This window comes from Furipterus horrens, unplaced genomic scaffold, assembly GCF_987537825.1.
Source record: "Furipterus horrens unplaced genomic scaffold, mFurHor1.1.pri manual_scaffold_5, whole genome shotgun sequence".
Lineage (NCBI taxonomy): Eukaryota > Metazoa > Chordata > Mammalia > Chiroptera > Furipteridae > Furipterus > Furipterus horrens.
The window spans coordinates 193,359,312-193,503,490 of record NW_028327175.1 but is presented as its reverse complement, the minus strand read 5'-3'; the positions used below and the strand labels follow the sequence as shown (position 1 = coordinate 193,503,490).

At 43.5% G+C, this 144,179-nt stretch overlaps 2 protein-coding genes, 1 non-coding gene and 1 pseudogene across 3 annotated transcripts; 3 read left to right on the top strand and 1 right to left on the bottom strand.

Annotated features, from left to right (window-relative positions):
• Positions 1-26,164: 26,164 nt before the first annotated feature.
• LOC150010692 (U1 spliceosomal RNA) lies at positions 26,165-26,312 on the top strand (annotated as a pseudogene).
• A 9,718-nt stretch (positions 26,313-36,030) lies between these two features.
• On the top strand, positions 36,031-97,606 carry PDZD8 (PDZ domain containing 8). Its single transcript, XM_090278668.1, has 5 exons — positions 36,031-37,099; positions 52,653-52,778; positions 60,835-60,937; positions 91,724-91,886; positions 95,335-97,606. The coding sequence occupies exons 1-5, from the start codon at positions 36,234-36,236 to the stop codon at positions 97,536-97,538; spliced, it is 3,462 nt and encodes a 1,153-aa protein (XP_090134794.1). The 5' UTR covers positions 36,031-36,233; the 3' UTR covers positions 97,539-97,606.
• A 4,100-nt stretch (positions 97,607-101,706) lies between these two features.
• Positions 101,707-131,078, bottom strand: SLC18A2 (solute carrier family 18 member A2). The gene is made up of 16 exons (XM_090278667.1): positions 131,016-131,078; positions 130,455-130,589; positions 128,323-128,674; positions 120,254-120,312; positions 119,877-119,960; positions 119,469-119,561; positions 118,607-118,696; positions 118,479-118,522; positions 118,349-118,409; positions 115,962-116,057; positions 112,190-112,268; positions 111,963-112,014; positions 111,249-111,312; positions 109,257-109,376; positions 108,998-109,131; positions 101,707-103,279 (listed from the first exon to the last, which is right to left on the bottom strand). The coding sequence occupies exons 2-16, from the start codon at positions 130,573-130,575 to the stop codon at positions 103,178-103,180; spliced, it is 1,551 nt and encodes a 516-aa protein (XP_090134793.1). The 5' UTR covers positions 130,576-130,589; positions 131,016-131,078; the 3' UTR covers positions 101,707-103,177.
• On the top strand, positions 112,830-112,957 carry LOC150010690 (small nucleolar RNA SNORA3/SNORA45 family). The gene has a single exon (XR_016511550.1). It is a non-coding gene; the product is annotated as a small nucleolar RNA SNORA3/SNORA45 family (small nucleolar RNA).
• Positions 131,079-144,179: the final 13,101 nt, after the last annotated feature.

Here is a 144,179-nt window from a genome sequence, read left to right as displayed (position 1 = left end):
TGATCTACCACACCCTAGTACAGGAATTGCTCAAGATCCATTTAATAGATGAATTAATTAATATGAAGACAGATCAGCCCTACTGAGTTCACACAGTTGATTTAATGGTTAAATGAAAATAAAGTACATGATAAATGCTTTTGAAACCACCAAATGCTGCAAAGAGGTAAGGGATTCCTGTTGAGAGAAAACATAAGCCTCCTCTAGTTTACCAATGAAATGTTTGCAGGGTCCCTTCCCAGCTGTCTACTCCCACCCACATGTGGATTCATGACAGACATCCCTCATCAGTGACAGCTTTTCCCCACTCATGCTGGACATGGTCTCAGAATTCTTCTCAACACAACACTCATCATCCACTACTGATTGATCAAAGTCGACATAGGAAATGAAACCTGTTTGATATCTTTGTTTCTGCCTAAGTTCCCATTGCTAAACCATCCCCCAAATGCCCAGGCCTTTAGTTTCTTAAAACAGACACACAAACTGCTTCCTTCTTTTAAAAGAGAAAATATAAAGTCTAAGTGCTGAGAAAGATGAAATGCAGACACATTCACTCTCCAAAATTGGATTTATAATGGAAACAGGAGCTGATTATAGCAGTGAGCTCTGCCATTATGAATTTTTTTAAAGAATAACTGCATGCAAGAATAGTAATATGACATCTCATAAAAGAGAGAATCTGTCTACCTTGACATACTTCGCTCTGTGAAAACTCCATTTCAAGGTAAGACAAGCCAAAACATGGATATCCGGATGAATGCAGGCTCCGCTGGCTGACCACCATCTGCCTCCACGCTCGTCACCACCCACAGATCCCCCCAACACCCTCCCTGCTTCTTAGGGAATTTGCTATTCAGCTTCTTATGGAATTTGCAGAATATATTTTGACTGCTCAGCTGAAGTTCTCAAGGAAAGACAGGGGGAAGAAAACACGAAACAACCTCTAGCTCTAATATGGCTTTGTGCCGTCTCATTGTTGAGGACAGAAGGTCAACAGCAGGCATACCTTGTGTGAGTGGCCCTGAAAGCTGCTTCTGGTCCTTTCTCAGCCTTCAGGGTCCCACCACTGTCCTCAAGCAGGAAAAAAACAGGTTGTAAAAGAATGACAGAAGTTGGGGAAGCCAACTGGGTGACTGAAGGCCACAGAATTTGGGATGAGGAGACAGTTCAAGTCTCAGGGATGTCACTTACTATTAGCTGGTCATCTCATGTCTCTGAGTCCATTATCAGCTCTCAGCTGAGTTCCTCTTCAGGACTTTCCCTTGGCTAAAGAGAGACAACTTCCCCACAGTCATGCCCTCTCCCGAGAGCAGCCACATCTAATGACTGTTGACGTGGGGGTACACAGGCCCAGCCCTCGCCCAACTGTAAGGGCCCTTCCAGCCCCAGAGCTCCAAGAGGCTGGCTGAGACCTTGGCTGTGATTGCACACAGCTCAACTTCCCCCTCTGCCCATTCCTACGGCTTCCACTCCTCCACAAGGTGGACCCTGAGAACACTCCCCATTAAATTTCTGGCACGCAGATTTCTCTCTCAGACCCTGCTTCCCAGGGAACTGGCCTGCAACACGGTCTAATGTGGAAGAAAAGCTCTCAGTCAGGATTCAAGAATGAACCCATGTATGCTGTAAATATCCCGGGGAGAGGCCAGGAGGGCCCCAGGAGTTACAGAGGCTTCCTGGAGGAGGTGAGGATTAAGCTGACATTAAGCTAAACCTCAAAAGACAGGGAGAATTATAATATTATTTGGCTGTAAAAAAAATGAAGTACCAAGACATACATGCTACATAATGGGTGAACCTTGGAAACATGATAAGTGAAAGAAGCCAGTTGCAAAAGACCACATGTACAATTCCATTCCTACAAAATGTCCAGAAAAGGGAAATCTATAGAGGAGGAAAGTAAATTGCTGGTTGCCTGTGTCTGATAGCGGGGGATAAGGGGGCTGGGGAATTGGGAGGTGATAGCTCAAGGGTACAGGGTTTCTTTTTGAGGTGATACAAATGTTTAAAAATTAACTGTGAACGATTGCACATACCTGTGAATATACTAACTACCGCTGAACCTTACACTTAAATAAGTGAGTTGTATTGTGTGACTTATATCTCGATAAAGATGTTTTTTAAAAAAGACAGAGGAAAGTGTGGATAAGTTGATAGGAGGCTGGGAGACCTGAAGATGGGCAACCATGTGTTTGTACGTGTGTGTGTGCGCGCGTGCGCGCGCGTGTGTGTGTGTATGTGTGTGTGTGTGTAGGTGTGACAGGAAGCAGGAAACAACACCAGTGGCGGATGGGAGGCTGTGGTCACGTAAGGAAAGCCTAAAGTCCAAGCAGAGAGGAAGTTTACTCTGAACGACCTGCGAGTAACGAGATGAGATGGAGCTATAGGCCGATAAATCTGTGCAGAAAGGACGGTGGCCACGGAAAGCCAACTGTTCAATTAAAGTGTGCAGTCATTGTGCGCTTTGCTTTTGATCAATGTGCTGTTTCTGTTCTGTTTTAAATCCTGGTGCTGCTGACTCTGCCCAGCCCAGGGAGAGGCACAGTTATCAGTCGTAGATCAGCACTGACATCCAGTGGTCACAGAGAATTAACTGCCGGAAACCCTCCATCTCTCTCTTCCCAGAATCCCCTGGGTGTTCACCCTGAGAAAAGAGCGGTGACAGAGGGTGAGAGCTAGCAATGGGCGCAGTTAACTGTGGAGAACTAACTGTGTGACTTGCTGCCGGAGGCCAAGCAGCCTAGACCAGTTTGCAAGATACCCATGGGTGATTTGAATGCTGACCCCAGAGTCAGAGCGAGAAATGAGGCCATCACTGGCAATGGGGTAAGACCATAAAGAATAAAACATAAGGGACCACAGGACCTTCTGGAAAGCACACTGGACTTGAAGTTAGAAGTTTTGATTCATCACCTACTGCTTCCGTGTCACCTTGAGCAAGTCCCCGAAGCTCTCCGTGCTTTAGTCTCTTCTTCTCTGAAGTGAAGCTGAGCTGGCCTTGCAGGGTTGTGGCAGTCGATTGGGAAGGCATGCAAAGTGCTTGGTCCACTGGGAAGTGCGGTACAGTCGGGGCTGCTAGGATGAAGGGGGTGATGGATAGGGCAGGGCAAAGCAGAGCTGGCGAGGCAGTACTGTGACTCTGCGGGCATGGCCAGATGACAGATAGCACTTCCAATTTCCAATTTCATGAAAGCTTTGGAGACCCACCTTGGATTGCCGGGGTGACCTCATCAGGAAAGGGAATTCTGCATTTTCCTCTGGACAGAAGTCTCCGAGACAAACATTAGTGAGTAATTTCAAGGGCCATCTAACTTCAAAAATTATATATCAGAAGGGTTTAAAAAATAAAAACATAACCCATTCTTATGTCAAAGGGATCTATTTTTAATATTCGTTGGACCACTAGACTACACCCTTATTTATTTCCTTATAATGTTTTTCTTGTGTTCCATTTGCATTTGGCCTAGAGTTTTACCTAGGGAGACCAGCCTTGCACAGTGGATACAAATGAAATTATGAGATGACCAGAGGTAGCGGAATGGTATGTGCATAGGAGAGAAAAGGGAGAGAGGTGATTTTGGAGGCTCAGAGACCACACTCCTGACTCTTTTAGTTTGTGCCATCTGATTTTGTAAATTACTAGAATGGAACTTTAAGAAGTTTAGCACTGGCTTGTGTGGCTCCGTGGATTAGTAGTGGCCCGTGAACTAAAAGGTTGCTGGTTCAATTTCCAGTCAGGGCTCATGCCTGGGTTGAGGGCCAGCTCCCCAGCTGGGGGACATGTGAGAGGCAATTGATCGATATTTCTCTCGTACACTGATTTTTCTCCCCCTCTCTTTCTCCCTTTCTTCCCCGCTCTCAAAAAAAAAATAAAATAAAATCCCCCAAAAACTCTTTAAAAAACAGTTTAATCTAATCTTCCTAGTTGAACTTAATTGAAAAGAAATGACTAATTTTCTCATGCTTCCTAAAGGTATCAGAGAGCATTGAACCCCAGAAATATTATGCTGCTTTTATCAGGCTTTCATATAAGTTTATCTGTCAAGAAAAAAAAAATCACTCTAGTTAGTTTAAACAGAAAGGGGTTTATTAGACTTTATAGAATTATAGGAAGGGCTTGAAAAGAGTACAATTTCTGGTCACAGAGTAGAATCAGGTCACATGGGAGCTGCTGACTCTTCAACCACTAGGAAGCTACTGGCTGAACTGGAAAGCTCCAATCCAGACCAGCAGTTGGTGCTCTGCCTCTGGCCCCACAAGATGAGTGATGGGACATTGAGACTTCTTTGAACACTGTCCCAATAGAGCTGACTTCCTGCTCAGCTATGCTTCTCAGCACAAGGAGTAGCAGAGCAGTAGCTGCTTCAGATTCCCCTTCCAAATCTCACCTAAGGGTGTCTGACTGGCTAAATATAAATCATATCCAGAATCCTAGCTGCAAGGGAGTCTAGGAAATGTAGTTTTTAAGTTTTCAGCTACTGCACTATGAAAAGAAGACCAGGAGAGTGTAATGAATTATCAGCACCGATCTTCCATGCCCACTACAATCATTTATTTTTATTTTATTTTAGAGTTATTTTAATTTTTAATTTTAATCTTTTTTAAGTACAAAAATAATACATGCTCACTTTCAAAGATAACAAGCAATACAGAAATAAAGTAAAAAATGAAAGTGTCCTGCCTCATCCCATTCTCCAAAGCAGCAGTCCCCAAATGTTTTGGCACCAGGGACTGGTTTCATGGAAGACAATTTTTCCCATGGATGGGGTGTTGGGGGGTTGATTTCAGGATGACTCAAGTGCATTACATTAAAGCTCACCTCCTGCTGTGCGGTCCAGATTCTAACAGGCCCAGACTGGTACCAGTCCATGGCCCAGAGGTTAGGGACTCCTACTCCAAAGGAACTCACTATTTAGAGTTTGGATTGTAGCCTGTCAGTGGTTTTTGTGCATTTCAGGGAATCAGGGTGATTGCTCTGCCTACTGTTCTATAATTTGTTTTGTCACTTGAACATTTATCTTGGACACCTTTCTATAAGAAGAGATGTGATTCTAACTCATGTTTTTAAAGGAGTTGCTGAGTGTCCATCAGAGAGGTATCAATGGACCCTACCAATGGACATGGAAGTTGCTTCTAATTATTCCCTATTATGTATAATGCAAAGGAAACAGCTGTTCAGGCATTTGGAAATGTCAGGTTTCCAGAGGTCAGGTTTCCAGAAGTGAAAAATCTGTACCATATTTTGAAGCTGTATTTTCCAAATCCCCACACAATCAGTGAACTCAACTCAGTTTAGCTGGCCAAAATTTAAAACTCAAAAACTTAGACCACACCCTAAAGATGTTGATTGAGCACACATTGCTGGAGCCCCAGTTGTTAGCATGAAGGATTCATAGCCATAGCCCCCCCATTCCTGTCCTCAAAGGGCCTTCCCTCTGCAACGACTGACAGGTCTGTGTACAGCTAGTTAGTGCCCAGCCCAGGGAGGTAAAGAGCAGAAGTCTAGGAGAGCTGGAGAAAGGACATGGCCTTGACCCATGTGAGCAATAGAGTCGGGAGTGTCAGAGAGCTAAGGTGAAGAATCCTGCTCTACCCCATGGGGATATGGGGATCAAGAGAAAGGCTGGGTCACATATCATCTGCTAGGTCTCCAGATGGCCCCCTAGGACATGTGACATCCTTTGACAAATTGCCTGCAAATCACTCTGAAGTGTATTTCCTCTGCAGTTATTTTAAAAATCTTCACTTAAGCTGGCCTGTTCCTGAGCTGAGCTGCCCCCAGCATCCCAGCCAATACCAGCCTAAGTCTGTCTAACACGGTGGCCTCAGCCCTAAGGGTGGCAGTGGGCATGTGCTGCTATGCCCATCACATCCCGTCACTGCTTTTCTCTCACCAACACTATTCTATTTTCCTTTAGAGAATTCTCCCTCCTCCATTCTCTGCCATCGAATATAGATGGAATTGCCTCCCATCCCCCCTGCACTATAATCCCCTTCCTGGGCCAAGAGCTGATTTAAGCCTGGGGTTTCGATACAGCCTGGACCATCAAGGAAGAGTAAACCCAACACTTGCGCAAAATCTAGGGTAAAAATATCCTCTCTTTCTCTGAAGGTCTGAAATTGAGTCATGCTGCTACCATGAGGGAAAGGCTGAAGCTTGAAGAGTCAGGGGTCATACTGTGAACCATGGGGAAGGCAGATTGGAGAGGATTAAAAAAAAAATGACATCAGGGACATCATTAGAGCCTGGATCAAGCATCACCTGAAAGTAGACATTTTTTCTAGACTTCTAAATTACATTAGCTTTTAACTCCATTGTTTAAAGCAGGTTAAGTTGGAGTTTTCTGTCATTTGTATCATAAAGAGACACTTTTTTTTTTTTTTTTATATTATCCACAGGGGTATTTCCTTTATATCCTCTGAACACTGTCTGTGTACAACCTCCACCACTGTTCCGGTCACGGCCGCAGAAATTGCTCCTGCTGGCCTCCCATGGAGAGCTCTCTGAATGTATGTCCTAGAAAGTTAACTCAAACTGGCTCAGATGAAAAGAAGAATCGTGCTGGCAGGAAGAGTAAAAGGAATCAAAATGAGGGCCTCCAACAGTTCAGAACTCTCTCTCTCTCTCCTTGGCCTCTGGCTTCATACCCCAAACCTGCTTTCTCCACGGGACTGGAATGCTGGCAGCCTGCAGCTCTGGTCCCACATATGCACAGTGACTACCCAAGAGGAAATGGGTCATTCCATCTGCTCCAAGTACAAAATCCCTGAGTTCAACTCTGATCTGCCCAGCTGCAGTCACACATATATCCTTGAAACAATCATTGCAGCCACGGACTGAGGTATCATAACTGGCCCTGTTTTTTTGTTTGATTTGCTTCTGTGGTAGGAGGCAGGATCCATTGCTGTAGCCCTAGGCCAATTCATTGGAATGAGGTTCCTTAAAAAGGGGGAGCAAAGCTGAGAAAGAGAGTAAAGGATGCTGACAGTCATAATAAAAATGCCCACAACATCTCATGTTGTGCAGATCACTGATAATGGGTGCAAAAGACCTCCCATAAAATGGCTTGCTATGCAATGCTTGCTGCCATTCATGGACAGAGAGTCATTGGTCACACTAAGAGGCTAAGAGGCGGGCAACCAACCCAGGCCTTCAAGGTAGACATGACTGGTTTGTAACTGGGGTTGTGAACCGGGGTGAGTCACACAACCTCTCCACACCCAGTCCTAGTTGGATCAAATGATGTAATGTGCCTCACACCCATTATAGAAGAATTTAAAAGCCTAATTATGGGAGTCTTTTCTAAAGATGTCAGCAGCTGGAAATTCCAAAATATTGGGCCCTGGACTGAGTGGGGCCCAACCGACCAAGAGCAAAACTGTTGCCAAATCAGCCTTGACCTGGAAGGGTTTCAAGATGTTATCCACAGTAAAGAAACGCCAAAGGAGGAAAGTGAAGGATCACCAGCTCGGAGCGGGCATTTCCGCCCGACTCAAGCCCCTGTTCAGTTGATATACCCGATCCATATCTACTGCAGTTTGGGGCCTGATCGTTTTGATTCCCATGCGGTCCCTTCAATTACTTTCACAGTGCTAAGGGGTCCATCCTCTTCATAAATGAACGCAAAGCCCAGCCTTCCCATTTTCAGCGTTATTAAGTGGTAAGACAGAAAGGAGCTGATGGGTCTCTCAAGCCCCTGCCAACTCCTATCCATCTGTGGTTTGGGGACGGCAATTTCTCTCCAGTCCCACTTTTCCCCGCAAACCTGAGCGTCCCTCCGCTCTCTCCTCATACAGCAAGAAAATCAAGCACCTTGACAGCCTAATGGGGAGGGAGAATAAACTTGGCAGGAGAGGATGAGACTTCGTGGCCTCGTGCTCCACGCGAGGAAATTCCTGGTCCACAGAGGCAGCGCTGGGTGGAGCCCGGGCTGTGCTTCTCTGACACCCCCAGTGGACTCCAGCCACATGCTCACCGGTTCTCTTACCGAAGCTTGCCGCCCCATGGAGGTGAGAGATAAGAAGGCCAGGGAGGGACAATATGCTGAAGAGACACATGAGATCAGCCTGACCCAGGAGATGGCCGAGAGCGGTTCAGAGGCTGGAGGCGGGCCCTCAGCCCCAGATTAGATCTGCTGGTCTGGAATGCACTCTGCCTAAGAGTGAGGCCCAGACGGCAGAGCTCAGGACCACAGAGGGTTTATCACCCCTGGACCAGAAGAAGCCCCTCCTTCACTGGCAGTGGACTCCTGGGAGCCAAGGGGGCCCCAAGAAAAATGGGCACGAAGTCAACAGGAGTTGGTCATAAATGGCTGCAGCCTCACACTTGTCCTCCCTCCCCACCCCATTTCTTTAGTAAAAGGCAACGCTTCTGATTACTTTCTGGTTGCCTGTCATTGTCCCTGACTTGTCATCAATCTCAAGGTGTGCCGGGATGCTCTATATTTATTTGGACTTGCTTGCCGAGGCCTGCTGGGTTGGCAATCCTATTAGCAGGGTTTTTTTCTCATTGTGTCTGTGAAATGAAATAAAATGAAAAGGCCCTGTCTCCAGAGAGTCCTTCCCGCCCCGTTTCCCTGAACACTGTCAGGTTCTGGGGAGATCATGGGGTCTTTACAGGGGGGACAGGGGTGCCTCTCACCAGGCGTGCTGAGAAGGCCTGGGAGGACGCATGGCTGGCTCCTCCAGCCGGGGGCAGGCAGATAAAAGTCCTCTCTGCCTTTCATGAGGATAGGATCGCAGTGAGGGCAGAGGAAATCTCCCTGATCAACAAAGTCAGGGACTCATGCAGCTAAGATCATGGCCAAGAGGCTGGGGTGCAGGACACAGGGCTCAAGGCAGGCAGGTGGGGTCCAGCCCGCTCCTACCATTCCTACCTGGTGGCCTTGACCAATTAATTCAAGCTCTCTCTGAGGCTCACTTTCTTCATTTGCAAAGTAGAGAGAACAATCTCTGTCTCATAAGGTGACCCGAAGGATCAAATGAAATCTCATGCCCATAAGTCCCTGGCACCAGGCCCGGCGCAGAGATGGCAGCCAACGAATGCTTCGGTCATTCCTTTTGGACGTTGCATCCTCTTGTGCTGCCCGTAGGACCTGGGCCGCAGAGCAGGAGGTGAGCGGCGGTCCAGCGCGCAAAGCTGCACCTGTTCTTACAGCGGCTCCCCAGCGTGCTCACATCCCCACCTGAGCTCTGCCTCCTGCCACATCGATGGCAGCATTAGGTTCTCATAGGAGCACGAACCCTACTGTGAACTGCACACATGAGGGATCTAGGCTGCACGCTCCTTATGAGGAGCTAACGCCTGATGATCTGCGGTGGAGCCGAGGCGGTGATGCCAGCGCTGGGGAGCGGCTGCAAATACAGATGATCGTTAGCAGAGAGGTCTGACTGCAGAGAGACCATGATCAATCAATCCATTGCAGACTCTTATCAAAACCCTGTCAGTGAGTGGTGAGTGACAAACTGCATCTGGTGGCAGGCCATAAAGCCATCCCCTGCCCTCCCGGCCATGGAAAATTGTCTTCCATGAAACTGGTCCTTGGTGCTAGAAAGGTCAGGGACTGCTGCATTAGCGCATGGATCCTGGTGATGCAGGGAGGAGAGGGGGCCTTCTCTGGGCCCTCGGAAGGAAATAATAAAGGTCTGAAGAAGGCTTCAAGAGCCTGAAGCACGCCTGTGATTAATGACATGAGGGGGCAGCAAAGCTCTCCTGAAACTGCCCCAAGGACGTGAGTTATGACCAAGAAGCAGAGGTTCTTCAGCTCCACTAGCTGGGGAGGGCTCACGCGTCCTTTCCTGGGTGACAGACCTCAGCCCTGCACTCACCATGCTCCACAGGAATAGTCCTTAAACAAAGTCCATTCTTTGCTGAGCTTCTCTGCGGCTGACACCCTGTCATCACGAGGATGGGCTGTGTGCAAAGTGACACATTCCTTGATTCATGCCATAGGAGTGAGTTCCCCAGTGGAAGATTAGGAAGAGTTTTAAGCAATTCTCATAGAAAGAAAAATCCTCCTGCACGGGTATGGAAATCTTGGTACATCCCTGTGATGAAATGTTATACAGGAGTCCCTCTCTATATTGCAGCCTCACTGTATCGCGGGATTTTAAAAAATATTATAGTTAATTATTTATCGCGGATATTTTGCTATATTGCGGGATTTTGTGGTACTGTATATGTATGTTGTTAAAGTTATGTAGGTTTAAGAGTAGAATAAATGTAAAGTTCCTACTTCGCGGGGGGGTGGGGGTTGTCTGGAACGTAATACCCATGATTACATTCCAGAACCACCCCACCCCCCTGCGATAGGTGAAAATCTGCGAAGTAGGAACCTTACATTTATTTTAGTATTTATATATATATTAAGGTTTTATAAACCCACCCCACACACTTATCATCCATTCCCAGTCCCTTATTAACCTTTTCCACTCCATTATTAACCTTTTCCACACTTTTATAAACACTACTTATGTTCTTAAACATATTCTACACTCTTAAACCTACATAACTTTAACAACATACATATACAGTACCACGAAATACCACAATATAGCAAAAATCCACGATAAATAATTAAATATAATATTTTTTTAAATCCCACGATACAGTGAGGCCGCGATAAGTGAACCGCAATATAGAGAGGGACTGCTGTATAGTCAGCAAACACGCTTGCATTGAAAAATGTCTGCAAAATGAGCAGGGGTACAAAGTTGTGGAAACTGATCTAAGCTATGTTGAAATGCATTAAAAATTTTTTAAGACAAAAATACACCTTCTTGTCTCTGAGCAATAGATGATGAGTTTGTCTCTGTCTTACCTTTCTGTTTTACTAATTTTCCAATAAGCACATACCTTTGTAATAATAACAATGACAAGAAGGATGATGAAAGAGAGAAAATAAAGAGCTTTCAAAGGCCTCTCAAGCTTCTCTGTATTGCTGGTTCCCATAATAAATCACACTTTCCCTCTTGGGATACCAAGAAGTTATTGGGGGAAGGGTTTGGGGGTAGGGAAGGAAACAGCACTGTGGTGACAAGTCCATGGGCACCAGACTAGAATTCCCAGAACTGCAGGGTACTGACAGTCCAAGGAATTATATACCCTCGTGTGCACTTCCTTAGAAAAGAAAAAGAAAAAGATCAATGAGGCCAATGGTTTTCCAAGGCAATCTTATACAGAAGTTTAGTGCATCAAAAAGGCTACAAAGGAACCAGGCAGCTTATTAGCAGGGAGGGAAGGGGGGATGCTGGAGCCTCAATCATGCCTCCTGAGTCCCCCAGTTCGCCATCACCCAGGCCATGAGGCCCTTCTTTTGATCTCTCTGCCTAAAAAGGAAACAAAGCATGGAGACCTTGTAATATTCAACTGTCCTACCATGTGGAATACAGAGAAGTTGATGGTAGGGAAGTGGGGGGGATGCTATTTCTACATAATTGGGAAATATGTTTTTGCTGAAAATCCATTTCCATTTAAATAGCTCTATCCAGCTCTGTTTTAGAAACTAGCAATAAGGATGTTTTTACCAAACAAATATGTCCTCTGGGAGGAGTATAAGGTTTGATTTGTGACTACATTTAAGTGTAGATGCTATGTGGACCCTACAATTTATGAGATTGAACAAAATCATGATTACTAGCAGTTGATTCAGGCTTTACAATAAATTATTTGTTCCCGGTAAGTTCTGTGCTTCCAGGGTAGTGGGATGTGGGGAAGGAAATACTTTTTCAGATTTGTTTCTACCCAACTGGCTCTGGAAGAACAGATTGCTGTGGGTTTAGTTTTTTGGTTTTTCTGTTCTTTTTAATAAATGTGGGTTTGTGTATATTTAGAATTCATTTGCAAATATGATCTAAAAGTTTAAAGGCATGTGTCTTTTCTGCATTTTGATTATTTGTCTCAGCACCTTTTTGGGGTCTGGATCCTGGGGAATGATAAGATCTCAGCAGCCTTCAAACACGTCCGCTGTCTAGTCTGTCAAACCACTGGGGGCTGTTTCCTTTCTTCTGTCCTTAAAGCCAGGCAGCCAGAGGCATCAGGCAGCCTTCCTAAAACATGCTGGTGTGAATTAATGTGTGTGTGGACAGGGGTGCCCCGAGGGTCACTGTGAGTGCATTTGGGGACTGACATGTGCTGTGGGGCCCAGCTGAAAGGAATGGAAAGGGTCTGTAGGGGTGCCAGGCTTTCCTGTTCCCCACAGGCAACACACAGCTCTGCCTGCACCTGCACTGGGGCCGAGAGCTGAGACTGAGGAGTAAAAGTCCAGGCTCTGAAGAAAGCCTGTCTTCTCCCCCAGCTACTGGCTGGGTGACCTTGGGTAAGATTTGGCACCTCCTTGAGGCTGTGTGCTCACCTGGAAAAGAGAGATAATCGTAGTAGCTTGGTATGAAGACATTTTACATAATCCCACTGGCACAGTGATTATGCAAGAAAAAAATGCCCATAACTTTTCGAGATACTTAGAAACTATGTAGAGATGTAATAACTTGAGATCTGGGGCTTGCTTTAAAAGAAGCAGAAATAAAGTGAGGATGATTTTATTTACATCCGGTTCAAGAACAGGCAAACTGACATGAAAATTAAATGAAATAAATGAAAAAAAAAAAAATTAAAACCGAGAAGTGGAAAAGAGCACCAGAGAATTTCCTGTGCTACTGAACGTCCTATAACTTGATTTGAGTGATGATTACATGGGCATAAATATTTGCCAGAACTCATTGGCCTACGGATAGTTCAGAAAAACAGTAATAATGTATGTGTATGTGTATAACACATGCTAAAGCAAATGTGGTCATTTGTTAATATCTGGTGAATTTCACTGAAAAGTACATGGGAATTTTTTGCGTTATTTTTGCAACCTCTGTTAGTATGAACTTATTTCAAAATAAAAGTTTAAGAACTTGTCGAACTTTATAAGATCTATGTATTTTACTGTATGTAAATTATACACCAAAGTAAAAATTAAAAGAGGTGGGTGGTTAGGAAGCACATGTAGCAAAATGAGTGGTAAGTAATGGAGGTTCATACACTATTCTTTCTACTTTTGTGTATGCTTGACTATTTCTATAATGCAAAACAAATTTTTAAAAAATTTCAACGACCAAAATATTTGCCAAGTTTCTGGCTCTGTGCCCAGCACAGGGTGGCTTCTCCCTCTGAGAATGGCCCCATCGGGGTCACCCTGCACCGGCTCTCTTGGGTGACCAGGGAATTACACATACGTCAGACTGCTGATGCTGGCATTGCCTGTGACCACACTTGACAAAAAATGCACACCAAGCTGATTTTCTCTGCCCTTCAACTACAACAGGGCGAAACAAATATTCATACAACGTTGAGGACACATGCCCTTTCTAAACGCCCGTTCTGATGAATCCCTTTGCCTGGGTATCTTCCGCTGGCAGAAGCTTCGCTGAGGGCAGCTGTAGCCACAGAAGGCCACAAGGAAAAGTCATGAAGGGCAGAGACAGAGATATGTAAATACCGGGCAAGACAAGCAGGAACCACTCTGGATCTAATTTCACTTTTGCAATGTAAACATTTGCCTTGGCCTAGACGAAGGGAAAAAGTGAGGGCTGGTGACCTCTGCGGTGATTCAAACACCTCTCTTAAGAAAGTCTCAATTTTTATGAGGATGATGGCCACTTGTTTCCAAGGGCTGAACAGGAGCCCTGACCCAGGAGGATGCAGACCTGGGTGCTTTTCCCATCCACATCTCTAATGACCCCTGTAACCTTGGGGAGTCACCTCCTCCCCTGGCCTCTATCCTCCGCCCATAGATGAGAGGTTGGACCAAAGGAACCCTCCAGCTTTGTGGTTCTTTAAAACAAATATCGAGCCCTTGGTGGGAAGGACTCCAGGTCAAAGAGTAAGTAGCCTTTAGGGCTTCCTGAACCCAGACAGGAGACAAATAAGGAGACAGGTGAGAAAGAGGCTGCAGGAAAGATGCCTGCTGTGGCCAGATCTTCCGAATTTTCCAGGAAGGTGACAAATCTAGATTTTTGTGTCCTAGCTCCTGATTTCTGAATGATAGTAACTAACTCAAACATTTTTATAAATGCGATGTGAGCCTAACAAAAATATTTATGAGGAGAATCTAGTCCCTGGGCTGCCAGAATGTGCCTTTTGTGTGAGTGTGGCCTCCTGGCGGGGAACTAGATTGGAGGTCTCTGATCTTTCATCAATAGGGTTTTGTGACTCCCTAAGTCCCAGAGATCGCCAGCTCAAGGCTGAAGGTGAATTTAATAACAAACACTCTAAACATTTTTTTTTATCATAACTGACAGTAAAAAAATCTATTTTACAGTGATGCACATACATATATAAAACTGAAAGAGAAGAGTCATAAAATAAAACTTACCCCTACTACAAGTGATGACCCTCTGATATTTTCTATTCTATTTTATCCTACTTCACTTTTTTAATGTTGATGGCAATCCATTAAATTGATTTCATAGGTCATGTTGGAGAAATACTGCTTTAGAGTTCATATTTACTTAATTCTCATTTAATTCTCCCTCTCATCTTATGAGTTAGGAATTATTATCATTTCCATTTTACAGGTAAGAGAAATGAATCTCAAGCTTCGTACAACAGATCCAATATTCTTTCTTTTATTCTTTTAGCCAAGAAAGGCATGAATGACTCTAAAGGACAAGGTCAGAGAGAAAAAGTCCCAGAGGCAAAGCAGTTAAGGAGGATCCTGGGAAGAATAGACAAATCAAGCAGGAGGATTGAGGCTGTGCACTGTGGGGCAGGTGTGTAGTCTCCCTTTTGCCTCTCCTATGAAATTTGCAGTGGAATCTACATGGCTCTCTGTGCCATGGATGTGTGGCTTCTTTAAGGAGGAGCCATGTTTGCCATCCAGGTGACTCCATTACATACTCAAAGGAAATGATGATGTCTAGGTCACATTCATGACCTTGAAATTCCAGCTCCAGACTGGTAGGAATGGGTGATTGGCCATCACAGGGGGAGAATGAGTAGGATTCAAATCCAGATCCATTTGACCATCAAGGCTAGCCTGAGAAACCTCATCACTCAACTCTGTGACCTCTCCAAGTTCATTATTAATGAACTGACAAAAATTCCATGTCTTCTCCATAGGCAATGACCAGAGAGCACAAGGAACAGAAGCCTAGCCTAGTGATGGCAGCGGGGAAGATTTAGTTAGACCAATGTACTTCGTTCCTAATTAGACCAGTCAGCTAAACCTAGCAATACTCTTTCTAGTCAAGCTTTGCAGCCATCTGGGATGGGGTAGAGAGCCTGGCAATACCCTACACAGCCCAGCACAATCCAGCGCGGCCCAGCATCCCCTAGCTTTCCCTTGTAGTAGGTCTGATAGTCTTTTAGGATGGTTGAATCTGTCCCCATCTCTTTGTCTCTTTCCCTTGTCTCCTCTACCTCCAGATTCCTGAAGAGGACCAGTGGAGGTGAGTATCTGTTTACAAAGCCCAGAGGCAATAATTTCAAGCCTTTGCACTGGGTGGCCTTCTGCTTTTCTCTAAAGTGTGTGGTAGAAGCACAGTTGCTGGTAATGTTTAAAGCCAATGAGTCTTAGATTAGCATCGCAAAAGTCAATTAACAAGGCAATTTCTTCCCTTGGTTTGTATTTGTACATTATTAATGAATTACGGAGGCCTCCTAGAGCAGTAAATTAGCCTAGGTAACTGGGGAGCAGAGTACAAACATTTTTTCCCCTTAATGGCCCCAAACGTTTATCTCACACAGAGAAAACTATATACAAGCACAGGGAGGTCTGCCTGTTCCAGCAGCCAAGGAGGCACACCAGAGCAGCTCTGATAAATATTGATGTTTGTTTATCCAAAGGCCACAGACCATGCTGGCAAGCTGCCACCCACTCCCACCCTGGGCAGCCTTAACGGGCAAGACTCATTATTCAAGGAGGAGATACAGGAACCTCAATTGCTTTTGCTGAATGTTGTTCAGCCTTTGTTTCCTGAGCGTGTGCACACACATACACACACACACACACACACACACTCTCAATAGGGTAACCAGCTGTCCTGACCTACAAGCGTCAGGGATAAAACCCAAAAACCTATATCCTATCTTTATTCAAAGGGCAGAAGTACATAGTCTCACGTACAAAGAGAACAGTAATTGGAAGAGCTCTGTCTCACTGGAATAACTAGCTTAGGGATGTGTGAATGCTGCCCCAAAGTGCTGCTTTGTTACAAGATCAATGCCATTAAGGAATGAATTGTGCTACATATAAATACCGGAGCATTAACTGGAGATATTTATAAGCACCCATTCGATAAGTCACAACTGAGCACCTTCTAATGGACAACACAATGTGAACAATACCCTTCATTTAATCTCACTCATCTGATTCTAAGCACCATGATTCAGCCTCAAAATGTCTGGGACTAAAACAGAGTATAAACTAATAAGACCCATGTACTCAGTCCTTTAGTAAATCTGCAGTGAATGCTTATTATGTAAATGCCGGGTGCTAGGCACGCAACGGTAGCAGAAAGAGATATAGTCCTTGAGTGGCCCAGCAACCAGCTGGGGAGGCAGACAGGTTGGCAAAGCATTATAAACCAGGCCATGAGAAGGAGGGGCACCCTAGCCCCTGGTACACACAGGAAGGAGAGGGCCATCAGGAATGGCCGAGAAAATGTCCTGGGGAGAAAGTGCCCCCTACTCATGGCCTCTACTTTCCCCATGGCGATTTCTGCTTCTGGGGTGACAAACTTACCCTTCCAGGTGGCCCTCTCAGGAGGACTGGCAGACCTCAAGCAGGCAGACCTCACATGGGCACATCTCAAGGTGGGAAAATCTCAGGGTGGCATCTCCCCATGCCCCAAGAATCCCATCTCCTCTCTTTAGAGACAAAAGAAAAGAAAACCAAATAGCTCTTTTTATAATTCATTTCCTTTTTGACAGCCTAGCCTCCTTTGGGCTGAGAGCTCCCTGATGCACTCTATAAGGCCAGGGCTTCCGGGAGCCTCTTACAATGCCCTAGGGACAGCTACATGGGGTCACGCAGCCTCCTGCACCCACAGATGGCAAAAAAGCCCAGCACAGCTGCCTGAAAGCTCATCCTTTCCTGAGTCTGTGGGCCTGCGTGTACAGCTGTCTCTGATTCACATTTTATGGGGTTCCACCTGGATGGCATAATGAATATCTGTATGCGACGTTCCCTTTGCCTCCACACTCCACTCAGCTTCATCTAATTAAACACCTACTCACCCTTCAGATCTCAGGGAAATCTGCCTTCCCCAGAGAAGCCTTCCCTGACCCAATGGGTTAATTGGTGACTTATTCATTCCCACTGCACCAGGCACCTCTTCTCCATGACCTTTGTTATCATTGCACATTCCACGCAGGACCCACGGTGTCCAGCTTATTGCCCCCAGTTATCCTAGCTCTAGCCCAATGCCCAGCATTTAGTATGCACTCAACAAATTCTCCTAGATGATAGACTCAGGTTCAAGGAATGGACAGTCCCCGGGACCTGTTTCTCTTGTTCTACCACAGCCCTGCCTGGCTTGGATTTCTGTTTGGTTTGAGGCTTTGCTTTGCTGATCAAAGGCATTATAACCAAAGTCCCTCCTTCAACCTCCAAATATTTCCTGTGCCATGTGACCTAAAGGAGCCCTTCAAAGGCAGCATGCAAATAAATAAGTAAATAAATAAACAGGTATTTAAAAACCCTGAGACCTAAGTCCACAAAAAGCCAAATATGTTACCAAGAGTAGCACAAATGTGTTGTTTCGGAAGACTATCACAGAAAAAAAAAATCAATAATGTTTTTGTTCCAGTAGATGAACTTCATGTTTAGAACAGGAAGAGAATCTAATAAACAGCTTTTCACCTGCTTTTCTCCCTCAGTAATATGATGAGGTTACACCTGAGAGGCGTTTGAGGTGACAGAAGGATAGAAGGCTAAGGACATTGCCTAATACAGGAAGGAAGTTTGGAAAGCAGGTCAGATTCTCCCTGACTTGTCAAGCTGGTGGACAGATGAACGCTGTCTGCCCTTCAGACTATCTTTGGCGTTCTAGTAGAAACCTTCAAGGACAGCTGTCTGCAGCCTCATCACCTCCAAACTAAGGCCACAGACGCAAGGTCTCACCCCTGGGCAATTGTTGATTCTACCAAGGATGAGGGATTTGCTGTCCCTGGAATTTGGAATCAGGCCCCAGAGCCATCTGTTGGTCTGTTATGCACCTGGAATGAGATGCGAAGACAGGCCAGGTTGGCCACATGCATGAAGAACCACACAAAGCCAGTGTGCTGATAGAAACAGAATACTGACGAGAGGAGAGAGGCCAAGTGTCCACGAGTGAGAGACCCATCATATTCCCAACTTTCTAGGCCTGGTCCTTGTCCCTTATGAGGCCAGCCTGAATTTTTTTTGTCATTAGAATCCATGAAATCCCCTCCCGTCCTTCCAAAAAATGCCCTTTCCACCTCTCTTGTTGCCAAAGTTAGTTTGGGTACAGTTCTGATTTCTCTGGTTGCTGTGACAAATTGCCACGAACTTAGTGGCTTAGAACAGTAGAGACATTCTCTCACGGTTCTGGAAACCAGAAGTCTGAAATCAAGATGTCAGTGGGGCCATGCTTCCACAGATCTCTAGGGGAGACTCTTTCTTGGCTTCCCACAGCTTCTGGTGACCCCTGGCATTCCTTGGCTTGTGAGTGCCTCACTCCAACCTCTGCCTGCACCTTCCTATGACCCTCTTTTCTCGTCTTGTGCCTCTTCTTCTTCTGTCTCTTCTAAGGACACTAGTTATTGGACTTAGGGTCCACTTGGTTAATTCAGGATAATATCAGATCCATGTCATTAACTTAATTGCATCTGCAAAGACTCCTTTTCCAAATGAGGTCATTTTTCTAGGTATTGGGTGTTAGAACTTCCGGGGGCCACCATTCCATTCAGTACACCTTGCAGTACACTGAGCTCTAAAACAAGTTTATCAAGTATTCCTGATAGCCTTGCAAAGTATGGTGACCAGCTGACACACAGCCTACCACCCAAACTGTTTATAGATTCCAAAGGGTGGGTGGATAAATAAAGCCATTTGCATTTGTGGGAAAAGTGCTTCATAGCACTTTGTCTTTGATTAATCTGGGATGGAACCAAGCCTGGTCTATCATGTCTGAAGTGACTGTCTCTGCTAATCCCCTTGGATTTGTATTCATGATAATATAGTGAAATGGCCACTATGGTGTATTGACGACTTGCTAGGGATCAGGCACTGGACTTGGCTCTTTAGGAGGCATATCACATCGCACCTTTTGAGACCAGAATTATTATCCCCAGGAGTCACACCCAGGATGATTTGGTACCTCGTTGGTGCTTTTCACCACTAGGATGACCTTTTTAACCATCTGGCATATTTGAGGGCTGCAGATATTAGAAGAAAGAAGACCTAACATGGGCTGTACCAACTCTGTGCCAAGCACTACATTTGATGCTTCACCTTTGTTATCTCATTTAATCTCCCCCGTGAGAGAGGTGGTGCAGAAATTAGTGAAAAGTGATTACCCTAGCCAGGGCTTCCTGTGGACATAACCTGCTCAAGTCAGTGGGACCAAGTCCCAGTCGTTTCTTCCTATCAGGGCCAATGGGCAGAGGCAGCCTCTACAGATCTACTCATAGTCACTCAAGGAAACGCGAGGCAGGCAGACACTTGTGTCTAGCAGAGTGGCCACTGTAAACTGGAAGTGAGAAAGCACTTCCTGGATTAGGATGTTCTTCTCGCTTGAGAAGCTGCTAATGTCACCGCTCAAGTTATGGGCCTGGGTGGGGATCGAATGAGGCAGCCTCGGAGGGAAAGCCCCAGAGCAAAGACTTCTCTTGGCATGTGTTCAGTCTTAATGATTTTCTACCCCGACCCTAGGACAGCCTCACTCTAATCTCATAATTTCCCTCTTCCTCCCTATTACCAATGCTGTCCTTTCCGTCTTTTAACCTTGAGAGTTGAGGACACATAGCTCAGATGAAGCTCACAACTGATCTTCCCTCTTTATTCCTCTTCATGTAGCTCCATTCACAGTCACCCAAGTCAGATGCCAGGACATCACCCTTAGCACCCCTCTGTCTAAGAGTCATCAGTCATCAAGTCCTGTCTACCAATATGCCTCCCCCACCCCCGCCATGACTTCCTCTCTTTCCTAACCATCATTTCCCTGGATCACATCCCAAGTATCATTTTCCTGGACTCAGTCAGGTCTCCCTACCACCGTGAGTTCTTGATTTGATCTTGTTCCTTTGCTTTCAACTCTGTGATGTTCCCCCCCCCCCCCATTAACCTATAGTAGTGGGTTGCAAAATGTGTCTGGAGGAACCACAGCTTAATGGGCCCTGTTTGGGTTTTAATGGGCCCAGTAAAATATTCCGCTGAGTTTTGAACAAATTGAGAGACACAAGGTTCCAATAGATGGAAATGAAAATATCACCTTTATTACTGATAAACTATATTGGAGGTCATAGCTTAGCTCTGGTCAAACAGCATGGAAATACATCCCTAAATTAAACCACAGATGCACCAAGCAGTATGAACATTCCTCCTTTTTGAGAAGTAATTGTTCTTTGAGAGGAGGGTTTCAGGTATGGATAAAGGAGTGTGAATTTATGTGCAAACCCACAGGTTAGACTCTTATAAAAAGTTTTCAGGCAGCATTTCCCAAAATGTGTTCCATGGAATACTAACCTTGAAAAGAGACGATCTAGAAAGATTGTATTCCATAGTCAAATGCCTTTAGAGAAAAGTACACATCATGTTCTCCCTTAAGAATCATAACACATATGAGCATAGTAGAGGCTCCCTGGTCTTCACTTCAGTAAGGACTGACTTTGCTCACCAGAAGTTAGCCTACAGTTTCCCAAAATTATATGACTTAAAAAAAAAAAAAAAAAAAAAAAAAAACTTTGGGACTGGTGAGGCTCTTTATATTTCCAAGTGAAGGAAACTCCATCCAAGTTAGGCTGATGGCCTCGCTCTGCCCGCCTTGCCCCCAGCCCCCACCAATGGAGGAAGAGAGTTCAGCTCAAGCCCTTCCTCCCCATCTCTTCAACTTGGGTTTCCCTAAGTGGACTTTTGTTGTTCATTTTTGTTGCTTCTAATAGATTGTAACTCTAAAGTCTCTTCTGAAATTTTGCTGTTTCGATGGTAGAATAAGCAGTTAGGAGTTCTTTAATAAAAATGTTTAGGACTCAAGTAGAGGGTAAGAGAATTATTGATTTCACAAACTAAGAGCAATCCATTCAAGCTTTACATATGACCTCTGAGCTCTAAAACAAAGGCAGAGCCATTTGTAGTGGCTTTGTGGTGAAAGTAATATGAAGTCTTTGAAGGATCTTAGTCATAGCTGAGACATGTGGAACAGTGTCAAGGTAGAGGGCTCCTAACCTTTATATCACATGGGAAATATGCATCAGTTTTTCTCATTAGAATACATGAATGGAGTAATAAAGGCTGTGGCAGAGAACTCTCCTTGACCAAAGACAATTTGGTTCCTCCTCTTCAAGAAAGAGATCCATCCCCAATCCCACCCTCAGAGATCTTTGAGGTAACTGAAAAACATGGGTCAAAAAGAAAGGTCTGCCTAGCTAAGCAGTTTTGTGGAAAGGACCATACACTTATCAGTCTGGAGTCTTAATTACGCTCACTCTGATGGAATGACTATAAAAAGCCATGTGGTCTAAACTGGGCAGGATCGATAGTCTTAGCCAGCTCTTGAATTGTCTTCAGTCCAAAGACATTTTGATCCAAGCCAGGAAGTAAGACAGTGAGGGTAAAAACATCTGAAACACATGAGCATCTTCTACCTATTGATTCAAAAGTGTCAGAGGACGTTACAAGCCCAAGTGTGGTTTGAGTCAAATAGCTTTAGTACAAAGGAGAACAGAATCTGCTAGGGGTTGGATGAGCATCTAGGTCAATTGCTACAGAGTTACAGGAAAAGAGAAGTTTTGACAACCATTGGTTTATTTGACCAATGCATTCAAGTCCTCAAATGCATTTCTCCTAAATACATATGTACAAAGTCTGACAAGGCTCTTAATGAACCAAAACCTTTCAATGAATCCAGTAATTGTCAAAACTCCTCTTCAGTTTGTATAAAAAAACATGCCACACATGTGCTTCCCAGGGTTAATAGTTGTAAAATTTTAGTTACCCTTCTACCCATAGTTGACATCTACCAAATGTATCCAAGTCACTCATTCAACACACTTTGAATTCCTGGGCCTGAAGTAATAGGATGTAGTCCCTGCCTTCAAGAAGCTCAGTGTAATGGGAGTGATAGGCATATTAGCAAATCTAAGTACCTTGTGGGTGACAGGGTCAAGGACAGGAGTATGGACCAAGAACAATGAGGTCCAAGGAAGGGGTGTCATAATGCCTACGTGAGAGACTAAAGAGTGTTTAAGAATAAAGGGCAGTCAAGCAGTAAGGCAAGGGAACTTTATTATGAAAGAATTGCTTATGCAAAGGCCCTGAGGTCTTGATCTGAGAGTTCAGCAATAAACTCTCACATTTATGGTTAATTGACTTTTGAAAAGGGTACAAGACAATTCACTAAGGGAAAGATTAATCTTTTCAACAAGTGATCTGGGACAACTGGATATCTACATGAAAACGAATGAAGTTGGACCCCTACCTCACACCACACCCAAAATTATTTCTAGATGGATTAGACCAAAATGTAAAAACTAAAACTATAAAGTTCCTAGAAGAAAACTGGGTAAATATGACTTCATCAAAATTTAAAAACTTGGTGCTTCTAAGGACACTATCAAAATAGTGAAAAGACAATTTACAGAGTGGGAGAAAATATTTGCTAATCATACATCCGAGAATGTACTTGCATCCAGAAATATAAAGAGCTCTTACAACTTAATAATAAAACACAAGTAACCAAATTTAAAAATGGGCAAAGAACTTGACTAGATATTTCATCAAAGATGATTAGACATTAGGGAAATTGCACATCAATACCACAATGAGACACTACCATCATCCACTAGGATGGCTAAAATCAGGATGACAAGTGATGGTGAACAAATGGACAAATTGGAACCCTCACACATTGATGCTGGGATCTAAAATGGAGCAACTGCTTTGAAAAACAGTCTAGCAGTACTTCAAAAGGTTAGAGATAGAGCTACCATATGATCCAGCAATTGTATTCATACATATATACCCAAGAGAAATAAAAACATATTTTCACGCAAAAAGTTGTACACAAATTTTCATAGCAGCATCATTCATCATAGCCAAGTGGAAAAACTTAAATGTCTAACAATGGAGGAATGCATAAATGAATTGTATATCCACACGACGGGATATTATTTGGCCATAAAAAGAATGAAATGCTGATTCATGCTATAACATGAATGACCCTTGAAAGCATTACACTAAGTACAAGAAGCCAGTAACAAAAAAGCTCCCATATTATATGATTCCCTTTACATGAAATATCTAGTTTAAGTAAATGCACAGAGGCAGAAAGTGATTAGTGGTTGCCTGGGATTAGGGTGGAAGGAAATGGGAAGCGACTGCTAATACATATGGGGTTTCCTTTTAGGGGGTTAAAAATGTTCTAAAATTAGATTGTGGTGATGGTAACACAACTCTGAATATATTAAAAATCTAATCAGCTTTACACTCTAAATGGGTGAATTTTATGGTATGTGAAAAACATCTCAATAAAGTTATTAAAAGCCTTATTAATCATAAAGATAATGACAAAACATAAAGATACTGTCCATATCTTTACAGCATTACAACATGTTTCCCCATCTTACTACAGCTGATCCTTGAACAATGAGGGAGTTCGAGATGCCTATCCCCACACAGGCAAAAATCCATGTACCAGTTTTTACTCCTCAAAAACTTAACTATTAAGAGCCTGTTGTTGATCCAAAGCCTTAACTGATAACATAAACAGTCAATTAATATATTTTGTATGTTATATGTATTACAGACTATTCTTACAATAAAGTAAGCTAGAGAAAAGAAAATGTTATTGAGAAAATCATAAAGAAGAGAAAATACATTTACAGTGCTGTACAAATTTGTCGAATAAAAAATCCACGTATTAGTGGACCTACGCAGTTCAAACCCATGTTGTTCAAGGTCCTACTGGCATTTTTTCAACTTGTAGAGACCTTGTAAAGTTCGCTGAACTTTGAAAGTAAGCTGAAGCAAGTCAACATTTTGTAATTAGAGGAAAGAGATACTTCAAAATCCAGTGGTCAGATTTTTACCCAATAGGAAAGGGTAGGAAGTGTTGCTTTATGACATCTTATATCTTAACACTTTAACACACGCTTATTAACTATTTTTGGTGTTAGTAAGGCATCTTTTTCTTTGGGGGGAACATAAGGAGTAAGTAAGCAGAAGAAAGATGCTCAGCGAAGGGTCCTACTGAATTTCTGCTAATGTTGATGTGTCATGGTGGTCCCCAGGTCAGAATCTGGACACAGACGAACTTAGCTTGGGGTAGTGTCCCTGCCACTGAGTAGCTGTATGATACTTACGCAAGCTCCTTAGCCTCTCTGTACCTCCATTTCCTCTTTGCAAAATGGGAATTCTATACTTACCTTTATTTTTATTTGTGGTCTTGTCCCATATTAGGGTGCCCAGTGACAGCACCTTTATTTTTAAAAGGTTTTTTTAGTAGGCACTCATCAGAGAAGGAAAACTCTGACTCCAAAAAACCTCCGCTGCCTTGCGGCATACCTCTTCAGGGGAAAGGCTAGGGGAGTAAACCCCGACAGAAAATCCGGAGCCGGAGTCCCTAAGGCGGTTTGACGTTGTAGTCAACACCGGCAACTCCTGCGGCGCACCTGAAGCCAAGCTGTATTGACTCCGTCTTTCCCTTGGACCCTTCAGCTGCGAAGAGAGGGGGGGTCTGCTGCATGGGCAACAGCAGACCCTCCATATCACCCTGCCCAGGCTCTGTAGCTTCAGCTTCACTGGAGAGGACACTCCAGCGTCATCGCAAGATGTCGATTCAACGCGGGAGGAGACAGATACCGTGTCACTCCCGAGTCGGACTGCACAGCCATTCTCGGCGGTGCAGATAGACTCTTAAGAAGCTACACCATCGTCTCTCGAGACGGACGGCTGCCGACGACGAGTAGGCACTGATGAACAATATGTCTTGGTAATTTTTTCCAGATTAGAAAAAAATAGTGTTGGCATTTTCTGCAGCTCTTTCATTAGTTCTATTTTATTTTGATGTGTTCATTATTAAGTTACTTGTCAAAGTACTTCCCTGAAGCTCTGCTATCAATCAGGATAGAAAGAGTTAAACTATTTGCTTCCTAAGTATTTTGTTATCTAATTGTGGCTCTACTGTTGTTTAGCTAAAGCATACAGAGCGCAGAGTCAGAATGAGCATGCTCGGCTGAAGAACCCCATTCTTCCGATGTGTGGTGGGTGAGGAACAGTGAGGGCAAGAGGCGTTGTACGTATCCTTGGCTCAAAATTGCCTTCTAAGGTCCCATTCAACCTAGAGGAGGGTTAAGCAAATGCCCCAAACAACCTATCAGTCAACCATCCAGACAATTCCTTTTCATACTGTTCTAAGACCTGGGCAGAGAAGAGAGGTCTCTGTCCTAGAGGACCCCACATTATATCACATGCACACGCACGCACGGACACACACACACACACACATATTAAAGAACATACATATGCTTCCTTCACTTGGGACCTGTTACTCAGAACTGGCACATCACTACCCCAATCCTAAACTAAATACCCACTCTTGGAGCCAACACACGCAGGCCCCAGGGAAAACTTTTCCACATTTTGCCTTTGGCCACAAAACCAAGGCTACTAGGTCCCAACGCCACGAAGATTTGCAGGTTGCTGCTGCCAACATCTGAGATAAATGTTTCAGAGGACAGAGGGGATTGAAGTGATAGGAGCCTTTAGCAACAGAAAAGGCAAATTAATTAACTCGTCATTTCCTTCCCCCTCAGACAGCATGAATTAAATAGATTTTTGTGTAGTACAGTATCATTCCTGCCAAGGCTGAGCATCTTTTTCTTCCTTTTCTTTGTGTTCCAGTTGTAGTTGCTAAAGTAATGCTGAGTTAGCATAATCACACAAAAAAAGTGCACATGGGCAGTTGAGAAACATACTCTAATATTACACAATTCTTACTTACCTGGGAGGGGAAGGTTGTTTTCCCAGGGGAGGCTCACCCATTGCCTCTGGGTGTGCTGACCCCTGTTTTTTCCCCAAATGTGGGAAACTGAACTGCATAATTTGTAGTAGTGGGGGGCTGCGTTTTTGTGCTTTCCCTGAAAAAAATATTCACATTATTCTTAAATATAAATATTTGTAAATCTAGGGATAATGTGAGCTAAGTATGATACTGATTATTTGTACTGGCAACTAAGTTAAAAGAATGAGTGCTAGAACTGTAAATAATTTTGTTTGTTTGTACATTTATTTTTATCCTCACCTGAGGACATGCTTATTGATTTCAGAGAAAGGGAAAAGGAGGGAGAGAAACATCGATGCAAGAGAGAAACATTGATTGGTTGCCTCTCCTTACACACCCTGATCGGGGAAGGAACCCACAGCCCAGGCATGTGCCCTGACTGGGAATCAAACTCATGACCTTTCAAAAGGTCTACTGGACAACACTCCAAACAACTGAGCCACACCAGCCAGGGCATGAATAGTTTTATTTCTGTAAAAATATTTATTAAGAGTTACTTTGATTTTTTAAATGTCAAATAAAAACTGAAGCTTTATTTAAACAATTTTATTTATAAATTTTTATTCATTAATATGTTAAGATTTTTCATACTTTAAAATATTTTCTAAAATATTCAATTCTTGTATTTGACATTTACTTTCATTTATATTTTGATGGAAATATATCCATATTTTATACTCTTTGAAGATAATTACATGTTAATTTTAATCCTTTAGATCCTTATTGTCAATGGCATAAAAATTATGTGTATATTTTGATTATAATTATATAACTAGTGATTTTTTTCTGGCATGAAAGCAAAAAAAATAAGTTGTATGAAATACATAAATCATAAAATATGCCTTTATTTTATCACTTTTCCAAATATTTCTGGGCCATCAATAGCACATGTACAGTAATAATAAAATTCAGTTGTTTTTGATGTTTTGGTAACTTTCAGTCATTTAAAACTATAGTTTCCAATTTTAAAAATAATTTTGCCATTATGAAGCCATATTGTCAATGTAGGAGAAGACAAATTCAGTTGATAGCTTGACTTATAATTTTTAAACATTTAGACCATTGTACTTTAACCTTAACCCCACATATTTTAAGGATGGGCCTGATTGTTTCAATTAGATAATCGTATTGTTCTTTTTCTAAAATTTAGCTATTAATAGTTAACTTATTGATACTAAGTATGCCAGGCTTTAAATTAAGTAATGTCTACATATTATGTCATTAAATCCTTTCAATAACCCTGTGTCATAGTAATTTTACTATCCTCACTTTATAGAGAGGAGGCTGAGCTTTGGTGTGTTTAAGTGACTTGTTCAAGGTCATATAACCATTAAATCCTGGAGCTGAGATCTGACTCCAGGAGATCTGAGTAGCTTTGGGAAAGGGCACTTTGGGGAAGCTCAACTTGATTGGCTTCCTTTATGGAGAACTTGGACACACAGAAGGCAATGTGGGAGGGTCAGGGTATTGGGGAAAAAGGGCTGCAAAAAAAGTCCCCAACTCCAGAGTCAGGCCCAAGATCCGATGTCACCTCCAGGGAACATCCCCAAGCACCAAAGGCTACCAAATATCTGAATGGACAAGGACCGCCAAGTCTTCATGTCCTACTGATTACAACAATGGGCAGATAAGAATAAGACCCATTTATTTATTTTTGCTCTTGAATGCTCAGTCATTTTACAGCCAGATTCAGAGGACTGATCCCTTGTTTCCTACTTCCATCTTTCTCTCTCCTCCTCTCCCATCCTCCCTCCCTCCCCACTCTTCTTTTCTTTTAGTAAATATATGGGGGGGGGGGGTTAAAAGATGTTATTTATTTATTTTTAGAGAGAGGGGAAGGGAAGGAGAAAGAAAGGGAGAGAAACATCAATGTGTGGTTGCCTCTTGGGCATCCCCAGCTGGGAACCTGGCCTGCAACCCAGGCATGTGCCCTGACTGGGAATCGAACTGGCAACACTTTGGTTAGCAGGCTGGAACTCAATCCACTGAGCCACACAAGCCAAGGCTTCTTTTAGTAAATATATGTTATGTTACTACAATGCACTAAGCACTGTACTAGGTACTAAACAAAACAGACAGTGCTTTGTACATATGAAAATTATCTAGCGGGGAGACTGAAAATCAACACAAAATACTGAAAAATTACAACTACAGCACAAATAACATGAAGGAGAGACGGTGTACATCAGGAAAGCATATGAGGGCAATCTGGCCCAGCCTCAGGATATCAGGGAAGACTTCCCGGACAAAGCAACATCTGAGCAATGATCTGGATAGTGGCAGAGGTTAAGCATACAAGGGTTTAGGAGAATATACCAGGCTGAGAGCCCTGTGCAAGGAGGGAGCCTAGGCAGTGGAGCATGAGGATTCTGATCGGAGGCTGGTAAGGCTGGATATATGCATGGAGGGCGGGGTTCCAGACCTTCCACCAAGGCGTGGGCGAGTTATGGCCCGCTGCCCATTTTCCTGAATAAGGCTTGATGGGCACATAGCCACACTCATTTGCGTACTTATTGCCTATGGCTGCTTTTGGCTACAATGGCAGAGTTGAGTAGTTAAGATACAGACCTTTTGACCCACAAAGCCTAAAGTATTTCCTCTCTGCCCTTTAAAGAAAAAAATTTTAGACCCCTGACCCAGACCATGGAGGTAAGGCCTTGGAGGCCTGTTAAGGACTGTGCCCTTTATCCCCACATCTGTGGGAAGCCATCGAAGTGTTTTAAGAGGGAAGAGGATAGGAAATAACAGGCCTAGTCTTCATGAGGAATACTCAGGAGCCCAATATATTCTTATGTTTCGGGATGTCCTAGGCCAGGCTCTCCAGAGACCCCTTCGAGGAAACTGGCATTAATCTCTGTGGGAATGGGTTCTGAGTCCTGTCTTGCCTGTGCCAGGGGTCCCTATCAGTTTCTTCCTACCTAAGCCCCTTTGGGAGCAAGTGCCAGAAACACAGTCTAAGCCTTCTGTAGAGCAGGAAGGGAATGTGTTGGCTCACGTAGCTGGGAAGGTCAGTGGGGAGGCTCAGAGAACGCAAGAACAGAAAACAGAGCCTGTGGCACTTGAATCAGGGACTCACACTCCAGAACCATCTCTTCCTTCACTTTTCGTCTTTGCTTGATTCTGCTTAGCTTCCTGCACAAACAAGCATTTTTCCCACTGGGCACATCCAGAATCACATTCTCCCAAGGTTAGCCACCCCAGCAGGAGGAGAGAGTCTCCCTCCCGTAGTCTGTATATTCCTCTTGGGTTTGGGTTCCGATGGGCCCTGCTTGAGTCCCTTCACACCCTCTCTAGAACAATCAATGTCAAAAGGGATTGGTACTATAAACAGGCCAGACATGGATCACATGCCTATCCTTGAGGCCAGGGGGTAGGGCCTGGAAATGAGAACCCTGAGAGCATACCCTAGAAGGGGAAGTTTCCAAAAGAAAGAAATGCTAGGCAGACAAGAAACAAAACAAAAGACAAATCCAAACACAATGGGCCTGCTTATACCTGCCAGGCTCCAGGCTGTACCCAGAAGCTTTGTGGGGAAAGCCACCTTTGCTCTTGTGCCCAGAGCTGACTGAACCAGAGATTCGTCCTGGAACTGCCTGCGACACATATTGGCTAAACACAGCGCAGCTGATCTGCTCCAAAGTGACTCGGCACAAATGTCCAGCGGGAACCCTCCACTGAGTGGCTGCAAGCTTACAGATCAAACCTCCTTACGAAATAGAAATGCCAGGCCAGCAAAAAGGGAGGGTTGTTTGCACTCAGGTTGATATTGCCAACAATACTTAGAACTGTATCCAGGTTTCCGTGTGGCTCACTCTACGTCCCGGGGTATAAATAGAAATCCACACAGTAAACCCTCCTCAGCTGAAGGAGAGCCAGGCCGTCCTTTCTCCTAAGAAATTTGCCTGTCTTGTTCAGTACAATCTGATGCTCTAGTAAATTTCCCCCCTGTCTTTTAAAAGAACTGTTTCCGTCATTGAATTTCACACAGAAAGAAATGAACTACTCTTCTGGCAAAGAATATTACAGTCAATGTAAAGATTCCCTCATGGGAAGGGAATTTAAACACTTTGCTAGGTGGCCAAGAGAGACTTAATCACAAAACTTTCTGGGGGAGGAAGCTGAAGTGAAAGCTAAGTACACTAGAAATAATAACCTGCTGGTAACTGGGCAAGAGTCCTAGGTTCAAGTCCTTGCTGGGAACCATGGGCAAGTCATCTCTCCTCTCCTTCTTCAGAAAAATAACGTTTCAAAATCATGCATACATTCTACAGAGCTGTGTGGCCGGAGCAAGAGGCCAGTGTGGCTGAAGAGTGAATGGGGTGGAGGCATTAGCCAAAGAACATATATAAATAGCCCACGGACACAGACAATAGTGTGGTGAAGGCCAGGGAAGGGGAGGGGCTGGATGGAGGTGGGCAAAATGGGGGGGAATGGAGTACATCTGTGATAGTGTCAAAAATGAATGAATGAATGAATAAATAAATAAATAAATAAATATGTTTTTAAAGGAGTGGATGAGATAGAAAGTGGCAGGTGAGGCCCCAGAGGTTACAAGGGACATGTCATTTGGCTTTTACTTTGCTTGAGAGTGGGAACTGTATTCATTTCTTGTGGCTGCTATAGCAAACTACCACCCACGTAGGGGCTTAAACAACACAGATCTCATTGCTTACAGTTCTGCAAGTCAAAAGCCCAACCTCCAGCAGATCACATTGGACTAAAATCCACGTATGGGCAGGGCTGCATTCCTTTCTGGGGGCTCAAGGGGTGCCATTTCTTTGCTGTCACTAACATTCCTTGGTCCCAGTCCCCTTCCATCTTCAAAGCTAACGACGCTGGCTAGGTCGAGTCTTTCTCACACCGTCTGCTCTTCCATTCTGCCTCTCTCTTCCACTTTTAAGGACTCTTGTGATTACACTGGGCACAACTGGTTAATCCAGAATAAACACCCTATTTACAGGTCAGCTGATTAGCAAGCTTTAATTAGCAACTATCTGCAACATTAATTCCCGTTTGTCAAGTAACATAACATGCTCACAGGGATGAGGACGGGGACATCTTTGGGGGAAGGAGGGCATTATTTTGCCCATCACAGGAGCCACTGGTGTTTTTGAGCAGATGAATGACATGATCAGACTTGTGCGGACCATGGTCACTTTGGCTTCTGCGTTTGAATAGACATCGGGGTGATGGGGACAGAAGCCGAGAGGCCAGTTAAGTGACTACTCCAGTAATCCAAGCTCAAAGTAGTGCTTGAACTGGGACAATGAATGTGGACTTGGTGAAATTCCAAGTGCATTTTGAAGGTAGAGCCAATGGGGTTTGTTGACAGAGTGCATGGGAGAGGAAGGCTGAAGTGTAAGCAAAGACAAGATCACAAAGAGTGGTTTTCCATGCTAATGAGTTTGGACTATCCCCTTAGATGAGAGGTTTTGGGGTTAGAGCTTATTCAAATCTCTGTTCCTCCACTTATTAACTTAGTAACCTTTATCAGGTTATTTATCGGCATTATCTGTGATTCCTTACCTAGAAAATGAAGATGTCACCTTCCCTAAAAGGCAATCGGGAGACTGAAAATGCTTCTAGAGCACCGACTGCAATGCTTCCCGCTTACTCTGCTCTTGATGTACGGCAGCCATTATTAATAATATGGCTGTGGGGAGCCACTGAAGAATTTTTAGCCACGAAGTGACAAGATCAGATTTGTACTGCAGAAAGAACACTCTAGCAACAGTGTAGCTTGGGTGGTGGAAGGAAAAGGGTTAAGGTCATGTTCTTGCTTAAAAACCTTTGGCAACTTTACAAAAACGGCAAAATAGAAGCCAAACTTGTCCTGACATTTAAACCCTCCATAATTTGGCCCAATCCTACTTTACTGTTCTAGCTCTATCTCTTTTCCTCCTGTGCTGACCCTTTTCCAACCGCCCTCCACCCATCCTGGTTTCAATTTCCCTAAAGTCTTTTGGGTTTCCAGCTCCCGAACTCTGGCTTCCTGATTACAATGCCTTCCTAATTACCAAAGGCCAATGTAAATTCCATTTGCTCCCAGAAACTTCCCACCTTTCCCAGCTAGAATTAACTCTTCATCTCCCATTGACCTAGAATTGCCCATCCGTGCTCATCCTCAATCCTTTCCTTGTCTTTGGAGAAATTTCTCCTCCCACCAGCAGCCCAGAAGAAGCAAGACCCCTGGGCATCAATGATAGGATTAGTAGAGCCCACCTGGGGTTTCTCCTCCAGCCCTTGAAATTGAAATAGTAGGTCACATTAGGCATCAGAAACACCGGACTCTATAGATTTGGGTATATGTAGAGCTGGTGCCTTCTCAAAGCTGCCCGTATCCTGAGGCTATGAGAAAGGAGGAATCAAGAGCCTTATGGAGGAATATGGCACAGGCAAGCAGAGAAATCTAGAGACAAGATACTGGGTGGGGTTGGGGCCAGAACAAATGAGAGAGAGAGAGAGAGAGAGAGAGAGAGAGAGAGAGAGGTAGGGGAGAGAAAGAGAGAGAGAGAGAGAAGCCTGTCACTCCCAGGTTTCTGAGAGTTCACCAGCTAAAAATGTTGCAGCTGAGTTCCTGAAGATCCTCAGTCTCTTCAGCATAAAGATTCTGTCCTGCTCATTCAGCATCCTCAGAGCCTGGCACATGCTGGATGCTCAAAAATGGTTGAATTTGAATCCTGACAGTTCACAAAATGGTTTAATGTATCATTTTCAGGCAATTGTTCTAAACTTCTCTGCTTCTCACTATATTTTGCTATATTTGCATGATTTTATATCACTATATCGTTTTTATTGAGTTGGTTTTCACCCTGTTTCCAAACTCTCCATATTCACAGGCTTTGGCTTTGTCATCCTAATTGCCGGTCACCAGGAAAGATTCAGAGTTTAGTAGTGGAAGGGATCCATGCCTCTCTCTAGTTGATGAGAATGCTTGTCTTACATCTTCCAGTATTCAACAGCCTTTACCCTTGAAATGGATACTTCCCATGAAGGCTGTTGGGGCAGCTTAATTTCAATGATGTCATTTAAAACTAATTAAAAGGTCAGCAGGCAAGCTAAGTACCTTCTTCCTTCAAATACCTATTCAGAATAATAGATCTTCAGGTCTGGAGCCAAAGGTTCTCAGACTCTTGAGTTTCTATGAACCAGCATTAATATTAAAGGGAAAGAAAAGGTTGCTGAATTTATATTCTTCCAGGGAATGCCATGAAAAATAATAAGCTTCTATTAACACAGCATTACTTCCTGCAATGCACAGGACAGCGCCAACAATAAGGAATTATCTAGCTGCAAATGGCAATAGCGCTGAGGTTAAAGAACCCTGGGTTAGCTGATGACCTAGTGAAAGGGAAAAGCAGCAAAGCCCCCCAAGCTGGCAGACATGGAATGAACTGCCCAGGTGGGGCATGATGGGATCAGCCAGCTGGGGGCTGGATCAGCTACCCCCAGGACTGTGTTGGGTGGCGGAGCAGGGCCAACACTTGCTGACATTTTGCTTTTTAAATAGCATAAGGCACATAAAATGCTTAAAGGCACTGTGTCTGGAACGCAATCAATTTTGTATAAATATTACCATTATTATTGTAAGTGTTCAACTAATATTACCATTTCTCACACAAGGGAAAAATATATTTATCTTACTAAAAGTTGTGCTGAGCTCCTTCATGGATTTGAAGTGCACCCCTCAGGAGACAAGTTTTGCTGGGGAATCAAGTGACTGAAGGATTTCAAAGATCTGGGATTCCCAGAAGTCATCGGAGGAGTAAGAAAGCGGGGAGGGGAAGGAGACGGAGGAGCCTGTGGGATGGAGTGTGACATTGAGAACTCACTCCCATGAAGAACAGCCACTTTCCTTGTGCGTGAGGAGGTGGTAGAAGAGTATTTTAAGATGCAGGACAGGTCAGTACACAGTTTGAGGATTTTGTATCTCAGTAACATGAGGAAGTATTCTTTTGCTCCACCCCATCTCCAGCTTCTGTGACATTTTCTACGATGGCGCATACATTTTACAAACAAGGCTTTGGGTGGAAATCGAGGAAGCGTCTACGTTTTCCCCTTGGCTTGAAACGGTGTAGAACTAAAGCAGCAGCCCCGAAGCAGAGGCCAGCAGCCAGAGGTGACCACAAGAGCGGTGTTGCCTTGAGCACTCAGAAATCCCAGTAGGGCCTTAGACTTTCTTAGGATGTGGTCCAGAGGCAGAGGCAAGCAGCCAGAGGTGATCACAAGAACAGCTATTGCCTTGAGGACCCAGAAATCCCAGCAGGGCCTTAGACTTTCTAAAGATGTGTAATGTGGGAGTTGAGGCTAATTCCTCAGCAGACACCTGTCTTACATTTTTGTAGTAAAGGAGCCATCTGGTCTTACACCTGAGCATGAGTAAGATGAGATAGGCCTAGTTCCAAAGTTCTTGACCTGCCCCAGCTGGGTCCTGAAAGTGGCCAAACTCTTTGATTTTGTTCTAGAATCACCCAGAGTCAAGACAAACACTGGCTTGAAGATCTTGGAGGGCTAGAGAGAGGCCCTGCCCTCACTCCTCAGAGCCAACCAGAACTGGTCTGACTTTTGGGTATGGAATATCTGGTCCTTATAGGAACAGTGGTAGAATTGTTGTGGCGTTGTGGTGATTGGAGCCACATAAGCATTTATGACATAACAACCAAGTAGCCAGAGGGCATGAGGAATAACAATGTTGCTGGCAATCTGGCTTCATTACCTCTATGGCTTTGGTCAAGGTGCTACCCTGGGCAAAATTCCCTTAAGTCTTTCCTGCCCCCCCCACCAACTCCCCCTCCCTGTGCATCAGGAAACCAATAATCCCCCTCCCAATTCAAGCAATCTCGGTGTCATGGTACAGAGAAGTGACCATGGGCTTGGGGTTTATTTAGTGTCGGACAAACCAAGCTCCATTGTGTCACGCCAGACAACTTTCTTTGCCTCTATGCAGCAGTGTTTGTATCTGTAAAATGGGTGGGGACTAACAGAAATTGCCTAAAGGTGGTAATACACCGGGGGCTTAACCCACTGATGGAGCTTGGCAGTGAACCACTATCCACTTCCAATCACCTGGCAGTTTCATCTCACTCACCTTTCCTGTCCCAGCTCTTTTACTTCCTTCCTTCTCATCCTTCCTTCTCATTTAAATCTTACTGTTTTTCTCTGTCCCTCCTTCCCAGGGCCCACCCTCCTGGGACGCAGAGCGTCTGCTGGTGGGATGGTTGGCCAGCGACAGCGGTCTGTGAGGCACTCAGTCTTCTCTGTCCTTGGCTTAGGAAGTCTCCGAATGGCTAGTTCTGAGTCTCCGCGGCACTGCTCTGCAGGGAAAGCCCCCGCCAGCCCACATCTCTGGGGCGCGAGTGGAAGAACCACACTGCAGCAGAGGTAACCGACGGGGACCGCGGCCAAAGACGGGGGATGGGCACACAAGAAGATAACGGGATGACCAGGATCACAAACGCGCCACGCCATCTCCTCTCGGCCTTCTTATCTTCCAACCGGTGGCCCCAGTTATCCTCTCCGATTTCGACAGAGGCTTCTGGAGTGACAGCCACGTGGATCGCGGGGGAATGGAATGTGGGTGTGGGGGCGGGGCTGAAAGAGCTCTGGGAGTAGAAGAAGGACCTACGTACGCGCGCCCCGGCGCCGGCTGCTAGGCGACACCGCCGGGAGCGAGTACGCTACTGACGTCACGCACCGTTCATCCAATGAGCAAAGGCCGAAGGGAGGCGCCGTCCCGCCCCTCCCGCTCCCGCTCCCGCCCCCGCCGCCGCCGCGGCCAAAGCAGCCGCCTCCCGCAGGTTCAGAAGAGCCGCTGGCCGTAGCAGGCTCGGGCGTCGCGCGACGCTGGTCGGAGCAGTTGGACGAAGCCCAGGGAGCTGCTCGCCCCAACCCCACCGCCCGATGTCCTCAAGATGGAGGCAGCGGGGACGGCGGCGTGAAGAAAGCCGCGCTGTGCGCGCGGGAGCAGCGGCCCGGGCTGTCCGGGCGGAGACGGTGGCGGGATGGGGCTGCTGCTCATGATCTTGGCGTCGGCAGTGCTGGGCTCCTTCCTCACGCTCCTCACCCAGTTCCTGCTGCTGTACCGCAAACAGCCCGAGCCGCCGCCGGACGAGGCCGCTCGGGCGCGCGACGGCTTCCGCTACCTCAGGCCGGTGCCGGGCCTGGCCCTGCGGGAGTACCTTTATGGCGGTGGCGGGGCCGAGGAGCCCTCCGGCGGGCCCCCCGAGGGCGGCGCCACCCCGACCCCCGAGACCCCCGCCCCGCCGACGCGGGAAACCTGCTACTTCCTCAACGCCATCATCCTGTTCCTGTTCCGGGAGCTGCGGGACACCGCGCTGGCCCGCCGCTGGGTCACCAAGAAGATCAAGGTAGAGTTCGAGGAGCTGCTGCAGACCAAGACGGCCGGGCGCCTGCTGGAGGGGCTGAGCCTGCGGGACGTGTTCCTGGGCGAGACCGTGCCCTTCATTAAGACCATCCGGCTCCTCCGGCCCGTGGTGCCCTCGGCCGGCGCCGAGCCCGACGGCCCCGAGGGCGAGGCGCTGCCCGCCACGTCCCCGGAGGAGCTGGCCTTTGAGGCGGAGGTGGAATACAACGGGGGTTTCCACCTGGCCATCGACGTGGACTTGGTCTTCGGCAAGTCCGCCTACCTGTTCGTCAAGCTGTCGCGCGTGGTGGGGAGGCTGCGGTTCGTCCTCACCCGCGTGCCGTTCACCCACTGGTTCTTCTCCTTCGTGGAGGACCCGCTGATCGACTTCGAGGTGCGCTCCCAGTTCGAAGGGCGGCCCATGCCGCAGCTCACCTCCATCATCGTTAACCAGCTCAAGAAAATCATCAAGCGCAAGCACACCCTCCCGAGTTACAAGATCCGGTGAGAGGCGGGGGGAGGGGGCGGTATCCCGCGGGTGCCGGCGCCTGGCGCCTGGGAATCCGGGTTTGGGCGGGAGGGAGGCTGCCGCCTGCGCCGCGCGGGGCAGGGCGAAGGTTCGCCCCCGCCCCGGCTTCCCCGGGGGTCCTCCCAGCCCCGGACGGGGCCTTGGAGAGAGGCCAGTACCGCACACCTTGTCTCCCGAACGGCATAAGGTGGGCAGAAACCCTTCCGCGTGATCTCGAGCCCACGGGTGCTGTCCGTGTGCGTGGACGCGGCACGCTGGCGACAGAGGGAGGGAGGCCACCCTCCCCCGCAGGAGCCGGCCCTGGGGCGGTCGGGGAAACTCTGCGGCTGCCGCATGAAGGGTGCTCTGCGGCACCTCGGTGGCCGCGCTGAGAAAGTGTCCCTGAACGCTTTGCAGGCGGGAGGGACGTGCGGGTGGCCCAGGGCTGTTAGAGCAGCGACTGCGGGCCGCGCTCGCTGGGACGGCGTTCAGGGCGGAGGCAGTGGCTGCTGCGAAGGAGGACGTCTCCTCGGCACGTTGTGGACGAGCGGGGATGTAGGTGGTCCTCTCCGTGCTGCTGCGTGAACGGTGTCTGCGCCGTGGGCTGGGCTCCGCGCACAGACCAGCCCTGCCCCTCCTGGGCCCGCGCTCCGTGGCCCCAGTTCCTGCACAGCCCCCGAAGTCGCCCTGCAGACAGGACCTGAATGATAGGGAGTGATTTGAACTTTTCGGAGCCCCCCTGTATGTGGTGGCTTAATTTTATGTGGTATACTGTTCTGAGTAATGTACAAGGGGCGGGGGGCGCGTGTGTGTAGCATACTGTTCTGAGTAATGTACAAGGTAGGGGTGTGTGCGTGCGTGCGTGCGTGTGTGTGTGTGTGTGTGTGTGTGTGTGACATATCATACGAGAAGTGGAAGGGAACAGGAAGCTTTGTAGGGCCAGACTTTGGTCTGGGAAGAATTGTCGTTGGAGTAGAAAGGAGTCCCATGTGGCTGTTTCTTCTAAAAGAGCTGAATATTTCATTTCCCTTTCCAACCTCCTTTACTGTTGTGTTCATTAAGATGTTTGGCCCTTTTGTATGTTGTCCTTTATTATAAAATTTTGTCCATCTGGCATTTGCCTTACCTAGAGCTCATTAGGGGAAGTCGCCCCTTTCTATGGAGATGGCTAATTTTCTATCTGTCTGGAGCAGCAGGGACCCGATAATCCAGAACTATTTGATATTTGGGTTTGGGATGGATTATTGATTTGTGTATGTGGCAAATTTACCTTACTAATTATGCTTTGTTTAGGTTAATAGCCCAGAGTAACAGTTTAAAACTAAAACTGTCAGGTGGCAGGAGAGGTTTACATGAGAATGGAAATATTTCCATAGATTTGCAGAGCATGGTGAACTGGCTGTTCACTGTTTGATTTCCTGTTCTGTTCAGTAAAACATAGTTTATGGAGCCTGTTCTTTAAGCTCTAGAACATACATAAGTGATTAAATTGTAAATGAGTGCTAGTGTTTATTCAGGGAGAGGTTTATAGCAGTGTGTTGCTCAGAAAATCACGAGAAAAGTTACAGATTTTTTATATTCTGTCACAACTTCGATTGTGATATTTTCTGGGTAACTTTCAGATCATAAAATTTGGCTTATTATAATATTTGGAGGTTATTTGCAGAATAGTCACAGTGGCAGTGAGATTACATACCATTTTGAGGGTTTTTAAAAGTTTAGACTTAGAATTAAGTTAAATCTGAAGGAAATTATGAATAGGAGTTATGGAGCCATTAATAGGTCTGTTGCTTTGAAGGAACTTCTATCATCTATCATTGAATATCACCACCATTTAAAATACAACTAAATTGCTTTCATTTACATTATCTGAAGGGATTTTAAAAAAACAGCACACGTTTGGTTATGTATATTTCAGCTTTTAAACCTTAAACATTAAATGATCACATCCAGAAATGTGGAAACATGTGCTCTTTATATTAGAAGGCATTTCAATGGTCAGTCAGTAAATACTGCACCAAGTGTATCACTCAATCTGTAAATATTATTGTACACCTACTATGTGCTAATTGTTCTAGGTGCTGGGGCTGCAATACTGAACAGCCTCAATCTCTGTGGGACCTCAGAGCTTAGTGAGATTTGAATTAGCTATACTTAATAAGATTTAAACTAGAATGTGATCGATGGGGCTGAAGTAATTAGGAAGCTAATTTTAGTTTAGTGAAAGAAAATGATAGAAGTGTGAAGATGAAAAGGACTGTTTTAGGAAGTGTTGAGTTCTCTTGTGTGTGTAGCTATTCTGCCAGAAGTGTTTAAAACTACTGATACCGTGGAGCGGGTTCCAGTTTTAGCTAAGAAAGTGAATTAAAACATTTAAGATGTATCACAATTCTCATCATAAGAATTAAAGTAGTGTTTATCCTTTATTTTTTAAATTGATTGAGGGAATGGTGCTCAGAGTAGTTAAATAACTTGCTTAAAGTCACTCAGCTGTCAGGTGGTGAAATCCAGCTCTGTTAAAGCCAGGCTGCCTTTCTTGTAAACTATACCATCTTGTTCTTAAGGGATCTTGGGGTGCTGCCCCACATAGCATTCCTTTTTTAATCCAGCAGATTTTGTTTCCAGATAGAAAGTCTTTGCTAGTTTATCCTTTTTAGCCATCTAATCCAGCAGTCCCCAACCTTTTGGCGCCAGGGACCAGTTTCCTGGAAGATTGCAGGGCGGGGGGGCCCAAGGTGGAGGTCAGGTGAACTTTGCTCTTGGCACCAGGGGGTTGGATTCATGAGTCAACAAGTATTTATAAGACTAGACTATGATAATAATTGTTGGAGCCTTAGGGATACTCTGCTCTTAAGGTTTCTCTTGAAAGTAACTCAGCCTCTTGTCCTGAAACAGTAAGATTACATCATTAGGAATTTTATTTTATTTCTGGAATTACTATTGACTTGCTGATTTAGTGTATCCTTAGGCAAATTATGCAACTTATTATTTTTGAGACTGAATGAAATAAAAATCTAAAGTTGTTAAAGTTCTTGGAGAAGAGAATTATGTAAATGTAAAGTACCATTATTCACTTCTCTGTTATTTTTGCATAGGTTTAATGAAAGGATTTTTCGCAAATATGCAGATACAAATAATTTTTAAAATATTTTATTTAATAAGTTCTGATATTAAGTAACTATAAACTAAGAGAAGCAAATACAGATAAAGTTAAAAATCATTTATACTTCAAAGAAGGTTTGCTGCTTTTATTTGGATAGAAAAAAATAAGAAAGCTGGACAGTTAAGTATTAACGTTTTCTCATTTCTCTTGTTCAGATATTTCGCTGTTCCTTACTTCATATCTGAAATGGAGTTTTTGTCCATACATCAAACTGGTCTTTAGAAGACCAGACCTCTGTATTAGAAACTTTATTGTTCGTTGTCTTTACCATAGTAGAGAGGTAATCATTTTGACTTAAGATGTTTTCTAGTCATTCACTAGACTTCTAAGGAGGTTTAATGCACTCAGTAAATGTTTGATACCGTTTTTGTCCTGGGCACTATGCCCTGCAAAGACAGTTAGTGCTAAGAGGGAATAAATAAAACAGTCCTTCCTTCCAGATTTACTTTTAATCTAGTAGTTAGAAATGGGTTAAAATTTAGAACTTAAGAATTGCCATAGTTAAGAGTTGGTACTAACTCAGTGGTTTCCAAAGTGTGGCTTGGAGACTCAATTGGATCCCCAAGACCCTTGGGCTGGGGTTATCTACCAATCAAAACTACTCTCTTAATAATAAAAGTGTTATTGCCTTTTTTACCCTCATTCTCTTACAAGTGTACTATGGAGTTTTCCAGAAGTTACATGATGTAGTAGTGACATTATCACCCTGATGGCTGTGGAATGGGAGCTTGTGTTCTTATATATAAAAGTGGTATAATTTTAAATTTCTAATGTGGTAAATACCAGTAAATATGATCCATATAAACAACAGATCTTTGCAGTTCTTACTAATTTCTAAAAATGTATTGGGATTGTGTGAACAAAATATTTGAGAATTGCTTGTCTAACCTGAAGATGACTTACTTTTACTGTATGTAAAGGAGGTGCTCCTATTGCCTCACTTCTAAGTCAGCTTTCATAGATATTAGATCCATTATTTTTAGTTGGCTTTATTGTATTGCTTTTGTAAGGAGCTCAGGGATCGTTGCTGTTTTGACTCTACCATTTACTATGTGATCGTAGAAAGCCTCTTGAACTTCCTCATCTTTAGTTTCTTCATATGTAATATAAGATTTATAAGGCTGTACATTGTTATGAATCATGAGAATCAAGGATGTAAATGAAAGTGCAATTGATCGATGTGCTAGAAATGTATAAAGTGGTACTTTTTAGATTCTCTTACTTAAAGGCATGTGTTGGGGGAGCTGGTAAAGAGGACTAGAAGGAGTTTGGATTTGAGGACAGTTCTCCTGTTTCTGCCCCCCCCCCACCCCCCCACACACCTTTCTTTTTAAGCTTTCCGAAACTGAAAATTTTAATTTAACTCATCATAGGCTATGGTAGGGGACCCTCATATTATGGGTGGTGATGAACATAAAAAGATGGGAGATTTATCAGGCATGGTCAAGAGAATGACTTTGGTTCCTTGAGCACCTCATTTGATACTTGGTCTCTGGTGCTCAGGATATCAGTTAACATTAACTCACCTTTGAGTCACCAGCTGCTGTGTTCTATTATGAAGGACCTGCAACCTCTGTTATCACTCTTTTTGTTTAGTGCGTATATAAAACCACTTCAGAAAATTGTGGAGCATTTTAGATATTGATTGTTCTGTGCAGAATTAGGAGTTTGGATAAAAGTGAACATCTCTTATGCGGTAGAGGGTGTATGGAAGGGTGGGGGTAGGCTTTTTGTAATGGTATTAGTTATCCTTGTTCTTCGTTTCATTACTGTTCCAGAGCACTTTTTTCTTCTCAGGAGTACGGAAATTAAAATCATTTTCCCAAGTATGGACTTTGTCAGCGTAGTGCACACTAAGGAATTCCATAAATAGGACAATTCTCCATTGGTTTCTGTAAGTCAGTTTCTTAATATGTTCCACTTAATGGAAGCCTTGGTCATAAAGCTTAGTGACACTGAGGTAGAAAGGTGATACTTAAGGCAGGGAGGCATACTGCCTGTTGTTCATTTGATATCCTCACCAACAGCATAATTTTTTAAAAACCAACTAGTGACTGAAATTATGGCCATGTGGAATGTGAAATCTGAGGAAGACAGACAGCTACGACCTTGAACATCATACTTGGTGAATGCTGAGGTCTGAAATGATTCCTTGTGGAAGGGAAGGCATTGGCTGTCTAACGTGTCCCTAGGAGATCGGCCTGAAAATAGATAAATAGAAACTGTGATGGGAAATATTTCTAGAGCACCTCACTGTGCCAAATGCTTATATGAACTTCTCATCCAATCCTTACAATAACTGTCTTCTACAGATGAAGACACTGAGGCTTTTGAAGTTAAAGTAGCTTGCCCAGCATCTCAAAGCTAGTAAGTATTAGAACCAAAATTCAAAACTAAGCACTGACTCTAAAACCTGTGTGCTTACCACTTCTTTAAATTGCCTTGTTAGAAAGGACCTGAGAAGTGAAGGAGGCTAAGAGCTTTTTATTATTTCATGTAGTCCTGATAACAGTACTATGAGGTGGAGGTGTAATTATTATCCTCCTTTTGCGTATGAAGAAACTCGGGCTTACAGTCAGTTTGCTCAGGGTCATAGTGCCGGGATGTGGCAGAACGGGATTCCAAGCCCAGCTGCCTGGCTCCAGAGCCTGCTTTTAACCACTGTTCTGTACTGCCGATGACATCCCCTGGCGTCTACAGTGCAGCTGGGAGGAGGGGTGATCTGGGGAGAGCTAGAGAGAGATGCACATAAACAGAGTGATTAGTGGCATAATAGAAATGTACATAAAGTGCTTTTAGAACACAGATGAGAAAGCAGCTACCAGTTGGTAGAGGAAGGGGACAGGTTACAGAGAGGAGGTGACTTTGAAATAGAACTTGAAGAGTGAAAAGGAGCTTACCCTATGGGGCTAGTTAGGGGATCAGAGTGGTGAGCAGGCAGTCTCTTAGGAGAAATAATGTGGCAGCACTAACCTTAGGAAGCGTGCAGCAGCTTGGTGTATGAATTGTCTTTTGAATGTAATATTAATTGAATTGTCTGGACAAAATTGAAAATCTGAAATCTACGCTCATGGTTTACCGATATATACAGGAAATTAAGAGTATTTTGAACCATTTATACTTTGTTTTCTTTCTAGGTTATATCTAGTTTGTATTAGTGTGCTGTACTTGACATAATAATGTGCACCATAAAATTATGGCTAATTGAAGTTTTGAAATTACATTGAAATCCAAGAGAGAACACATTTTAAAAGAATACTGAGGTGCTTCTGAAGAACAGTAAGTGAAGAAACATTGTGAAAATGATCACCTGATTTATCTAGTTTCTATATTTGGTTTAGGAACATTTGGAGCACACTTATGTTTGCTAGACAAAAAGTCAAAAACCACACAGACTTCCAATTGCCTGTTTATAGCTGCTTGTTCTAATTTCCTAGGCAGGATGTAATGTTGTTCATATTCATGCTATTTGTATTCCTGAGCCTGAAATAAGACTGTGGTCTCTGAGTGTCCAACTTTGATTGGTCTCTCTATTTCCAAGTAAGCATAGTTATTGAAGAGAAGAAATGACTTTGTCTCTGTTAAAGGACAGTTTAGCTTTAGACATAGGGAGATGGGATGGAAATACAGTGTAGGCAGAAGATATAGCAAAGGGACAGAATCAGGATATTGTGCGATATCTTTAGAGATTTAGTGAGAAGGTCAGTTTGATAAAACTTCCTCCCAGACAAAATTCCAGAGGCCAGGCATTGGCATTGTCCCCTTTCTGAACTCTCTCCCACGCAGAGCTACAGAGCGGTGACTCCATTATCAGAGACTCCATCAACCCTAGTTCACGTGGGTTGCTTCACCCTGGTAATTACCTAAGGCTCTGCTCCATCCAACTTACCAGTGCGCTTTTCCACAATAGGCCACACTACGAAGACAGGGAGTCAAAGCAGCTCTACCTAATACATAGAAACAAACACACGGAGGCTGCCAAAGTTAGGGGACAAAGAAATGGCCCAATTGAAAGAACAGAACAAAACTCCAGAAAAAGAACTAAACAAAATGGAGATAAGCAATCCATCAGGTACAGAGTTCAAAACACTGGTTATTAGGATGCTCAAGGAATTCATTGGGTTCTTAAAGAGCATAAAAAGTAAAAATTAAAAAAAAACATGCAGAAATGAAGGTTACATTAAGTGAAATAAAGAAAATTTTACAGGGAACCAACAGTAGAGTGGATGAAGCTGAGAATCAAATCAATGATTTGGAACGTAAGAAAGAAAATAAATTCAATCAGAGCAGCTGGAAGAAAAAAGAATCCAAAAAATAAAAAAAGCCAAGGATAGTCTAAGGAGCCTCTAGGACAACTTCAAACGTACCAACATTCAAATCATAGGGGTGCTGGGAGGAGAAAAGAAGGAGCAAGAAATTGAAAAGTTATTTTAAAAAATAATGAAAGAAAACTTCCCTAATTTGGTGAAGGAAATAGGCAAGTCCAGGAAGCACAGAGAGACCCAAACAAGATGGACACAAGGAGACCCACTCCAAGACACATCCTAATTAAAACACCAAAGGCTAAAAATAAAGAGAGGATCTTAAAAGCAGCAAGAGAAAAGCAGAGAGTTACCTACAGAAGAGTTCCCATAAGACTGTCAGCTGATTTCTCAAAAGAAACTTCGCAGGCAAGAAGGGACTGGCAAGAAGTATTCTAAGTCATGAAAAGCAAGGACCTGTAACCTGGATTACTCTATCCAACAAAGCTATTATTTAGAATTGAAGAGCAGATAAAGTACTCCCCAGACGAGGTAAAGCTAAAGTAGTTCATCATCACCAAGCCATTATTACATGAAATGTTAAAGGGACTTATTTAAGAAAAAGAAGATCAAAACTATGAACATTAAAATAGCAACAGATTCACAACTATAAACAATTGAGTCTAAAAAGCAAACAAGCAGAACAGAAACAGAATCATAGATATGGAGATTATTTGGAGGGTTATCAGCTGGGAGGAGGAAGGGGAAGAATTGGGGGAAAGGTGCAGGGAATAAGAAGTACAAATTGGTAGGTACAGAATAGATGGGGATGTTACGAACAGTATAGGAAATGGAGTAGCCAGGTAACATATGCATGACCCACAGACATGAACGAAGTAGGGGGGATTGCCAGAGGGAATGGGGGTACCAGGTGGACACAGGCGAAGGGAGAAAAATTGGGACAACTGTAATAGCGTAATCAATAAAATTATTTAAAAAAAGATTCTCTTGGATCCACATATGAGAAGGCTTAGCTACTCTTACAAAAGTGTAAAATTTAATTACATATTCTTTTAATATTACCAAAGTTATTCACATTTTTAAATTAAGTGTTTTTCTTTTAAACTTTTACTAAAGTATAACTAAAAATTCAGTTCAATGAATTTGTACCAAGTGAATAGAGCAGTATTCAGAACAAGCAATAGAATATTGCCAACAACCAGGGAAGCCCCTCCTGTCACCCACTCGCTACCACTCCTGTCCTGACTTCTGCCACCGTTGCTTTTGGGTTTGTTGTTGTTTCTGCCTCCTTTTGAGCTTTCTATAAATTGAGTTTTCTGTATGTACCATTGTTTTTCTAGCTTCTTTAGCTTAATAATATGTTTGTGAGATTAATCCATGTGTATTGTGTGTAGAGATGTAGTTGATAAATTCATTGAGTATAGATGTGGTTTGTGTATTATATTTGCTCTAGAGTGTTCCACTGTGTGAATGTCCTTCAGTTTATTCTGTCTATTATTGATGGGCAGTTGGATTAGTGCCGTTATGAATATTCTTTATTGGGGTGACACTGGTTAACAAAATATATGGGTTTCAGGCATGAGTATTCTTACACACATCTTTTGGTGAACGTTCATACCCATTTCTATTGGATATATCTAGGAGTGGGATTGTTGGGTCATTGGTTATGCATCTATTCAGTTTAGTTGATATTGCCACATAGTTTTCAAAGTAGTTATAATGGCTGACACTAGCAGTTTCACATCCTCTTTGACATTTGGTGCAGTCTGTTTTTTCATTTTGGTTAATGTACATAATTTAAATATCAGATTAAAAAATAAATATTACAGGAGGACTTAAAATGAAAACCAGCACTTACCTTCAAACCCTCTGCTTTCTTCCCCTCAATCACACTCTTCAGAAGCAACAATTTGTATAATAACTGTTTCTGTTTTTAACAGCTTTTAAGAGGCAGTGATTAAGAGCACAGATTTTGGAGCCACACTGCCATTCTAAGCTTGGCTCCACCACTTACCAGCTTGTGTGACCTTGAGCGAGTTATTCAACCTCTCTGTGTCTCAGTTTCTTCGTCTACAAAATGGAGATTAAGTAGAGTACTTATATTGTGGAGTTATTTTGAGAATTAATAAATGTAATGCCTTTCACATGGTATGTACTCGATGAATGTTAGCAGATCTATGATTTCTTCTCTATATTCCTAATTCAAAATCTTTGTGCCATTCAAAGCAATACATTCCTAGAGTCAAGTTTGAATTTTTTAAATTCTCTTTCCTAATTGCTTTAACTAAATTTTCAAGATTTAATTGGAAAATTAACCTCTGCTTATTTTCCTTCTGCCTATTCTACTCATTCCCCTTATTTCCTGCAGGTCTTCCTGGAACCTTTCATCACCTGCCCCAAACTGGGCTTTCCTCTTGGCTTGCCACACACCTGTCCTCTGGGTTTAGAGTATCACTGCTTTCTTGACTTGGATCCACTGTTTTCTGGATTACTTTCTTCTTTCTTGCCTTATGCCTTCATTTTGCTGGCATATATCATACATATCTTGTAACTTTTTAATAAAGGATGCAGTCTCCAGCAGACTCTTTGTTCTCTCTGAACCTGTTTACTTATCGTTGTGAAATGAAATGATCTGCAACCATACATCACCATGTTACTGTGAGGGTCAAGCACAATAATAATATATGGAAAACCATGAGTATCCTTGTCAGGTACCTTCAAATTGGGCTTAGAGTATATGCTCCAGCAGAAAACAGAGTGGTAATCAAATCAGCCTCAGGGACTACAGACCAGGCTCTGGAGTTACATTTGAGTTCTCTTGCGAACTGAATTGGGTCCTTCAAAATTCATATCTTGTAGTCCTAACCCTTAATGTAATTGTATTTGAGAGGGCCTTTAAGAAGGCAATTAAGGTCAAATGAAGCCATAAGAATGGCATCCTAATTCATTCGGACTGGTGTCCTAAGAAAAGGATAAACATCAGGAGTATGTGTGTAGAGAAAAAAGTCATGAGAGGATACAGCACGAATATGGCTGTCTACAAGTCAAGGAGCAAGGCCTCACTGGAAACCTGCTGTCCTGGCACCTTGATCTTGGACTTCTAGCCTCTGAAACTGTAAGAAAATAAATTACTGATTTTTAAGCCACCCCGTCTGGGATATTCTGTCATGGCAGCCCCAGAAGACTGATGTAGTTTCCAGCTTTGGCTTCAGTGTCTAGTATCTGTGAGACCTCTCAAACTGTTTCCTTATGTACAATGTGCCTTTAGTTTGGGGGTTCTTGTAAGGATTAAGTGAGCAAATACAGTAGTCCCCCACTTATTCATGGGGGATATGTTCCAAGGCCCCCAGGGGATGCCTGAAACTGCAGGTAGCACCAAACACCACATACACTGTTTTTCCTACACATACACAGCTGTGATAAAGTTTAATGCCTTTTCCGTCTTCACTAAACCCTTAACATTCACTGTGGCTATACTTGCAAAACTAGGTGTGACTGCAAAACTAGTACAAATTTCTTTTTCCTTCACGATTTCACACATAGAGGATTTGTTCTTACTACAGATGTTAGCAACCTCAGCATGTGACTTCTTTTCTTTCCTTATTAAGTTAATAACTTTAACCTTTTGACTTACAGGAAGCACTTTATGGCTTCCTTTTGGCATATTTGATCTGCCAACATCACTGCTCTCTTCCTTTGGGACCATTAGTAAGTAAAATAAGGGTTACTTGAACGCAAGCACTGCGGTACCTCCACGGTCTGTCTGGTCACTGAGACAGGGAGCGTAGCCAGTGTGTCTGCTGGACAAAGGGAGCAAGACAGCATGAGGTTTTATCACTCCACTCAGAACAATGCACAATTCAGAACTTAGGAATTGTTTATTTCCGGAATTTTGCGTTTAGTATTTTTGGACCACGGTAGGCTGCGGGTAACTGAAACCGTGGAAAGTGAAGCCACGGGCTAGGGGGCCTACGGTAAGTGCTTTATACTGTCAGTGCCAGTTATGGCTGCCACTTAATACACCTTTGTTTTCATCGCCTTTAAAGGGGCTGTAAGTTATTCTAATGGAACTGTGTTACTTGTGATTTTGTTTCTTGTGTAATCAGACAGTTTAACCAAACATTTACAAATCAAAGCAATGACAAGAAAAATAATTTCTGGGTCACTGGGTTGGATCGTCTTAAACAGCTTTATGGAGATATAATTCGTATTCTACACAATTCCCCTATTTAAAGCTTACAGTACAGTGGTTTTTAGTATCTTCACAGATACATGCAGCCATCGTCGCAGTCAATTTTAGGACATTTTTATCACCTCGGAAGACAACCCCACACCTTTCAGCCATCATCCTCCTAACCCACACGCTACCCCTACCCTAAGCAACCCCTGGTTTGCTTTCTGTCTGCTCTGGACTTCCGTATAAATGGGATCGTATAATTTGTGGCGTTGGGGCTTACCAGCTACCTATGTCATTTCTTTGCATATCTTTTCTGCTCCTCTATCCTTCTTTCTTTCCTTGCCCCTGGCACTCTCATTATGTGTCTGTTGGAGTACTTAATGGCATCCTACACTTCTCTGAAGCTCATTTTCTTCATTCTTTTTTTCCCTCATTATTCTTTGACTCGCATAACCTCTGTTGAGCTGAGAATCTTCAAATTACTAATTCTTTGGCCAGTTCATATCTACTGTTGAAAGCCCTTCCAGTGAATTTTTTCAGTTATTATACTCTTGAACTCCAGAATTCCTACTTGGTTCTTTTTAAAATAAATTTTATTAAAATTTTTGTGAATATAGTTGTAATAGCTACTTTGAAGTCTTTTTATAAAACCAAACACCTGGTCAGTCTCACTGGCAGTTTGTGTTGCCTGTTGTTTTGTGTGGTTTTTTTCCTGTCTTCCTGGTCATGCTTTCCTGTTTCTTTGCATGCCTCATAATTTTTGTTGGAAACCAAATAGTTTAGATAACATATTGTAGCAGCTCCGGGTACTGGCCCCTCTCTCCTGGGTTTATTATTTGTTTTTTTTTGTTTTTTTTTTTTTCAGTGATTGCCTGCTTTACTTTAGAGAAGTCCACCCCATGCCACGTTAAGTCTCTTAACTTTTTGCCTATTGTTTTATGCCCCGAAGCATAAATTGTTCTACAAACCAAGCCAATGGAATTGCGGATCCTTGGAAGGAATAGTTTCTGAGATCAGTGTTTAATATTTGTTCTGACCCCAGCAAAGCTGCTTCCAGCTGTCTTATTTTCTGGTTTGCTGTTGTAAACTGCGCAGCCTTTATGGTGATGTATAAGTTAAATCCTGCATCCCAATTGCATTTCACTGCCATTGTTCCTGAGAGTACCCTTAGGTTTGAACCTCTCGGTGTTCTGTTGTAAGTGAAGTTAGTTCCTTTGGGAAGAGATTAGGAGCTGTTTTAGGGCCTGCCTTTCATTCCTATTCTTCCCCACAGCCCAATTTTTGAGCTAGGGCTCTGGAGCTAGGAGTGGGAAGAATGGCAAGCTTCTTTGTTTAGTAGCTGGGTGCTAGGTGAAGGTGGGGTGGGGATGGCAGCAACCTGAGGTCTTCCTGGCTTGCCTTTCTTGGCATAGAACCATTGTGTCATGAGCCAGAGCAAGGACAGGTAATCTCAGTGTGCTAAAGCCAAGGTTAGAGTCTTCATTCCACACGAATGGGGGCTGAATCAAAGTGAGTTCCTGTGTCTTGATCGTACTTCCCTGGAACTTCGCCTCTGTCATAGGAAGTTGAGGGCCAGATGTGAAACACTGCCGTCCTGCTCCTCCCAGGAAGAAAGCCCTCTTTAGGGGCCAGGGGGCCAGGCAGCCTGTGTCCCTGGCTGCAGCCGTCTTAAGTGGAATCCCTTTCTCGCTGAGTTTCTGGAAGGAGCAGTGAGCAGTCTTGGTTCAGATACTATGGGCTCTCACCTTTCTTACCAAACTTTTGTAGATTTTCTTAAGTAGAAGTTTCTTCATTTGTGGTTTGCCGTTAGGGCCATTTCACGGGCTTTACATGTTTTTGCTTCTGTTTTGTTTTCATACTTTTCACCGGTTTCACAGGGGAGTGAGTCTTCGGAGGTCCACATGCTGTTATCTTAGGAGCTGGTCTTCCTGGGTCAGTGCTTTAAGTTCTCTATAGGAGGACGTATGAGTAGCTTGTTAAAGAAGTCTAGTTTTCTGGGGACTTGAGTGAGAGAACAGTGACATTTTTAAGTTGCTAAGTTAACAGGAGACGCAGGCTCAGAAATTCTAAGGAGGAATAATGTGGTGGGATGTGAAGACGTAGAACTGGTGTGCTTCGTTGTTTTGGTTCCGTTAGGGGTCGGGGTGCTTAAAGGCTTGGACTTAAAAGTTCTAAAAACCAAGCGTTCTTAGAGAGTGTGAATGTGTGGATTCTCTTTATCTGCTTGCTGAACAAGTAGCTTTATCCAATTATTTAGTGTTACTTTAAAATGGGATATATTCTTCTGATTTTATAAACACTTTTAACAAATATCCCCCAGAAGCATCAATAAACCCAAATTAGGCTGTACCCCCTATAACGTTGAAGTCACATACCTGTGAGAAGTTTTATTGAATTTTAACTTTATACTTGATAAGAAAAGATGATTCATAAAGCAGCTGTGATTTAACAAACTTGGATTATTTTATTCAGAGTTGCTAATGTACATAGTGACGTTTTAAATTTTTTCCAGAGTGACAGAGTAATATGTTCTCCAGGAGCCATAAGGCTTATGTGTTAAAAGCACTCAGCCACCGCGTTGTATTAACATGATAGACTTAGTTCCTAATTTTTTTCCTTTCAAAAACTTGGTGCCAGTCTTTCTGAATCAGATGACTTCAAATGCAAATTGAGAAACTGAACGGGGCTTCCTGTTTTTCATCTAGTCCAGATGCAGAGAAAAGCACCAAGCATTGTCTATATACTTATTTCTTTCCCTAAAGAAGTTTTTTCTTTAATTCTGTTGTTTTGGAAACCATAGAACAGTATTTTTCCTCTCTCAATGTACAATATTTCAGTATAAATTGTAGGGGGCTTTAATATTTTCCAAATGCTATTTCATTTTTAGTGTTGAGTTATTAGTCAGCTCAACAAATAATTTGAGTCCTGAGCAGTGGGCGTGTGAGGGGTACAGACAAATTTGGGACCAGGTCACATTTGAGATCTCAAGGCACAAACGCAGCAGCAGTCAGTGACTGCAGGATGAAGAGGAGCAGAGGGAGGGCTGGGGTCTGCTATGATCTGGGACCTAACGCCCATTAGAGAAGGTGTTTAGGTTTGGAGAGGCTCTGAGGAGCCGGAAAACCCCCAGCTGGTACTGTGAAAGAACAAAAATTCAACCAGCTGAGTGCAGAGACCTAACTGGCTGCGTTCATGAATCTGCAGTATCCACTCTCGCAAATAGAAAGGTAGTCGGAGGAATTATACAAAATGGAAGGTCTTTATAGGCAGAAAAAGATTACAACAAGGATGTTTCGAGTGAAATATTTCAGGCAAGGACACCTTCTCTTCGGGACCCTGGAGGTCTTATTCGGCAAATTATCTCAATAATGTTGTGACTAGGAAATTGCAGACTGATTGATTTAAAATTTCACTCCTAGGAGGGGATGAAATTACCTTTGAAAAGTTAGGTATTAAGTCTTGGTGGGGCCTAGCAAAGTGATGCCAGTGGGGACCTGTCCGTTCTTTTCAACAGCAGGAATATGCGTGATATCTTCTGGGTATGTGAGGGGACTAGTCTGTCAATTATATTGGTTCCACAGAATAGTGCATTCTGAATTTTGGTCCTGTATAGTAGGAACGCTCTTCCTGTCTGGTCCAGAAAGAATCTCTCCTGCCCGCCCCTGAAGTTTCAGGGCCACCTGGTGACCTCTGGATTTTCTTTTTCTTTGTTCTAAGTGTCCTGCCTTGCCAGTGAGGGCATGCCCCCAAACCAGGAGGCCTGGGTGCCACAGAGAAGGCACCATTTGCTGCCCGTTATGGGGCATGTAGCAAGCATTGGTTTCGTTGGGCACCTGCAGTATTAGGTGTTCTCTTCTGTGTTATTTTCCTCTGGGTAGACTTTGTTATTATGCTTTAAACTGTGGTATGTATTATTCAGAAATTTAGACCTCTCTTTACCTTTTCAGGTTTAAGCCATTTTTTCCATTTCAAACCTTGCAAGGATTTGAGGAAGATGAAGAAGAGCATATCCATATTCAACAGTGGGCACTTACTGAAGGCCGCCTTAAAGTTACATTGTTAGAATGTAGCAGGTACGTTCTTTGTTTTGTCATTACTACATTCTGGGAAAGAGAGTGCATGAAATGTGCTTAAGCACTACAATATTTGCGTATATTCCCTCTCTGTGTTAATCTATATTGTATTATCTGTAAATTCTTTAATTGTACATTTCATAAAAGTAGTCCTTTCCAGCTTGCAAAAATATATAAACCATATTTTAGAAAGCTTTTAAAGGCAGGAGAGGAGGTGATCTATTCTTCGGTAATTCCCAGAATTTTTATGTGCATGATGCTCTGTTGGTACCTCTGACTCCCTACCTACAGAAGGACTGTTCATAGAATAACAGTTTTGAGAATTGTTTGTGATCATTGAAAATACCCTGGAAAGTAGAAAAATCAGACTTGATTCTTAAAATTTTAGAGCTTTCTGAAGGGATCTCAGATACAATCTTGCCCAGCCTCCTTATTTTACTTTACCAGCTCCATAGTCTAAGCTGTGTTCCTACTCTGAATTACTCACTGCCCTAGTCTTTTTCACTTATGTTGACATAAGAACATCCAAACCTGTAGAGAATTTTTATGTGTTTATTTGAGCCAAACTAACGACATGCCAGAAGTAATATCTCAGATGCTCCAGAGAATGACAGTTTTACGTTGTCCTTTATACAGTTGGAATTAAGGAGGGAATGTAAGAAAGATTACATGAAGTTGGAAGAAAACAAGGTTGGGAATAGTCCACAAGATCATACTCGTATGCCGCCTTAAAGGTGGTTATGCCTCTGGGTGGTCTAAAAAAGAGGGTTACTCTGGCATTCAAAGGTGTGTTAACCCAGATGTACAAGAGCAAGGGGCAGGGCGTGCTGAAGGTTGGGATAAACCTCTTTACAGGCTAGGTCATGACTACCCCCGTCACCCTGTGACGTTACTTGCGTTAGATGACAGAGCCCCTTCTTCATCAGCACTTGCTTCCTAACACTGGTTACGAGTGTAACGACCAGGATGAGCTTTTCAAAATGCATATCTGATCGTCACTCTCTTACTTAATGTTCCTCAGTGTCTTCTCCATTGCTCTTAGAATACAGACTCATATCTTGGCCAGGCCTTCCATGCCCCTCTTACCTTCCTAGCTTCTTTCTCTGCCCAGTCCCTCACTCACAGTACTTGAGCCACAGCGGTCTCCCCAAGGCAAGAGGTTGGCAATCCCTTTCTCTGAAGGGCCAGATTGTAAATATTTTAGATTTTTTGATTCACATGGTCTCTTGCAACCACCCAGCTCTGCCTCGTAGTGTAAGCGCAGTCAGAGATAGGCAACAGGTAAACAAGTGGGTGTGACGTGGACATGTGTTTGTAAACCTGTATAATGAATGCCATGATTCTTGTGTCAGGAAATACTTTTTTTTTTAATCATTAAAAAATGTAAAGACCACTGATAGCCCACAGGCCATACAAAGCAAGCAGCAAGCTGGATTGGGCGCACAGATGAGCACAGTCGCCCATGCCTGCCTTAAAGCTAGTACTTAGTTGCAAGTACCAAGCCCTTGGTGATTCTCTGCTGAAGGCCCTGCCCCGTTTTCTTCTCCTGGAAACCAGCCTTTCTTGTTTCACCTCAAAAGCTACATCCTTAATGTGTCTCCTAATCATTCCAAGTGCAGGTATACTGTCCTTGTGCTACATTTCTATGACACTTGTTTGTACCACTTATTTAATACTTATCGCTTCTATTTTTATTTCCAACTCATCATAAAAACAAGTGCTTTAGTACAAAGCTTATGTTTTTGTACCCAATATTTTTGTGTCCCTGCTCATAATTAGGTTAATTGTGAGTATCTTAATTATATGCCAATTTTTTTTGTTGTTTGTCTTGGAGTGACTCATTATTGTGCACCATTCTGTCAGAAAACTGGTTGAAAAGGAATTCTTTTATCAAAGGCTAAATATACTGTACATTTTATAAAAAGGAACTTCAGTGTATAGCAAAATGACATACAATAAAACATGGCTCTACACAAGTCTGAATTTGAAGTTGCTGAGGTAATACGCTATGGTAAGGCTAAGTATTAAATATGTAATTTAATTTGGGTTAGTTATATTACTATTTAGGACATATTTCTTTTTTTTTTCTTTTTAAATGTTTTATTTATTTTTAGAGGGGAAGGGAGGGAGAAAGAGAGAGAAACATTGATGTATGGTTGCCTTTCATGCGCCCCCAAATGGGGACTTGGCCTCTAGCCTAGGCATATGACCTGACTGGGAATCGAACCAGCGACCCTTTGATTCTCAGGCTGGCACTCAGTCTGTGGAGCCACACCAGCCAGGGCTATTTAGAACATTTCTCAAGTGGCCTATGTCAAGGGAAATTTTGAACTGATGCTTTATTTTTTCTTTTAGTGAATTTTCTTATAAATCCACAAGCATCAGAATTATACTTACTGGAATACCTTTTCCAAAATAACTATAGTAACTTCTAAACATCTAAAGAGCAATTTTGCACAAAATTTCTTGACTCTGCTGTCGTTAATTCCTGTCTACTTATTCATCTACCCATCTACAAACTGGTAAAGATAGCCTTTAATGAAATTATTTATTTACTCATTCATCAAACTTACCTGTTATAAAGTTTTGAAAGTGAACTTTGCCAGTGAGGGAAAAAGTAGAAGTATTCATAGAAAACACACTGTTTATTGAGAATATTAGAGTTGTACAACAGGAAACTATGCTTCAGGAGGCAACATGAAGTGGAAATAATACTGACTTTTGAATTAGAAAGTGCTGTCATTACATCCTAGCTATGTACCCTTACTGTTTGTTGTATGTTCTTAGGCAAGTGACACGTCTGTAAAATAGGCAAGGCTGCTACCTTGTTGGTGCTGTGATCAGAGATAGGTAAATAAACCACAGTGCCAACCACATAGTAAGCCTGCAGTAAATATAGCGTCTACAATATTATCATTATGCCTTCATGAAGAAAACAAATCTTGGAACAAACCTGTTCTTTTTTGCGTATTTGATTGTGAGAATGGGAATTTGAATTTAATTAATTTAAAAGGGTCTCACACTGTAAAAGGAGGCTCTTTCCTAACTATTTGAGCTTCCCAATTAAAAGTTTGGGGATGGGACCTTGCTGGTGTGGCTCAGTGGATTGAGCACCGGCCTTCGAACAAAAAGTTGAGGTTCAGTTCCCAGTCAGGGCACCTGCCTGAATTGTGGGCCGGGTTACCAGCTGGGGGCGCGCGAGAGCGACCGGTCCACGTCTCGCTCCCACATTGAAGTTTCTCTCCCTCTCTTTCTCTCTCCTGTCCCCTCTTTTTAAAACTAACTAAATAAAATCTTTCTTAAAGTGTGGGGATGAAAACACACTTTTGTTTGTAAAAATTGGTTCCAGCATTGTTTTTTATGATGAACTGAAGTTGATTTTTTTGAGTCACTGATGAACTCAGTTGCTGTATTTGTAGTGTGTTATTAGAAAACTAAATTACTGCACATTAGTGTTACAACCATATTATTAAGACTTTTTAATTTATAATTTATAGTCTTAAAGGATCGGAAGTATTTTGCAAAGAGAATATGCTCATGTGCAGTTAAATAGAAGATAAATTCGATTAAAAACAACCATATAGAGAAGAGAAGATCAATTTTCTGGCAGTAAAGAAAACAATAGATTGTTTAGCTCTCATTTTCTGATAAACTGTACATATTCTTCAGGGAAAAGAGATTTGGCACCAAATTCTAGGTGGGATTTTTCACATACATTCTTATGTGACATTTCATGTATCCATTTATGTAATGGATACATTTTCTTTCCTTTGCTTTTCTTTGGCTGTTTTTATCAACCAGTTATATTTTTAAAAACAAACAAGATTATAGTCAGTGAAGGCAAAGCCTATAATGTTTTGTTGTGTGAGAGTTCTGTACTCCAAAGTGGTGTATTTAGGTTATAGCCTGTCCTAATTATAGATAGAAGATTCTAATTAAGGTCACTTCTTTACTCAGTCACACTTACACTGTTCTAAAGCCTGTAGTTTCTTAGCAGCTTTTAGAATATTGTTTTGTTTAACTGGGTTCCAAAAATAAATCACTTAAAATTTTTTTTAATGTTAACACAAGTACAGAAAATTATAGCAGTTGACATTCTGCTCTATTACCAAGAGTCCTACCTTATTGTCCAATTATCTATTATCAACACAGAGCCATGGGTTTCTGTATTTTTCAGTGGTAATAATTTTTTACTATCTTATTTTGTGTGTGAATTGTCCCTGATTTGGCCACAAGGAATCCCTTCAAACTGGTTCTGTATTCTTGTGACATGACCCTGTCTTTTCTTTCTTCTTCTTTTTTTTCTTTTATTATTTATTTATTTGTTTGTTTTTTATTGAGATCTTCGTTACTTTCTTGTATAACAAGCTATTCCAGGTTCATTTTCTATCTTCTCTGCTGTGGTTCTGTAATCAGCTGTTTTACCAAAAAGCCCTGATTCCTTTTCTTTTTTTTTTCTTTTGAGTATATTTTATTGATTATGTTGTCATAGTAGTCCCGATTTTTTTCCCCTTTGCTCCCCTCTGCCCAATATCTCCCTTCCCCCAACAATCCCACCCCCCTTAGTTCATGTCCGTGTGTCATGAATATAAGTTCTTTGGCTTCCCCCTTTCCTACATTATTCTTAACTTCCCTATCTATTTTGTACCAACCATTATGCTTCTTAATCCCTGCACCATTTCCCTATTTTTCTCCCTCTCCTCATTTGGAGCTGATAACCTCCAAATGATCCCCATACCTATGATTCTGTTCTCATTCTGGTTTGCTTAGTTGGATTTTGTTTTTATTTTTTAGATTCAGTTGTTGATAGTTTTGAGTTTGTTGTCATTTCAGTGTTCATAGTTTTGATCTTCTTTTTCTTAAATAAGTCCCTTTTACGTTTCATATAATAATGGCTTGGTGATGATGAACTCTTCTGGCTTTACCTTATCTGGGAAGCACTTCATCTGCCCTTCCATTCTAAATGATAGCTTTGCTGGATAGAGTAATCTTGGTTATAGGTCCTTGCTTTTCATCACTTTGAATACTTCTTGCCAGTCCCTTCTTGCCTGCAAAGTTTGTTTTGAGAAATCAGCTGATAGTCTTATAGACACCCCTTTGTAGGATACTCTCTACTTTTCTCTTGCTGCTTTTAAGACTCTTTTTATCTTTAACCTTTGGCATTTTAATGATGATGTGTCTTGGTGTGGTCCTCTTTGGATCCATCTTGTTTGGGTCTCTCTGTGCTTCCTGGACTTGTATGTCTATTTCCTTCACCAAATTTGGGAAGTTTTCCTTCATTATTTTTTCACATAAGCTTTCTATTTCTTGCTCTTCCTCCTCTCCCTCTGGCACCCCTATGATTCGGACGTTGGCACCAGAGGTTCCCAAGCCTCTCCTCATTTTTTTCAATTCTTGTTTACTCATTCTGTTCTGGTTGAATTTTTTTTTTCTTCCTTATATTCCAAATCATTGATTTGAACTCCGGTTTCCTTCCCTTCACCATTGGTTTTGTGTGGATTTTTCTTCGTTTCACTTAGCATAGCCTTCACTTCCCTTATGTGTTTGCCATACTCAAGTGTATCAAGCCTGTGAGCATCTTTATCATCAGTGTTTTGAATTCTGCATCTGTTAGGTTGGCTATCTCCTCGTCACTTAGTTCTCCCACTGGAACCTTGATCTGTTTCCTCTTTTGGGCCATACTTCTCTGTCTCCTCATCTTGACAGGCTCCTGTGTTTGTTTGCCTCTGTGTCTTAGGTAGAGCTGTGGCTCCTGTTACATTGTAAGGGGCGGAGCCTTAGGTATTTGTCAGTGCCGGACAACTCGTTTCACCACGTTGTGGCGCTGTCTGGATGAGTATTTCTTCTTTATATCTGTTTGTTGGACTTCCATGCAGCTCAATTTTCTGAAACTTCTGGTTGTCTCTAGTTTTGAGGTAGTTGTATTCCTTCTGAGTTGTGGAGGGAGATCCAGCATATCTGTCTAGGCCTCCATCTTGGCCGGAAGTTTCTAATAGAGAATAATATTAGAAATTAAGATCTAGTTGTTAGGTTGTTCATTTCTACTTCATATATTCATAGATTCCTTCAATGGACAGCGTTGTGAAATACATATATGTGTAGACACTTATACATGTATGCATACATATACACAATTTAGAAATCATGAGTTCACCTGATACTTCCAATTCCAGTTCATCTTAGGGTTGTTCCTTGCCTTGCTTCTTTCTTCTTCCTTTTTCATATTTTTAAGTCCCTTGAATCCTGACTCCAGTAACATCAGCACTTTTGCTCATTTGCTCAGTTCTGTAATACATCTCCAGTAATTTCAGAATTGCTTTATTCATACAAATTCAGAGAACATACTTACTAAAAGGAATTCAGGATTTATTTGCAGTCTTCTCTACGCTACCCAAGATTGAGGGTGTGTGGTCGAGTACTGTACAGTCCCATGCTGCATCACTGCGTTTTGATCAACAATGGACCACATATATGATGGTGGTCCCATAAGGTTATGATGGAGCTCAATATCATATAAGAAATGGGAGAGTATGTGGTTCAGCAGGAATATTTTTTTCTTGAATGGGAACAATGTCTGTGAGACTTGGCAGTAGATTTCCTCTCATTCAGAGCACCTCAATTTTGAGCACACAGGTTACATCCCAGTCAGTCAGCCATGGACCTCTTTCAGCACAGAGGAGCCTGTCCCCCCATCACTACATATTAGAGGTCTAGAACTCTCCCAGATCTAGCCTGATGGTCTTCAGAGTACATTGCTATACATTCTTTGTTGAGACTAAAGATCCTTAACAAGGACACAGGCCCACATGATTTGCAATATTTTTTCCCATTCTGTGGATTATCTTTTCACTTACTTGGTGGTGTCCTTTGAAGCACAAAGGTTTTCATTTCAGTGAAGTCCCATTTATCTGTTTGCTACTTGTGCTTTTGGTGCCCTATCTTAAGAAGCCATTGCCTAATCCAAAGTTACAAAGATTTACTTTTATGTTTTCTCTTACATTTAGGTCTGTGATTCATTTTTGAGTTAATATTTTGTTATTCTTTTTAAAAACATAAAAGTGGTGATATGAAAAATACAGACTAGCTTACAATTTCAGGAGAGGCTTCCAAGAATTGTGCTTTCTTATCCCTGAATCGTGAAGATTAATATCTTTTGGGAATTTGGGAGCACTAGCCGGTGCTGCATAGTGGCCTTCTCTGCATAGTAGTGAAGGCCTGTCTGTAGTTTGCTCTTTTAACCAGATGGTGGCAGCAAAGCCTTGCTAAATCAAAATTCTCATTTTTCTAAACATAGTATTTTATCATTATGAGTCTTAATATTTTTGGCAATAGGTTATTAAGCACTGTTTAACAACTGTGTGTGTGTGTGTTCATAATTAAGTGTATGTGTGTGTGTTCATAACCAACTATATTGTACTATTTTATATCTGTTTAACTTTACAGAGATGTTATTGTACTATACCAGCAATTTTCAACCTTTTTTATCTCATGGTACACATAAACTAATTACTAAAAATCTATGGCACACGAAAAAAATATTGCTTTTTGCAAATCTAACCAAAAAAATAGGTATAATTTTGATTAACTCACACTGGATGGCTATCATTGCGTTGGCTTTCTCATTTCTTTTTCTCGACACTCTAAGGGAAAAGGGGCCAGTGCCCCTGACTAAATATTCGGGGATAACATGTTTTAAAAATTCTTGGGGCACACTTGTTGAAAATCGCTGTACTATAGACATTATTCTACAACTTTTTTAATTCAACAGATTGAAGTTGGATAGCTCTTGTATAGATACCCAGTCAATTTGTTTTCCTCATTTTATGTTTGTTTGATTTAGCTGCTGAAAAACAGCTTGTCCTGGAATTCACCTTATTTTAGCTTTACTTCACTTTTCCACTAGAGGGTGTACCAAGTATTTTGATTTAATTTTTTTTTCTGCTTTCAAAATTATGATAGCAATGGCGTAATTTATTGCTTCTTGGTATGATAATCTGAAAGAAAAATTTTATGCATACAATTGGTATAATAGTCTCCTTGTATTTTTATTCTGCAGGTTGCTCATTTTTGGATCATATGACAGAGAGGCAAATATTCATTGCACACTTGAGTTGAGCAGTGGTGTTTGGGAAGAAAAACAGAGGAGTTCCATTAAGACGGTAAAATTGATTTGCATAGTTTTATATCAGTTTAAAACTTGTATTCTATAAGCATACTTTTATAAATATTTCTATATTCCTAGTTACTTTTGGTCATGTGCAAATAATTACAAACAGCTTTTATTTATTTGTCCTGTTACAGTACAATATCAATAATGAATGATCCACATAAAACTATGTCATTCAGATTGTTTGCTTGCATAAGAAATTCAGTCTGACGAATTTTCCTTCCAGAATTTTAAAATTGTTTCACAGGTATGGAATTAGAAATAATTCTAAACACCTTCGAAAGCATATAAGTTCAGAGCATTCATTCATTCAGCAGATGTTTATGTGCTTACTTTGTACTAGGCATTGTGTTAGATGCTAGGGAAATAATTAAAAACAGTAAAAGACCCTGTTTTGGGGGTGCTAACATAGGGTAGGAGTTTGGTGTGAGGGTTCAATGAGAGGGGAAATGACCTATGCATTATACGATGGAGGAAGAACATAGCAATAAACGAGTAAATCAAAGATGTGAGCAAAGAAATTTCCAGAGATTGATAAGAACAATAAAGAAAATAGGGTTATGATGAAGGAGTAAGGAGACTCTTTAGATCTGGGGATAATCAGGAATTTCTCTAAAAAGATGACCCTGGAGTGGATGCTCAGTTAAATTTGAATTTAAGATAAACAATGAATAATTTTATTTATTTATTTATTTATTTTTAGTATAAGTAGCCCCTATTTTTATTCGCTAAATCTGAAACCTTGCACTGGAGACGAGGCCCAGTCGTGAGGAGAAGCGAGCCGTGTGGAGAGTGTGGGGGAATGAGGAAGTGGAAGATTTTTCAAGCGAAGGGAAGAGCAGAGGTGAAGGCAGGTGTGTCTGAGGACCAGAAAGAAGGCTAGTATAGCTAGAGCATGATAAGTGAGGTGGCGTCATGTTTAATCATATAGATAGGGCATGGCAAGGAGTTTCAACTTTGTTATCTGTGGTGGGATAGTTTCAAGATAAAGAGTGACAAGACCTTGTGTACATTTTGTAAAAAATGTTCTGCCTGTATAAAGAAAGGACAAGAGTGAACCTAAAGAGAGGTCAGTTAGGAGGCATTCAGGTGAGGTTTTAATTTTTAGGTGGTAGCCCAGGAAACGGAAAAAAGACAAGAGCAGATTTGGAATGTACGAGATCTGTCCAGAAAGTACGCAGTCATGTAATATGAAAAATAGAGACATCTATTGAAGAAAATACAAGGTACAAGAAACACTGTACATAGGACAGTGATGTCTCAGTCCCCTTTCAAGTAGGCACCGTGAGACCTCACACAGTTCTCCCAGTCACCATCAGTTGCCCCGTTTTATTTCCTGAATCTCATCGATAGTCTGAAATCTCTTCTCTTTCAAGGGTGATTTTAATTTTGGGAAAGGCCAGAAGTCACAGGGCATCAAATCTGCACTATAGTAGGGCTGAGTCACCTGGGTGATATGATGTTTCGCCAAAGAGCTCTGCACAAGACGTGATGCATGAGCGGGCATGTTGTCGTGATGAGACTGCCAGTCACCAGTTGCCCATTGTCATGGCCTTCTGAATCAGCTGAATAGTTTCCATGGAGGAATGTTGAAGCTTAATGCAAAATATGATGCAGATTTGTTGCCCTACTTGCTCAGTCATTTTGAATGCAATGGCCACACAGTGCACATGCTCACTCAGTGACGTCTACCGTCCCCACTGACTAGTACAGTGAAGTCATCATTGTTTACACATGCGCATTCCAGTCCACTCTCCTTGGCTGCCAGGTTACATCAGTGTTGCGCAAACCGTTTTCATTATATTAACAATGGCTGGACTTCTTCTGGACAGACCTGTACTTTTGGTGTGTGAAGGACTTCACATTCTGGTTTCTTTTTTGACATCTCAAAAGAGACTGTCACCTAAATTGCAAGACTTTTAAAGGCTTTTAAAATATTTTAAGTGCTGGAATTAATAATAAAAACTATTCTCAACATTTTCTAATTGAACTTGGGTTCTTTGGGTTCTTAAATAAATAAAAATTGTCACTAGTTATTAACTTTTTTCCAAAGTTGAGTTGGGATTTTCTGAATATTCTGCATAGAAATTTTAATAGGAATTATGATATACTTCTTAGAATTTGCATAAATCCAGTAGATTATTAAAGATTTAGAGAATTTATCAAACTGTTGTCTACAAAATTCCTTTATTAAGTCCATGAAGTTTTGTATTGGAAATAAAATCCCAGAATTTTATGTCTTAAATAGGGAAAAAAAAATGTCTGTGTCATAAAGGAACCTACAGTCTATTTTTATTTTTTAAGAAGCTTTATTTTATATACTAAGCATATCCTGGAAATATTATGGGTTTGGTAATAATAAAACTCCAAGAGTGCTTCTTGGAATTTCAAAATGTCTTGGGTTACTTCTAGTCTTTAAAGATAAGATCTACTCAGCACATCAATAGTTTTTTGCAGGAATGAATTATAGTGGTATTCTTTAAAGATGTACTTAATAACTTAGGTATTTAGCTATTTCTATCACATTTAGCTCTTGGTGGCAGTATAGCCAATTACATGATTATTATTTATAGCCAATATTTAAGAAAACTGCTTATTATGTCTTCAGTATACTGGTGAATAGGTACTTTTGAATTGTATTTACCTACCTCTTTTATAGTAATAGTAATATGCCTTTTGGTATTTCTAAAATAGTCTATTTTATTCTTCATAGCATTTTTTAAAATAATCACAGTTCTTATTTACTTATTTATATTTTTAAAAGCCCTGGCTGGTTTGGCTCAGTGGACTGAGCGTCGGCCTGCGAGCTAAGTGCCGCTGGTTCGATCTTCCAGTCAGGGCACATCAGAGAAGGAAAACTCTGACTCCAAAAAACCTCCGCTGCCTTGCGGCATACCTCTTCAGGGGAAAGGCTAAGGGAGTAAACCCCGACAGATAATCCGGAGCCGGAGTCCCTAAGGCGGTTTGACGTTGTAGTCAACACCGGCAACTCCTGCGGCGCACCTGAAGCCAAGCTGTATTGACTCCGTCTTTCCCTTGGACCCTTCAGCTGCGAAGAGAGGGAGGGTCTGCTGCATGGGCAACAGCAGACCCTCCATATCACCCTGCCCAGGCTCTGTAGCTTCAGCTTCACTGGAGAGGACACTCCAGCGTCATCACAAGATGTCGATTCAACACGGGAGGAGACAGATACCGTGTCACTCCCGAGTCGGACTGCACAGCCATTCTCGGCGGTGCAGATAGACTCTTAAGAAGCTACACCATCGTCTCTCGAGACGGACGGCTGCCAACGATATATTTTTAAAGATTTTATTTATTTATTTCTAGAGTAAGGGGAAAGGAGAAAGAAAGAGAGAGAGAAAAACATTATTGTGTGGTTGCCACTCATGAATACCCAGTGGAGACCTGGCCAGCAACCTAGCCATGTGCCCTGACTGGGAATTGAACTGGTGACCCTTTGGTTCACAGGCTGGTGCTCAATCCATTGAGCTACACCAGCCAGGGCACAATTCTCAATTTTTAAAATAGGCTGTCAGCAAATGGTCATGCTCTTGAAGAACATGACTTTTAATGGTTATGTGGTATTTTTTATAGATGTTCCCTTAACTTTTCAATTGTTTCCAATTTCTTTATGCAATACTAACTGTTGTGAACATACTTATATAAAAATTAAGCAGTGTGAAATTCTTTTGGAATAAATAATGTTGATCAGAGTGGGAACATAGGGAGAAGTAAAGCTAGAAAGGAAGGATGCTTGGCCCACAGAGTTTGAATTTATGAAAGCACTTGGGAGCTATTGAAGATGTTGAACATGGGAATGACATGGTCAAAATAATGGTTTTTAGGAAATTCTCTTTTTTGGTGGTTGTTATGCCTTAACTTTGTTTTAAGTTACATCTCGGCCAATTTGAAGCAACTCCTCAAAGGAATAAAGTAACCAGCTTTACAATTTGTTCTGAAATACATAAGTACACGAAAGAGCATTATTATTGCTTTGTCCAGGTGTGAAATAGTCATAATTGTCATTGCTGTTGGCATTTTCAGTTTTCCTTATTGTATGAGATGAGACACCTTTAATATTTTATAGCAAAGGTTAGTGAGACTTTAATCATGTCATAATTTTAGATCTTGGCATATGTCATAGGTAGTTTTGGAGAAATAACTAGTTACTAATTACATCTGGTGTCAAAAATGTCAGCAGCAGTTAAATGTCTTCAGGCATTAAATTACATATGTCTGAATTTAATAACTCTAGGGAGGCGAATTAGAGTGTTCTTCAAGAGTACATAAAACATTGCAGAATAGGATTTGAAAACTTGGAATATATTGTAAATTTGGACTGAAAAAAGAGCATCATTAAAAAATAAGTATGCTAAAGTGTTTGATGAGTTTGGAAGCTTTTTATAAATACAATCTTCAGGATTAAATTTGTTTTTTAAAAGTTGAAATTTACTCAGTCACTAATTTCAGTGAATATGCAGAATGGAAGAAACTTAATTCCTTCCATGTTTTTAATATTCCTTTGATCTTTCAAAGCACTGTAATGTACCTTATCATGCCATTAATAGGGGAAGATCAATAATTGACAGAAAACTTTAGATTTGTAATACTTTCACAAATGTTGGGGGTGGAGAAGGAACAGTTGTAATGCATTAGCTGTAAGTATTAGCAAAATCTAATGAACGTGGCTTACGCAAAAAAGAAACCTGTCTTATGTGATAAGCCCTGGGTTAGTATGTAATCAAGGAGCCTGACTCTTACTGGCTTTCTCCTCTGTCATCCTTGGTATGGGGGTTTTGTTCTCATGGTTGCAGAACATCTAATGCACCCCCAGGTGTGGACCTTTCAAGAAAATGAGCGATGTGTAAGGCATGCCAGAGGCACACGGCATCAGGTTTTGTTCTTTTTACATTCTTTCCTGGGAGCTCCCCCCGGGGATTTCCACTTTCTATCTCATTGGTTAGAACTGAGTCATGCGGTGTCCCCCAGCAGGAAGGAAATATGGAAAATCGTTGTAGTTTTTCAGCCTTTTTAGAAGCAGAAGGTAAGAGAAAAGGGTTATGAATACCTTTTAGGTGATGAGTCTGCAGTCTTGCCACAAGAAAAACATTATATCTCTTTGATGATTTTTAATTTTTAAGAGAAATTTTCTTAAACTAGGATATCAGGGAATAATTGAAAAAAATAATTTAAATAGCTTTCCTAAAGCTTACTTTCTGCTTCGTTAGAAATCCACTCAGGTCAATCTCACTTGCAAAATAAAAGAGCGCAGAGGCTCGATGACGTACAGGTCACCCCCGTATAACACGGTCGTTAGGTCCCTAACAAATGCCGTGTTATGCGAATCCGTGTTATACGAAACAGAGAACTAGTACAGAAAGGGGGGGTCAGCTTTCAAAAACTACAAAATCATATATTTTATAATTAAGGGAAATATCTTTATTAATACAATTTTCATCAAAAGTATTACATATTAATATAAATTAGGTAATGTTTTCTCGTCATCACTACTAAGCTCCATTAACCGAATGCATTTTCCTTTTGACAAGATATCCTCGTCCTCTGAACTGTCTTCAGCATTATCTTGATATCTGTGCTCTACTTTTTGCAAAAAGTCTGTTGTTTTAGATTGCTTGCTTTTAGCTGAGAGATCCTTATAAATTTCGTTATACGGTGCTAGTACTTTTGAAGTTCTCTCTTAAACTTTGCGCCCCTTTCAGTGCAGGATCTTCACTTAAGAAATATGGCTCTAACTGTTTGGCTAAGTCTAGGCCTTTCTTTATGCTTTTTAGAGTAAATTGTTTAACTTCTTCAGTTTCATCAGTGCCACCGTCCCCTAAGTTATCTTGGCACATTCCAGATGTCATTTCCACCAAAATTGCTTCATCAGTTCCCTCTTCTACAAGCAATTCTTGGGTATCTTCTACAGTCATATTATCAAAACCTTCCCCTCCTAAAGACTTAGCAAGTTCTCCTATTGCATCCATCCTGTTTTCTGCTGGCTCGATTAGATTTTCACTTTGAATTGACTCCAGCCATCTATTTTTCCAACAAGCATTTATTGTTGTTGGTTTTATTTCTTTGATGGATGAGATTATTAGATTAATGCAGTTCAAAATTTTATCACGTTCAGTGTTGTATGGGAAGTTCCCTAATTTCATGTTATACAGGAGTTTTCCCCAATTCTCTAGCCATGTTATAGAAGTACTGTGTTATGCGGGGGTTACCTGTACTTGGTGTTTGTTTTTAAAAATAATAAGGAAAGATTCCTCATGAGAATCCCATTAAATATGACAGCTCAGTTGCAAATAAATTAGATATTAGGCTTAAACAAAAATTAGAGGGTTATCTTGCAAGAGATGACGTAGTCAATACTAAAAATAAGTTCACCTACACCAAAAGAGACAGGGCAGTTTATTTTCATTCCATTACAATATGCAGATTTGGCGAGGATAATTTGCTTCCCTTTCACTAATGAACAAATTTAAGGGGTTCAGGTTTTTAAAAAGCTTCAGTCTACAATTGATATTTTAGTAGGAAACTCTAAAAACAACAATATATCTCTTGAATTTTTAGTGTTTATCAAATAAAATTCACAATAAAGTGCATCAGACATACTAAACATTGTTAATTTAAAGCATATGTAATCATTGTGTGTGTGGTAAAGCAAACAGATCATGTAAATATCACATAAACACACAGCATTAAGGAGAGAGACCCTGAGTGTTACTCTCCCAGAATTCTCTCACCACTGACCACCCACTTGCTACTTTACCCTTAGTTGCAGACATAAAAATAGGTGATGAGTAAATGTTCTTTTCTTTTACCTTCTCTCTGCCTGTTTCAGCCAGCCTGCCTGTCCCACCTGTGTCATCTCTTCTATCATTTATCCACACTGCCTCTTCGCACAGATTGTTTTGTTCTTTGTGCAATCTGGAACACTTGAGGCCATTAGGGGAGAAGAGAAAACACCGTGAAAATGAGCTGTGGCACCTCTGAACCTGGGATTTCTGGGGTAGAGGAAAAGGCATTGGGGCCAGCTGGCACCCAGCTGGTCTGTCTAGTTCTTTCCCTTGTTCTCCATTTTGAATAAAAGGATAAAATGAGCTTCAGTTTTAAAAAACAAGCTTTTTAATGTACATTTCTGATCCTGACCCTACTCTCTTTGCTTCCAGCCTTACTCAGGGTTCTTGAAAGTAATTATTCTTTATATGAGACCAAATCTTTCCTTCTGTGATTAGAGACAATGTTAAAAATCCAGATAACTATGAAGTCAGTACAAAGGCATAAATACGTGACTATCAAAGAGGAAAAAGGAAGAATATGGATTTCTTCCTGTCTGGGAATGGAGATTGAATTAGGAATCTTTTGGGTCCTTTGGATGTACACAGTAGATGGGCAGAAGAGAGACACTGGGACAGTCCTGTGTTTGGTATAAACAGAAGCAGAAGCACTTCATGTCTTATGTAGCCTAATAGGTGGGAACCAGTGGGAACTGTGGTGAAAAGCATTAGATGTCATATTTCAGACCTGCCTGAGAAATAAGGAGGGATAAGTCCTTGAAGAGCATTCGGCTACCAGCTAGGGAGAATCTGTAAATAATAATTTGGAACTCTTAATCAGAGTTCCTTTCAGAGGGTTATATGGTATCAATTGGCAACTTCCCATTGGCAGCTGCTAAGGGCTTCAGATAGGGTCAGCTGTACTCAGAATTATGAAGTTAGAAGGATTCACCTCCTAGATTCTGGACTTTATTTTTTTTTTTAATGTGTTTTATTGATTATAATATTACATTTGTGCCAATTTCCCTTCCCTCTGCTCCCCTCCACCCGGTGGCCCCCCTCCCTCCAGTTGTCCCCCCCTTTTAGATCATGTCCATTGGTTGTGCATACAGTTCTTCTCAACCTCTCTCTGTCTATTCCATTCCCTCCTACCATGCTCCTTAATTCCTATATCATCTCCCTCCTTCTCCCCCTTCCCCCTCCCTGTTGACCTCCCCCCAATATGTTCCCCGTACCTATAGTTCTTTTTCCACTCTCGTTGCCTGTTTAGTTTGCCTTTGTTTCAATTCCCTAGCTTCTGTTGTTTCTTGTGATGCAGTTTTCATTTTAGATTTCATTGTCTTGATCCTCCTTTTTCTAAACCAGTCCCTTTAACATCTCATATAACAGTGGTTTGGATCTAATGAACTCTTTCAGTTTTATTTTGTCCTTGAAACACTTTCTCTGTCCTTCTATTCTGAATGACAATTTCGCTGGATAGAGTATTCGTGGTTGTAGGTTTTGGATTTTCATTACTTTGAATATTTCTTGCCAGTCCCTTCTTGCCTGCAGGGTCTCCCTTGAGAAGTCAGCTGATAGTCTAATTGGGACCCCTTTGTACATAATTCTTTTCTTCTCTCTTGCTGCTTTTAAGATTCTCTCTTTATCTTTAATTTTTGACATTTTGATTATAATGTGTCTTGGAGTGGTTCTCCCTGGGTCCAGTTTTTTTGGAACTCTCTGTGCTTCCTGGACCTGTAAGTCTATTTCCTTCCCCAAGTCTGGGAAGTTCTCCTTTATTATATTTTCACTCAATTTTTCAAGTTCTAGTTCATCTTCCTCGCTCTCTGGCAAACCAATGATTCTTATGTTGGGCCTTTTATAGCTGTCCCAGAGGTTTCTGATCCTCTCCTCGTTGCTTCCCATTTCCTCTCGCTGCATTGGTTAACTGCTTGTTCCTTCTCCATATTCCAGTTTGTTGAAATGAACTCTGGATTTTTTTTCCTCACCATCTGTCTCGTATGTGGTTTTGTTCCTTTCGTTATGAGTGTTTTTCGCTTCTTTCTCATCTTTTTCCAGATCTTTTGTGAATTCTGTAAGCCACCTGATAACAATGGCCCAGAACTGAGCATCTGACAGGTTTCTTATCTGTTCATCTGTCAGGTTCTCCATCTGTTGCCTGGTGAGCTGTGCCACCGGGATTTCTATAGTTGTCTGCCTCATTTTGACAGATGCGTTTTGTTTTCTTGGGCCGGCTGTAGGGGGCAGTGCCTGTGTACTCGTAAAGACCCAGCAACTGGCGCCGTTCGGCGACCTTTCTCGCTGCGCCGTGGTGCTTTGTCGTCACAAGCCAGCGACCGGTGCCTGTCCGCGACCTATTTCGCAGCCCTGTGGCGCTTTTTTGGGGGGCGGGGGTCCAAGATGGATTCACACAGTTATTCCGCTAGGAGACCAGGATCCGTCCTCCCGCCCCCCTGGGCCTCACTGTTCAAGGCGATGTGGTGGCTGCTTTCCCCAGCGTTGGGGTCGCGAGCTGCCGGGGGTTCGACTGCAGCCGGGGTTGTTCTCCCCGCCGCTGTCCCAGGTGCGACCGCAAACAGCGCCGCCCCCTTTCGCTCTTACCTGCCCAAAGGGCGCCGCTGGTTTATAACTTCATATGTTGGGCTTCCATGTAGTTTTATTTTCTGGAATTTCTAGTTATCCTTTGTTTTGAAGTAGTTGTATTCCTCTCTAGTTGTAGAGGGAGACCTAGCGCGTCCGTCTAAGCCTCCATCTTGGCCGGAAGTCCGTGGACTTTATCTTTTCTTTCTCACCAGTGTTGCTGCCCTCATTTTTGAAAGGATCTGATTCTAAGAGATAAATAATTTATATCAGACTTCCTTCATACTCTTACAATTAAAAAGATATTTGAGGAAATGATGCGTAGGGCCTGTGAAATACTTCTGCCATATACAGAGAGCCATTGTCTTCCGCTGGTAGAATGTATACTTACTTGTGCCATTCAGTCCCACTACTTCCAACAAAAACTGGACTTTGAATGGTATTCCAGTAATTAGGAGACAGTCTGGGAGTGGTGATAGTGGAATCATTTTAGAACAGAGGCAGAGAGAGCCCTGAAACTTTGGGTAGATAGGATTTGAATGGATGGGCCACGTTCAATTGCCCACAACTGAACCTGATTCAGAGGCAATCTGCCTTATTATAGAGCCCAGGGGATCTCCTTTTACTCACAGAGCAAAGGTTAGAGCAACTGAATAGAGGAAAAATTGGTAGAGGAAAGAGAATCAGTTGGGAAGAAATATATTGGGTTGGCCAAAAAGTTTATATATTTTTTTCCATAAGATAGCTCTAGTAGTACTTAGTTGTCTAACTTCATTCGAAACAATTTTGTTAGATTATATTGTGACAACTTTCATATCATGTCAGTGTGGATTTAAAAAGAAACTTATCAAATTGGTGAATTTTTGTGTAGCCACTTTAATATTATAGATGGAAGAAAATATACAACATTTTTAGCATATTATGCTTTATTATTTCAAAAAGGTAAAAACACAACTGAAACACAAAAGATCTGTGCAGTGTGTGGAGAAGGTGCCGTGACTGATCAAAAGTGTCAAAAGTGGTTTGCGAAGTTTTCGTCCTGGAGATTTCTCGCAGGACGATGCTCCGCGGTCAGGTAGACCAGTTGAAGTTGATAGCGATCAAATCGAGGCATTAACTGAGAACAGGCAACGTTCTACCAACACAAGGAATAGGCAACATACTCAAAATATCCAAAATGATAAAGTTATTGGTGAAAATGAAAAATGTGTCTTTTATTTTACAGAAAAACCATACAGACTTTTTGGCCATCCCAATAATATAATTGGGAAATCATTCCTGTCTAACATGAAGATGCTAAATAAGCATGGAAATAGTAAATGCATTTTCAGCTTTCAAAAAGATTTTGATGAAGATCCACAGCAAATCTTCCCAAATCACTTGATAGATCTCTCTGAAGTATTTGGGAAACAGTAAATTTGACCAGGTGTAATATCCTGAATTAGTCAACATTTCATGAGAGTAGGTGTCATAAAATGAATATGCTTATTTAAAAACCATGAAATTCTTCTCAGAATTATTTGTGCATTTCAGGTTTCTATAATACAGGAAATTTATAACAGCTGGGTCAGGTGGGGAGAAAGAACTAAAATTAACATGGAAGTGAGATAGCCATATAAAGATAAATGGATGGGAAAAAATTAGTGATCTTCAGCTGAAAAGACAAAGGTGGGTGAATGATTAATGGAAGCATATAAATACAAAAAGTAAACAGTAGGATATTCAACAAATTTACTGAGCAGGGAACTAAGTCTATGAGGCTATGAAGATGAATCTCAAGTTTCTGATATCAGATAATAGATGCTAAAAGGAGGATACTTAAAGGGTCTTTAATAATACTCCACGCTACAAACTTGCTGGTAGACTTCATGGGGCACAAAGATGCTGTATTCTTTTTATGCTATGTGTCCTGTACCTAGTAGAATTTCTGGCATGTTGCAGTTCTTAACATGAATATCCTGTGTGGGAGGAGCAGGATAAGTGATTGTTTTGAAATATAAATCTGATCCTATCAACTGCTTCCTTAAATCCCAATGGTTTCTTAATGATAGCTCCTAGAATAAGGACAGATTCCCTGATGTGGCCTGCAAAGCCTCCTCTGGCCTCATCTCTTCCTACTTCTCTGGCCCTACCTTCTACCCTCCCGTTCTGCTTTACCTATGCCGGCCATCTTTCACTCCATACGTGCTATACTCTGTCCACTACGCAGCCTTTGTACGTTTGCCTCCTTCCCCCAGCACAGTTCTCCATGTGCATACTTACACCTACCTCCGTTCCTCAGATCTCTGCTTGTGCCTGGCCCTTGCTTGTTTGCCCTCAAACATTCTTGGGCCCTTCCCCTGCACTACATCAGGGGAAGGCTTACCGCTCTTGGCTCTATTTCCAGAGCCTCACTGTCAGCTGACTTTCAGCTGGGTTTGACCAATGTGAAGCTCTGGTGGGAAATGGGAGTGGGCTAGAGGAGCCAGGGTATTCTTCCTCTTCTCTGCAACCTTGGACAATAGGTCTGGCAGCCACTCTTTCTCCTCCATGACCCCATGCTTCTCACAGGAAAGGCCCACCCTGCTTCCAGCTTCTGCCTGATGCTCTAGCCCCTGGCCTCTGCTCACACTCACCCTCCCTCTGTTCTTCCAGCCCAGGCTTGTGTGTGACTTTTGACTGTTGATGATATTTGAGTTGCTTCACTGTGCCGTTTAGTTCTCAGTTCTTCCCATTGCTGAGTAGACATTCCCCTGTTTTCAAGTTCCACTCTTTCACACACTTTGGTGATTTCTGTTCCATCAGATCCTGGCTGATGCAGCAGCCAATCATCATTCTTCTGGGGAACTTTCCCTAATGACCATAAAACTCTTTGGTAATACTCATCACAGTTGGGAGTTCACAGTTACATTCGTATGAAAGTCTGATCAGTGTTATTTCCACCAATATCTGCCGTTACAGCACATGCGGTGATTGTTTTGGCTCACGGCACTTGGTGTTCAGTGGGTATTTAATAAGTGTTTCTGGTACGACAGGCTGGCTGGCCATGAGCCTACATTCACCTCAACCCTTTGTCTCCGAGGCATTCAGGCTTCAGTGTGACCGAGTCACATTGCTCTCCTTTTCTCCCTTCAAGCTGTCTCTGGTGTACATCTTGACCAAATAAAAACGTTTAGGTTGAGGAAATCTACAGGATGAAATTTACTGCTCAATATTTCCTTTGTTAAAAATAGATTTTAAACCTTATTTTTAAAGTAAGGACTTTAGTTTATAAATTTGGTACATAAATAATTATGATGTTAATAATTATATTAATAATATTAAAGACATCAAAAGAATGTCTAACTCTGTGTGTATAGTTTAATGTAGCCTAAATAAAGTGACTGTGTGATCTGAAATTGTACTTATTTTATTTCCCTTTTAGTTTTGGAGAATTATTGAAGTCTTACTGAATATCTGTTTAGATCTTTCTACGCATTGTTGAATGTACATACAAAGAGTCTAAAAGAGCTCCCTAAAGAACTTTGATTTCAAGTAAGAACATCCGAGACACACAAATTTATAAATACATTAGGCGAGATGCTTCCGAGGTGGCATTTTGGCATTTGTTTAAGGCCAGACGCCTTGCAGATAGCACTGCATTTAACCATTTGCCATTTACAGCCTTAATCTTAGCAAAGGAAGAGAAAGATGAAAGCAAATAAAGCTTTTTTGAAAATGTCAGTCTTTATGAAAACTCTGGGTTAGTTCAATTTGATAATATTTGTGAATACAGTAGGGACTCGGTGTATTTTAACCACATATAATGTTCTATAATTTGGCTTCTTAAATAAGCTAGATGATTTTTGAGCTTCAGTAGTAAATCCTATGAGTTATTTCCACCCTTAAAGTTTATCTTGGTTAAAAAATGAAGAATGCAGTTCTCGGTCTCATATTTTCTAAGTGTATTTAATATGATCTTGAAATACCGTATAAAGAGTAGGGATGTTGGTTAAAATGTAGAAACGACAACGGTCCAAATTAAAGACGAGTTAGGCACTGAGTGCGAGAAAGAAGGAACTGCATGCGAGGCGGGAGGCACTGTGGCTATGGCCCTCTCCTTCCGGGAAGATAAGCGGGGAAGAAGGACGGTCAACAGTGCAGTGAGCCTCGGTCTGGTATCAGCATGTGGATGTTCCACCAGAGTTTCAGGATAAGGTAATGTGAGGCTCCAATGCCGAGGAGATAGCATTCTCTTGGGAAGATCCAGGAAGAATATGTTAAGGAGCTTCCAAGCCTCACAGTATATGAGGTCTGTCCAGAAGGTGTCCAGGCACATATGAAAAGTAGAGACATTTATTGAAGAAGATACAGTATACAATAAACATTATACATATAATGACACCTCAGTCCCCTTCAAGTAGGTGCCTTGGGACCTCACACAGGTCTCCCACTCACCATCAGCTGCCCCCTCGTATTTTCCTGAATCTCTTGACAGCCTGAAATCTTTTCCCTTTCAAAGGTGATTTTGGTTTTGGGAAAAGCCGGAAGTTGCAGGGCACCAAACCTGGGCTGTAGGGGGCGCTGAGTCACTGGTGTGATTTGATGGTTTGCCAAAAACCTGTATGAGACGTGATGCATGACCGGGTGTGCATTGTCGTGATGAAGCTGCCTGTCACCAGGTGCCCATAGCTATGGCCTTCTGAATCACCTGAATAGTTTCCACAGAGGAATGTTCAAGCTTAACACAAAATCTGGTGCAGATTCTATGCTCTACTCAATCTCATTTTGAGTGTGACAGTCACACAGCACACATGCTCCCTCAATGGCACTTACTGCCCCCCAATGACTAGCGCAGTGAAGTTGTTGTTCACACGTGCACAATCCAGTCCACTCTTCTTGGCTGCCAGGTTACCTGGATGTCGCACAGACCATTCGTGTTCTATTACCAATGCTGGACTTTCCCAGACAGACGTAGTATGTAGGATTTTGAGATAGTAGGGAGGACATTTCAAAGTGGAAGACATGGGGTGAACCCAAATGAAAACAATATTTGAGTATGTTTAGGATACAGTGAGTTGTCCAAGTTGGCTAACGAATACAGTAGTGTAGGAAGATTATGCAAAACAAAAATAAAAGCGTTGGACCATATTATAAAAGTACTTTAAGTACCAGGCTAAGAAATTTGGCTCTTACTCCATGACAATAGAAATAATGGGGACTTTTTGAATGAAAGTGATCTCATCATAATCTATCTTTAGACAGACTAGCTCTGAATTTTTAGTCTTAGGTCACTTCTTGGCAGTGTGACTTTAATTAAAGGCCTCAAACCCATCCCATACACAAGGGTAGTACTTTTATTCCTCTATAAAATGGGACTAAAAATGCCTCACATGGTTGTGTAAGGAATGTGATATTCTGTATATAAAAATACCTACCACAGTACCTGGCATATAGTAGGTAATAAATACTGTGTTTACCAAATCTGGCAGCAGATGGGTAAAGTCAAGAAAGTTGTCACAAGGGGAAGACTGGGAACAGTAGAGGCGAGGGGCAGTGAAAGTCTGAACGATAATGGCGGCAGTGAAAATGGAAAATAGGATCAGTGGGCTTTAGATACAGCTGGAAATGGAGGGGTTTTCGGAGAGTGAGAGAAGAAACCAGGAAGACTGGAGCCATGAGGAGGGAGGAAGAGGAGGAGAATGATCTCATTCTGGACATGCTGGGTTGGAGGTACAGTGATTGTCAGAGGCCAGTCCAGGGATGGAATTTTTTTCATGTGCTGTTTTAATCTACTGTTTTGTTCGTTTTTAAAAATATTTTCAGTGTTGTTACTGTGAAGTTCTAGTATCTAGTAAGTTGAACACCGTGTTTGGGGTATATGCTCTATTTTTAAATCTTTTCTTTTTAATTTTTTTTTTTTAGATAGAATAAAAAGAAACTGATTTTACAATGAAGTAGTAAGATTCTAAATATTCTTTTAAAAGAGCTTTGAGAACAAGTTAAGGAAATAATATTAATAAAACTTAAACATTGTTTTGGACTACTTAGTACCCTCCAATGTTCTGCATTCCAAATAAAACTGATTTACTCAGTCCATTCTTTATCATGAACTAAAACATGCTATTCAAGGCATAGTAGCACCTTCCCATAGAAATCCTCTTAGACAAAAAGCTCATTTTATGAGTCATACTCTCAGATGCAGGATGCAGAACTAGGAAATAAACAATTTAGGAAAATGTACGAGAGGTGTTTATCCGAGATCCAGCATGAGTGTACAAATCCCTGCTCACATGTATTCAGTCCAGTCGAAGAGAGGAGTAGTAACAAGACAGCAATTTCTCTGTGCCAGTCATGGTTTTAAGGCTTTATATGCATGAACCATTTAATTCTCATAACAACCCCAGGAGAACAGGCATAACAACCCCCAACAGCCTTCATTTTATGTATGAGGAAACTAGACAGAAAGGGAGAAACTAATTTACCCAAATCACCCAGCTAGCAGGTGGTCAAGACAGTCTGCAGACCCAGGCAGTGTGACCCGGAGCTGATGTTCTTAAATGTTTAAGTCATCTCCGTGAATGGTAGGCTCTTCCACTCTAGTTCTTATGCCTGTGGGCACGTTATTTCATAATCTCTAAAATAAAGATAATAGTAACAGTATAAGGATTAAACGTCTGTAAGACACTTAGCACAGTATCTGACATATAGTAACTCTAACGGTAATTGTTGTATTGAACTTGACCTACACACCACACTCCTGTGTTTTTAGTGCTACCTGATGTTTTGTATATTCTGTTAATCCCCTGCTCCACTCTGTTTTAAATCCTTCCGGTAGCAGGGTGAGGAGGACTGAGGAATAGCTTCTTCAATTGTGAGATAGTGTTGTTTTGTTTGTTCATTTTTAAAGACAGGAGGCCAAATAGTGACTTTTAAGAACATCAGCAAGTTTTTATTAAGGGCTTTTATAAGAGGGATGGAAATTAATTAGCTGCTGCTCATCTCAGCCGAGGATAAAGCATGAACACACATTTAAATTTCAGAAAGGTTTAAGATAAATTAACTTCTCAGGAATAAAGAGTGTTCCTTTATTTTGTAGTATACAAAAAAATTAGATATTTGCCATTAATAACATAGTTTTAGAACATTTAGGAAGGAGTAGTTCATGGGACTAAACTGTTTGACATCTCTAGCTTACCTTTGCATTTTACTATAAATGTGAAGTAATTGAAGGTACTTTAAAATGAACAGGCTAAAGTAAAACGAGGCAGAAATTTTTATTATCTTCAAAAAGGCAAGTGGAAAGGACGGCAGCAACACTGAATTCATATGTCCTGTTAAATCAGTCTTTTTCCATAAGGTATTGAGTATTTCTTTATATAAATATTGGACATGGATAGAGTTTAAAGTGGGTTTGGGGACAGCTGTGTTTCCCATTTGTAAGCATGTTGATTTACATTGATATTGGTTATATTTGAAAGCTGTTTTATATAAACAGTATGCTCTATACTGGAGGAGATAAGGTTTTATTAATCATTGTAAATAAGACTACTTCTGGGTACTTCATTATAGTCCTTTAAAGGTCACCAAGTGATTCTCAGAGTATGGACAGATGGCTTGTTTTCTATTAAGTAAATGATGTGTGAATTTTCTTTTGTAAATTGAGCAACACTGAAAATGTTAGAAGTCTTAAGTAGGAAACCGTTGAGCATAAGTAAACAGGTATCATGAAACAGAGTTAATATTTGTGATAATATTTCATTTATGAAATTTGAGGAAACCTGCATATTCTAACAAAACCAGCAGTTTCTCTAAGATAAAAGTAATATATGTTTGGAAATTGGCATGAACTATATATTTTTTTTACCCAAATAAAGAAAACGTTAGAAAGCTATGATGAAAATTGCAGAAGTCAACCATAATCTTACTACTGAGAGAGACCACTGTTAACTTTGTAGAAGAACTTTATAAGCACAAGCATGCACACTGTTCACAGGGTGTGTTTGTGGCTCTGTCTCCATATGCATGTGTCCTTGTTTTTCTGTCTGCGTGGTACTCCATTGTGTGCCATAATGTATTTACCCAATCACTTATTGGTGAACATTTAGACTTTGTGCAGTTTTTATGTTTAAAGAAATCCATAATGTCAGTGTGTATATATTCATTTATTCTTTAAGTCATGGTGTAGCACCTTTTTTATCTATATATTTGACACACTTTTTATACTAAATATTTTAGACCTTGTGGGCCAGTCACTGTCACAGTTACTCAACTCTGCTGTTTTACCATCTTAAAGCAGCCAGAGACAACAGATAAACAAATGAGCGTGTTTTTCACTAAAATGTCTTTAAAAACAGCCCGCAGGCTATAAAACTATAGTTTGCCGACCCTAATCTAAGTGATTCCTTGGTCAAAGATTTTGCAAAAATAATTGGTACATGTTTTTAAATTGCATTGTATCAGTGTTAACTTTCTGACTTTGATCATTGTACTGTGGTTATATAAGATAATGTCCTTTACAGGAAATACATACTTAAATGTTTAGGGGTAAGGTGGCATCGTGTCTGAAACTTATTTTCAAAGGGTTTAGAAAACAGTGCAGAGAGGAGGGGAGATAAACAAATGTCGCAAAATGTTAAACAATTGGGAAATCCGGATTCAAGGTAAATGGAAATCCTTTGTATTATTTTTGCAGCTTTTCTATATGTTTGAAATTATTTCAAGGTAAAAAGTTATAAAAATAAATAAACAAATAAACAATCTGTCCTCAAGGCTCTCACACTTCCTTAGTAAGATGTAAATCACCCTGAAGAAATACAGTGATAATGTATGAAGATCAGGGTTGACCTGCTGGTTCCGAATCAGAGCTGTTTCTATCTGACAAAGGAATTAAAGGGCAGATGTTCCACTCTGTTGTTTCCATAACAACCTCAGACTTTTTATACTCTTCAGAGCTTTTTTTTTTTCACTGGAATGGTTGTATAAAATTTAAATTAGTTTCAAATCAAAACATTAGTGGAGACTTCCATCAGATTTAGAAGGAGAAAGAGAAGAAGATACTTAAGTGTATTACAAGGTAATCATTCGGATGTGACTACTTTCCTAACAGCCTGTGAACCTGGGCAGAGGATCGTTTTTATCTTTAGGCTTCTTAGGTCAGTTGTATTTGTATAATGAACTTTTCTCCTTCAGCATGAATCTGCATGTTGGCCCTCAGGTGAGGCGGCCAAAGGATGCAGTCCTTTTTCATCTTACGGCACACGTAAACTAATTACTAAAATTCTGTGGCACACCAAAAAATATGTTTTGCTGATCTGACAAAAAAAAAAAAAAAAAAGGTATAATTTTGCCTCAGTCATACTGGATGGCTATTGTCATGTTGTCTGTTGTCATTTTTTTCTTTGACAGTCTAAGGGAAAAGAGGTCAGTGCCTGACCAAACAGTCAGGTTTTTCATGTTTTAAAAATCCTCGCAGGACACCAGCGAGCCTCTCACAGCATACCAGTTGAAAATTGCAACACTAGTCGTAATTGCTCGGGTCCTCAGTATTCAGGATTCAATCCCACATCCCAAAGCAAGCCAAGTAAAAGTGACTTGTACAATGGCCCATCAAAACGATGATTTTTAGTCACCTTCTGGAAATCCTTAGCATGTGGGGCTTTGGTTACCTTGACCAATGAAACTGTAGTATATTCTCATGAACACAGCAGCAAGTTTTGTAAACCCAAGTGGCCTTCTGACAGAAATGTTTGGATGTTGAATTAACAGAATGGTTTTTGAAGACCATTTTAAGATTTAAATAATCCCAGAATATCCAGGGTATTTGATTGGCATAAACAAATAGTTCTACCTTTAGGCATGTATTTTTGAAAACCTCAATTTACGAGCTATGTTTTTAGGATCTCTGTTCTTACTACTCTAATTCTACCCTGTAGAGGATCTTTACCCAGTCAGAGGGCCCTCCAATAAGAATGGTAATTAGAATTAGGAAGCCAGGACAAACCCTAGGTGGTTCGTGGCAGCTTTTGAAAAGGAGGGGAAAGCAGGCCACATCTCTAACTATGAGAAAGTAGGTGAAGCTAGAGAACTGGCGTGATACTTACAAGAGACTTGGAGGAGGAAGGGGGGTAGAGGTATTGACAGAAACATGGAGTTTCCCACGTGAACTGTGCCTAGATTCCTTAGCTGTTCTACAAAAACCTGTCTTATAGCTGAAAGAGTATATGTTTTCAGTTTTTTAAAAAAAGTTTTTATAGCTGTCTGTGTCTGGGTTATGCATTAATGCTCTTTGACTAATCCTTTCCTTTCGCTTTCTTTCATCTAGTTCCTCCCTGCCCCCCCCCCCTTTTTGGTTAATGTAGGCAATGAAAGGACTGGAGATTCAGCACAGTAGTCATTGAATACTGTGAGTAGGGAATGCCTTTCCAAAAATGGTTAATGATGGGGATTGGACGTCAAGGCTACCCTCTGCTAATGACAGATGCTATTTGTCATTTAGCTGTCTCATGTCACCGTCTTTCTCAAAAAAGAAAGTTCCTATAGGAAGCTCTTCTGGTATTCCAGGCCATCAGTGCCTGAAGTCATCCAGTCCTGGGCCATCTCAGAAGAGCTGTTATTAGTACACTTCCTCTTCCCCATTTAACCTTGTCCCTCTTCAGTGGCTGGCTCGAAGCTCTCGTCCACTGCCCAGAAAAAGGAAGGACGGGAGTGAGGGGAACTAGGTTTCACTCTGCCCATGTAGATGGGAAGGAAGTAGTCCAGAGGCTTTCCCCCCCCCCGGGGAAAGCTGGCTGGGCAGGCAGCAAGGCTGGGCTGAGCTTGCTCAGGAGCTTGGAGCTGACACACATGCTGCCCATGTCAGACCTGCTTCTGTACTTTTCACCCTTTTGCCCATTATGTTTAGGCATTCAGAAGTTGGGTGTTGTCTCTTTTACACCTCCCCATTTGGGGTCAATCTGAGCAAGTAAATGTGTTCATGGGAAAAGTGTTTGCAAACTCTCTGGGTTTGTGCTTTATTGACATGGGTTTACATTTAGAGCACTGGAGCTTTGGGGATATGGATAATTGAGAAGTAGCCTATGAAAGGAGTAGCACCTCATGGCTTACAGATACATGTATCTTCAGGAAACTTCTTCGTAAGTAGTATGTTTTATATCAATCAAACTTAGAAGTAATCTGAAACACATTTTTAAACATTTGACTTCTTAGGGTTTTTCTAGGGGAAAAAAAACATTCCTTTTATGCTAATATTCATGAAATTGTGTTTTCTTTAAAGGGGAGTTGAATGGATCAATGTAGATTAAATATTATCTGCATTCAAGTTTTCAGTCACATTATAGCATTAATTGACAGTCAAATGCTTCTTATACCACAGTTACCATTTATTTGATTGTCTTGGGCATGAAAGGGGTGGTGGAATTGATACTATGCTTCTTTCTTTTGAAAGATCTTTTAAATTGAATGAACCCAAATTCTCTCCCTCTTCATATAGACTGAACTTGACAAAGAGCTGTAATACTGAACTTCATTCAGTTCTCCAAAGATGTCACACTAGCTCTCATCTCGTTCAAACCCTCTGCTCTCTTGGTTTAGAACTATTACCTCCACTTCTGACCTAGCCTGGCAAACTCCTACTCATCCTCCAAGGGTCAGATTAAATTTAGGAATGTCTTCTCTGCTCTCAGTGTGAGGGGACTCGTATTAAATCACACAAGTATTGCCATAATTATTTGTTCGTGCCTACCTTGCTGCTTCCGTGAAGCCAGGGAAGCTCATCTGTAGTGCTCACAGCTCTGCTTCCCACACCCAGCACACGTTGCCTATGCATTTGAACAAGTGAGTGAACCAATTAGTGCATTTCTCTCCATTACTTTTCTTCCCTGGTAGCTTTGCTGTACGTTATATTCAAGTGTGTTTCTTGTGTCAACATTGATCTTTCTGAAAATATTGCCACCCGTTTGCAGAGAGTTGTTATAGAACATACCGATGTGTCTGAAGGTCATGGGCATCCTTTTTCATTGTAGTATAATGAGAATTATGATAGAATAGGTATTGATTTACATTATGGGCCAGGAAGAATGGGAATAGTTATCTGCATTTTAAAACCTGCTGTTAAAAGTTCAGTTTTATACCAGCGTCATGTACATATGTACTCAGAGTACTGTGTCATTTCTCCCTTCCCTTCCCCACTTCTCTGGCAAAATAGTCTTCATGATGTCTTTTTCAGAAATATATATAATGAAAGAATGCTCAAAAGTATACCTAATCGCAGTAATTTCAGGTCTTTTACTTAGTGATCCTTTTACTCTTTCTTGCATTTTTGGTTTTTTGCTCAATGTTACAAGCTTGTGTGGGAGAGAACAGTTTGTAAAAGAGTTACATTGGTGTGTTACTAAAATATATCCTCTTTTTGTCCATTGTATTAGAGTATGTCCATGTTAGGAAGGGATTAAAAAAACCAATGTTGTTTTTCCCCCAGGCGAGAAGAAGGCATCCCAGCTGGTCCGAGAAAGGATAAAGGGGATGTCAGAGTGTGCGAGCTCTTAAAGGCTGTCTCGGCGTTTTTACTCACTTGCTCTCCACAAGACAGATGCATGTGTAACAGCTAGAAGTGTTTTAACCTGTGTCTGGCGTTACTGGTGAAGTGAAATGCAGGCTGTCCCCAGTCTTGTATGTATTGACTCGTGGTTCAGCTCTTGTAACTGCTATTTAGTTAGTATGTGTCAGAAATTCTTCATGATTGATCAACTTTTTTTATGTATGTTGTATCAAAAAATACTAGAAATCATATTTTTACCTCAATAGAAAGCTCGCTTTTGATTTCAGCAAAATTCAGGCCAGTTGACCCAGGCTAAGGCACAGGAAAACACTACATCCTTTGTCATGTGTTTGTAGCTTTCTGGTTGGATAAATACAGCACTCTGAGTTTAATGAGATGCTGTATGTAACAGCTTCTGAAATAATGGCTGCTAAGCTAGAACCTGTTTGAAACGGATACCCAAGGAAGGGTACTTATTCTGAGGATACCTGTCGTTCCCTGGGCCTCACAGGCAGGAGTCCGGGCCGCTGTGCATGGTTGCACGGGTCAGGCTCCGCATCGCTGTCAGCAGGTCTGCAGCCGGCCTTACAGACCGAAGTCAGAACCACTGCCCGGCCTCTCCTTCCCCGCGGCTCCCGGCCGTTGGTGTGCTTTAGTCTTCACTCTGCGCACTGCCTTTCTGCACTTTCCGGTTTGTAAGAAGATACACAGATGCCTACAGCCACATTTTTCTTTCTTCCACTTGAGAAATCTCTGAACCTGAATCCCCACCATGTAAGAGGGAGCTCTGGTTGGTCCAGCTTGGGTCAAGTATATGTCCCTGTACCATCTAATGAGGCAGCGCAGTGGAACCACGTTCTCTAGGACAGGCTGTTCCTGCTGTAACCATACCGAGGGTTAGAGGGGGAGAGCTTGGCAGACATTGTGTAGGTGTTGAGTATTATCAGTTTCGTTTCTTTTTATAAAATATCAGCCATGTCACAAAGTACAAGTTGAAAAGAATATGCTGTTGCAGAGATTAATAAATGTTTGCAAACTATACATTTATTGCAACATAACATTGTAGGAGTTTTTCTCCATTAGATAATCAGAATATGTAGGGTTCTGATATGTTTTGTGAAAGGGTTCTGTTCTGTCATAATCACAGTAGGAATTTTCTCTCCCATTAAATTTCAACTGGTGTCATCATTATGCTTTTAATTTTCGGATGTGCCCTGAACTCATCTCCATCTTTGCTTTAACAGTGTTACCATGGCCTCGAAATGAGAGCCTCCTACCCCATCCCACACCCATTTCCCCGACTCCAGGATCATCTGTTCTAAGTCTTTTCATGCTTAACTATGCAGCCTAAATGCCATCCCTCCAGATGAAGCCTTCCCCAGTCCACTCACCCCGCGTTCCCGTCACATCCTGTCCATACATGTCTGCGGCAAGTCCAGCTTCGGTCTTAGCACACAGCTTAGATTCTCTCTGAACCAGTGCTAACTAGTACTGAGATACTGCCCACGGTGCTTTCAGCCCCTGACAAAGGCAGGATCCTGTGGCCTGAGCAGGATTGTATGTAGCTTATATAGCCACATGTTTGGATTCGAAGGATTGACCTAGAGCTGCCAGGCGAATTCCATGGGTGTAACCAGATGACTGTTTCAAAGGGGAGGGGTGTTGTGACCCCATTCATTACCTCCCCTGCGGCAGAGATCCTGATCCTCATTTGGGACACCAAGGAACCAGGCGTACCTGATTCTCTAACAGAAACACAGAAGGCAGACTCACCATCTACAGAGATTTTGCGTGAGAAGTTCTATAGACATTAAATTTTCCTTAGTTGTAGCTCATCTTTTAGAGCAGGGGAGCACCCAGATTTGGGTAGCACCGGAAAACATCCAGTTGGCTTCTTCAGAGAAAGGAAGTTATTCCATGATTGCTGGGATTGACTGAGAGCCTCCCACCCGTAATCTGCACCTGTATTTGTTATCACAGACATTTTGCCTCCACTTTCATTGCTCCCTCCTTGCCCCGTCTCTTTTTAAATAAAGATTTCATGCTCAGCACCCCAAAGGACAGTATAATTGTTTCATGTTCATTTTTTCATTATTATTCTTTTATTTGTCAAAAAAAAAATACAAATTTTCCCTTCCTGCTGTTCCTTTTATGGCCCCTTCTTTTTCCTTTCAGGTGATATGTCTTTAAGTCTACTGCATAGGGGAAACTTTCTAAATGGATGAAGACTTATAATTTTGTGAAAAAGATATTTATTACCATCAATATAATCTCCACTCTTTGGAGGTAAAGACCATGCCTGAGCTCATTATCCTTCTAGTGGGTTTGAATGAGCTAGTTTTCTCTTACTAAATATTGACATTAATCACCATCTTTGTCTTTCCTAATAAGACAGTTATTTTAGCTTCTCAGTCTTGATCCTATAAAAGGAAATTAATATTTGAATGACACAGTTTAAATATTGTCTTTAATTGCTATTTGTTTCATGTTGCCTTATTTCTTTAGCTGTATATTGACTTCACTGATAGCACTCTGGTTTTTCAATTTCCTTTTGTATCCTCATCTTTGACTAGTAGTGCTCTGTCTTATTAATAACAATAATAGTAATAAATACTGAACCTTTTCATAACTCCACACTTGAGGTAGATCTTATTTCACTGATTACTTTCAAAGAAGTTAACATTTGCATAAAATTATAGGCAGGGATTGTTGTAGAAATCATATTTCACCCCTAAATATTTCAGTATGAACCTTTAAAAACAGGACTTTTACATAATCGTTATCACACATAACAAAATTAATATTTCCCTAATTTCACCTAATTTTCAGTCTGTATTAAAATGCCCCCAATGTCTCATAAATACTTTTTGTAGCTTTTCCCCTAAACTAGGATCTCATCAAGATTCATATATTAGGTTCACTTTGACTTTTTTAAAAATCTAACAGTCCTTCTAACTTTGGGTGGGGGTTTTTAAAGGGTGATTTTTGTTTGTTTTAATCCTCACCCAAGAATATTTTTTTTTATTACTGATTGTAAAGAGAGAAGGAGGGAGGGAAAGAGAGAGAAGCATCAATCTGTTCCCTCCTGTATGTGCCCTGACTGGGAATTGAATCCACAACCTTGTGGTGTACGGGATGACACACCAATCAACTGAGCCACCCAGCCAGGGCATAATAAATGTGTGATTTGTCTAATCTGACCATTCCTTCCACATTTATTAACTGGCTTTTTGGCAGAAGTGGGGTTGGAAGTTAAAGAAAAACTTCCCTTCTACTGGGTGCTAAATAAATAATATGTAAACAAATGAGTAGATCATTTCAGAGCTAACTGCAGAAGCAGTTCTTATATAAATCCTACATTTAAAGTGAAAGCTGTGTTGCTGAAAGAAAACAAAACCCCCAAGAACAAAAAGCTATACAAGACAGAAAATGTCATGATGCCCAGATTTGCAACAAATAATATTTATGTAGTCATAATGTAAACACTGCTCATTTTTAGCCTTAAATATAATACGTAGTTTTCAGCTTTAATGGTGGAGTTTAGAAGGTAGGGTGCGCAAAGAGGAGAGGTGGTGGGTAAGGACAGAAGTCCTAAAATCAAGAGGGCTATTGTCTATCGTTGATAAAATAAGAAATAGGGGTATACAGGTATTGATTAAAGTTATAAAGGATTATGTAGAGGAGCTAAAAACAGTGATGTAACTGGGGGAAGGAGAATGGGCTAACATCCTTGGCTGTTATAGGAAGAAGTCAACAGACTGTCTAAAATTTAATATATTAAGAGATGATGTATTATCCAGAGGGGAGGAAAGAAGGTGATCCTTATAGCAACTAAAAACAAAGCATTAAAGGCATCGGAGTGGATGGCTTGGAGAGACAGGGCACTGTTGCCCTTTATTATAAGTTCTTTTGTGTATTTTATTTTATAATTACATGGAAGTATTTGATGAAAATGTAAAGGTTTATCTTTATTTTTTATATAATAGTAAAATTAAAATGTGGGTTTCATTTTCAGGTGGTTATTTTCTTTCAGACACACCCTTTTTATAATTGATGTCTGATTTATCCTGTAACTACAGTCTAGCAATTCCTGTTATCTGTCGTTAAGGGTCAGTGTGCATTTGGTTGACATAAGTTAACTGGAAAAATGTCTAAATGTTGCTCTCCTTTCTGATTGACTTAAGAACCATTTAAATGTATCCCAAGTTGTTTTATTAAGTTAAGTATGTTGGAAAACTAAGGGCTGTCTGAATGTATTACCAGTGATCTTTATACTTAAGTATCTTAAGGCAGAAGTGGCATATTCAAGGTTTTGTTTTTGCTTTATTTTTAATAGCTTTAATAAGGTATCATTTAAATACAGGAAATTCACTAAATGTACAGTTGGTGAATTTTGGTCATTGTGTACAGTCATGTAACCTTCACCCCAATCAAGACAGAGAATATTTCTTCACCTTGAGAACTTGACTTGTGTTACTTGCCCTCAGTATTCAGCCCCCAACCCCCCTAGTCCTTGGCAAGTACTAATCTGCTTCCTGTCACTATAATTTTACCTTTTCTAGAATTCCATACAAATTAAATCATAGAGTACATCGTCTTTTGTATTTGACTCCTTTCCCTTGGCATGTCTTTGAGATTTATCTGTGTTGTGTGTATTAGCATTTTATTTTTCTTGTTGAGTAGTAGTAATAGTTCAAGTATCAGTTCACCAGCTGACCAGGTCTTGATTGACCAGTTAATTTATGAATGATGTTTTGTGAATATTTACATAAAAATCTTTGTGTGGATGTATTTTCATTTCCCTTTGATAAAATACCTAAAAATAAGACTGTTAGGTCATACGGTACCTAAAGAAGGTGTCACATTTTTGCGAAGTAGCTGTACCATTTTATTTTCCCACCAGCAATGCATGAGTTTCAGTTGCTTTACATTCTCATCAACACTTGGTATTATCAGCCATTCTAGTATTACTACCTTCCAGGTGTACAGCAGTAGCAGCAGTAGTGGCAGTGTCTCATTGTGGTTTTTATGTGTGTTTCTGTAATGACTAACGTTGTTTAATGTGCTTATTGGCCATTTGAATATATCTTTTTTTGTGAGCTGTCTTCAAACATTACATTTTGCTCATTTTTAAATCTCATTAGTTTTTTAGTTTCGTTGTAAGAGTCCTTTATATATTCATGGATATTTTGAATCCTTATTTGAACATTAGAAAGAATCATCTGTAATTCTGCTTTCCTGTTTTGTATTTGCCTGGGTTTGGGAATTAAGGTAACACTGACTGCAACTCATGATTTCCTTCTCTATTTCTCAAACAGTCCAGGTAAGACTGTATTTCTTCCTTAGGAATTCACCGATCAAGCAAGCAATCTAGACCTGGAGGAGTTTTTTGGTTTGGGTTTTGGTTTTGTGGGAAGCCTTGTGAATTTGATATATTTAATTGCTACAGGGGTATTCAAATTTTCTGTCTTTTTCATATGTATCGTTCAAGGAAATTTTTCCGTTTCATCTAGGTTGTCAAATGTATTGACATAAAGCTGTCTATATATTTTTTTAATGTCTGTAGATTCTGTAGTGATACTCTCCTCTTATTTTGATTTTGGTAATATGTGTCCTTTATTTTTTTCATCAGTATAGCTTAGGGTATCAGAGTTACTGCATCATCTTACCAGGCTTATCAATTCATTGAATCAGCCTTCATGACTTTTCTGTTGTATTTCTATTTCACTGATTTCTGCTCTTTATTCTTTCCTTCTACTTTGGGGTTTCTAATTTTTAAAGGCAGGAACAAAGATCACTGATTTTTTTAAAGATTGTGTTTATTTTTAGAGAGGGGAAGGGAGGGAGGAAAACAAGGAGAGAAACATCTATGTGAGAGAAAAACATTGATCTGTTGCCTCTCCTACAAGCCCCATCCTGAGACCAGCCCTGCAATCCAGGCACATGCCCTGACTGGGAATTGCACTGAGACCTTTTGCTTTGCCGAACGATGCCCAACCAACTGAGCCACACTGGTCAGGGCCAAAGCTAATTAATTTTAGGTATTTTTTCCTAACAGCATTTAAAGCTATAAAGATTTCTCTTTTGATTTCTTTTTTGACCATGAGTGATTTAGAAGTGTATTATTTTACTTTGCAGATATTTGATAGGGTTTTTCTAATGATCTTATTGTTAATTGATTTCTAATTTAATTCCATTCAGAGAACATACCTTGAATTTCAGCCTTTTTAAATTTATTGATACTTGTTATATGACCTAGAACATCCTGGTGAAGTTACCGAGTGCACTTAAAAAGAATGTGTATTCTGCCATTGTCAGGTTTACTGTGCTTCAGACGTCATTGAAGTCAGGGTTAATAATGTTCAGGTAGTCTGTGTCTTTGCTTACTTTTTCTAGTTATATTGGTTGCTGAAAGAAGGGTATCGAAACAGGTTACATCTTTAGTGGCAGGTTTGGTAAATTAATAATTGCAAAGGGATGTACATACAAGAATAGTAGTAATTTGTGATCACAGGGTTCATTTTACCTATTATCTGTACTTTGGTATATATTTGGTATTTTCCAGAATAAAATCTTAAAAACCAAAATCTCTTGGGTAATGATGTTATATTGCAGGGAGTTAATGCCACTTGCTCCACTAGACATAGGAAAAGTATTTAGGGTAGCTATTAATCTTTTAGCTCATGATATAAAAGGTTCTATTTTGGTATATGTTTTATGATGCATGGTATATGCAATTGTTCTAATTATAAAATATTGATACATGTGTATGGGGGAGAATGGTGTAACATAATATATTTTTGTCTTTTCTTGTTTTTAAATAGTTTTACCCCAATGGGAGGTGTCAGTTTTGTTCCAAAAGTCATAGTATCATTTGGATGGTCTTAGAAACTGTATCTTAAATTTTACATTAAAATAACAAAAATTGTATGATACTCATTTTTAAATGCTTTGTTTTGTCAGGTTTTTAATTAAATAGTGTTTTAATACTCTAACAATAAAAGAGGCAGAACAGTGTCTTAAGTTCTGTTCCCCATATAAATATGAAATTAAGAGCATTTACAAATAATCAGTAGTAAAAATTAAGGAGAAAGGGAAATCATTTAATATTTTTCCTTACTAATTACTCTTATTGAAAACCTTATCTCTCTTTCATCTGAAATGTTAATTTTAAGGATATTTCTATAAAAGCAAAGGGAATAATATGATTGGTAGGCAGAAAATAATAAGAAACTGAATTACACAAAAACCTACACTAGCCTCACTTCCTGTCTGAACCCCAACCCCCCAACCTCTATTCCATTTTAAAAACAAAGCAAATCACAAAAACACATTCCAAACCCAAGTGTTAGTTTTTAAAATTTATAGTGTTCAGATTCATGCAATTTAATTTTTTATCCATTTGCTATCAGTAGCTATCTGATACTAGAAAAATTTACATTCTTAATTTTAGCTATGGTACTTTATATTAAGAATATATTTATGTTTGTGGATTTGAGAGACTGTTCTTAAAGGCTTTTGTTAATTGAAAACACTTAACACTATAAGGTGGTTATTTACTATCAATAGGCAAGAATTAGACAAATGTTTTTAGAGATTTAAACACAAATAATGTTTTTTGGAAGGGTTTTGTTCTTTATAAACTTCTAGATAATCAAAAACTTGACTGCATTTCCTATTTCTTGAGTATAAAATGATTAAGATTTTTCTTAATATCAAAACAAATTTACAAAATCTCTTTTAACACCTACATTAAAGAACAGCTTCCAATAGGGCTTTTTTACTCACCTACAACATTAGCTAGGAGAATTGAATTTCTGGCTTTTAAGTGGGATTTATATATTATAGCACTACAGACAGTGATATATTTGGATATTAGCAGGTTATTTGGCAAAGTTCCTCATGAGGTATCTTGAAGAACAGAACTAGAAACTTAAGCTGAATGATAATACAATTAGACTGATAATGTAAGTTAGCTCATTAAACACAGATTGAATTCTTGCCATCCAGAGGGATGTGGCACTCTGTCCTTTGATTCAAATGCAGACAGATAGCATGTATTGTTTCTTAAAATGACAGATGATGTGAACTTAGGATACATACTACTGCTAAATTGGATCACATTCATTTAGAAAACAAAATTATCTTTATGAGGTAGAATAAAATATCTTATAATTCTTACTAAAACATAAATGTAAATGCTTTTGCTTTGCCTTTTCCACAAAAAGAAGATTTAACAATACACCATAAGAAATGGAGGTTCAAAAGTGTATCTAGCCCTGGCCAGGTGCCTTGGTTGGAACATTATCTTGTGCACGAAAATGGTTGCAGGTTTGAGCCCCAGTTGGGGGGCATGTGGGAGGCAACCAAATGATGTTTCTCTGTCACATGGATGCCTCTGTCTCTAAAAAAAAAAAAAAAAAAAAATCCAATAAACATATTCTCAGGTGAGGAGTTTTTAAAAATTAAAAGTGTATCTAATGATGTGAGAGATTTTTTCCCATTATGTTTCCAAAAAGCAAGATTCAGAATTATAGTCATAATGGGATCTCAACTTTGTTAAAATATATATACATACATTAGAAAACACAAAATACTGATGGTGTAGTTCTCGATAGTATGATTAGGAGTAGTTTTCATTTTGCCTTTCTGTTTACTTCCAAATTTTCCACAGTGAGCATGTATAAGACACACTGAAGGGGAGAAAGTGATTTTTTTTAAATGGCTTCGATTTGCAGTCAGAGCATATGTTAACTTAAATTGTCATAATAAAGAGTTCCTCCCGCCTTTATTTGTCTATAATAATAGTCCCCATGGTGCAAAGGCAGCACCGGCTGCAGTGTACTCAGCGCGCTGATGTTTTCTCACTCCACGACTGGGAACCCACTGACTGTCTTCATTTTTTTTCTCTTTATCAAAGGTTGAATTAATTAAGGGGAATTTACAAAGCGTCGGACTCACGCTTCGTCTTGTCCAGTCAACTGATGGTTTTGCTGGGCACGTCATCATTGAGACTGTGGCCCCGAACTCGCCTGCTGCCCTTGCTGATCTCCAGCGAGGAGACCGACTGATTGCTATCGGAGGTAACCGTGCCGACGTGCAGGGTGCTTTACGTTTGCAGAGGACACCCAGAGGACATGTGGGAGTTTCCCTCTTCCGTGATTTTTATAAGCACATGTTACTTTTATAATGGAAAGTAATAACTTTATTATAAAGAAAAATATGAAGGAAGTCTTAAAATTTAATTTGAAACACACGTACCATAGACACTTAGGATAGCAAAGCCATAAAATAAACCTCATCTATTATTTAATTGGCATAAATATAACAGTTGCTCTTTCTCATCTAAAAACCGCAATTCAGTATAAATTCTTTTTATATTCACACATAACATGTTTTGGTTTTATCTACGGGATAAATATTTTTTATGTACTTCTTTGAAAGGTTTCTGTTTTCAGTTATACAAGTAGTAAATAACTAGTATCAAAAATAAATAAAGCAATATAAATATATGCAGAGTGGAAAAGTATACCTAACATTTGTAAAAATATTGAGATAAGGGGCAGGTGTGATATACATTAATTTTTTATAGTTGTAATTCATTTATATGGGCCTACAATAATTTAAAAAATATTTAGTAATGGAATTGATAACAGTTGAAGTAAGATGAACAAAAATGTTTGTTATACTTGAAGCTCAATAATGGAGTTTATTTTACTATTTCTTCTACTTTTGTGTTTATTTGGAATATTCAAAAAGAAAAGGGATTTCTGTGTGGCCAGCCAGCCCTAAGAGGCACAGTGGCCATCTCCAAACAGCTCCTGGTGCTTGGGGAAGAGGAGCTCGATCAGGGCAGGTGTTAAGTCACAAAGAATGGGTTTAGACTGAGTAGAAGTTTTTGCCTCCTGCAGATCATTAGGAGGACTTCTTTTTCATTTATGCGTATGTCAGGCCACAGTTTCGCTGGGACTCACTGTGGTTAAAGGGAAGTAGCAGAAGTCAAGGCTGGGTGGGTCATGAAGAGTCGTGTTAGAAAGCTCTGGATTTCAGTGCGATGAGTTTATAGGCAGAGATTTCTGAGCAATATGTTGGCTGATTAAAAGAGGGAAGGTGTTGAGTGAGCGGTCACAGTAGAGCTGCTTATTACTGTAGCTGAAACCAGTGATCTGGAGGGTCTGCAGAGGAGATGGACATGGGCTGGAACCTGGACAACTGGCAGCTGAGTAGGCAGCTGGCTGTCCCTGGGATTCACATCAGGTTAACTGAGAGGGCGGCACGCTGACTCACAGAGCAGTGAGGACAGGGGCATGAGAAGGGCAAAGAGGGTTTTTAACTGCACTGCATTTGTAGTGTCAGAGAAACGTCCAGGTGGTGAGGTCCAGACGTAGCTGGGAATGTAGGACAGGAGGAGAGAGACCGAAGGAAAAGTTGGTGGTTGGAACCACTGAGGTGGATGTAATCCAGGAAGAGAGCAAGAGGGCAGAGAAAGCTAATGACAGCCAAAACCATGGGAACGTTCGCCTGCAAGGCACAGATACAGGTGGACAAAAAGCAGAGAAGAGATGATCTGAACCAAATTAGTACAGCGCCATGAAAACAGTTTTAAAGCAGGAGGAGGAAGGGAATAAAAACATGAGCAAGGATGATTGATGGAGCGAAGTGCTGAAGGGGATGGTGGGTCCCAAAGTAGAAGGAAAGGGGTTCTCCCTTCCCTGAGGCAGGTTGGTACTAAAAATGACTGCCAGGGAGAAACGGTGGCTTCTTGTTGACTTTTCAGTAAATTAGGTGATGTCATCTACAGAAGAAAGGACCAGGAAGGGTGGGCTTCAGGGCACTAGGAGAGGTTTGAAGCTGGTGTTTTAGAGACTCCGTTGTTTAGAGACCATTCCACAAAATGCTAAGGCAGCGCCGAACGCCTTGCTGAAGATGGAGAGCGTAACGTGGTGCTAGGTCAGGTGGGGATCTCGGGAGCAGCAAAGGGAGGTGGTGGGACTAGCAGCCCTGGGGATCAGAAGGACAGGTAGATGTAGAAGAGGAAAGGACCAGAGCAAAATAGAAAGGTTTGATGTGAACATCATTGAAATCTTGAGACTGAGTTCAGGGAGAAAAGCAAGTGATACCAGGGGAACCAGGTGGACCCTGAGAGCAAAGGAGGGAGGATGAGATCTAGAAATGACCTCAGAACAGATTCAGTTAGCAGACTGGATTGTCAGAGGTGGAAAATGAAGAGATTGCGACCTGAGATTAATTTCCACGTGGAAGTTCTTTGCTGTGGACAAGTTCCAGGTGATGACCAGGTCTAAAGCATGGTCTTACCTGGACAGCCCAAGTAAGAGAAGATATAGGTTGACGAACTCTAAAGTCAGGTTATTAGATGGGGCTGATGTTACTTTGATTTATTTAGGATGACCCTAAGACCTTTGGAAACAAAGACCAGTCTCACCTTCCCCTAAGTCCTACAGAAAGTGATAGCTTGGGTAAGTACTGTTTGGGGAGGGTAGCAAAAGAGCAGGAAACAATATAGCCTCTGAATGATACACCTGGAAGATCTCCAGAAGAATGCACTAGGTGCTGCCGGCTTTGATTGCATCAGGGAAGGAAGAATATTGCTAGGAGGCAGAAGTAGAAGGGAGAGTTTTCTCAGTGTACATCTCTTGTACCTTTTGAATTTTGACCTGTGTAATATAGCACCTATTAGAAAATAATAAAACTTTAGATATTATCAATATAGATGCAGATAGTAACCAACTTGTTTAACTTTAAAGCAACTTAGGCCTTCCTTATTCTTCCTGGTTCTGAAAAAGTTCAGTTTAATGGGTAAAGCTGATGAAAAGAATCTATAAAGTAGTACATTGTTTATGATATAGTATTTTACTGAGTTTATTTCAAACATCAGCCTATTAATCTGAACCAACTGCTTGTAACACCTGGTATTTTGGGATTCCCTACAGTGGAGTCAGTGTCCTGTCATTCTGAGTCTGGTTTAGCCATTAATAAAATTCTTATTTTTTTTTTAGTTATTTTTTTATTTTAATTTATTGATTTTAGAGAGGGAGAGAGAGAAACACCAACTTGTTGTTCTACTTTATTTATGCATCATTGGTTGAGTTCTTGTATGTGCCCTGACCAGGGATCGAACCCACAACCTTGGTGCATTGAGAGGATGCTCTAACCAACCAAAGTACCCAGCCAGGGCCATAAATAAAACCCTTTCCTTAGGTCTCACTCTGCTCGCTTAAACTGAGATATAAGGAAGGATTGGGAAGCAATTAGGAGTTCCCAGCTTGGCACCTTCTAAGGGTTTTCATGTCATCATTTGGTTTGAAAAGGTAAACATTTCTAGGACATCAGCACCCTCAGGGTTTCAGAATCAGTACACTGATGCCTCCAAAAGCCAATGACAGATACATTTTGGAGGGTTCCATATTACTTTTTCATTAAATAATCATGAATTAATGGCAATTATATTTAGCAATGGAAGTAATTCTTATTGCAGTAACTTATGTTTTCCCTTTTAAAATCTTAAAACAGGTGTGAAAATCACATCCACACTGCAAGTGTTGAAGCTAATCAAGCAGGCTGGCGACCGGGTCCTGGTGTATTACGAGAGGCCCGTTGGCCAGAGCAGTCAAGGTGCAGTTCTGCAAGATAATTTTGGACAATTGGAAGAAAACTTTCTGTCAAGCTCATGCCAACCAAATTATGAAGAGGAATCAACTGGGTTGGCAGTAGATGCTGAAAGTAGAGATCTGGATTCAGAATTTGAAGACTTGGCAAGTGATGTTCGAGCTCAAACTGAGTTCAAAGAGGAGGCACAATCGGCAAGTCATAGTCCCAAACGTACTCCCACAACACTTTCTGTTAGACCCCTGGGAACAATTTCACCAGTTTTAAACCGTAAATTAGGTGTAGGAAGTCACCCACCACCACCAAAACTTCCATCCAAAGAAGGAAACAGACCCTTAGCCCTAAAACCTCCTGAGATAACAGACCCAGCACAAGTGTCAAAACCCACCCAGGGACCCACTTTCAAACCACCTGTGCCACCACGGCCGCAACTGAAAGTTCCTTTGCCCCCTGCCGATGCCCCGAGTCAGGCGGAACCAGACGTTCCTACTGAAAAGCCAGAAAAGGTGCTGCCTCCTCCTCCTGCAGAAAAACCTGCTGAAAAGCAAGCGAAAAATATGGATCACACAGAAGATGTAGCTGCATCTAAGCAGTTTTTAACAAAGCAAGAAGTAGCGAAAGATTTGACTTCAGAAGGTTCCTGCCCTCCTAAGGACAGTTCGGATGACCCTCAAACGTGGGAATCTTCAGAAATTCCCTATCGTAATAAGCTAGGAAAATGGACAAGAGCCCGAGCAACACGCGTCTTTGACATAGAAGCCTGCCACAGGTACTTAAACGTTGCACTGTGGTGCCGGGATCCTTTCAAGTTAGGGGGGCTCATCTGTTTGGGGCATGTTAGCCTCAAACTTGAAGAGGTAGCTTTAGGATGCCTAGCTACGTCCAACATGGAGTACCTTTCCAAGTTCAGACTGGAAGCCCCCTCGCCTAAGGCCATGGTCACAAGAACTGCACTACGCAATCTGAGTATGCAAAAAGGATTCAATGACAAATTTTGCTTTGGTGACATTACTATTCACTTCAAGTATTTGAAAGAGGGTGAACCGGACCACCATATAGTTACTAACTTGGAGAAAGAAAAAGAATTTCATTTGGTTGAAGAGGTTTCTGCCTTATCGAAGGAGGAACACTTTGTTGGACAGATGGGTTTAACAGAAAATAAACATAGTTTCCAGGACACTCAGTTCCAGAACCCAACTTGGTGTGATTACTGCAAGAAAAAAGTGTGGACTAAAGCTGCTTCCCAGTGTTTGTTCTGTGCTTATGTTTGCCATAAAAAATGCCAGGAAAAGTGTCTAGCCGAGACTCCTCTTTGTGGAGCAGCTGAGAGGCGGATAGACCGGACCCTGAAAAACCTCAGGCTGGAAGGACAAGACACCCTTGTAGGCCTGCCTGTTCGTGCTGACGCTGATGCTAACAAGTCAGTCAATAAAACAACAGGCTTGACAAGGCATATTATCAATACTAGCTCCCGTTTGTTAAATTTGCGTCAAGTGTCTAAAACCCGCCTTTCTGAAACAGGAACTGATCTCGTAGAACCTTCACCAAAACACACACCCAACACGTCAGACAACGAAGGTAGTGACACAGAGGGGTGTGGTCCAAACAGTCCTTCTAAACGGGTAAACAACACAGGAATCAAGTTAATGAGGAAGGAGGGTGGTCTGGATGACAGCGTCTTCATCGCAGTTAAAGAAATCGGTCGTGACCTGTACCGGGGCTTGCCTACAGAGGAGAGGATCCAGAAACTAGAGTTCATGCTGGATAAACTGCAGAATGAAATTGATCAGGAGTTGGAGCATAACAATTCCCTTGTCAGAGACGAAAGAGAGACAACCGATCCAAGGAAAAAGTCCCTTCTTTCTGCCGCTTTGGCTAAATCAGGGGAAAGACTGCAAGCTCTGACACTTCTTATGATCCACTACAGAGCAGGCATTGAAGATATCGAATCTTTAGAAAGTCTGTCCTTAGACCAGCACTCCAAAAAAATAAGCAAGTACACAGATGATACAGAAGAAGACCTTGATAATGAAATAACTCAACTGATAGACTCTCAGCCATTCAGCAGCATATCAGATGACTTATTTGGCCCATCTGAGTCTGTGTAACAGATAGTCTATTTAAACTTTCAAGTGATTGGAGTAAAGTTGCATCTAAAGTACCAGGGATATAACCGCATTTATTAAACCCTCGCATAATGCACTTTGGTCTGCTTCTCCACAGTTATTTGCTTGTGTTAAGAACAAGAATGAAAAGGTGGTTTTCCAGCAAAAACATGACCAGCTCACTAAATTGGTTATTACAGATTGCATTTATAGCTATGCTTTTTGGATTTATACTTGGAATTTATTTTTACTAATTTATTTTTAACTTTTTCTAATTATGAAATTATGTAAGCTTACTTTTCATATTTGTGTATGTGATGTCTTATTGTGCTATTTTCCTTCCCCTTAGTTTTTGAATTAGTGTTCAATAGGATGCTGTCCAGATTCCTGTAATATTTTTATTTCGATCACGGTTGTAACAGGTTGCTGCATGCCCGAACTGGCAGCAGCAGCCACTGAGGGAACAGGTTTTGAATCTTACTTTGTGTTAGGAAATTTGTCATCTCTACTTGAGACTTTTATTATTTTGGGGTTCCAGGGGGATGCTTTTTGTCTTGTTTTTGCCAAATGTAACATGAAAGCAGATACTATGGCTTTAGTCAGTTATGCTGATTTAGTAAAAAAAATTTTTTTACATGTATTGCTTGCTTTATACGGCTCTGAAATTTTTTTCTAAAGTTTTTGTGCAGTTGAAGTATAGTAAGAATATAGTGATTAATTTGAAGAGCTTACACTAAAAACAAAATGTAATGAGGAGTAAATACAGAACACAGTTGGTAAAGAATTTTGTAGCGAGGTAATGAGATTACTAAAAAATAGCAACCAGTAGGATTTTGAAATATAATCTTTGAAAATGTTGCTTTCCCTTTAAATGGAAGTACTCAAACATTTATGATTATTTTTCATCTTCAGTTCTCTTATAGGAAATAAAGCATGTGCAAAGATATTTAAAGTTTCAGAGGACTGTCCTTAAAATGACCATGTCGATAAATGGTTTTGGCTGTTTTGTTTTAGAAACATTTTCACGCAGGAGAGTGTTGTGAAGGAGAGGAATCATGCAAAACAGATTTATTGCTTTGTCTGACATCCTACAGGCTTATAGGAATGGTGATCATTCCTAATGCTTCTGTAGTTCAGACTATTTTCATACATGAGGGGAAAAAAAGAAAATTAAATAAATAGTATAGATACATAGGAATTGGGACCAGTTCTCTGACTATGAGTTCTGCTCTGATACTTGGTCCATCACATGGGTACCAGGAACACATAATCGAGGGAGAACGTGAGCATGACCTCTCAGTGTACCACAGAAGAGCCGGCCTTTCACATGCCTGTAAAAAGACCCGTATGTTGTCCCCTTTGTAGGTAACTACTATGAAAATAGATATATAGTAAAACTGACATAAATTTAAAACATACAGCTTATATGGCTGGCAGGAAAAGGCATCGTATAATAGTATGGATTCTGGCCCAAATCTCTAGACCAGGATGCCACACAAGAGTTTACGTTCAAGCTCTTCCACGGGCCACTAGTGAACAGTATAACCACAGGTATGCCACAAAAGGGCTCCGTGCCCCAGCTGCAAAGCAGGAATAAACAAGATTTACTCCACCTCTCAGGGTTGTTGTGAGGGAGACCACAGCATCACTAAGTGCTTTGAAGAGTACAAAGCTATTCAAAGAAAAGGGATGACTTGTATGGGTGATAAAAACACCTCTGAGGGTAGAAGACTTATTCCACTTTTAAAATCAATAGCCAACTCTCATTTCTGCTATTAAGTGAAACATTAGGAAACAATACTTTCCTGGCCAAGTTAATGAACAAAATATAGCTGTGTATACCCCCCTTGTTTATTTAAGCATGCTTGCATTTTAAAAGAACACTTGCTCTAGAAGCCATTACACCCAACATTCTCTGAAAACTAAAATGTTCTCTAACATACGCTTGAAACAGTCTGCCCAACGTGATAACCACCCTTCATCTTATAAAAAGATAACTTACCGTTGGTAACCTGCAAGGTGGCGTGTCTGTACGTGGCTGGTGTTTATGGATCACACCACGGAAGTTTTAGCGACACCCCAGCATGCTGCTGACGCTGACGCGTTTGAAAGAGCTGTAGAAATAACGCAAAAACTTTGGTTTCATAAAAATCTACTCCTGCTTTCAAAGTATTTAACTCTGTAGAACCACCGTTATGGGAAGCTCAGCAATGCTGTTCATGATATTTGTAAAATATACCTTTCCTATAGTGCAGTGTTTATATGTATATTGGGAGAAGCAGGAGAGGCATCATGGTTGTACTTTAGTGCAGGGGGGAGCACTCCAAATAACCTAGGGGAGAGTAAGGTATAAGGCTTCGACGAAAACAGTTGTATTATATTACATTCCTGATGTAATCTTGCTGCCATGCTATGTTATCAATAGCTTAAAAATAATAAATAAAAACTACCACAGAAAACAAGAATATCTTCATTTGGTGCCATCTGAAAAAGGTAATTGTTGCTTCTCTGGAATTATAGCCTGTTATCATTTGTCCGTGCGGGCAACCTCAGCAGTCCATTCTTGCTAAACAAAATTGCCATTCTGAAATTTGCCTAAAAGCATTAAGTTTTGGTTTTACTTTTTTCTTTAAGCTTTGAAATACTAGATTTATGGATTTGCCTCTGCTACCTATTTATTAGTAGTTAAGTGTATTTTCTACATTGTTATTTAATTATTGGGTAAGATAAGCTGAGCAACATTTTAACACTGTTTTGGAATCAGAATTAATATGCTATATTTCTTAATGTTCAGCCTTAAATATTAAGCCTTTAATATCAGAACTAGTTGAATACTATGTGGCCATGCGTGATATTGAGAAAAGAAAACAGCTAAAAACTTGAGGGTAATGTCAATTTATGAAAGTATATCTGAATTTTTTGAAAGGCAATTTGAAAATATTTGGCTTTACAAATAGTAAGATAATAAAATTTTAAGTCCCCTAAAAGTGAGTAAGTTTAAAATCACTTTAATTAAAAAATGTATTGTGTTTTTCTAAATGGAGATAACAGTTTTCCTTTTATGGGGGAGAGTCCCCTAATTTGTTTGTAAGCCATGGATCTGATTGAAGATCTGATTAAAACTAGACTCTCACCCCTAAAAGATACACATGTGCATACTATAAGTTCATGGAACTTCTGGGGACCTAAGCCCACTATATCAAATGGCTACCTAGTGTAGTTAGTGTTGTCAGGTATATTTGTTCACAGCAATCAGTAAAATAATACAACTTTAGAGATGCAAGGATTAACTTACTGAGTTTTTCCACACTGATGACATATGCTAGTTAATTCAAGTTAAAACACTTTTCAAACTAACTTGGAGTGGATTTTACCTGATACCTGCAAGCAGAGAACAGTTTTTAATGAAATATCAACAGTCAAAACAATACCTTGTATTTATCATATTTCATTCCGACGCTAATGTCTGGTTTATAAAGGAATACAAAGAGGCACAGTGAGTGGTGTTCACAGGATTTATTAAGTAAACAGGTAAAACATGATTTAGGTACACTTAGCAGTCAAAAGAAAGAACTGAAGAGTCATTGCTACCTCATTAAGGCTTTTCTGTTTGCCAGGTACAAACATAAAAACCACCTCTGCTCAAAAAAGAAATGTTCGGAGACTTGTATGTTCTTTGTTCTGACATACTTTTTTTTTTAAGCGCCTCTTTTCAGTCTTGGCTAACACCAGAATATTAGCCAGGGCAAAGACCTACAATTCCTTTCTTCCCCCTCAGATACAATTGATTTCTTTTGCTCCTAAAACAGTTCTGAAAAACTCCACTTTTTTTTTTATGTTATCTCTAAGAATCAATAGCAGGCATGCCTTTACCAGTCATTCTTGAAAAGACTGAAGCCTTAAAAGCAAAACGAAAATAGGAATGAATTCTATGGGATTGGGGCAGGGAGAACCACAAATGCTCTAAGAGAACTGATTGGGAGCACATTCTGTTTCTGAGGCTCTCCCCTGTGGAAGCCGAGACCCACCTGCCTCGAAGCCGTGTGACCGCGTCCCTAAGGGGCGGGCTGGGGTGAGCTGCCCGGTGCAAACCGGTGAGTAGGAAGCCCGTTGCTTCCACCCACTGCACTTGACAGCCAGCCTTGAGGTCACTCAGAGCCCTGTAGGATTCTCTTGAGAATTAAAAGGTTGAAGAGTCCTTGTGCTACAGTTCTTGGCTCCTTGTTGTCCAAGTTAACACAATTTTAGCTTAACATGAAGAACTGCCATTAGGTAATTTTTGTTTACAATTACAGAACTACAGGCTCAACAAGTAGTATTTGAGACATTCCACACTACCGTCACACTCCAGTCGCATCTCACACAAAATCTGATGTAAACTGACGATGTTCACTAACACATTATTTGTTACACTGAAAAGGCACATCAATGTCATGCTTAGAAAAACGACATTACACAAGAGTGGATGATACAGTGATGCACAGACGTTTTTAGATGTTTGGGGTTTTTCCTGCCTGTGAAAGGGGGTGTGTCCTGACCACCCTATTTCTTTTACCTGTTTTCCTAACATGATTCAAGACATAATTTTTCATTCCTATTACATCTTTAAAAATATTTCACATTGATGTGAACAACTTTCAGAAATCTAGAAAATAGTAGTTTCAGACAACTCAAAATTAATAGCTCCCTAGAAAACACTTGGATGACCTCCAAACAGGTCAAAGATGATATAGTCTGATTTTTTTTTTCATGTCATGGCAGCTGTTAGCCTTTTAAATTTATTTTAAACAACCTTGACAGTATAAGGTACATCTACCCTCAATTTTCTTTCATCCAGTAAGATAATCAAATATATATCTTAAAGGAGGAACTTCAAAACTATTCATTTGGGTGCTTTCCCTGCTTTCAGAACATTTACCAATTTTCCCCTCATTGAGTTTAATGTTTGCTTCCAGCCATACGACATGTAAACATGATTTATAGCCAGCTGTTTCCAGGACGGTGATCACAGAGATAACCAATGCCAGCTAAGATTTATGGACAAATCCAATAGATAACTGACTCAAGTTCTTGCCTTCTGTACTTGAATTAACATAGCGTTTAACTCCTAAGTATATTGATAATAATTACAAGTTGAATAACTCAACACTCAGTGTCACTACATAACAATACACTTTCTTGATTCTATTTTTCGGGCTTCCTTCTAGTTTCTTACTGTTGGAAGCGTTTCGGAGATAATGTGTGCTTTCGTTTTAAACACCCATTACCAATACTCAGAAAAAATATAATTTTTTTTTTTTTGCCCAAGTGTTCATGAATGTAAGTTAAAAAATTATATCTGATTTGGATTCAAATATTTATAGATTTACACTGTATCTATTTCGTCAAAATATATTGTATAATATTTAATAAAATCAAATACATAAAATAAAGTTTTCAACACTTTATACAAACCCCTAGAAAAGCTGCTTTTTCTTTATAAGGCTATTGGCAATCGATCATAACCATGGAAAAGAAATGATAACCTTTGGTGGTTTACTCTTTCACCAGGGATGGATGGGAATGACTAAGATGGTTCTGGATGAGTCATTTCACTGGAAACACTTTTATACAATTAAATACTTGGACGACTTCTGAGGGTCTCAGTCACTTTCAGACTCTTCATCGCCTAGCGGATACGACTGGATGTTATTCTGAGTGTACATTTTTGTTTTAACGGGGCAGTTGTGATCCATGAGAATAGCCTAAAAGAGAGCAAAGTGCAGATATATTAACTTCCTGTTTCATAAAGATAAGACGGTTTTAACCTGTTTTTAAGAATTACTTGTGTGTGTGTGTAGATAGATAGAACCACCCATTATTAACCAGTCATTCGGTTCAATTGCAGAAAACCTGTAATTCCACACTCAGTGAAAGTTTCAGGCACCAGGACATAGCAGAGGCGGTCTCCTCGGTATTTTCATTATACCTGCCAGGGGCCGTAAGTCGAGTCGGGGGAGCCTGTAAGCTACGAAGGAAGAGTATGCAGGTTAGGGTTAGGAAGAGTTCCACTTGGAACCTTGGAACTGGGGGAGAGGTCACCCAATCCGACCGCTGTTTACAGACTTCACTGTGGCAAGGTGCTCTCCCCTTAATGGGGTGAGCTCTCCTATTAGGAATGTATCTGAGGCTGGACTGGAACCTGGCCCCATTGTTCTGCAGAGCACGGTCTGGGTCCAGCCATCTTCACGGACCGCCCTTGCGATATTTTGAGACCATTGCTCTTGCCTCTTAGGTTTGTTTCCTGGACTCAACGCCACGTGGCCCTTTTCACAAATGGCACATCAGAGCACCTCTCCCCAATTCCTGGCTGTCCAATGCTTGCTCACATGTATGATTTTTTTAAAAAACACACTCCTCTTGTGGACATAAAAGTCTTGTGCCTTCCCATGTTACTGAAAATTAAAAAATACTCATTTGATATTCAGATGAGCACTTGAGTCATTATTCCTCCTGAAAGTGCATAGACCACGCACAGACTGATAACAGCTTGTGTTTGTCAGCCAGGCCCATGGTAAGCATTTTCGATGAAACACCTCAACAACCATTCCATTTGGTCGGCTGATGGCCCTTTGTGTCGGCTCAGAGGTCAAAGAACCTGACCGAGGGACGTCCAACTCAAGTGGGGCAGGTGTGAGTCCAGTCTATGCCAAAGTCACCTCGTGCGGAAGAGCTCCATGGTGCCGTCGGACGCAGAGGATAGCAGGGAACGCTGGGTGCAACTAAAGTGAATTCCCTCGTCTTCCAGAGTGTTCTTCCACACAAGCTATTCTCCTAATACCTTTCTGTGCAGTTTGAAAATCTACTGGACACATTTACATGTGGATTAAAATTTGTCCTGCACTGGCCTATTGCAGGCTCTCTCAGTGCTGGTTAGCACTCCTCCCGTTCTTGCCCCTCAGCGTTGATAAGCTCCTCTGACTCCACTCAGTGCCGAACCCTCTCCTCGTTTCCCAAGAACTTCTGAAGTGATCTGCATGGTAAAATTAGGACCTTGACCCTCCAAGTTAGGCTGCCAGCTCCAATTGTCAGCTGCAAACTTAGCTCCATTTTTTAAATTATGCCACTTGCCAAGTGACTTGATACGTGTGCTTAATAAAGAGCTCAATTTATAAAAATAAGTAATTGGGGCCACTGAATGGTACGCCAGGACCATTCTCCCCATCTGGATGTGTCCTTGTCGCACAAAAAGCTGAGTTAACCCCCAGACTGCTCAAGGCCTCATCTCCCTACATTAATGATCTTTAAATAAATGTGCCTAAGAATCAGTTGTGGGGTCGGGGGGACACAGGTTAAAAATAAATTTCAGGTCCCTACCCTCACCTGAGAGTGGTGTCAATGTGCCACGGGAAACCCTGCCCTCGTTCCGTGAGATGATCTGGGACCGCAGCAGACAGCAGCTTCACGGGCACCCACTAGGTACATGGGTCAGTGCCCTGAAGGTCCTCTACCAGCACCTTAGCTGCCTCGCTCTGCAGGGGCCACAGGCAGACTGCTCACCGTGGATTAAGGAGGCCACATGGGAGGGTTGGGGGTGGAGCTGAACCCTGAATAACGGAAAGCTGGGGCAGGTGAGAGTGCGCACAGCATGGATGTTTTATCACATGGGACGTTACGTAAACAGGGACACCAGAAGGCAGCCTGGCCACCGCACAGATCCAATGATTAGGCACGGAGAGACAGTCATAGCACCAGACTGCGGGGCCTTGAATGCCAGACACAGGGACTTCAAGCTGGGCCCGCAGGTGGCAAGGAGGCCTTGGCAAGGACAGCCACCACGCCACCATACTCACCATCACTTTCCATCTCTTAGTTCATCTACCATTAGACCTGACTGTACATATGTGTAGATGTCTTCAGGACCCCCTGGAACCAAGCACCGAGCATGTAATACACACACAAACTGCATGGCAAGGGAACACGTTCAGTCAGGTCGAGTGACATCACAGAGATTTAAATGGTCAGGCTTTACCGATTCAACCAAACCACATTCGTTACACAGCCTGCTTCAGGTAAGGGAGTTTTCTTCCTTGAAACGGTGTTCTTTAGCTTTTAAAACCTAGCTTACTGGCTTCTGAACTCTTTTGAAAGACTTATTGTACAACAGGTTTGTTTTTTAAGTTATATATGATTAACGAAGCTGGATGGCACGCTAACATTTCAAAAGTGCCATGAAAAGAGGGCCAAGTGGGTAAGTCAAGTGCGTGAGGGTCACTGCAGAGTGGCCGTGAGCAGCCTGGCTCTTTAAACCAGCACTCAGGACGCTGCTGTGGGAGAAAGGTGTGTTCCACTCTCGACGGAAGAGGAAATAAAAAGGAGGGGGCCGCTGTTTGAATTCAGATCTCCGAATTGGTAAAAATGTGTTGAACCAAATAGGGTGTGAAGAGAACGCAAATATGAAGCTGGGATAATGAAACAGTAAAAGCATTAAATGTAAGAGTTCCAGAATTTAAGACGTGGAAAAATACCAGGCCTACATGCTAGAAAAGTTTTATCTACCATATCTTAAAAAAAAAAAAAGTGATGGTTTTGTATCCATTATGTAAATGCCCTACAAAGGGACACATTTCTTTAACTAGACTATAACATGCAGTGTACTTAGCTTCTGGCGGCCCCACCTAGCCCGGCCCATGGCATCCAGGAAACAACTGGAAAGAAGAGAGCTCAGAGCCTCCCAGAAAAATAAAGCTACAATCCTCAAACCACCTACTTTCCTGTGTGGGCAACAATGAGAAACTTCACAAGTCACATGTAAGAAATGTCCCCTACCTTTAAAACTAATTCTTCAACCTGAAAAACAAATCCCTACCAGGACACAGCTATTCTCAGCTGGGAATTTTGAGAGTTCCAGGCTGTGGGGTAATTGTCTTATAACTAGAATACAGTTTTCCCCAAATGACCGTGTTGATATTTCTTATACTTGCTGAGACACTTGAGGACACAGTTTCCTTCTCTCCACCTAGATTGCTCACTCAACACAGATTATTTAAAAAACAAAAACAAAAAACTCAATCCATGAAACCAAATGGAAGGAAAACTCAAATGCTCACGAACTAGTTCATGACCGCAGAACCTGGGAACCTGTGAAAATGGCATTAAACCTTTCAATCTAAACATAGCCTAATGACAGAATTACTCGCTAAGGTCCGTATCTCTTAACCCGGCTCTCACACCCCCTGCGCTTGGTAACTGCCTGCCCTGAACGCCGACACCCAAATGGGCAGTAATCTATTCTCTCTGCGCCACGGCCCCTGCGGTCTTGCCTTCAGCGCCCCCTTATCGTGAGATGCTCTCGGTCTGCACAGTGAGGAGGCAGCAGCTGCTGGTCACCGCCCTCCAGCATTGCCAAGGTACCATTAAATGGCATCCGATGCGATGCCTTCGATGGTGGTGTCGATTATGGGCCGCGAGATGCACTTTTTCTCCAGTTTTTAATGATTCATCTTGCTGGGCACTTCCTAAGGAGTCTGACATTTTACAGTGCAGGTGGCTTTCTGGAAGCCTGTAATGATTGTTGCTTTGCCTTTCAGGGTTGTCTTTTCTACTTTCTTCAGCACTTTTCTTTGTAAATGAACTAAATTAAAGCTTCGGCTTAAAGGTGGAAAGGGAAGCAGCGGTGCTGGGGCCAGCCTCTGCTGTCACGTGGTGGATCTCGAGTGGCAGCCGGCTGGGCAGGCTTAGCCCCAACCTCTGCCCCACACCCCCCCTCGTCCCCTGACCTCACCATTTCCTCCGATAAGCCATCATGCTGCCAACCAACAGATAACATAACAGCCCCTGGCTAACATCCGCTGCCTTGGCTGGGGAAACCCATTCAGCACTTCTGGGGTCTGAATAGCAAAGGAAGCTCTCAGCTCACAGAGGGAAGAAGGGGAGGACAGGACAGGGGACCGCTGGGCTGACAGCGTCAGAGATTTAGGTAAGAGCAAGAATTACTGAGCACATACCATGTGCCAGACATGGGCTAAACACTCTGTTGGGATTCTATAAGAGAGCAGTCCCATTTCCCTGTGTGACAGTCCTGCTCCAGGGCCCATGCCAGCCCTTCACTATCTCCCGACATCTTAAACGGTCTCCTGGGTGACAGAAGCATTTGTAGGTGATTAGCCTTAATCAACTTGACGTAGTGGCAAGAGAATGACAGTTGCCAGTTGTTGCACTGAGAATTTTCTCAGCCTGATTTGAGCACCTTACTGTGCTGGGGTCAAACGAAGAGGGAAACGAACTTAGCCAGCCAGGCGAGAAAACAGGTAAGTCCCTGAGAGATGTATGATAATGCGCTACGGAGAGGCAGCTAACTTAGCAAGAGGCGGGGGTGTTGCCACAGAACCTTCCAGTCTCTTCTTTGAGTCAAATGGGTCATGAGTAATTGAAAATTATCTACTTAAACCCCACATAATAAAGGACACAGTGCTGGATATAGTTTTCAAATATATTGAACAGATTAATAAATGCAAAAAAAAAATGCCCAAAGCAAATAAAGGCTGCATGGAACCTAATTTCAGGGTCTGCATCTTCTTTAAATCCACGATTTGGAGGAAATCATAAAAGGGCAGTTCAAGAAATGCCAAAGCATCAAGACCCATTTCAGTTCAATCGTCAGAAAGAACATGCTCTGTTCACCCAGGAGAGCGTCACAAGCAAACCTCATAGCCATTCAGGAGCCCAACATGCCACATCTCCTCACCTTGTTTCTCTCCTTCATCCCTAATCTAAAGCATATTTAGCAGGGTGAGTCTATCACCATCTGATGTTTAAAAAACTCTGCAACACCCACCACCTCCAGCTCTGAATGCTTATCAGAAAGGTTAAAATGAATGATGCATTTCAAAACTCTGACTCAGAATTGATAAGTTTGAATGTGTTCAAAAGCTATGATTCTGGTCATGAAATTATGAATTTCAAGGTTATATGTGCTCACATGTTCTCTAAGGGGCATATACAATATATTTCTGTAAGGGTCTGTTACCCACACCAAAACCATCTCCAGAGTCCTGTGCAGCAAGGACTAAGACACTGTTCCTGAAAGCTGTAATGGTTAGGAGAAAAGCAAACAGCACCAAACATGGCTGATCTTAGGAGTAAGCAGAGGAGGCAGATATATACATGTTTGTGATTTTCAAGAACCATAGAAAATTAAGCTATACCGTGTTTATATTTCATTGACAAAAGAGATTACCGACCACTAATCTATGCACAAAAATAATTTTAATCTTCAAATTTATAAATATAATGCTTGACAGAATAAGAGAAGTAGCTGCCCTATGTGGCATAAACTAAAAGAAGACTCTCACCATTTACATTTGGGGAGTTCTCCCAAAAGGAACAGAAATATATTTTAGAATTAAGCCACGATAAAACTATCCAAATGCCCATGCTAAAATGATTGAAAAATACTTCAATACACCCTAAATTTTCCTTACCATTTTTTCTTCCTTGGCAGGTGGACTTCGAAGAAAAAAGCAGAGAGGAGCAAAAAGAATATCAATTATCCCAATAATTGTCATGAGCCACGGAAATCCAATTGCCTTTGCGATAGCCCCACCGGCGGAAGGACCTTTCAGGAAATGGAGAATTAGATAAAGCTCTTGGCAAAGATGCAAAGGTTTAAGTAGTTTTCAGAAGGCATATTCTCTGTCACGCATTGAGGCAAAGGCGGTTTTGTAAAGCCAACGTCCTCACCTACGGCATACCCCATACAAAAGGCCACGTCAGCAATGGCATACACACTCCCGTAGACGGACACGTGCCGCAGGTCCACCAGGTAGCCCATGATGGGCATCATCGATGAATCCACCATGCCTGTGGAGTCAGGGAACACAGTCTACAGAAAACTGTTGAAAACTGAAAATGGGATGAATGTCAGGACCGTGTCCTGATCTCTCAACCCAGATGCCTCTCTGTCTTCCCCACCTGCAAGTCTTGAGGCAGACTCCCTAGAGCAGTGGTCCCCAACCTTTTGGGTACCAGGTGCTAGTTTCGTGGGAGACAATTTTTCCACAGCTGGGGGCATGGGGTTGGAGGGCGGAGACAAGAGGCAGAGCTCAGGCGGTAATGCCAGCAAAGCTCTGCTCACTCGCCCGCCACTCACCTCCTGCTGTGTGGCCCAGTTACTAACAGGCCACAGGCCAGTACCAGTCTGCAACCCAGGGGTTGGGAAGCCCTGCCCTAGAGCACATCTTTCACTGAGACTGGGACTGGAACCCAGTCCGCCATTTATTTGCCTGTTCTCCATCTTGCCTCACCCTGTCCTGTCTGGGTGGTCTGTCCTCTGATGGAGGGCACCCAGTCCTTTGGTGACTCACCTGCCTTCTTCTGATCCAGCGGTTGCTGGTTACTGGTCGTGCGGACCCCTTGCCGGCTTCCTGTTGCTGCTTCCCTGATTCACTAGTTTCTGGTCCATTGTCCCTTGCCCTCAAAACGTGGAATCACCCCAATTCCTCCCCATCCACACCTTGGCCTCACACAGTTGGGAGGATCAAAAGGAACCAGAACAAGGAGTCTGAGGAACCAACCAGCCCTACTCAGGAAACTAAACTCAAAAGAGGTTTGCTCGTTATTGAGAGGAGAAAAGCCACCACCTCCAAAACCAGCATTATAGATTCTGGTCCATTGAATAGTCAGGGACAGGAAGCATAAAGAATGAGCACATGTGTTCAGAGTTCTGGGTTCAAATCCCTGGCTAGGGGAGCCCGGTCATGTCTTCTCTCTCTGGACATCAGTTTTCCCACCTATCAAATAGGGATGGAAATGCCTGGCTGCAGTGAGACCACATTTGTGACCACATCTGAGCAGCACTCAAATGTGAACTCTCTCCCCGCCCCAAGTACTAGGAGCAGCGGGGTGAGGGAGGCTTCTCTCATTCTGCTACTATTTGCTGGTCACCGAATATGTGCAAGATGCTGGGACGCAAGACGAGAACAAAAGAGCTGGCTGTTAAGCAAAGAGTGGGAAATGCATTACAATTGTGACTGATGCTATGGAGGGAGGCGCATGGGAGGACATGTTATGCTGGGGGGACCCAACCTGGCCTGAGGGGTCGGCAAAGGCTCCACTCTGTCTACTGCACTAGAGGTTTCATTCCTGCCTTGACCTGCGATGGACTCCGCGTTCACCTGTGTCATGATCAATCTGTATGTTCTCAAGGAGAAGCAAATGTATGCTATGTATCCAAAATAGTGACAGGATTTTTCCTAACACATTCCTGTGCCTTGTATTACAAAGACTCATCTCATCTGCCCGTGAAAATTCCTGCGGCACAGCTGGTCAGCACCACAGCAGCCCACCTTTTCTGTGCCAACACCCTATAAAAAATACATGCGAAGTCCTTGTCCCTCAGCCTCGTCTGAGGTCTGTTCACAGATCTGAGCCCAAACAACGTGCTCTGGGTGGGGGACTCCTGTTCGCCCACACACAGCAGCCGAGCATCCGCTTGCTTCTGCAAGTATCAGGCTTTTTCAAAATACTGGTCTTCAGGAAACAAATGACTGGTACGTGGAAGCAGTTATCTTTCTGTGGACAATCTGCAGGCTGTACTGGAACGTGGCTGCCCACAGCATCCTCTCAAGCTTCCAGAAATTCTAGGTTGAGTAATTACGGTCTGCCCACGTAAGAGGAAATCTTTTTAGTAATAGGAAAACAGCTCAATGTAGGCACGAGGCTCATGGGACTTACCAATTGCAAAACCGACTCCGAAGTTGGGAGCTATGAGTCCGTAAATGTTTTTTGCAAAAGGAATCTATAAGAGGAAATAAATGTTATATGAAAATAACATGATATCCAGCTCTAAAACATCTTGGAAAGTCTTAAAAATACGTTCTCTCCAGCCAGGTTAGGCGTGTTCCCTTCTGAAGGAAACAAGAGAAAGGAGAACCAGATCCTCCAAAGTTTTCAAGTGGGAGCCGCAACAGGTTTTGTGCTCACCATGGAAAACTAGTCAACTCCCAAATGTGGAAGACCAGCCTCCGTTTCTGACAAGGGCCGGAAGCCCTCTTTTGGGGTAGATACTCGCCATTGGCAGATGTTTTATTCTAGAAAAACATCTTGCTATTGTTCCAGGGTAGTCACCTGAAGTGTTTAAGACACTGTAATGTTTAAGATGATGGGGGAAGGGAAGGAAACATAACTATGTACAAAAATATAACTATGTAAGAAAAGATCAGAAATACCTCTCAATGACATAAAATGAAAATATATCCCTTGGAGAGTCTTGTTTAACAGTTTGAAGATGATAAAAAATTAGAAGAAAATGAAAGAGGTCATGAAACTCACTATCAACCAGCTTCCAATTGCTAAAAAATATTTCTTGGATAAGTATTTTTTATTTCACCCACGCAAACATTTTCTTTATAGACCTTCTCCACTCACTGAATGCTGTCTTTTACTCACACATAGAATGCTGACTCCAACAATGATCATTCCTAGAAGGGCGCAAAGCCACCTAGCAAAAAAAAACAAAAAAGCACCGCCAATAAATGATTATTGCTTCTCTTCCCCCCAGTCCAAATTTTCAATGGCAATCAAAACTATTACTTGCAACAGCTAAGGTAGAAACACAGGGAATTTTTTTTTTAAGGACTGACATTATTATAAGTGTTGTTTTCATTTCCTCTTACCTCCCCATTTTGTGTGCGAGTATCCCAAAAATATTGGTTCCAATGAGATAAGAGATACTAGCTGGCAAGAAAGCAACGCCTGTAAATTTATGAAAAGGACACCTTATCAGTACTGGTATCAGTCAAATGGTAGGAAAACTAATAATGGCAGGCAGGGCCGTGGAGATTAGAGCGGATGACAGGCAGCCCCAGGGCCGGCACCCGAGCAGCTCATATCCGCCGACGGCTGGAGCCAGGCCGCCCTGCGCAGCGCGCCCGACCGCACGCAGCCGCGGAGACCTGCAGACGTGACATTCATTTCTCTATCAGCAGCTTCATCTCACCCCCGCCTCTGCCCGTGGGAGCTCTCCACAGGGATGCGCACCGGCAGCGCCCGAATGGCGGAGCAGGGCCCCTGCGAGCTCACACGCCCGTGGGGCATGGTGCCTGCCTGCTCCCCCTTCGTTATTTGTAGGACAGAAGACACGTGGGAAAGTTAGGGGACATTAAGATAAGAGTGAAGAAAAAAGTTAAAATTAACCCCAAACCCCAGAACTTGGATAGTCACCATAGTTATTTTCCCTGGGAAGTTTAGAAAACGCAGTTTTCTAAACGTGTGCACAGGCTGTTGCTTGGTTTTTCCTAAACAAATGGGAGTATACTTGAGACCAGAGTCACAGCCTGACAATCGTCCTGGTGCGCTAGAGTTCTCGGAGGGGATCTGCCGGTCTGGATTCACTGACGAGGGCAGTCGGCGCCCCCCGGGTAGGGCCCAGGTCAGAAACACAACCCTCCCCAGAAATAAATGGGATTAGACCTACTGTCCTACCTCCTGCTTTTTTTCAATTAGCTTTACGAACATCTTTCCACATCAAAAAATAAATGTCTGTGTGGCCAAGTCATAGGTGACAGAAGTTTTCATGTCCAAGGTGGAGCACACTCCCAGGAGAGGGACCTTGCAACCCTGTGCGCCGAGCTGATTTCCAGCTGCTGGTGGCTGCCGGTGGCACCTGTGCCCTCTGCAGCGGACAGATGCCTGCTCACGTCAGACCAGCCGTGCCTGCCAGGGGACTGGTCCACATCAGCTCTCTCTGGCCCCTGGTCACTATCAGGACAACAGGAAATGCTCTTTCTGAAAGATGGCTTTTCAAACTCTTAAGTGTTCAAAATTCTAGTGTTTTATTTGTTTGTTGTTTTTGTTTTTTCTTGAAATCAGATATACCAGGTCTGAGTCTGAGCCTTGCCCACAGGGACAGCTGCTTTGTTGTCAACCATATGAGCACATAAATCAGACACACGGTAGATACTAGGTGGCTGACAGGTGTTCACTGCCCTCAACACACACAGGGCCCGGGGGCCTTTCTCATCCAGGCGGCTGTCAGCACACAGACAGTGTCACTGCACCTCTGCAAGCGGATGAAGGCCATCAAACCTCCAGCAGGCTGAGCCTTCCAGTACAGTCAGGACTTCAAGAAGCATTCAGCCAGAGCCGTCCTGCGTCACGCGTGCCACTCGTGAGACTGTGCTGCTTTGGTTTCCAGTCATGCGGTTCTCCAGAAATGAGCGGGGAAGCATCCCAGCAGACGGGCATCCTCTGGACTCACACAAACCCTGACCATGATGGGGTAGGGCTGGGTTGTGGGGGCCCCGGAGGAAGTGCTGTGCTGCTTGACCTTGGGTCCCCAACTCACGGGAATGGCCTTGCATTGCGTTGCCCAGGGTGCCCTCCTCACCAAGGCTCAGAGGAGCCTCAGAGGCGCCCGCAGGGGTGGGCCACCCGCTACAGACAGCAAATGAGGTGAGGTGCTTCCCTGCGCCGAGGACCCTGGACAGGCACAGGAAAGTGATTCTCTTGAAGACATCCAAGTCTATCTCTGAGGCAAGAACGGATGACCTCCCTGGAGGAACGGTGACTGTCTGCCTTGGGTGACAAGCCCCACCAGAGGAAATGGAGGCGGCCTGCGGCTTGCTATCTAGCCCAGATGGCCCAGGGCCTCGGACTGGCTTTAAAGGTTTTTTCTAAAGAGAGTTTCAGGTTGTGTCTGGAGAAGAAGAGGAGACAAAGCAGCTGAAGCCCCCCATGCAGGGCCTGATGCATTCAGTTAGGGTAATGAGTCAAGTTCATGAAGACAGCAAAACATCAGCAAAGCATCTCAGCCCAAGAGCAGTGCAGAGGGAATGCAGGACCCTCCCAGCCGTGGGCTACCAAGCACAGGGCACCTTCTGGAAACACGTGGAGGCCCACACCACCACAGGGGCCAAAGAGAAAGGAAATCTGGAGAAACACCTTCCACGGTGCTGGGAATAAGACAGGAAGGGCATCTCATCACTATTTCCTAACTTGGGGTTAGAAAAAGTCCATCCCTTCTGTGAAGTGGTGCGCTCTCCCTTGGAGCCTCTAGGTTTCCTCTGTCTCCACGTTCAGGAACTTCAGCCTCAGCTTAGCTCCAAGAATCTTTTCTCCTTCACTGAATGCCTCTTTGTTGTTTGGGGCTTGTCTTCACATTTGTTTTGTGACATAATTCACACACCATAAAGTTCTCCCTCTTAAAGTGTCCAGTTTGTTGGTTTTTAGGGTCGTCACAGGGTTCTGCAACCATCACCACTATCATAATCCAGAACACTTCCAACACCCCAAAAAGACACCTCACCCCGTTGGCAGTCCCCACTCCTCCAGGCACGTGGGGCTTTTTAATGACTATTTCTATCTGATGAAAGAACACAGCAATTCAATGCACAACCCAAAAGGCTGGGTACTCAGGCCGGGCCAGCTGCAGTGAGGCAGAAAGGACAGAGACAAGTGTGAACCTGCTGGCAGCGTGTGGTAGGACACCACTGCAGGGGGCCGATGCGGAGGGAAAGTGGGGCTGCCTGAGGAAAGCTGGGTGCACTAAAAATGTCCCCTTAATTCAGAACTGAGAGTCTCCATGAGAAGATATCAGTATTGAAGTTGAAAGAACCGTGAAAAAAAAAATCTCTAGGAAGGATAATTGACATATTCTTAAAGGAAAGGGTGTGTGTGCAGGGAGCCTTCCAGATAGTAGACAGCATCCTAACGCTACAGTAATTAAATAGGAACACACTGACACAGGAAGCCAGGCAGACAAACGGAACAGAAGAGATGACTCAGAAATGGACCCAGGAACACACGCCATTTTGAGCACAACAGAGGTGGGAGAAATCAGACACGTGATTACTAGGACCAGTGGTCCTGGGACAACTGACTGGCCATACAGAAAACAGTAACACAAGTGCGGGCCTGTGAACCAAAGGGTTGCCGGTTCGATTCCCCGTCAGGGCAGATGCCTGGGTTTCAGGCCAGGGGCTCAATTGGGGGCGCTCAAGAGGCAACCACACATTGATGTTTCTCTCCTTCTCTTTCTCCCTCCCTTCCCCTCTCTCTAAAAATAAATAAATAAAATCTTTAAAAAGAAAAAAGAAAAGAAAACAGCACCACAGATCCCTATCGCGTGCCCATGTATATCTTAATATAACTAGTCCAATTCAGAAACATGGGGAGATGCTGAACGCATTTTTCCCTCTCTTATCTCTGCCCAGGTCTGATGTCTCTATACAAATTCTGCATCCATCAAGGATGGTACAGAAGATACAGAAACTGGAGCCTAAAGAGACCCCAAAGCTCAGCGCTACCCTAAGCACTGACCCCATTAAGTGTTGAGCAGTAACAGTCACTTTATCATCCTGGTGCCTGCAGTTCAGCAGGGCTACAAGGATGAGACCCATCCCTGGGGACAAAAGTTCTAGGGTCAGAAGAGCCCGCTCCAGTCCTTACCCAGCTGCCACTTTGGGGAACACATGGTCTCCATCATCCAGATGGGCAGGGCCGGCTCCAGCATGGCAATCCCCATGTTTGCAAAGCAGATGGACCCTTTAAGGGAGCAAGAGGGTTAATACGCTTCCGGTTTGGGTCTCCAGCGTCCCTTACCATTTTCAAACACAGTTAAACCCCATGTGCCCGCAGCCAGAACCATCAGCTCCAATACCCAGAACTTCTACTTCTGTGAGAAAAAAATAACAGACCAAGGGGATAGGGAAGAGCTTGGTTTAACTTTCCTGAGTCATTAACAGAGAAAGGGAGTTCTAATTTATTGATGAAGCAACTTGCTTGAGGTCAGCAGCACAGACCACACACAGACGGGCGACCAGAGGCTCCTGCGCCCCAAAATCTAGTGCACTCAATACAGGTGTGCATACAGAATCTCTTTGCAAATGTCCATGACCACTCTGATAACCAGAACCCTTTGTAAATGCAGAACCACCTGGAAAGAGACGTGGGGAACTGTTCCCGTCATTCTGAGAGCTTCCTGTACTGTGTGCCCTGTGGAACCTCTAATTTGCTAAAATCTTGACTGAAAGAACATTGTGCAAGCGTGATTAAAGTATTCCCACAACAAAGAAAGATTTGTTTTCTTTCTTTCTGACATTTAAAGGCAGAACACAGAAATGATGCTGAAATGACTAGACCCCCCCCCCAAACCCGGACCTGCTCGTTCTGTGTTTTCTTAGATTCTATGTTTGTCTGTTTCACTTATATTAATTAGAGAGCCAGACTAGCCGCCAGCACTGTTTACGGGCCCCCTGTGATCCAGAGCCCACACATGAGCCCCTCATTATCTAGTTCTGATAGACCACACCCACACCCCTCCCCTAGATCCACTCAGGCCAGGAATCAGGCAACCAAGACAGCTCCCAGGCCCCAAAGGCTGCTGGGATTATTTAAACTAGCCCATCCTAAACTGTTTACCCCGCCCTGCTTTCCATTTCCCACGAAAACTCCAGTAAAGGCTCTGGCCTAGACCTCCCCCCGGGCACTTTCTGCCTCCTGACCAAACCTGGGGCTTTCCCATGGGGCCCCGTGTGACGTGGTATGCCTTTCCTTGGGATAGGTAAGTCGTAAAATCTTCTTTCAATGGTATTGACTTCTCGACGTTATCAGTCACCTCCATAAACTGAAATCCCGCTGGTACAAATGCGACACCACCAGGCCCCCAACCCCCGAGTCAAGGCTGCCTGGGCCTGCTGATGGGCTGACATTCGGTGCTGGCTCGGTCTCTGCATCTCCCCCCACGAACGGGGACAAAACAATGAGGGTCATAGAAAGGCAGAGGCAGGAGGGACCCAGATATCTGCCCCAAGGTGCAGGGAGTCACATCTCTGGGCGCCCACCTTCCACCACACCTTGGAGCCCAGGCTCCGAATGCATCTGAACTGTGGAATGCTCCCTGCATCACTGGGGACACAGAGAGGTTCCCCTGCGTGAAGAGGCCACCCCAGCAGGTTTACAAGCCTTCGGCCCACGAGCATGACAAACAGGACCTACACCAGGCTTACGGAGGTGCCACCCTGACCAAACCCTGCAGCAGAAGCTGGAACAAAACCAGCCTGGGGGTTGGAAAAAGGCTGAATTTGAACACCCTCAGGGGGGGCGTGCACCCACTTCACGTGGCTCCCCGGGCCCCCTCCTATTCTTGACCCCTGCTTGGACAGACCTAAGCATAACTGGAGAGAACCTGCCCTGCCCTGGCCTGACCCCCAAGGGCCCCAGCAGCCTAAGGCTGGTCCCAGGCCTTGTCACTGGGATGGTCTTAAGGGGACAGTCCTTTGTATGAATGCTGCCATGATCCTCCCTGAGACCACGGAGGCCGAGAACACAAAGCACGAGCTTTCTTAGCCGAAGGGTGATTCCCAGCCCGGCCTCCCTGCAGCTGAACAGGACGCCCTCTCTGCAGAAAGGGAGGTGCCCTCGCAGCCTTCTGGGGTGCTGCTGCTGTCGTCTCTTCATACGCGTCAAGGTGAATCAGACCCCCAGCTAAGACGCCTGCAGAAAGGCCATGAACTCCTTCCGGAAGTTCAAGACCCAACAGTGATGGTCTTTGCCGCAAACACAGCGACAAGGTTGACCCAAAACAAACCTCTGCCGCAGGGCATCTCTGTGACTCAGACACCTTTGCCCCGAACAAGAAACAACACAGGAACCTGACTGTCAGAAACTGATGCCCGAAGGAAACCATTTCTTCTGATGTAGAACCTCTCTGTGCCTCTCACACTTTCCCAGAGCCCAGCCTTTCTAGCAGCAAAATGAACACTGGTCCTCGCCATCCAACCCACCCCTGGCCCCTGGGCTGAGAAGGACCGAGGAGGGGCTGGCGGGGGCCCCACCTGCAGCGATGAGGATGTAGGGATCCTTCAGCAGGGTGGTCAGTGGCGTCCCCTTCTGGCTCTGTGGGGGAAACAGGGGTTAGAAGCGTCTACGGGGCTGGGGCAGTGCCCTCCTCTCCCAACACCTTACCTCTGGCTGCACCCGGGACGGCTGGAGCACGAAGAGCTGAATAGCTACGAGAGAAAAACAAAAGGCGTGGCCCAGCCCCCATCGACATACATGCCCAGGTCATGGCCAAGGTCCCCACATGGACTCACCTCCATCCAGGAGCACCAGGGCAGCCAGCACCAGGAACGGAGCTGTCTTCCCCACGAACTCATAGAACACGCTCCCAAACGGGGGGCCCACTGCGAGGACGAGAAAGAGAACCATGCCAGGCCCCGGGGCCAGCACCCCCTCCAACCCCACTAGGACCATCCATTTGTTTCTTCTGTTTTGCTGTTTTGTTCCAAAAGTTATTCAAGGCGGCCACTCTGTGTTCTATCCAGCAGTGGGAAGTTGCCTGGCAACTTCTTCCAAGCAGTTTTACATCTGGGACATGGGCAAGACTCTGAGGGTCACTGCAAAGTAAGGATCCAAAAGAAACATCGTGGCCACTGAGGGCGCACAGGAAACAGGGTCAGCGAGGACTTTGTCCCTTATAAAGCAGCACGGACAGGGACTTCAGGCTCCCATCGGAAGGCTGGGAATGTAACAGAGGAGAGGGAGAGGACCAGATCTCCTCTCGGGGAAGACCCCTGCCCCCGGTCTGGAGACCAGGCAGGGAGGCAGGGAGGCAGATGTGGGTGGTGGAAAGGTCCTCTCTGATAGAAACGCAGCATGTGGGAGAGGAGAGGAAGGATTTGGGCAGACCGTCCCGTTCAAGCCTGCGTTTTACGTCGGGGCCCAGGAGGTCTGGGCTCGGTTCCCCGCGGACCCCCTAGCAAGTTCAGGGGTAGAGGTGGGGTGCCCAGGTTCCCCCATGTGAGGAAGGCCCTGCCATCTTTCCAAGGCTCCACGAAAGGCAGGAATAAGAGGGGCAGCTAGGGAATCTGGCAGTGTGCCCATGGAACCAGGAAAGACTGTCACTGCCCAGCGCCAAAGAGGCTCCAGTCTGCCTGCACCGTGGACCTTACCCACCTAAGACCCCCATGGCCAGGCCGCCCAGGGCAATGCCCATGGCATTGCCTCTCTCTTCGTCGTCTGTGTACACACTGGCAAGCATGCCCATCCCTACACAGGGAAAGAAAAGGTCAGTCCACAGCCAAGCTCTGGGAGCATCATGACTCGCCTTCCCTCCCCAACCCAGACCTGCTTGCTTCCCAAACCGGTCAGATGAATGAAAACACAAGACCGAGGTGAATCCAACACAGAGGTGGGCTCCTTCTCCGAGAGCCCGCCCTCCGCCAACCGCCACCACCAATCCTGTGATTCCCTAAATGACCCAGCTAGTGGCGCGAGGGGCGGGCCAGCCGGGCAGCGCCCGTGGCCCCTTTGACAGACGGAGGAGCCCCGGACACTGACTCACTCGGGCATTTCCACACCTACCAGCTACCGAGGAGCAGGAGGAGCCGACGCCCTGCAGCGACCTGGCGATCAGCAGGAAGGCGTAACTGCTGGAGAAGGCGAACACTGCAGAGGGAACCACGAACGGGCCAGGTCGCGTCAGGGCAGGCCAGCCGACACCAGGGCCGAACCCCATCCCACAGAGGCACCGCTGAGCCCTCAGCCCGATGCTTCATTTCTGTAGCAGCCACACGGTGTTTCCGCCCACGAAGACCCGCCCCTGTCAACTGCTTTCTGCAGTTTTTGCCAATACTCCCGGCCCCCACCCCCACCCCAGGCTGTGTTCTCAATTCCCCCACTCGTGGCCATCAGAGCGCATCCTGGGACCCACACTCCAATGGCAAACACGAGACACTTACTGATCGTTGAGATAAACATGATGCAGAATCCCGCAAACATGGGGATCGGATAGCCGATTCTGCAAAACAAAACCATGAGGCAAGTCTGGCAACTACTTTGTTTTCTTAAGCCTTTCTACGGAGTCTCTCCCATGTTCCCTGTGGGACCAGGAGGATAAGCGTTTGGTCAACTTCTCTAAAAATTCATATAGTTGGTGCTTCCTGCGTGACCTTTTTGTGCTGTCTTAGGCTGTGAATACATTTATGGACTGCCACTCTGAACAGGAATTTCTCTGGAATCAATGTTAACACAATATTGGCAAGTAACCCAGGACATGGCCAAAATAGATGGTCCCTGTTTCCATCATTTTAAAAAATTATTTCTTTAATTATAGTCTTTGCTGGAGCTTCACCAAAGGGACAATTGCAATCAAATGATTCTAGTAAAAGGTCATCTAGTGATTTGACTGGCCGCAGAGACAGCTGTGCTAAGTCTAAGAGGCACGAGGAAGCAAGATGTTCAAATCTGTCTTCAGGCTGACCTCAGTCAGGCCAGCCTAGAAAGATAGGCCTAGTTTTCTGTGCAAAAGCTCAACATCCTAATTGCTCCATAAGACCACTGCCCATTTAGAGCTCTGTCACCAGGCAGATGGTGTGATGGGAAGACCTTGGCCTTTCCCTATCTCACCCCTGGATGGACATCCAGCCCGGCCACTTAACCCAGCAAGTCTCTCCACCAGCCTCCCAGACAGCCCACCACTGCCCACCTCCCAGGACTGGTGTGAATATAAAATTAGTTGTGAACCCTGGCCAGGTAGCTCAGTTGGTTAGAGCATCGTCCCAAGGCTGCGGATTCAATCACTAGTCAGGGCACATACAAGAATCAACCAATGGATGCATACATGAGTGGAACAACAAATCGATGTATCTCTAAATGAATAAATAAGTAAATAAGTAAATATTGGGATGTGGGGGTACACTGCTACCAGGGCACCTGGAACAGAGATGGTGCTTCAGGAATTTCACTTTCTCCCTTGTCCTTCCTTCTTTGCTCTCTATTGCTGCTGATGAAGCAGACAGCTTGGTCCCTGCCGTGTGGGTGGGGCAAAAGGGTGAAGGCAACTTCCTAGCCCCTTGCCCCAAATGACAGTGCAACGCTGGCTGGGCCCCCGCTCCCCGGAGCCGTGCGTCAGCCCACAATAGCCCCGAACGCCTCCAGGCCTCATCTTTCCCTGGCCCCAGTCCTAGACCAAAAAAGTCCTGAATCCCAGTCACTCAGCCTTGAGGAGAAGAATCATAGTATCAAGCATTCAATTCTCCAAGCACTTACACCCGTCAGCTCAATGATGTGATGAGGACAGGCAACCACCTTCCTATTTCACAGATGAGGAAACTCAGGTACAAGAAGTAACTCACTGGATATCCTAAAGCTAATGTCACTCGGGCCATTCTGTCCAGTCCAGGGCTTTTCCATGCGAACTCTCCCACATCCTCAGGTAGCCAAAGGGCACACCTGGCTTTCAGTACGACCTTTCCAACAGTTCCCCTGGTCATGCTCTTTATTTTTTTAACTGCTTCATGTGCATCTAGAAACCAAATAGCATCCCCAAAATAACGACAGATTCCCTGGCAGCCTCCCACCCCCACTCACCCACACAGATGTCCCTACTGTAACCAGAGACGAGCTTTTAACTCAAGCAGTGCCCAGGCCAGCCAGGTGAATCAGGACAGACACCAGGACTCTGATCCATCGTCCAGATGGCCATCCAATGACAGCTTCTCTTGTCTCAATGAGCCAAGAGCTGCCTGCTCTGTGCTCTTTATTCATGGAGCAAAAGGACCCCCTGCACCCTAGGTCCCGCACAGTATAGCGGGACCAAAGAAGGAAACTTCCAGAAGGCTCAGAGAGGAGAGCTCGCAGGCAGTTTATACCTCTCAGCAACTATTGTCCTTCTGGGGAGAGAACCCACATGTGACAATACTTGCAGCTGCCCCAGAATAAACACAGGCTCCCCACTGCTTCTCATACATTCCTTGGAAAACCATGCAGGTGCCGAAGCTGTTGGAATACCAGTGAGACTGACGCCCAGTCCCCAGCTCAGCCGCTGTCCCAGGTCACCTGGCAGGACACAGGTGGGGTGGGCTCCTTCTCAGCAGGAGGCCCGGCCTTCCCTGAGACCGTGAGGAGGGACCCAGCAGGCGGTGCCCCTGAGATTCTCTCTGCAATGCTGAGAGGTAGCTGGCTTCATTCCCATCCTCCAGACAGCCACCTGGATACTCAGCCAATTGAAGTAACCTGCCCCCAGTGCAGGGCAACAGGTGTATCTCCAGCACCTAAGGTGTGCCAGGTCCTGCTAGTGGACACTTTGGTGGGGATGCCAGTCCCACGAGTGCAGGTTCCCACGCGGTGGGTGGGACGGAAGGCGCACAGTGTCACTGAAAGCCAGGTGGCTCTGAACCTGCAGGACTCTGTGCTCTTGGAGGATTCTTTCTACCATCTCCAGGTGCTGAGTTTTCTTAAAACACACCACAGCTACTGTTTTCAAAATTCACTTGTAATTTTATTAAAGAATGTATGGGCTAACCAAGGGGCAAATTTGAAGGGACACACAAAGGCTGGCCAGTCCAAACCCTCGTCCTGGATGAGAAAGCGAGACTTGGAGATGGGGCAGCTCACCCACAGGTGCAGAGCAAGCCAACGGCTTCAGACAGCAGCGGGCTCACGGGGCTTCCTTCACGTCTCCAGGCACATGGGCCCTCCACTTTCAGTGCTGGCCACGCTGCCGGCAGGGCTGCCCTGGGGACAGTGCCAGGCGGCCTTTCCCTGCAGCTCGGCCCCAACACAAAGACAACACTTCTGGGTCTCTACCCTCAACCTCTTCTAGCCCCCTGAGCTCCCACCTCAAAAGGAGGGTCATCCAAGGCCCCAGGATCACTGAGTGATGACGGGCAGATCCCCAAAACCCTTTATCCTTTCCCACGATGTCTCCTAAATGGACAGAACCTCAACTGTCATTAGTCATAAACATTTGAGTCAACCTCTCGTCTCAATTGAATGCCATCTCAATTCAGGTATTGCTAAGCAAACCTTTAACCGGATCTCCCTGGTGAGTCATCCCAGCCCACGGTCATCCTCCACAGAGCACCAGGGAGCAGTTAATCCAATTGGATGAAACTAAAAATCATATTTGGAATCCCTAGAAAACAGTGCAAAGCAGTTAAAGTTGTAGCCACTATATACACCCCTACAGGGTCTGTGGAGAAACCGCATGTACCCTCACTCATCACTGACAAGCAATACTTTTTCTTTAACGCCACAAACTAGTTCACCTTTGCCAGACAGACTAATCAAGCTCCAGACCTCAGTTCCTCCCTTCGTGGTAAGTGACAAAAGCAAGGGCACACAGTCGGGTACAAACGATCACCAGAAAGGACAAGAGATGACATCTCCTTTTTCATTGATCCCAACACGCCCCTAAAAGGTGAGTGAACATCATCAGTCAATGGAACACATTCATAGGATTCACTGGGAAGTTTACGGTCAATCATTTTGTAAATGGAACCAAATCCTCCGGTTTAGCCCATGACTGTCTTTTTCAGCGACTAGCTGTGTGCAGGGAGTTACGTGAGCCATGGGTTTCTCCCTCGCCTAGGTGTCCCCCCTGTTCCCTGACACACAGCTCAAGTGGGGGCTTTGCTCCCATGACAAGTGCCCCAAGCCACGGCCAGCTGCTTCTGATTTCAGAAGCAAAGGCTCCGACACGTCCTCCAACAGCAGCTAGGGCAGGAGCTCCCTTTCCACAGCAGCTGGTTTCCCTGTCCCCGGAGAAGCTGAAAAGGTCACTGCTTATCCTACAGAGCCCACTTCAGACCCACTGGCTGAAGCAAGAGAAAAAAATAACCGTCGTAGATTTCATAGCGATTTTGTGCCCTGTGGCTTTCTTCTTGCCATTCAGATGTTAGCTCCGATTTGTGAGGGAAAATAACTGGCTTTCAAACATACTAGGTAACTATGGAAATAAATTAAGCCACTGTCGCTGGCTTGATGAAAAGCAGACCACTGACACAATGACAGGCTAAGGAGGGAGGACAGGCAGCTGCCCAGCCCCCAGAGTTAACCCTTTCCCTCGCCACCCAGTACATGTGGAATAACTTTTAGTTCTAAAGATGTAAATACTATGTAATCCACATGCTAAGGAAGTGAAGATGATAATTCCATGTTCTTAACCTGACTTCTGGACAGAGACATGTAAAGGTGTTTTCACACAGTACCTGCCTGGAGCATTCCTGTCATGCGCATGGCTATCTGAAAATCACTTGCTGGGCCAAATGACAACAGGTGTTGCTAGTGTAGGTCCCTCTACCCACTTTCACACACAAGCAATCATGAAATAAATAAACTGGAGTTAGAAAATAAGTCACAAGAGCCTCAAAGATGGAAATCAAGTCAACCAAGGCACCTGCAGGCCTTAGCACGTGTTATTGGTTATTTGATCACTACAGTTGGCCAAAATCAAAGGTCCTTTGCTCCAACCTGGTCACATATTTTTCAGTAAAAATATGGTACCAGAAGAGGAAGTGAAAGATAAATTACTTGTATTATATTAGCCGCCAGATGAACACGTATATGCTTCCCAAGAACAGTACTTTTTTATTTTTAGGGTTTGGCAGGCGATCTTATCTGATATATAAAACAATAGACAGAGAGCCTGCCTCTTGTATCACCCACCCACAGATGCCACTCATGCGGCCGTGAATGTGGGGGTCTGGGATGTAACATGGGGGATCGGGTTGTGATGTGTGGAATGTGGGGGCCTCATTTCAGAGTGGGGGCTTTGCTCCCATGACAAGCTTACATCAAGAGGCTTTAGATAGAAGCGGCTCCAAGCAGCCTGTCTCTAGGCGGCTCCCCCATGTCTTGGGGGATGCAGGAGGCCTCCCTTTTCCCCACTGTCAAAAGCATTGCAGAGATGCTAGGAAGCTGACCAGCTCACATCAGCCGCTGGAAACAGAGATTTTTATACGGCGGAGGAGATGCGGGAAGGTCCACATCCCAAAACCAGGCTGATTTTTTCCTGAACTCCCTGCCCATTGCTACAAACAGCAATCACCTATCACCGTTTGGGCCTTTGCCAGTTCAGCCTGGTACCACCAGAGCACCCAAGTCCACGCAAGAAAGAGAGGTTTTGACCCGCATTATTGATTTTTAGTAGCCAAACATGCAAACTGTATGACGGTAAGCCGGTGGAAAGAAACAGGAAGAGAGGAAGATTCCCAGACACAGTCTGGACCCTGGCTCTGTCCAGCTGGATGGGCACTTTCTCCTCCTGAATGGGAAAACCCCTTTGGCAAAATCCTAGGACTGGCTCAAAGCTTTGGCCAAAGTCTCCTCAAGCTCTGGTGCTCTGTGTTTTTAACTACTCTTTAATCAGAAACATGCTAAATCAACTGTAAAATGCTGTTTGAAATACACTTGTTTACCGCACAGAAAAGGTGAGTCCCACATCATGTTGGTAATTGAGGATGTAACCAGCACAAATTACATCAAAGACTACGTGCTGTGGCTTACAGGGGAAGATTCTGTAAAGGAAAATGGGGCATGTTTATCGCTTCTCTGAGCAGAACCGGGGAGTGCCCAGAAATGCTGCAAGTCCCCAGATTCAGGCCTACAGGGCTTGGAAACTACTGGAAAATGACAAATCATGCTCATTTTTGGAGGGACAGAGTTCATTCAATTATTCTGTGAACATCAATACTAAAATGTATTTGCAAATTTCCCACATTATAAGGCAGCGCTAAAAGATGAAGGTCATTTGCTGGGTAGCTGGAGGAAGCAGTTACGGTTTACAATTTTCCTATAAACTCCAAAGTGGATTACTCACCATAAAAATAAACTAAACTTCACAGGCACAAAACAAAATGAGGTTTCGGTTGGAAGACTTTTTTTTCCCCCCCCAGAGCCCCAAACATGAGCCTTGGGTGCTGCAGTGTCAAAGCATTTGGAGTATTTAACATAGAGGAAAGGTCGCACTAGTCATAAACAAGCTTCTTCCCCACGGAACAAGCAAAGCATTAAAAGCAAGAACGGGACTTTTGTAAAGCTCTTCACCTGCCGCTTGCATTTGGAAGACTGGAATACTCACATCAATCAGCCGGGTTTTTAATCATGACACGACACGGCTGGTGGCCGTCGCACCCGCGGTAATAGCCAGGCATTACTGCAATAATGTCTCCAATTTTCCCATATAGACTCGAGCTGTTTGCTTTATGAGGCAACAAAACCCTGAGCCTTTTCCTGCCATTACAGCGGATCCATTTTCAGAAGCGCTCTTAGTCTTGAAAAGAGAAAAAGAAAACCACCCTGCCACCACCGACAACTGTTGGGTTCTCCTCCTAAAGAACAGAGGAGCCCGGTCAACGGCACCTCGCCGATGGTGCTCCTCGGTGGGCGCGGGCAGGCCGTCGTCGCTGAGGGAATTTGCTTAGTGTCTTTTAGGTGGCAGCTTCATAGCACTGCTCCACGTGGGCCAGAATGGCTTGGGATTGTCCGAATGGACTCAATGGCACGACTCAGTCTAGGTCATCAAAGTGCATAAATGTAAACTGTGCTTCCGTCCGACTCACCACGGGTACATTACCTGCGACCTCCGTGTGTCCGAGGGCAGCTTGTGCTGGGGGAAGGCAGATCTCTGTACCTCTTTAAGCCTCTGCCACCCACTCCGGCCCTAGAGCTGGTGTCACTCCCTCAGCCACATGGGGCCTCACTCTAAGAGGGCCCCAGGCTTGGCTGAATGCTTGTTGTTGACCTCTTGAGATGCTTAGTCATAACTGAAACAAAGGACCCTGCTGGCCCTGCCCACCCCCCCTTTCTGAGGCCCAGGCCTGGGCAAATGTAAAGAGCTCCCTGTTCCCAGCCTACACGGGGTGTTGGGCGACCTGCTTAGGATTGGGCTTGGCTTGCTGCCTCTTCAACTTGGCATTGGAACCTCTAATGGCGTTCCAATAGCCCCTCAATAAAACCCCACTCCTTTCTCAGCCTAGCACTTGGGGCCTTTTATAGACCAGCCCACTCCATTCTCTATTCCCCCTGCTCTCCCTCCTCCCCCTCCCCCTCCCCCCGCCATGACTGCACTTCTTTTTCATCTCAGTCTTTGTCTTTGTTCATGTTCCTAGGACTCTGAGCACTTCCTCCTCTAGTTTTTTGCATTTCTGCCTTTGGAGCTATACTGTTTAGACAGAAGCCCACCACATACACTGCTCGGGCTTCCCCTCCTTGCAGCTAACACCCCCTCCCCTCCATTGCAAGCCCTGGTCCTACACTGAGCCCCCATGGACCAGGCAGAGCTGGGCCACCTCTGCTGTAAAAGAACAAAGACTTGCTGGGAGGTCGTCCCCCTCCCCCCAACAATGGAGATGTGAACAAAATAACAGGGGGGGGGGGGTGTCCAAAAAAGTCCAGAACATCTAGGTTAGCATAAAGCTAGTGTGGGCATTATTTAGGGCATTATCAGCTAGTTTGAATTATGCAGAAGACAGCTTCAATGGTCTTCCCTGTGTGCTCGTGGACACAGGTCAGTAACTGGCAGGAGACAGACTTGTTACACTGCCCGTGACCTCCACATCAGCTAAGACTTCCTTCTCTGCAGCAAGATGACCCATCTCTTCCCTCATCCTCCACTCGGCCATCTACCTGAGCCAGCTCTAAAGACGCCATCTTGGCTTTCGGTGAGGAAGTGCGCAACCAAAAGTGGAAGAGAAGAGAAAACTGCATGATACAGAGAATCCAATGATGAAATCTGGCATTTAGACAGAATCAAAGTTCTCCCACATGGGGAGGGCCTCTGTATTCTGTTTTAGTATTTTCTTACTTTTTAAGCAACAGAAGTAGCAATGGAAGGTGAAAGAAATAGGAAAACATAATTAACTATGGACAGAAACATAAGGGGAAGGGATTGGATTTTTCCCAGCTCACTCCCTGCCACACATTGGTTCCCAGATTTGGATAAATGAATGAGAAACAGAATCCCAGGGGAAAATGAGCTTGGAGCAATGTAAATATAAAACTCTTTGGCCAAAATAACGTAACCTACCTGTTGGTCAACAGTCCTATGAACGGGTTGGTGAGGAGCTGGACCGTGGCTTTGGAGGCAAACAATAGGCCAACTTGCACATTTTCATCCAGGAGGTCTTTGTTTTCCCTGGGACAGTCAGAAGGGCCAACTGACGCATTTGTCACCATGTGCTGTGTGGTGGCCTTAGGCAGCAGGTCACCCTGAAGGTCTCTGGTGTTGTTGCCGGTGACCATGGTGGAGTTGTCATAACAGGAGAAGATTCTCTGGAAACTGCCCGAGGTGGAGGCTGTGAGGGTTGGCCTGGCAGTCTGGATTTCGGTCACATTTTTCCCATGTTTAATGCTGTACAAGTAACTTGGAATGATGGGGACTGGGGACAAGAGCAGAAGAGGAAGGTGGTGATTGTGCTGAAACTTTCCCTGGGACAAATGCCAGAAAATCTGTGGTCACATCAAATGCCAAAGGAGATGCAGAGAGGTGGGATGTCTACACAGAAACGCACCCCACCCCCATACTGACACTGGAACAATCCCACATTACTCAGCTCCCCAGAGAGGACAAAGCCCCAGGAGGCTGAGAAAGGTCCATCTGCTCTCAGAACCAGTTACTGTGCAGAACCAGCCAGCCGGCCCCAGAGAATCCTGTCCTTTGTAGGGTTTCTCATTACAGAGTTCCTTCACAGGAACACGTCTGGGGAAAGCAAAATTTGATCTGAGGCTCCAAAGACCTTTCACTGAATGAATGAAGGAAATAGAAACCTCAATTTCACTGTGTGTCTTAGAAAAAAGTAAACCTGCAGGAAGTAATCATCTGGAAATTCTGCAACAGGCCCAGTTCATCTCTCTATTTTTCACATGGGAACTGACAAGTTTTCATCTTATCTGGAAAATATAAGAATTTCTGAGAGCCCTGGTCAGGTAGCTCAGTTGGTAAGAGCATCACCCTGATACGCCAAGGCTGTGCGTTCAATCCCTGGTCATGACACATGTAAGAATCAACCAATGTTTGCCTTCCTTTGGCTGCCTACATGTACAAAAAAAAAAAAAAAAGAATCAACCAATGAATGCATTAGTGAATGGAACAACGAATCAATGTTTCTCTCTCCCCTTCTCTCTCTAAAAACAAATAAATAAAACTTTCATAAAAAAGAATTTGAGACTTTTATATAGGAAAAGAAAAACCTTTTGATGTAACAGAAGCTCTGGGCATGTGTGTAAGAACAGAGCCTTCAACACCAAGGAGCAGGGAAGCCCTTGTTACTGAACTCAGAGGTGCCTCACATCTCTGATCAGTTTTGAGGTGAAAACCTGACTATCTGATTCTCTGAAAACTGTCTTAGGCGGTAACCCAACCCGAGAGCTGAAATTTTAAAAAATAATTTTTTATCCATTAAAAATTTGACCCATGGGCATGAACAACAGGGTGGGGATTGACTGTGGGAAAGGCAACAGGGAGGGCGGGGCAGGGGAGAGCAATGGGGGAAAAATGGGACAACTGTAATAGAACAACAATAAATTCTTTTAAGTTAAAATGAAAAAAAAAGGATATTTTTTAAGGAAAAGCATGACAAATATTTTGCTGTTAATGGGGCTAATTAAGAGATCTAGGATTAAATTATTTAGTTTTTTTAAATCCATTATAGAAAAAAGGACAAAATGAACACTGCTCAAATTGCTCTTGAAACGGTCTTGAAATGTTCGCATCTTGAGTCATTCACAGATACAATAAATTGAAATGTTACTTCCCTTTTCGGAGGGATAGATGTTTACTTTGTTTCTTTAGAGGTTACACCAAATTATTAACCCTCTTTTTTGGGTAGCATAATTATTATAACATTACTTTGAACTCTGGGAATTGCTAGTCCTTAACATTAATCTTCATTGCCGTGAAACTGGACAGGGAGAAGCTGGAAATTATCAAGAGGAAACACAAGTTATGGGTTTTATCGGATGTCACATTTTTGACCTGACCACCAGTAAAACAAAGCCACAACGCGCTCTTACTAGCCGAGGCGTGGCAGTCTTGGGGGCTGTGTTTTTGCAAAGCAGTGTTCTCCAACTTTCCCAGGCCACACGGAGCTCCAGGACCGCGCTCGGGTAAGCGGAGCGCCCAGGGAAGGGGTGCCCCGGAAGGGCCAGCCCCGTACGTACCCACGACGGTCAGCAGCATGTTGTCCAGCAGCAGCGCGAGAAACACGATGAACAGGATGAGCTTCCGGGAGTGACGGCTGTCCAGCAGCCAGCGGAGCAGCGCCCAGTCGCTCAGGGCCATGGCTTGGGGCTCGGCTGCGGGCGCGGCGGGAGGTGAGGAGCCGTGGAGGGCCTGGGGACCCCCCACCCCCACGCCCAATGCCCAGACTTCCCGGGCCGCAGAAAGGGCTGCACGGGCAGGTCCCGGTGTCCTACCCTCGGCTCACCTGCGGCGACTGCGTCCTCACCTACACCTTTGCTCCTTGTTAATAACGCCGAAGGGCGCCGTCGGGGCGCGCACCTGAGTCGCGCTAATACCACTGCGCGCTCGGAAAGCGCCGCGGGAGCCAGCGCACTGCCTGTGCGTCCTGCCCCCCGTGCTCGCCTCGGTCTTCCGGAGCCCCGCCAGCAGCGCCTTGGGAGCTTCCCCTGTCCCCAGGTCCAGCCCCCCTCTCCCCTGCGCCCCGGCGGCGCTCTACCCCAGCACCAAGCCCTGCGGGCAGGGAGCAGAGTGCGCGTTACCTCGCGGTCACCGGCGGCTGCGAGCTCTGGCCGCTGCGCTGTGGGCTCCGTCCGCCCGGGTGCCTCGGGTCGCAGTCTCCACCCTAGCGCCCCGCAGCCGCTCAGTTTAGCGGGTCCGGCTCTGACGTCACGGCCGGCGCCTAGCGGGGGCGGAGGGTTGGGGCGCCGGAGGGGCCGCTGTCGCTGAGCGGGAGGGGCCTCCCCCCGTCCCGCCCAGACCCCTGCTTTCCTGCCTGTCCCGCGTCTCTCCCCAGGTTGCCAAGTCCGAAGCTGCCCGGAGCGCAGACTCTCCTCCGCTCCTGCACTTGGCCGCATTCCCTATGGACCTGGGATGGGGTGGCGGGGAGCGTCTGGGGCGCAGAGAGAGGTGAGAGCTCCAGAGCAAGGGGTCAAGGATCCCTGGGTGAAGGGTCAGGAGCTAAGGTGAGGAGTCAGGATTCAGTGCTTTCATCTGGCCCCAGGTAGGGGCTGAAGCTGCTCTTCGATCCTCACTGTCCCTGAAATTGACCGCCAGGTCATGGAGGCTGGGTAACTGTGCCAGGAAAGGGGTCATAGGGTGTTGGGAGTCAGGGACAGACACCACCCCTCCCCTCTGCCACCTTTGGAGCCTAAGGCAGGTGCCACTTGAAGTCTTTGAGCCTCTGACCTTTGGGTACCCTCAAGCTGGCCGTGTGCAAACAGGATAAGGGGACTGGGCGGTTGGGGAAAGAAAATGTGCTACCTATGTACAGTGGATACTCCTCAGTCGTTAAACATGATGCAATATTGCCATTTGCAACAACACGGGTAGATCTTGAGAGTGTCATGCGAAGTGATGTAATTCGGACAGAAAAGGACAAGAACCGTATGATTTCACTCATGTGGGATATACAACAAAAAGCAACAAATGAACAAAAAAAAAAAAAGAATAAAAACACAAAATCATAGATGCAGACAACAGAACTGTGGCTACCAGAGGGGAAGGGCGTGGGGGCGGATGAAGAGGGTAAAGGGAGCCAAATATAAGGTCACAGAAGGAGACTAGACTTTGGGTGGTGAGCACATAATGGGATATACAGGTGATGTATTATAACGGTGTACACCTGAAACTTATATAATGTTATTAACCGGTATCGCCCCAATAGATTTAATTTAAAAAGAAAAGAAAAGGAAAGGAAAAAGAGAGGTGGTTGACAGGAAGACCATTGTCTTGTCGGGGCTGATGTGGAGTTGTAATCCTCACTACCAAGGGATAAGGCTCCCCCTGTGACATCCACATCCCTCCATTTTATAAACAGGAGAGAAAGGGACAGCCTCCTGACATAACGGGAGCTCTGGAGGCTCTTCCAGGAGGCCGGAAAACAGGAGGCATTTTCTTGGAAAGCCACTGAGGATAAATGTTATCCTGCCACGGTCTCTGAGCAATGGAGTTCAGGCTTGTTTCATTGGTGTCTGCTGCCCTCGGGGGCAGACTGCTTAGGGAAGCAGGGGGGCGGTGCTGCCGCCTCCTCTTCACCTCCTTCCTTCCTTCCAGACACCCCCGTGTTTTCCATTGCTGCCCCTGACATGTGAGAAAGATTGCTGGATAATAAGTAGGTCGATAACATGGGGTCTCTGGCATGTCCGAAGATGGGTGTAACTTAAATATTTAACAGGGAGAGGAGAAGGAAAGCCACCCAAGAGGAGAGAGCAGATGGCAGGAGTTGTTGTGTCTGGGAAGGGGATCACATTCATGGGGGTGCCCCGAAGTGCCTGGGGTTTCAGAACCCAAAGACACAGACCCTGCCCCCATGTCCCTGAAGCACAGAGGCATCATGGTTAAGGGCTCTGGTGAGGGTGCCTGGGTCCCAGCCAGCGACTTCCTGGATCAGTAAACTTGGGCAGGTTATGTATCCTCTCCACGCCTTAGTTTCCCCATCTCTGAAATGGGGCTACTAATTGGACTTATTGCAGTGCTGGAATAGGATGAAGTGGGATCACACAGGCATGCCCTCAGAGAATGAGAGCCCCGCAAGTGTCTGCCATTCATTCATTCAACAAATATTTGTTGAGGACTTACTAGGTGCCGGGCACTATTGATCATGGGGAGACAGTAACGGCCCAAATAGACAAAATTCCTGTCCTCAGGGTGCTTACACATTCTGGTAGAAAGGCCATCATGGTGAATACAAGAAGCCACACCAACTCCAGCCCAGCCAGCTGGAGGAAGAGGGCCCCTCCTCCTGGTCCCTGATCTCTGTCTGCCACCACCCCTCAAACACTGTGTCTGAGACAGAATTTCAAAACTTGGGTCGACACACCTCTCAAAGAATTTTTTTTAAATATATATGCCTCAAACCAACCAAATGGGAGAATATATTTGCAAACAACAGCTCCAATGAGGAATTAATATCCAAAATATATGAAGAACTCATACAACTCAATCCCAAACAAACAATGCACTCAAAAAATGGGCAGAGGACCTGAGCAGGCACTTCTCCCAAGAAGACATACAAATGGCCAACAGATATATGAAAAGATGCTCAACTTCACTAGCTCTTAGAAAAATACAAACCAAACCTACAATGAGATGCCACCTCACACCGGTTAGAATGGCCGTTATCAACCAGACGGGCAATGACACATGTTGGAGAGGATGTGGAGAAAAGGGAACCTTCGTTCCCTGCTGTGACAATGAACACTGGCGCAGCCACTGTGGGAAGCAGTATGGAGGTTCCTCAACAAATTCAGAATCGAGCTGCCTTATGACCCAGCAACCCCTCTTCTGGGTATCTACCCCCAAAACTTGAAAATATTTATTTGCAAAGATACATGCACCCCTATTTTCACTGCAGCATTATCTATCACGGACCAGACATGGAGACACCAAATTGCCCTTCAATAGGTGACTGGATAGAGAAGATGTGGCACATGTATGCAATGGACTACTACTCAGCCATAAGGAAAAATGAAACACTGCCCTTTGCGACACACAGATGGACCTACGCAAACTAAGTCAGACAGAAGAAGTCATGAACCATATGGTTTCACTCATATGTGAGATGTAAAACTGAAACTCATAGACATAGACAACAGTGTGGTGGTTACCTGGGGGAAGGGGGGTGGGGAAGTAGGAACGGGTAAAGGGACCAAATACACAGTGATGGAAAATGGTTTGACTTTAGGGCGTGGGTCCCCAATCCAATATACTGATCATGTATCAATGAATTGTATACGTGAAACCTATATAATCTCGTTAACCAATATCACCCTAATAAAGTTAATTTAAAAGTAAAATAACATATAAATAAATATGTATGCCTCACACATTTTTTAAGTTTGCATCTAAAGTGGTTTTTTAATCATAAATTAAAATCATTTGGGTGATATTGTGTGTATTGACCTAACATAAGATATTAAACTAATGTGAATTTAAGCTATAGATAGCATCCTGGCTGGGCCACTTACACAAGGTGCATGACTTTGGGCATGTCACTAGACTTTTCTGCACCTCAGCTCCTCATCTGTCACTCAGGCATGGTGAGAGGCCCCCCTCACAGAGTCTGGGGGGTTTAGGAGGGGGTCCTTGCATAGTGCCTGGCGTGTAGCAGATGCTTACACTCATTAGTGTTCTCAGGCACTAATGGGAAAGGGAAAGTGCTGAGCATGTGGAAGGTGTAGGTGGTCCATGGGGAAAATCTTTAGGTGCCCCCCCTCCCCCAGTGAGAACCTGGGTGTAAGGAAAACACACATATCCCCTGGACATTAAGCTGTGGTCATAGCAGAAATGAACAAAGGCATCCTGAAGAGACACAGTGGTTCCCAGGCTAACAAAACCTGATCCACCAGTTAGCAGAGGGGTAGGGAAAGGAGGGGGGCTGCCCAGAGGAGAGCTGAGCACAGGGTGGGACAGGCCGTTCTCAAAGGGGAAGCTTCAGTGACTACCAAGCTCACGAAGAGACAGGCAAGCAACCAGGGAGATGCCGACTAAAACAGCAGCAAGATGTAACGGCGCTACATCACGGCAACAGCCAGGAAGCTGGGTAAATGCCACACGCTGGTGAAGAGGTCAGGAAACGGACCCTGTCCTTGGGGTGGAGCAGGGACTGTGCAGTCTCAGCGGAGTGAAGAGCAGTGCCCACCCTCCCGTCCAGCAATCTCTCTCCTCATCTAGTCTCAGGGAAAGCCCTGCTCAGGTCCTAAGGGGACAAGGACAGGGTAGTCTTTGCAGTGTCGTCTGTGGCAGAGGGGAGCTGGGGGCAACTGGGTTTCCATCCCTGGGGGATAAACCAGTGACATGGGAAGGAGCACCACGTAGCCCTCAGAAGGACGCACTGGATACCGCGTGTCTGTGCACAGACTTGACGAAGTCTTGAGGAGGAGAGGAGGGGCGCAAGGCTGCCGCCCCAGCCCGTGTTTGTGCATTAGAAGCACAGAGAACCGCCCCCTCTTTGGGAGGCTTCATTCCTATCTCAAGGGTATGTATTCAAAACAAGGGAGCCCTTGGTGGGGAGGACCCCAGGTGAGGGGATGTGGGACAAGGTGGGAAAGTGGAAAACACGGAAATAAACTAAGACACGGGCCTTGCAAGGACTGGGGACCATGGCGTGCTCAGAACTCAGGCAGACGATCAGTTCAACTCTCTGTACCTGAGGGTCCCCCCAAAAGGGGCTGTGAACGGCAAAGGCTATCAGGACAGAGCTGGCTATGCTGAGCACAGGGGTCATGCGTGGGCTGCGTCTCCCTGGGGCTGATGGGGCTATGCTCTGTCTACGCCAGACGGAAGGGAAATGAAAGCAGACAGAAACCCAGAGCCTCAGAAAAGGACAAGCGTCAGAAACAGTAAACGTCTGGCTCAATGCAAAAGACTTGAGGTTTTTGTGTCTTGTTTTTTGGGGTATTTTTTTGTTGTTGTTTTTTGTTTGTTTGTTTTGCCATTTTGCCTTTATTTTCTTTATAAAGTTTTAACTATTTAAAACTCTAACACTGTCTTGAGGGATTTATGGCATGTGTAGATGTGTGACTTGAAACAACTCTACCTTAAAGGATGAGGGTGGTTATGGGGCTGTAACGTGGCTGGCTTTCTCTATCCTCTGTGAAGTGGTATAGTATTATAACTACAAACTGCAGTGTGAAAAGTTAAAGATATGTATTGTCATCTCTCAGGCAATCACTGTAAAAATAATACAAGGAAGAACAGGTAAACAGCCAATGGGAAAAGTTAAATTAAAAATTTATAAAGCATTCAAATAATTTTATAAAGTATTCTATAAAGTATTCAAATAATTTCAAAAGGCAGGAAAGGAGGAACAGATGAACAAAAAAAGTAGAGAAATCAAGTAGAAAACAAGAAATAAAATGATAGATGGAATACATTAAGCATTAATGGATACAATTAAAATAAATTCTCAGGATGGATTTTTTAAGAAATAGTCTAAACTCTATACTATCTATAAGAGACACTCTTTAAAAATAAGTACACAGGTAGGTTGAAAGTAAATAGGTGGAAAAAATATTCCATGCAAATTGTAAGCATTAGAAAACTGAAGTGACTATATTAATATCGGATAAAATAGATTTAAAAACACACTTTAAACAGGGATATAAAAAAAGAACTTTTCATAATGATAAAAGTGATCTGTAGGGGAACCGCTCCTCGTGGTTTAGGGAATTGTGGCCCCGGCCTGAGCATGACCTGCCGCCGGCATCCTGGCCGTGCCTGTCTTTAAGTCTCAACATAAGGCTGCGTGCGGAACATGACTGACAACCACTCAGAGGGTTGCCGTGGGAATTAGATTTGAAAAATGCTTATTATGCTTTTATGCTTTAGAACTTGCTCTGCTTTCTTTATCTGTAGTATAACATAAACAGTCTCTAGATAGGAATGTATGAAACCTTGCACCTAATGCCAGTGTGGCGCCAAGATGTATGATAGACCCTGACGCAGACTGGTCACGGTACCCTCTGTACTAGTGCATGTAATCTGTTACTGTCAGCTGTAACCCTAACACCTCCAAACTACTGATGATTCATGAATCTTGACCTTGTATGTCTCGTATGTATCCTCCTCAGTAAAAGGCTTGAGGGAAGAAGGTCTAATCGCTGTTCTCCACTAGAGAGACAGTCACCTTCCTTCCCCCAGCCATAATGAAATGTCCTGGGTAGAAGTTTGTTCTGCCATGGTCACGAAGCCTCTGCTGGACAGAGCAGCTTCCAACCGAGCCTGGGGTGTGTGAGGCACCTCCACCTCAGTGATCAATTCAAAGGAAGACATAATAATTGTAATGTATATGCATCCAGTAATAGAGCTTCAAAATATGTAAAAGGGAGAAAAAGACAATTTCACAATCCAAATTTCACTCCTCTTTCTCAACAACCGAAAGAACACCTAGACAGAAGAAGCAGATATATAGAAGGTCAAAACAATCCCATCTACCATGTTGGCCTAACTGATATTTATTTACCCTGAAAACTAGCAGATTTCATATTCTTTCCAAGTGCACATGGAAGGTCTCTGCCAGGGTCGGTCTCAGCCAGAGGGTGCTTTTTCCCTTGAAGCCAGCTCTATCAGTTAACACATATAAAAAAAATGAGCTACGATGCGAAAAAACGCATTTCATTTTCATTCTTGTCTGAGAACGTTTTCTGTACAGAAAGTAACCAAATCTACTGTACAGGTTTTAAGAGGGAATGGCAAAGCAAAGGTCAATTTACTTGAAGGATGCCTTGCTGACTGCCAATGAAATTAAGTCATAGATGCTCTAACCTAATAATTCAATCACTGCATTAAGTGGCTTCATGCAACATTATCTGGAAAATGCAGGTCTCCAGGTTTGGCCACTATAATAGAATCAGTAACCTGTCTGAGGACATTTGCCATAATTGAAGGCCACAGAGGAGCCAGCCAGCTATGAAGTGCACGTCTCCCCTGATTCTCCACTTTCATCTGGACCACCCCCTATGGCTACCCCGGCAGCCTCCCCCCCAAGCCTCCCACAGCCCGCCATCTTCACCGGTGGCAGAGAGCCAAAAACACCAGTGTGCTCGTGCCACGCCCTGAGCTCAAACCCTTCAGTGGTCTTGAACTTCGGATAATGTCAAATGTCTTCAAAGCGGCCCGATGGGATGAAACTAGTCCAGCCTTGACCGCTACCTCTGCCTTCCCCTGCCACAAGGCCCTTGCCTCTGATCTAACAGTGGATTACCTCGTAATGATCTGGGCTCTCATTTGCCTTCCCATGTATCTGTGTATCCCCAGGGTCCCAGCAGAGCTGCCTGAGGAGCCCTGGCCTGGGAGGCCCTCCCCAGCCTGGACCCTGCAGCCTTCATGCCTCTTACACTGCTCAGCCGCTTCCTTCCCCCTCCAGCCACGCCGGCCTCCTTTCAGCACAGGTCGTTTGCCTCAGGTCCCTGGCACTCTCCGGTCCTTCTGCCAGGGAAGCTCTTCCTTCCCCTCTTTGCCCAACTACCTCATCCTCATTCTGGCTCGCCCAGCTTTCCATACACTCCATGCTTCTTCTCACCTCAGGGCCTTTGCTCAGGCCATCCCTGCCATTTAGAATGTCCCTCCCTCTCCCCCTCCCCCCTTTGTCTCATTAGGTCTCCCTTAGCCTTTATGTCTCAGGTCAACATACAGGCAGGTTGAAAGTAAAGGGATGGAAAAGTATTCTTCTCAAGGAAGTCCTCCCTGACTCCTATACACGTCCCCCAACCTTTTATTCATGGCACTTCCCACTGTTGTCACGGTTTTACCGATGTGACTGTGACCAGTGTCTGACGCCTGCACCCCTTTCCCACGTAAGCTGAGGCCAGGGCAGGGCCTCTGGTGTCTGGATCCCCCTAGAGCCTCCCGCCGCCCAGCACAGAGCAAGTGTTCAGTCAAAGCTCTGGTTGACTCCAGTGTCCTGATCACTTCATCAGTGAGCACCACCTGATGGCACCCACTGAACTGACTGCAGCCCTAACAGGCTGTCCCCGCTCCAGCCCAGGGCTGTGCCATGCCCAGTCCAGCCTCCATGACTTTGCAGGAGCACCTGCAGTTCCCGCCCACTTCCTCCTGCTTATCCCAGCCCCACCCCCACCACGGAGGACCTGGTCTGGCTTGAAAAACCCTCTTCCCAACCTCCCGCTGACTCATCAAAAACTCCGCTTGATTTATAATGCCATGAGAGCGCGCTGTCTCTGCTTGGTACAGCCCCAAGGAATTGAATCATTCCCGTTCCTCCCTCCCCAGCAGTGACGTGCAGCCGTTGCCCATCCCATCTCCCAACCTCTGTTCCTTCCTGACTCTGAGTCTTTCCTTAGGCAGAACCATCCACCTAGAATGTCCTTCCTGCCCTTGCGCAGGGGACCCCCGCAAGGAGCAGAATGCCCAGGTGTTATCCCATAGTCACGTTCACACCACCACAGCGGAGAGCCTCGGCCGCAGCACAGGCTTCCTCTGGTTCTGTGGAATGGCTCCTTCCTCTTTCCTCATCATGCTGCCCCGCCCCCAGCAGGTCCCTGGAAGCAACATCTGCAAGGACCCTGGGGCCGGAGCCGACTATGCCCAGCCAGCCAAGTCCCAGTTTCCCCATCTGTACAGACAGGGGACAGGCTGGGTAGGCCGCTCCGTCCAATCCAGTTGCCACTCGCCACATGTGGCTGTGGAGGCGTAAAATGCGACTAGGCTGAAGTGAGGTAAGCTCTAAGTATGAAATACACACCAAAATTCAAAGGCTTGGTGTGAAAAAAGGTAAACCATTTCATTAATAATTTTACATTATTTACATGCTGAAATGATAATATTTTCCATACATGGGGTTAAATAAAATATATTATTAAAGATGATTTTGTCAGCCGTGACCTGTGTGGCTCAGTTGGTCGGACATCGTTCTGTAAAGTGAAGGGTCGCCGGTTCAATCCCCGGTCGGGGCACATGCCTGGGTTGCAGGCTGGGTCCCGGTCAAGGTATGTGCAAAGGCAGCCGATTGACGTTTCTGTCTTACATCAATGTTTCCATCCTTCCCTTCCGTCTCTAAAAATAAGTAAGTAAAACCTTTTAAAAATAATAATTTTGCCAGTTAACTTTTTATTTTATTTTTAAACATGCCTGCTAGAAATTTTTAAATGGCTTGTGTGGCTCACGTTACATTTCTAGTGGACAGCCCTGGGACAGAACGTCCCTGCGGGAAGGAGCCCTGGGGGTTACTGAGTCTAAAGGCTGCCTTTTCCACAGGGAGAGGCAACCTAGAGAGAGACAGAGCCTTGCCTGAGGTCACACAGGTGTGAGGTCAGTGCAGTGAGGACTGGAATTCTGCTTCCTGGACTTCAGTGGTCCAGGGACAACTGATGTCAGACATTAGGGGTGCTGACAGATGGGTGCCCACAGGTGGTGCCCAGCAGCTGAGAGCTCTGAGAGGGACCCCAGACTCCGGACGCAGCTGCATGGAGGCTCCTGCCCCTCCTGCTCAGAGCCATCTTGACCCACTTGCTATGCCAAACACACACCCAGACGTCCGCAGGGAGAGGGATTTGAGTGGGTAATCAATAGTCCAATAGGGTAGGCTGCAAAGACCCAAACCTAATTATTTTGTTCAGAAACTTGTCTGTAACAAAAAGGCATCTGAAAAATCTCTGCCACCATCTGTGAGTGGGGAGAGAAATCCAGTCATTATGTCCAATTGGATTTATATTGACTGTTGTCTTGTAGAGATGTTGTCCCTCAGCAAAGCCAGTGTTTGGGTGCCTCAGGGATACACACATACACACACACACACACACACACACGTGCTCCCTTTCTGAGGAGCCTTTGGGAATATTCTGGCTCTCCCTTTTCACACAGATGGCCTGAGCTGCTGCTACCAGGGTGACTTCTGGGGGCTTATTTGTGAAATTTTAGATTTTGCCACCCTAATTCCTCCAAGGAAAGCAAAGAATGAGTCCCTTTCAAACAGCAGCATGGAGAGACCAAGTGTCTTCTACAACCTGGGCATTCGCCACAGCCCCCACAGGAGAGAAAAGACTTAAGGATGAGAAATCTTTTGAAAAGCAGTTAAGACATTTGTATGTCCAGTCACTCATGTGACTTCAGAATTGCAATAGGAAAAATGTGGAAACCTCCTGAGTGCCTGCAATGGGGGACCTCCAGAAGTAAGTGGTCATCCTTATGGTGAAATACCAAGTGACCACTTCAGAAAATTAGGTAGTGCAGTGTTTACCATAGAAAACTATCCAGGGCATATTATTCTTGAGTGAAACGGAAGTTCACAGGACAGCATATCTGTTATAATCCAATTTAGGAAAACAAACACATTATGCAAAAGGCAGTACAGGCACATGCAAATGCAAAATGCAAACACATCAGCTCTGGGTGGGTGTCGGTGAGGGACAGGAGTGTGGGAGGGGAAAGATTTTTACTTTCCACTGGTAATCGTATGCCCTTCCGGAGTCTTGAAGTGTTATTTACCACAAGCTTCTACTGGTTCCTTCTCATGTTTTTGTTATGAGATACATCACACATACAGAAGAGGACAAAAAACATGGGCTTGCAGTGTAAAGAATAATTGTTCAGTGAGCCCCAATGTGACCCCCACCTAGGCCAAGGTGTAAAGCCGGCTGGAAGCTCCGGAGCCCCTAGGTGCCTCTCCTTGGCTCACAGTGACCTACCTTCCCCTACAAGTGGCTGCTCGTGATCATTTTTTCCTGCTCTTGTTTATAATTTTAGTACCTATGGTGTTTCCCTAAAATATAATTGATGTTTGTCTTTTTTTAAATCTTTTGATGAGTAGAATCATTCTGTAGGTATTCTTTCTCTGGTTCCTTTTGTACAATATCACTGGTGAGATTCATCCATATCATGTAGTACTGAACTTTATTCATGTTCAGTGCTGTATAGTATACCACCATGTGGCCATTTCACAATTTCTTTGTTCTTTCTTTAGATGGACATTGGGGCATCCCCCAACTGGAGCTATTGTTAACAACACTTAGTTCACCCAAGAACTTGAACCCAAGCCAGTCTGAACCCGTGCCCATCCCTGGCGGGCTACATGCCTCTCCCAGGCTGCCTCATGGACTGACGCGGAGACCTGCCCTGATATCTCTCTTCATGAAGCCCAAGAGGACAAGGCCAGGTGTCATTAAATGTCATGACCCTACTCCCAGAGCTTAGCACAAGGCTTTGAACACTGAGTCATACACAATTATTGCCCAGTGGGTTTACTTCTGGTAACAATGTTCTTTTGTGGCAAACCATCCCAATAACTTTTTAAAAGATTTTTATTGTGCTTTTTTGCCTTACTACAAAAGTAATGTAGTGAGGTCTGCCAGCGCTCAAACAGTTTCACGTTCAGGTCCAACATAGTCCAGTGTCTGAACACACTGGCTCTGACCTTCCTGCTCTCGTGCGATGAGCGTTGGCATTGTGGGTCTGTGATAAACAGTGCCGCACTAAGCGTGCCTACAACAACCCCCTTCCACACCTGTGTGACTCTCACCTTCAGGAAGACCCCCCCGCTGGGGCATAGTGGGTCAAAGAGCAGGAAATTTTCCCTTGTGGGTAGAGCCCATTTCTGAACCCATTTCCCTGCCTCCAATGGATGAGAGCTATTCCCACTTCGGGGGCATCTCTCTGGGCTGCGGCGGGCAGATGACAAGGTAGAGTGGATGTAAAACGTGTGACATTTGATCAGCTGGCTTCAGACCTTGACAGGGCCCTTCCCCCTGCTCCTCAGAGCTCACATCTCCCCGGAGGATGAGGGAGGGGCTGGGGGAGCCCTGGAATGCTAGTGACACTAAACACACATCACCAGGAGAAAGGGGACCCCCAAAGCTGCTGAGGCCGAGGGGCCTCTGATCCTACACACCTGTCAGCACACAGTCCCTCCTCCGCCTTTACTGCAGGCCCACTGTGTGCGTGGAAGTGTGCAAGCAAAGTAGGAGATGCGGCCTCAGTGACCAGGAGCCTCTGATCTCTGGAAGGACCCCGTGATGAGGAGGCAAAAGAGCAAATTCCAACCGCCTTCCTGGGTGGGGTGGTGTCACCAAGTTCAGGGCGTTTTGATAGAAGCTGTCCTGCAATCCAGAATGTCTCTTGCTGTTCCCATCAAGGTGGCCTTCAGGGAGATAAGGTAATGTGCCTGCTAAAGAAGTAAACATGAAAACACTCAGCCTAGGGGTAAAAATGTCAACCTGAACCTCGAGTGCTCCTGGGCAGCTCAATGAGATGGTCTGGTTTTGCTGCGTTAATAAAGCTTTCCTGCAGCTCCTCAAGGCGAGACAGTCAATAAAATGCCCTGTCCCAGACCCGTTTCCTGCCCAGACAATGTAAACAGCTTTTGGGAAAGACTCGAGTGGCCTTTGGAATCAGGCCTGATGTCACTCAGTCACCTGTTGAAAAGGAAGAGGGAGTGTCAGAGGGCACTCCGTACTTCTTTGGAAGAAAACCCCAGAAGGGCACAGGGGAAGGGGCGGGGCCTTGAAAACAAGAGCAGCAACGGGGCCCCTGACACCTCTTCTAATAACAATTCTTCAACAAACGTCACGCTCTGAGACTACGTAGTCTAGCTGGGTAGAGAGGACGTTCCCCATGACACCTATGTGGGGGCATCCGTGTGGCTGTGAGGCCTGGCGGACCTGGAGCCTGAGAAGGGCAGAAGTCTCCCAACTGCTGCCCTGGGTGTTCTAGGTGAGAAACGTACCAGCTTTTCTCTCTTTCCAACACTAGCTGAGCGAAGATCCTTACCCGACGTAAATGAAGGCAGGATGTCAGCGGGCGGGCAGGTGTACGTCCTAATGCAGCTTGCCTTCCTTGCATAGCAGGCTCTGCGCAGCTGAACAGCCCAGAACATCTGTGGTCTCCACACCTGTCACCAACGCAGAGCATCCCATTTGGAAAAGGCCCTAGGGAATCCTTGGCCAGTGGTTCTCATTCCCAACGCACACACTCTCTCTCTGAAATTATGGACTTCTTTCTTCAAACAAAATGTTATAGAAAAGCAGCATATATAAAAGAGAACAAAGCAAATCTATTCAGGCCAAAATGGGGTTAAGTGACTGGAATCTTTGCCTGGGCTTCAGAAAACACCACACAGAGAGCCCTGGGCTACTTTAGCCCAGGTGTTGTGCACGTGGAAGCTGAGGCATGGAGCGGTGGTCCTGATCATAAGCGCTGGGAGCCCAGAGACCTGGTCCATCTTGTACCACTCCAAATCCCCTGGGTCCTGG

What these genes read in the sequence shown, in the direction of transcription:
- PDZD8 (XM_090278668.1), top strand. Translation starts at nt 36,234, where the DNA reads ATGGGGCTGCTGCTCATGATCTTGGCGTCGGCAGTGCTGGGCTCCTTC. An exon ending in AGAGGAGTTCCATTAAGACG is followed by an intron (nt 60,938 to 91,723) that starts GTAAAATTGATT and finishes TCTTTATCAAAG; the next exon opens with GTTGAATTAATTAAGGGGAA. An exon ending in CCGACTGATTGCTATCGGAG is followed by an intron (nt 91,887 to 95,334) that starts GTAACCGTGCCG and finishes ATCTTAAAACAG; the next exon opens with GTGTGAAAATCACATCCACA.
- SLC18A2 (XM_090278667.1), bottom strand. Translation starts at nt 130,575, where the DNA reads ATGGCCCTGAGCGACTGGGCGCTGCTCCGCTGGCTGCTGGACAGCCGT. An exon ending in CTCGCACACAAAATGGGGAG is followed by an intron (nt 112,015 to 112,189) that starts GTAAGAGGAAAT and finishes TTTTTTTGCTAG; the next exon opens with GTGGCTTTGCGCCCTTCTAG. An exon ending in CTGCCAAGGAAGAAAAAATG is followed by an intron (nt 103,280 to 108,997) that starts GTAAGGAAAATT and finishes GCTCTCTTTTAG; the next exon opens with GCTATTCTCATGGATCACAA.